The 144179-nt window shown below is 44.0% G+C and overlaps 3 protein-coding genes and 1 long non-coding RNA gene across 8 annotated transcripts in view; 3 read left to right on the top strand and 1 right to left on the bottom strand.

The window, feature by feature from the left end:
- Positions 1 to 49504, top strand: part of LOC129855195 (plexin-B2-like) — a 201902-nt gene extending 152398 nt beyond the window's left edge. For all 4 annotated transcript variants that reach the window (XM_055922609.1, XM_055922607.1, XM_055922610.1 and 1 more), the window contains 35 exons: positions 7396 to 8543; positions 8807 to 8995; positions 9479 to 9604; positions 9915 to 10015; positions 12762 to 12888; positions 13214 to 13370; positions 13662 to 13773; positions 16504 to 16615; positions 16825 to 16926; positions 17108 to 17203; positions 17799 to 17886; positions 18147 to 18310; positions 19301 to 19449; positions 19601 to 19712; positions 20241 to 20377; positions 20712 to 20894; positions 21203 to 21311; positions 24510 to 24719; positions 24905 to 25090; positions 25398 to 25534; positions 30343 to 30443; positions 30678 to 30907; positions 31216 to 31397; positions 36510 to 36576; positions 37040 to 37186; positions 38021 to 38177; positions 38383 to 38483; positions 38711 to 38795; positions 38934 to 39079; positions 39508 to 39668; positions 40712 to 40859; positions 41157 to 41221; positions 41361 to 41436; positions 44572 to 44646; positions 45100 to 49504. In XM_055922609.1, the coding sequence (XP_055778584.1) occupies positions 7398 to 8543; positions 8807 to 8995; positions 9479 to 9604; positions 9915 to 10015; positions 12762 to 12888; positions 13214 to 13370; positions 13662 to 13773; positions 16504 to 16615; positions 16825 to 16926; positions 17108 to 17203; positions 17799 to 17886; positions 18147 to 18310; positions 19301 to 19449; positions 19601 to 19712; positions 20241 to 20377; positions 20712 to 20894; positions 21203 to 21311; positions 24510 to 24719; positions 24905 to 25090; positions 25398 to 25534; positions 30343 to 30443; positions 30678 to 30907; positions 31216 to 31397; positions 36510 to 36576; positions 37040 to 37186; positions 38021 to 38177; positions 38383 to 38483; positions 38711 to 38795; positions 38934 to 39079; positions 39508 to 39668; positions 40712 to 40859; positions 41157 to 41221; positions 41361 to 41436; positions 44572 to 44646; positions 45100 to 45204 (5589 nt within the window). In that variant the 5' untranslated portion in view covers positions 7396 to 7397 and the 3' untranslated portion in view covers positions 45205 to 49504. The remainder of the gene's footprint in view (positions 1 to 7395; positions 8544 to 8806; positions 8996 to 9478; positions 9605 to 9914; positions 10016 to 12761; positions 12889 to 13213; positions 13371 to 13661; positions 13774 to 16503; positions 16616 to 16824; positions 16927 to 17107; positions 17204 to 17798; positions 17887 to 18146; positions 18311 to 19300; positions 19450 to 19600; positions 19713 to 20240; positions 20378 to 20711; positions 20895 to 21202; positions 21312 to 24509; positions 24720 to 24904; positions 25091 to 25397; positions 25535 to 30342; positions 30444 to 30677; positions 30908 to 31215; positions 31398 to 36509; positions 36577 to 37039; positions 37187 to 38020; positions 38178 to 38382; positions 38484 to 38710; positions 38796 to 38933; positions 39080 to 39507; positions 39669 to 40711; positions 40860 to 41156; positions 41222 to 41360; positions 41437 to 44571; positions 44647 to 45099) is intronic.
- Positions 49505 to 72816: 23312 nt separating this feature from the next.
- LOC129855194 (DCC-interacting protein 13-beta-like) lies at positions 72817 to 89891 on the bottom strand. The gene is made up of 20 exons (XM_055922606.1): positions 89752 to 89891; positions 85248 to 85346; positions 82901 to 82960; positions 82420 to 82491; positions 81284 to 81371; positions 81116 to 81157; positions 80957 to 81015; positions 79672 to 79818; positions 79274 to 79509; positions 78254 to 78442; positions 78081 to 78123; positions 77816 to 77872; positions 76490 to 76584; positions 76193 to 76348; positions 76034 to 76086; positions 75753 to 75927; positions 75602 to 75638; positions 75139 to 75294; positions 74968 to 75015; positions 72817 to 74811 (listed from the first exon to the last, which is right to left on the bottom strand). The coding sequence occupies exons 1-20, from the start codon at positions 89803 to 89805 to the stop codon at positions 74680 to 74682; spliced, it is 1998 nt and encodes a 665-aa protein (XP_055778581.1). The 5' UTR covers positions 89806 to 89891; the 3' UTR covers positions 72817 to 74679.
- A 2502-nt stretch (positions 89892 to 92393) lies between these two features.
- LOC129855193 (overexpressed in colon carcinoma 1 protein homolog) lies at positions 92394 to 117466 on the top strand. 2 transcript variants are annotated; one of them, XM_055922604.1, is made up of 6 exons: positions 92398 to 92766; positions 105044 to 105068; positions 106578 to 106613; positions 107893 to 107972; positions 108608 to 108647; positions 108806 to 117466. In XM_055922604.1, the coding sequence occupies exons 1-5, from the start codon at positions 92724 to 92726 to the stop codon at positions 108610 to 108612; spliced, it is 189 nt and encodes a 62-aa protein (XP_055778579.1). In that variant the 5' UTR covers positions 92398 to 92723; the 3' UTR covers positions 108613 to 108647; positions 108806 to 117466. The 2 variants fall into 2 exon arrangements, with proteins under 2 accessions (XP_055778578.1, XP_055778579.1); XM_055922603.1 differs by lacking the exon at positions 108608 to 108647 and having other exon boundaries at positions 92394 to 92766.
- Positions 117467 to 117496: 30 nt separating this feature from the next.
- On the top strand, positions 117497 to 122533 carry LOC129855192 (uncharacterized). Its single transcript, XR_008759437.1, has 2 exons — positions 117497 to 120637; positions 120846 to 122533. It is a non-coding gene; the product is annotated as an uncharacterized LOC129855192 (long non-coding RNA).
- The last annotated feature ends 21646 nt before the right edge of the window (positions 122534 to 144179 follow it).

The following is a 144179-nucleotide window of genomic DNA, read 5'->3' as shown; positions in this document are numbered from 1 at the left end:
GTGTTAAGAGACCAGGGTGACTTTCAGCCAAACATCATCCTGCTATGTTCTTGTTTCCCAAATAACAAGAGTAAAGACCTACCAAACCCTCCTGGTGGGAGTGAGCACAGGGGGCGAGTTTATAACACAGTTTACATTTTAATGGAATTGTTTAAGAGTATGAATTAAAAAGGGCAGATACATTTACCTAGAGAAATGGGGCTCCGAAAGGAATGAGGTTGTGAAATGAAAAAGCAAAATAAAATCATGGACTAGGGGAGGACGGACACTTTAATGCAAATGGGAGTAAGAGCTGAAATGAACTGGAGAGCAAACATCTAATCAGTACTCTCCCCACTTAGTGCTCTGAGCAAAGGCAGGTTAACATAATAAATCACAGATTCACAGGCAGCTAGGCACAGACTGCCTCCCTCCCTCCTTCCCTCTATCTCTCCCTCCCTCCACCTTTCCACAGGCTTTTCAATTTGACCAGTGTAGCTATGGACTTAACTGCCTAGGTGAAATGAGCAGGATCATATCTATGTGTGTGTGTGTGTGTGTGTGTGTGTGTGTGTGTGTGTGTGTGTGTGTGTGTGTGTGTGTGTGTGTGTTTAGGTGTGTGTGTGCATATGTTTGTGTGTGTGTGTAGAATGCTTGTGCCTGCTTGTGTATGTATATGTGTGTGCATATGCTTGATGTACATTGTGTGTGTGTGTGTGTGTGTGTGTGTATGTGTGTGCATGTAGGTGTGTATTTGAGCGTGTGTTTGTGTGTGAGAACTATACAGTGAAAGAGGTGGACCATTGCAGATTCAGCCACCTGCAGCTTGACATTACTGTTTTTTACAATCGCTAACATCCTTTTGTCCAATCTGTTGTCACATTTTCAAAACTCTAAATACAATGAGCACAGCATCCGTCTGTTGTGGACTATACCATTAACACAATTCATGTTGTTTTCACAGAATATGCAGTCAATTAACATGTTTCTAAAATGCTTACATTTTCTTTACATACAAGCTTACCCAATACCAAAATTGTCTTATTTACAAATGCTTGCACACAGCATGCCCGGAATGAAGACCTAATGTTCAAAACCTTAAATATAGTATAAAGCCTCTACTTCTGCAACAACAGCAGCTCAAAAGCTATATTGAAACACCTGATAAGCATTTTTGAATGAACAGACCATTGCGAAATAGCTGATTTACTATAAGTTGTGTAAAATAGAAAAACCACAGCTGATTCCAATCTCAATCGGAGACATAGCCCAGTGTTGAAGTTATTTCAATTACATGGACATACACAGTAAAAAGGGGTCTTCTGGATTGATTTTGTTCAATGTGGATACAGAACAACACAGAGGAGCAGAGCAATAATAAAGCATGTATGGACAAGGGAGAGGAGTAGTTGGACCAGGGAGAGGAGTAGTTGGACCAGGGAGAGGAGTAGTTGGACCAGGGAGAGGAGTAGTTGGACCAGGGAGAGGAGTAGTTGGACCAGGGAGAGGAGTAGCTGGACCAGGCAGAGGAGTAGTTGGACCAGGGAGAGGAGTAGTTGGACCAGGGAGAGGAGTAGTTGGACCAGGGAGAGGAGTAGTTGGACCAGGGAGAGGAGTAGCTGGACCAGGCAGAGGAGTAGCTGGACCAGGCAGAGGAGTAGCTGGACCAGGTAGAGAAGTAGCTGGACCAGGCAGAGGAGTAGCTGGACCAGGCAGAGGAGTAGTTGGACCAGGGAGAGGAGTAGTTGGACCAGGGAGAGGAGTAGTTGGACCATGGAGAGGAGTAGTTGGACCATGGAGAGGAGTAGTTGGACCATGGAGAGGAGTAGTTGGACCAGGGAGAGGAGTAGTTGGACCAGGGAGAGGAGTAGCTGGACCAGGGAGAGAAATAGTTGGACCAGGGAGAGAACTAGTTGGACCAGGGAGAGGAGTAGGACCAAGGAGAGAAATAGTTGGACCAGGCAGAGGAGTAGCTGGACCAGGCAGAGGAGTAGTTGGACCAGGGAGAGGAGTAGCTGGACCAGGCAGAGGAGTAGTTGGACCAGGCAGAGGAGTAGCTGGACCAGGCAGAGGAGTAGCTGGACCAGGCAGAGGAGTAGTTGGACCAGGCAGAGGAGTAGTTGGACCAGGCAGAGGAGTAGTTGGACCAGGCAGAGGAGTAGTTGGACCAGGCAGAGGAGTAGCTGGACCAGGGAGAGGTGTAGCTGGACCAGGCAGAGGAGTAGTTGGACCAGGCAGAGGAGTAGCTGGACCAGGCAGAGGAGTAGTTGGACCAGGCAGAGGTGTAGCTGGACGAGGGAGAGGAGTAGCTGGACCAGGCAGAGGAGTAGTTGGACCAGGGAGAGGAGTAGTTGGACCAGGGAGAGGAGTAGTTGGACCAGGGAGAGGAGTAGCTGGACCAGGCAGAGGAGTAGCTGGACCAGGCAGAGTAGTAGTTGGACCAGGACAAGGGAAAAGGAGAGGTAGGGGGAGAGGAGTAAGAATGTGTGGTGGTGTTTAAAGGAGAGTAAGAGCTGTTGTCACTGATGAAATAAGAGCCACCATCATAGGCCATGTGATAATCCATGGTCTATCACTGAGAGACTGGTGAAAGAGTCCAGCCTAATACCATGGTCTATCACTGAGAGAGGCTGGTGAAAGAGTCCAGCCTAATCTCAGACGGTCAACCGTGGCTTCCATTATCTGGAATTTTCAACAAACCAACAGGTAAGTTTTGCATTTCACAGAGGCTTCTTCTATCATTACTGTTGCCATGTCCCACAGTAACTGTATCCCACCAGTCCAAATGCAAATACATATGTTGTATATTTGTTCCTCTAAAGGACACAACTTCTTCCTCCTTCTGGGGGAAGAGGAAAGCTCCTCTGTGAAGACCAAGAACATGGATTGGTAGGATTGGTCATTGCTGACAATGCAATAAAACTGAGAGAAACTCAGACCAGAATTGTAGAGGACAACCTGGTATTTCACAATGTGGAAAGCATCAGCCTGACTACCATTGGCTCGGACTCTGACCAAACACAGAGTTGGAATGAAACAGTAGTACACAGTTACCTTTTGAAAGGAACAGTGAGCAGGTCAAGGAACTCCGGCACCAATACGTCCAGGTACGGTGTCTATCCAATATGTCTTGTTCTATAGTGAGTTTTACACTATGCTACTCTACATGTTAACATGGGTTACAGTACATACAGTAGGACATACTAAAAAGCATTTACACATACTGTGTTTGATTTCTTTCAAAGAGTCATGGAGTTGGAGTCTAATCAGACCCCACATGAAATAATTGATGTAGAGGAGGCAGGGTTTAACCTGGCAAAAACACGTCGGCAAAAACACGTCGGCGGGGAAGAAACGTCATCAGGAAAAGGGCCACCGTTGATGTGCAGAGTCAGAGAGGAGCAAATATCACAATGTGTGCTGCAATCTTGAGTGCTGGTTTGGTCCTGCAGAAATGCCAGATTGGTCCCAACAACACTGAGCACCTTCTTCTGTGTTTAGATGACCTCCACCAACAACTGGTGCCAGAAGCAGAAAGGGAACAGGTAGGAGGAAACACCAGGACATTTGTGATTGCATGGGACAATGTAGCATTCCACCATTCACATGCAATCACAAACTGGTCTGCAGCCCATCCAAGAATCGTTTGCCTTTTCCTCCCTCGTTACTCGCCTTTCCTCAACCCCATTGAGGATTTTTTTTCTGCCTGGAGGTGGAAAGTGTATGATCATCGGCCACATGACCAAATGTCCCTCCTGGACGCAATGGATGCCGGCTGCAGAGACATCTCAGCTGAAGACTGCCAGGGGTGGATAAGGCATGCCAAGCGTTTCTATCCAAGGTGCATAACGAGAGACGACATAAGATGTGGACGAGAACGTGGCCAAATGCTGAAGATCGTATAGATTAGAACCTGACTGGGCATTTTTGTGTTTTGTCCCTTCTGTGCCTTTTTTACTGTAATTGTGTTTTATTTTTACACATTTGGAACCAAAGGCCATGTATGTTAGTTTTTTTGTTGATCACTGGCAGCAATTTCATGTTGCTAATAAAGCTTTTACTGCAGCAATTCTACAATTTTTTCTACTGTACAGTCTATAAAGTACAGATGACTCATTCACTTTTATTTACATTTTAATTTTACCCCCTTTTCTCCCCAATTTTGTGGTATCGAATTGTTAGTAATTACTATCTTGTCTCATCGCTACAACTCCCGTACGGGCTCGGGAGAGACGAAGGTCGAAAGCCATGCGTCCTCTGAAACACAACCCTACCAAGCCGCACTGCTTCTTAACACAGCGCGCCTCCAACCCGGAAGCCAGCCGCACCAATGTGTAGGAGGAAACACCGTGCACCTGTTTACCTTGGTTAGCGCGCTCTGCGCCCGGCCTGCCACAGGAGTTGCTGGTGCGCGATGAGACAAGGATATCCCTACCGGCCAAACCCTCCCTAACCCGGACAACGCTAGGCCAATTGTGCGTCGCCCCACGGACCTCCCGGTCGTGGCCGGCTGCGACAGAGCCTGGACGCGAACCCAGAGTCTCTGGTGGCACAGCTAGCGCTGCGATGCAGTGCCTTAGACCACTGCGCCACCCGGGAGGCCTGACTCATTCACTTTTAGATAGTATATTGCCAAAAATGCACACATTTGACACTCAACCAAAAAATGTAGAGTGGTTTACAGTAAAAGGAAACTGAATTATAGAAAACTATGGATTTCATTTTGTCTACTAATGCAGGTAGAACTGAAACATGAAAAGTAATGCAGTTTTCGTAATGCCATCAACTGTTAGTATTTTGAAAGTCGTTGTGCTATGATTAACTATATGTTCCTCTTGGATAGAAAACGTGAGCTGGTGTTTTGACAGAATGATTAGACATTGAGTCGGGTTTGCCGTGTTTTGATAGAGTTAATGTATATAGAGAAAGTTTTTTTGCATTTTGAAATGAAGAGTTTTACTATTTTTGGCTAATTGTGTGTTGCTATGTTAAGAGTTTAGAAAAAGGATCTTAAGTATAGGTAAACGCTTGTTAGCAATTCTAAAAAAAAAACTGTAACCACAGCATGGGCAATCAGCAGCGAGGGAGGAGGATGCCTTTTGCCTCCTGCTGTTTGCAAGTGTGTGGCTGTTTTTGTGTATCAAAGGATGCTGTGTGATCTTATTCCCCCACTAAACAAAGCAACCGGCTTACTGAACATATTGTATTTCCTCTTGCTAAAAGGAGAAGAGAAAGAACATGATGAATGTTTGCCAAGATCTGTCGACAGACTGCCATTGTTCAGTTTCAAAGTACGACTTTGAGATGTAGTTAGTGGCCTTATTCTATTCAGCCGTGGGAGTTCCTCTGTAAAGTGTATCCATAAATTCAATCAAATCTAATAAAAAGCATCTTTGTTAAACTTGGTTACCTACATGAAAACAATTCTATAGTATACCATGGTAAAAATACTATAAAATCTAATGTTATTTGTCACATAGTGGCGTTGAACGTTGAGCTGTATTCAGTGAACAGGATTCTAACGTAGGTGTTCTTTTTGTCCAAGTGGAATAGGCTAGTGTGGAGTGCAATAGAGATTGCGTCATCTGTAGATCTGTTTAGGTGGTATGTGAATTGGAGTGGGTCCAAGGTGTCTGGGATGCTGGTGTTGACGTTAGCCATGACTAGCCTTTCAAAGCATTTTGTGGCTACAGATATAAGTGCTTCGGGGAGATAGTCATTTAGACAGGTTACCTTGGCGTTTTTGGGCACAGGGACTATGGTGGTCTTCTTGAAATATGTAGGTATTACAGACTGGGTCAGGGAGAGGTTAAAAATGTCAGTAAAGACACTTGCCAGCTGGTCAGAGCATGCTCTGAGTACACTTCCTGGTAATCCATCTGGCATACTTTTTAATGAAGCCGGTGACTGATGTGGTAAACTCCTCAATGCCATCGTGTGAATGTTAACCTGTTTAAAGGTCTTTCTCATATTGGCTACGGAGAGAGTGATCACAGTTTGTGCTCTCACGCATGGTTCAGTGTTGCTTGCCTCGAAGCAAGCATAGAAGGCATTTGGCATCTGGGTTAGTGTCCCACCTCTTCAAAGTGGCAGCTCTAGCTTTTAGCTCAGTGCGGATGTTGCCTGTAATCCATGGCTTCTGGTTGGGATATATACGCACGGTCACTGTGGGGACGACGAAGTCGTCAATGTACTTTTTAATGAAGCAGGTGACTGATGTGAATCTTAGCATCCGCTTCATTGGACCACATCCGAATTGAGCATGTCACTGGTACCTCCTGTTTGAGTTTTTGCTGGTAAGCATGAATCCGGAGGAAACAGTTCATGTCAGATTTCCTAAATGGAGGGTGAGGGAGAGCTTTGTATGTGTTTCTTTGTGTGTATTAAAGGAAATCTAGAGTTTATTTTTTGCACAGGTGACATACTGGTAGAAATAAGGAAAATAGTTTTATATTTTCCTGCATTAAAATCCCAGGACCATGAGAGACAACGGCTCTGGCTGAGCATTTTGTTGTAGGTTAATGTCCCTATATATGTCGTTGAGTGCGGTCTTAGTGCCAGCATTGGTTTGTGGTGGTAAATAAACAGCTTTGAAAAATATAGATGAAAACTTGGTAAATAGTATGGTCTACAGCTTATCATGAGGTATTTTAACTCAGGTGAGCAGAACCTCGAGACCACCTTAATATTAGAGATCACGCACAAGCTGTTAACAAAGATACACACGCCCAAACCCTTGAGTTTACGAGACAATTCCGTTCTATCCTGCCGATGCATAGAAAAAACAGCTAGATTTATATTAACAATGTCATTGTTCCGCCACGACTCTGTGAAGCACAATTTTTCAGGTCCCGTTGATAGAATAGCGTGAACTTAGCTTGTCTAGATTGTTCTCCAGTGATTGTACATTCGCCAGTAGAACAGAGGGTAGAGATGGTTTATGTACTCGTCGTCGTAGTTTCATCTGGCTGCCCCACGTTGGCCCGTATATCGTAGTTTCATCAGGGTGCCTCTATATCACCGTCTTTTCCTCTAGCGAGTGTCGGGATTAGAGCCTGGTCCCGGGTGAGCAGTATGTCCGAGTCATTGAAGTAGTATTCTTCATCCAAATCAAGGTTAGTGATCGCTGTACTGATGTCCAGAAGCTCTTTTTGATAACAGGAAACGATGGCGAAAACATCATGTTAAAAAAAAAAAACTTCTCAGCGATTCACTGTGTTTTTGCAGACTTTACTGTAGTATTCACTGTAGTGTTTTTGTGTCATGATGAAACACCTCTACATAGAGAAAAAGGGAATGTCCAGTCACTGTTGTGCTGCTCCCATGTGATGTCTTAGGTGATACCATCACAACATTTCAAGCAACATAGTGTGCATCACCCCTAATCCTCTCCTCTGTCTCTCCTCTGTTCTCAAGAGATGACAAGCTGGGTCCAGGTCGCTCTTCTTCTCCTCTGTCTCCTCCTGTTATGCCTGTCTGCAGCCGGGGACCAGCTGCAGGAGGAGGCGCTCCTGCACTTCTCCTCCATAACGCCCATCAACAACGTGGTTCAGGACCCCCGCAGCGGGCGCGTGTACCTGGGTGCCGTCAACACCATCTACCAGCTGGACGAGGCGCTGCGTGAAGAGGCCCGCACCGTGACTGGCCCCAAGGAGGATGCCCGCACCTGCACCCCGCCTGTCTCCACTCCGTACTGCCAGGACACCAAGCCCAGCCCTAATGTCAATAAGCTGCTGCTGGTGCACCCATCCAACGGCTCACTGATCGTATGTGGGTCCCGATACCGGGGTATCTGTTCCCTCCTCAACCTGAGCAATGTGGAGCAGCAACTGTACTACAGTGACTCTAAGGGGGAGAGGACTTATGTAGCTAGCATAGAGGACGGGGTAGCCGTGGTGGCCGTCATGTCTACATACGTTAATAAAGACGGCAACACCTTTAATGTGTTTCTGGTGGGAAAGGGCTACGGCAGCCTGGACAGCTCCAAACTCATCAGCACGCGCATCCTCCAGGACTACCGCGACTGGGTGGTATTCGAGAGCATCATCGAGGCGTCCACCGTGCAGGCAACACCCTTCGTGCCCAAGTACCTGCACGACTTCCGCCACGCCTTCAAGGAGGAGGGCTTTGTCTACTTCCTGTTCTCCAGGACCATGGGAAGCACCGATAACAAGAACCTCACCTTCGTGTCTCGACTGTGTGAGGACGACCCTCACTACTACTCTTACACAGAGCTGCAGCTCAACTGTGGCCCGGGGAACAGGTACAACAAGGTGCAGGCAGCCTATGTGGCGTCCCCAGGTAAAGAGCTGGCCCGGGGGATGACGGAGTCGGGCCAGTATGGTCAAGTACTCCCCTGGCACAAGGTGCTGTTCATGGTGGCCAGCCCGGATGACGACGGCGCCGACTCGGCCCTGTGCATGTACCCTCTAAACACCATCAATGAGAGGCTGGTGGACATCATCAGTGCCTGCTACAGCGACTCGGGCAAGATCGCAGGCATCCCAGCTGTGGACATCCCCTACTCCTACAAGACAGACGAGTTCTGCACCTCCCATATTGACGTAAGTAGCTTAGCCTTTATCATCCACTTCAAAGGACAGAGACAGAAGAAACAGAGTCAGTGATTTTAAAAGAATTTCCCTTTTAATCAATAATGCAAATATATGTGTATGACACCTTTGGTTTTCAGGTCCTTTGTTTCCATTTTTTTTTTTTTTTTGTCTGAAGGGATCCTGCTGGCTATATCTCTCCTCTCCTTCAAAAGATAGATTGATTTAAGAGATATAGTAGTTCTCTTATCTCTTAAATCTCTCTCCCTCTGCAGAAAGACACTCTGAACAACTATAAGTGTGGGGCGGACTTCCTTCCCTCTCCACTGGCCAGTAAGCCAGAGTTTGCCCTGCAGGCGAAGGCGGTCATCATCAGGAGGTGCCTGCTGACCGCTGTGGCCATCGCTGTGGAGAATGACCACACTATTGCCTTCCTGGGGAACAGCCTGGGAGAGGTGTACAAGGTAAGGAGAGGGTGGAATGGGACGTGTGGGAGAGGGTGGTTTTCGGAGGTGTGCAAGGTAATGCCTAGGGAAAGTGTACAAGGTAAGGGGCTAGGGGAAGAGTCAAAGTTAAGGGGCTAGGGGAAGTCGAAGGTAAGGGGCTTGGGGAAGTGTACAAGGTAAGGGGCTAGGGGAAGAGTAGACGGTAAGGGGAAGTATACAAGGTAAGGGGCTAGGGGCAGTGTACAAGGTAAGGGGCTAGGAGAGGATGCAATGATAGAGGGAGTTGTTGGTAGACAGATTATTTTGTTGTCCGTGTTGTGCTCCATTGCAGGAGCCTAGCGTGTGTTGAGAAGGGGCCTAGCGTGTGTTGAGAAGGAGCCTAGCGTGTGTTGAGAAGGAGCCTAGCGTGTGTTGAGAAGGAGCCTAGCGTGTGTTGAGAAGGAGCCTAGCGTGTGTTTAGTGTTCTGTGTTGAGAGTTGTTTGTCTGGTTCTGCCTGGCAGGTGCATCTGACTGCCAACCCAGAGGTGTACAGTCAAGTGCCAGGGGACACCACAGGGAAACGCATCAACAAAAAACTCTTCTTTGACGCCAGCCACAGCCACCTGTATATCACCACTGAGAAAAAGGTACAGTCCTCCATTAGCGTTCTGTACAGACCTCCAGACAGTACTTCTGTTTGTCAGTCATTGCTGTTATTGCTGTGGAGAGAGAAAGGGAAAGACCCTGTGTGTTAACCACAGCTAGAGGAAGTAATGTTGATACTGTTTGTGTTGTTGACTGCATGCTACTATCGATCATCAAGATTTTTAAGTGAATTTCAACGCTACAGACATTTCAGTGTTCCGATAAACCTCCAGTCCTGACATGTTTGTATCTCTAAGGTCCCACTATAATGTTGTTTGTGTTGTGGGCTGTGTCTGTGCATTACTACTGTAGATCACCAAGATGCCAGTGCAGACGTGCCATCTGAAAACAGACTGCCAGTCCTGTGTGTCACCATGGGACCCCTACTGTGGCTGGTGTGTTCTGGAGGGCAGGTAAGAAAATACTTTATACGTACTCCCAAACATTTTATGGAGGGAACCAGATAAGCGTATATCTCATATATCCCTAAACAGAGCTAGATAGGGCCTGCCTCCATCAGAGTGTAGATGTGTATTAAGAGCATCCTGTCGGTCTGTATCACCGCCTGGTACGGCAATTGCACCGTCCGCAAACGCAGGGCTCTCCAGAGGGTGGTGCGGTCAGCACAACGCATTACTGAGGGCACACTCAGAGGGCAGCACCCGGTGTCACAGGAAGGACATTAAGATCATCAAAGACCTCAGCCACCCGAGCCACGGCCTGTTCACCCCGCTTCCATCTAGAAGGTGGAGACAGTACAGGTGCTTCAAAGCTGGAACCGACAGACTAAAAAAAAGCTTCTATTTCCAGGCCATCAGACTGTTAAACAGTCACCACTAGTGGCCTCCATCCAGTACCCTTCCCTGAACCTTAGTCACTGTTCTAGCCGGCTACCACCCGGTACTCTACCCTGCACCTTAGAGACCGCTGCCCTATGTACATAGAGTCATATGACATGCTATTTTATCAAATCAATTCTCTGTAATTAATATTACCTGATTAAACTAATCATGTAAATGTAATTAACTAGAAGTCGGGGCACCATGGAAGAATGTTTATAGAGCTGTTGTCTTCCGAATAAACTCTTAAAGATCTGGTGGTCTTTGATTTCAATAGCAGTCAATTATTAATCGTCACCTTATTCAGTCTCATCTGAACGTCGTAAAATTCTTGGTTATCTTCACGAACCCTGGTTAACAAGTTGAATCAGCAATAAAAAAATGTTTTAAATTATTTTATTAAATACCTAAATAATCACACAGAATTACATGGATGGATCATACATTGATCACTAATTATGTCATAAAAGAAAACGTCCCTAGTGGACGAAACTGATTTGACGACTGGTTACACAAAGAAAGGTGGTTGGGTTTGAATGAAAGAGCGGGAAGACTAGGAACAAAAGGATTGGGTCTCTATCGGACCTTGAGAAGCTTGTGTGGTAGAACGAATAAGTTGTAGTACCCTGTCGTTCTGAAGAGATTGTCTGTCCTTTCCTAGGCCATGCACGTTTACAGCTGCTGCTGATAACTCAACGTCTAGGATGTATCGTATCATGCACGTTTACAGCTGCTGCTGATAACTCAATGTCTAGGATGTATCACTTCTTTAGTGAATACGAGTTCAAAGTTCATACCAAGTTGCTATACTCAGCTCATGCTATATTATGGCTGGTGTAGTCAAAATTCATCCTTCACCTCCACGTTGAAATTAGCCCTTTTAAACGTATGGACACTAGTCCTCCCGTTGTCGGGAACATAAGTTAATTTCGTTAGGTTGTAGTTGATATTAGCCCTTTTAAACGTATGGACATCAGTCCTCCCGTTGTCGGGAACATAAGTTCATTTCGTTAGGTTGTAGTTGATATTAGCCCTTTTAAACGTATGGACACTAGTCCTCCCGTTGTCGGGAACATAAGTTCATTTCGTTAAGTTGTAGTTGATATTAGCCCTTTTAAACGTATGGACATCAGTCCTCACGTCATCGGGAACACAAGGTTGACTTTCGTCAACGGGCTTTTGTAGTGTGGGAGAGACGGCGTGCTTCATAGTTCTCAACCAATGTCTGTTCACTTGGGCAGGGTCACTGAGTGAGCATAGTTCACTTATGAAAACAATTGTCTCATTTAGAAGCTAAAATTACATTTAATCTTTTCACAAATAGTTTCATATTTAAACATTTAAATTGCACAACAATTCCATGCGAATCCAATAACTAGAATGTGTAGACTTTCCAAGATACAATTTATGTCGTCCTGTCATCAGTAATAATGTACCAGACAACAACTGATCTGACGTCATATTCTTTAAGTACCAACGGATACTTTCAACTGGTTGTTTTTACTGAAATATTGTTCGGCTCCCAACCTTTTAATGTTACCAGACTCTCTCTATGTTAACAAAGGGCTTTCCAAGAGTCACATCTGTAAAGTAGAGAGAGAAAAGGGGGAAAGGTATTTATGGGGGTCATAAACCTCACCAACAGGGCAACGTCATGACAATAGAGAACACTGGTCACTTTAATAATGTTTACATACTGTTTTACTCACTTCATATGTATATACTGTATTCTAGTCAAGGTTCATCCTATATAACTATTGCTGAACACATCTTTCATACACTGTCCAGATTGTCTACACACACCCTTATATACATGTATATATACTGTATATTTATATTCCAGACTCGTTCTGATATTTCTTCATTTCTTTCTTTCAATTTTTGGGGATTTGTGTGTACTGTTTTGTATCGTTAGGTGTACTGCACTGTTGGAGCTAGAAACGTAAGCATTTTGCTGCACCTGCGATAACATCTGCTAAATATGTGTACATGACCAATAACATTTGATCTGATTTGATTGATCTGCTCTGTTTCAACAACCTGGGCCCTTCATAGTGTTTCTGCTTTACTTCTTCATTTCTGTGGCACTGAGAGAGCAGAGTATTTTTGTTAGAGCCATATAAGTAGAGCTGCACTGTGCTATTGACTGTTATTTCTACAATAGTGTTATCAGTACGTTAACCGATAAAACTCAAATGTGAGGTATTTTAATGACAGAAAATTACTGTTATTAAGAGGTCACTATGAGACAGGAATGAATGTGTAACAAGCGGACAAAATGGACAGAGAGCAATGGCTGATGGGTGTTGGTGTTCTCCAGGTGTACAAGGAGGTCTGATTGCCGGCGAGCGGAGGAGAAGAACGGCTGGTTGTGGAGCCCCAAGCAGCAGTGTCTGAAGATCGTGTCCTTCAACCCACCCAACCTCAGCTGCAAAAAGACCCAGCAGGTAGTGTACTGTACTGGTCCTGGCAACGGCAGTAATCCCCCTCCGTGATAAGAAATAATAAGAATCAGTGACCCTCTGCTCTGAGACAATATGCATTCTATTGATCCTGCTCAGAAAACTGAAAACGGACTTAATAAAATAGCGGAATGTACTAGCACTCAAAGCACCTCTGACTCTGCTCTCCTCCCCGTCTCTTTATTTCTCTCATTATCTCTCTCTTTTCTCTCCTCCCCCTGTCTTTTTCTCTCTCTCATTCTCTCTCTATTTCTCTCTCTTTTCTCTCTCTTTCGATGTCGCTCCGTCTCTCTCTCTCTCTCTCTCTCAGGTGGAGATCAACGTGCCCTCCCTCCCCTCCTTCGGGCAGGCAGACCGTCTGTGCTGTGTGTTCCCCTCCTATATGAGTGACGCCACCATGTCCTCTGGCCAGGTCACTTGTGCCCTGCCTAATCCCGTCTCCTTACCATCCACACCTGAACACCAGGGTAGGTCATCACCCTCAGTCTTCACTGGCACTGCAGTAGGGCCAGGAGCTGTTCCTGACTACATGACCTGAACAAGAGAAACTCTGAGCTCTAATTATAGGCTGTAGCTTCTTAAAGCCCAGAGTTGTTCCTGGTCAGGACAGGTGGTCAAGAAAAAACTCCTGGCCCTACTCTATTGCTTTGTTTCATTGACCTTGAAGGCTGTTTTTTGTATATGTTACATTCACTACAACCTGTATCGTCACCAATCACAATGACACTCATTCACCCTGTTCCTCTCTGTGCCTGTAGATTTCGTGGCGGTGCCCATTAAAATCTTTGTGAACGAGTCGGTGGAGCTGGCCACCAGGGAGTTCAATTTCTACAACTGTTCAGCCACTGTGAGGAAAGCAGAGAGCACACCGTGAGTTAACTAGCCCTCCTACTGTACTGTACTCTCTGTAATGTACTCTCTGTAATGTACTCTCTGGACTGTACTCTCTGGACTGTACTCTCTGGACTGTACTCTCTGGACTGTACTCTCTGGACTGTACTCTCTGGACTGTACTCTCCTACTGTACTCTCTGGACTGTACTCTCTGAACGGTACTCTCCTACTGTACTCTCTGGACTGTACTCTCCTACTGTACTTTCTGGGCTGTACTCTCTGAACTGTACTCTCCTACTGTACTCTCTGGACTGTACTCTCTGGACGGTACTCTCCTACTGTACTCTCTGGATTGTACTCTCCCACTGTACTCTCTGGACTGTACTCTCCTACTGTACTCTCTGGACTGTACTCTCCGACTGTACTCTCCTACTGTACTTTCTGGGCTGTACTCTGGACTGTACTCTCCTACTGTACTCTCTGGACTGTACTCTCCTACTGTACTCTCTGGACTGTACTCTCCTACTGTACTCTCTGGACTGTACTCTCCTACTGTACTCTCTGGAATGTACTCTCCGACTGTACTCTCCTACTGTACTTTCTGGGCTGTACTCTCTGGACTGTACTCTCTGGACTGTACTCTCCTACTGTACTCTCTGGACTGTACTCTCCTACTGTACTCTCTGGACTGTACTCTCCTACTGTACTCTCTGGACTGTACTCTCCTATTGTACTCTCTGGACTGTACTCTCCTACTGTACTCTCTGGACTGTACTCTCTGGACTGTACTCTCCTACTGTACTCTCTGGACTGTACTCTACTACTGTACTCTCTGGACTGTACTCTCTGGACTGTACTCTAATACTGTACTCTCTGGACTGTACTCTCCTACTGTACTTTCTGGGCTGTACTCTCCTACTGTACTCTCTGGACTGTACTCTCCTACTGTACTCTCTGGACTGTACTCTCTGGACTGTACTCTCTGGACTGTACTCTCTGGACTGTACTCTACTACTGTACTCTCTGGACTGTACTCTCCTACTGTACTCTCTGGACTGTACTCTCCTACTGTACTCTCTGGACTGTACTCTCCTATTGTACTCTCTGGACTGTACTCTCCTACTGTACTCTCTGGACTGTACTCTCTGGACTGTACTCTCCTACTGTACTCTCTGGACTGTACTCTCTGGACTGTACTCTAATACTGTACTCTCTGGACTGTACTCTCCTACTGTACTTTCTGGGCTGTACTCTCCTACTGTACTCTCATACTGTACTCTCCTACTGTACTCTCTGGACTGTACTCTCCTACTGTACTCTCTGGACTGTACTCTCTGGACTGTACTCTCTGGACTGTACTCTCTGGACTGTACTCTACTACTGTACTCTCTGGACTGTACTCTCTGGACTGTACTCTCTGGACTGTACTCTCTGGACCGTACTTTCCTACTGTACTCTCTGGACTGTACTCTCTGGACCGTACTTTCCTACTGTACTCTCCTACTGTACTCTCTGGACTGTACTCTCTGGACTGTACTCTCCTACTGTACTCTCTGGACTGTACTCTCTGGACCGTACTTTCCTACTGTACTCTCCCACTGTACTCTCTGGACTGTACTCTCTGGACCGTACTTTCCTACTGTACTCTCTGGACTGTACTCTCTGGACCGTACTTTCCTACTGTACTCTCCTACTGTACTCTCTGGACCGTACTTTCCTACTGTACTCTCCTACTGTACTCTCTGGACCGTACTTTCCTACTGTACTCTCTGGACTGTACTCTCTGGACTGTACTCTCTGGACCGTACTTTCCTACTGTACTCTCTGGACTGTACTCTCTGGACTGTACTCTCTGGACTGTACTCTCTGGACCGTACTTTCCTACTGTACTCTCCTACTGTACTCTCTGGACCGTACTTTCCTATTGTACTCTCCTACTGTACTCTCTGGACCGTACTTTCCTACTGTACTCTCCTACTGTACTCTCTGGACCGTACTTTCCTACTGTACTCTCCTACTGTACTCTCTGGACCGTACTTTCCTACTGTACTCTCCTACTGTACTCTCTGGACCGTACTTTCCTACTGTACTCTGTACTCTCCTACTGCACTGTACTCTCTCATTGAAACACAGTACTCTCCCACTCTCTGTACTCTCCTACTGCACTGTACTCTCTCATTGAAACCCAGTACTCTCCCACTCTCTGTACTCTCCCATTGACCAGACTCACTGGGTTTTAGTGCCTACAACCTTGATGGAAATGAATAGCTGCATGTGCACAAATGAGAGAAAGGTTTCTGTGTGTAAATTTTGTGTGATGCATGAATGATACTGGGATTGAATGCACCTCTTGCATTTTTCCCTTTTTTATTACCAGCCAGAGGAAATTGCTTCAGTTTCCTTTTCATTAATCAAAAAATGAAAGTCGATCTCATACGTATATGTGTTTTCTCTTTTGCTGCTTCGAGGGCTGTTTTTTCAGGAGGAAGTGTGTGATAAATGGGCTTTGTTTATCAGGTTACAGATATATATTTACCATCAACAATATAGGTTCTACTGTTACAGGAGTACTATCATGGATTTACATGTTTTAAAAAGAGATTGCCTCCCTGCTGTGTGTGTGTGTGTGTGTGTGTGTGTGTGTGTGTGTGTGTGTGTGTGTGTGTGTGTGTGTGTGTGTGTGTGTGTGTGTGTGTGTGTGTGTGTGTGTGTGTGTGTGTGTGTGTGTGTGTGTGTGTGTGTGTGTGTGTGTGTGTGTATATCTCAGGTGTTTGTCGTGTGTGGCCAGCCCATGGGGCTGCCAGTGGAACACCCAGGACCACACCTGCCAGGACAAGGACGACACTGTGTTGGGCCCTCAAATCATCAAACACAGACAGGTAGCTAGGTGCTCCACTAAACAGGCCTAATATACATTGCATGTATGCTAAGAGTCAATGTCATAAGTGTTTTTGTATGGAATATCAGTTTGTAAGTCAGCAGATGCATGCCAACTGATAAATGATCCGTCTGGATGACAGTTTGTCCGTCGAAAAACTAAAGGCATAAATGCAAATGCTCAAAATGTAGTATTTCCATCTGTGTTCAGGGGGCAAGATGTCCCCAGTTCGAGAACCCTGATCCTGTGCTCATTCCTGTGGGGTTCAAAACCACCATCGGCTTCGAGGGCATCAACCTGGATGTTTACCAGGTACTGGAAAAAAGATCATGTCTTATATAGCAGTTATATAGCTTTATAGCTGTTATCAAACAATTCAAAGAACCGTAGGCGCTAGTTAATTATGAATCAGACTATAGTATCGTTGATGAGGCCTTGATAACTGCTCATGTATGAAGTTTGTTAACTCTCTGCTCCTCTGCTTTTTCCCTAGGACCGGGTGTTCACCATCGGCACAGAGCTGATGAGAAACATGGAGGAGGACGTCAGGTCTGAAGATGGGCCCTTCTACAGCTTCAACGGTTTTAACGTATGTCAGTGCTTCTTATTGCACCACACCTGTCAATTGTAGCTTTCACCACTTCTAAAAGGTGTAAAGGGTTGATCATGTGTTGCTGGGTCATGATATTGTATTGTTTGTTTACGTTACCTGGTTTGTGTCAGTTTGATATTATAGCACCCCCTCATGGAAAACAATCCCAATGTTATTTTAACATCCTCAAACTGTGGATTTTGTGTGATTTTAAAACATCTTAGAAGCACTATAGAGCGGTGGGTACCAGCATCCAGCCACATTATTTTCATACATTGATTTATTCAGCTATTTTTTGAATGGCTGCCAAAGTGTGTATGGGGCGGCAGGTAGCCTAGTGGTTAAGAGTGGCCAGTAACTGAAAGGTCGCTGGTTCGAGTCCTGGAGCATACTAGGTGACTAATTTGTCGATATGCTCTTGAGCAAGGTACTTAACCCTAATTGTTCCTGTAAGTCGCTCTGGATAAGAGTGTCTGCTAAATTACTTAAATGTAAAATGAGAACTTTTATCTGGCACGTTTTGGAAATGTGAAGACATTAATCACTTCTTTCACAAACTGTATTAATAATTCATTATATTCTCCGTTTCTAGTTTTCCTTCGATAAGTCACAGGAGACCAACGTTCTGTTCTACGTGAAGGACAAACAGTCGGGCAAGAAAATAGACAGCACGCTGAATGGTAAATGGTGCATCTTTTTGCAACTCTGTTGACAACGTTCCAAAGGACCATGTGGACATAAATGACAACTGGGGAAGTCTTATTTGGCAAAGTGATAAATTAATACATTGACACATTTAACACAATACTTTTTGCAATCGTCTAAGTGAATTGGTCAAACATCATATCAGACCTTGTACTATCGATGATCCAGTGTCATGTAAATGAAATGACAGAATAGTCTTGACATTCCAAGGCGTCCCTATTATCTTCCTTCACAGTGACCCTATATAGCTGCTCGCTGGGCCGTGAGGACTGCAGCCTGTGTAAGAACGCTGACCCTAAGTACAGCTGTGTGTGGTGTGTCAAAAGGAAGTCGTGCGTCTATGAGAAGCTGTGTACTAATGACCAGGGTACAGAGTGCCCTGACCCACACATCACTGACGTGAGTAACACCCACAGTACAGTAGTTGTCTCCTAACTATATACTAAGGACCAGGGTACAGAGTGCCCTGACCCACACATCACTGACGTGAGTAACACCCACAGTACAGTAGTTGTCTCCTAACTATATACTAAGGACCAGGGTACAGAGTGCCCTGACCCACACATCACTGACGTGAGTAGCACCCACAGTACAGTAGTTGTCTCCTAACTATATACTAATGACCAGGGTACAGAGTGCCCTGACCCACACATCACTGACGTGAGTAGCACCCACAGTACAGTAGTTGTCTCCTAACTATATACTAATGACCAGGGTACAGAGTGCCCTGACCCACACATCACTGACGTGAGTAGCACCCACAGTACAGTAGTTGTCTCCTAACTATATACTAATGACCAGGGTACAGAGTGCCCTGACCCACACATCACTGACGTGAGTAGCACCCACAGTACAGTAGTTGTCTCCTAACTATATACTAATGACCAGGGTACAGAGTGCCCTGACCCACACATCACTGACGTGAGTAGCACCCACAGTACAGTAGTTGTCTCCTAACTATATACTAATGACCAGGGTACAGAGTGCCCTGACCCACACATCACTGACGTGAGTAACACCCACAGTACAGTAGTTGTCTCCTAACTATATACTAATGACTTATCTTTGAACCTGCAACAATATCGACTTTTGATTATCACTGACTGACTAGGCATGTTAATGATCACTTCATTGACTGCTACTGACAACTGGATCAGTTACCAGACTGGTTATTTGCTATTTAAAGAGGTACCTCTGATCAATGCTCATTTTCTAAAGACTGGACTAGCTGCAGTCCTGAACGCAGTCTTTTCACATTCTGCATGTGTTTGTGGCTTATTTCCTGGTGCTACTCTGTAAGCCACTCTATACACTGTCATCTAAAAGCTGTACGGTAGTGCAAATCTAAAAGCCTGTCATATTAAATCTGTTCCCCAATCCCCCTCCCAGATCATCCCTCGCTACGGGCCCGTGAGGGGGGGCATCTCTGTCACCATCAAGGGCTCCAACCTGGGCATCCACAAGGAGGACATCAAGGCCATCAGTGTGGTGGGGGTCCCCTGTATACATCAGGAGAACAAATACGCAGTCTCCACCAGGTAACATACACTGGCAACCCAGTCCCCGCTGTCCCCTTCTCACAGGCGTTGATGGAGACGGTCCACTCAACAGTAGATTTCAATCTGAAATGTAATCTAGAATGTCTAAATATAATATCTAAGTCTTCCCCCCTGTCTCTCTGTTTTACAGCGTGGTGTGTGAGATCGGGCCCTTGGATCCCCTGAATAAAAACTGGGGCCAGGTGGAGGTGGAGGTAGAGGGAGGGAAGAGAGGAACGTCATCTGCTTTCTTCACATACCGGGTAACAAACCTACTGCACTCCTTCACTTCAGGATGAGAGGGCAGACTCGTGAAGTGGAAAATGCTTTTACATGATTTGGTTCTGCTATCACCATTCAATTTCACAGCTATACAGACACTGTATTACAGAGCTTCTTATCGGCCTGCATGAAGGGCATGTCGTTTAAGTGTAATATCCAAATAAAATACATGAATGTTCTGTTGAATGAACTATTCTGGTAATGCCACACTGGCAGATAATGCCCAGTACGATAAGATTAAATTGATTTGTGTATTATAGTTTAACAAGGTGCTATACGGCGACTCAATTTCCTCTGGTGCCTTAACAGGGTACATTGGAGCAATTTCACTGCCTTTTTTATATCTTGCACGGCTAATGCTTCCCCACAGGGGACCGCCCCCCCTAACTGTTTACTCAGCAAATTGAAGGAAATGCGAAGTGTGTGGGTGTGTGTGCATTTTGAAAGCCTTGTGGGGGAAGAGATGAGACAAGAATATGATGAGTGTTTTTTACTACCTGATCCTCCAGGACCCCATCGCCCGCTCGGTGCACCCCGCCAACGGCTCCAAGGCTGGGGGGACGCTCATCACCATCTCTGGCTTCAACCTAGACACAGCCACCAGGGAGGACATTTCCGTCACCGTTGGGGGGGTGGTGTGCACTGTGTAAGTACTGTTGCATCCTGGGAAGGGAACCAGTGTCAAGAAGGGTTGCGCTTGTCTGGTCTTTAGATCTGTATGTGTTGGCTTTCAGCCAATTCTTTGGCATGACAACGTGCAAAAGAAAAAGTGTTGTAAGCTAAAGTGAATACAGAACTATCAAGCAGGTTAGGGTTGGGAGTTGCATTCAAATATGGGCATGATTTTCTTTAATAAGAAAGCCCTGTATTGACTACAGAAAGCCCTGTACTGGCATGTTAGTCTCCTGTGCACCGTGACCCCGGTTGACCCCTAGTGCTGAGCGGTCTGTGTCGCTGGCTGACTGTGTCCTTGTCTGCAGGGAGACGTTTGGTGCAGCCATCACCTGCAGGATGGGAGAGTACAGGGCGGATAAGGTTCCCTCTGACCTGCTCACGGTGACAGTAAAGTATGGGAAGAGCACCACCACAGCCGTCCCCACAGCCTTCCAGTTCTGGGAGAACCCCACTATCCTGGACCATCACCCCAAGGGAAGCTTTGTGTGGTGAGTCCCAGTCCTCGAGACAAGAGGCAATTCTCGAGGCTTCCACATTGTCTCACATCAGATAGCACGTCAACTCCGTCTGCACTGAGAAGCGCCGGGTTAGAATGATGCCACCTGTCGAAACACAATAAAGTTTACCCTAGAGTCTAGTTTAATGGCATTCAATTTCCAACACACCTGGCTTCCTCTCCAGATACCAGTTGGTAGCTTAAATGTGATATCTCTTCTGTAGATGAAATGTGAATGTGAGCCCCGCCATGGGTTAAAACCATACCTTTTGTCCCTTTGTGATGGTGATGTTGTTTCAGTGGTGGGAGGACCATCGTGGTGACTGGATCTGGGTTTGACCTAATTCAGAACGCCATCATGAGGGTCCAGGCCTCGGCTGACAAGTGGGCTGGCATAACTCCTACTGAGGTATGGACTCTCTTTCTCTGCCTCTCTCTGTCTCTCTCTCTCGATGCCTCTTTCTCTCTCTGTCTCTCTCTCTTTCTCTCTCTGCTTCTCTCTCTTTGCCTCGCTCTCGCTCTCATATTGATATTCAATGTGCTTAATTGGCATGAAGGACAAGGTCAATGTTATCAAAGCGAAGTGATACATACAGTGCTTTCAGAAAGTATTCAGACCCCTTGACTTTTTCCACTTTTTGTTATTTTACAGCCTTATTCTAAAATGTATTAAATTGTTTTTCCCCCTCATCAATCTACACACACTACCCCATAATGACAAAACAAAAATAGGTTTTTAGAAATGTTTGCACATTTATTTAAAAATAAAATACGAAATATCACATTTACATAAGTATTCAGACCCTTTACTGACCCTTGTTGAAGCACCTTTGGCAGCAATTACACCCTCAAGTCTTCTTGGGTATGACACCACAAGCTTGGCACACCTTTATTTGGTGATTTTCTCCCATTCTTCTCTGCAGATCCTCTCAAGCTCTGTCAGGTTGGATGGGGAGCATCGCTGCACAGCTATTTTCAGGTCTCTCCAGAGATGTTAGATTGGGTTCAAATCTGGGCTCGGGCGGGCCCCTCAAGGACATTCAGAGACTTGTCCCGAAGCCCCTCCTGCGTTGTCTTGGCTGTGTGCTTAGGGTCGTCCTGTTGGAAAGTAAACCTTTGCCCCAGTCTGAGTTCCTGAGCTCTCTGGAGCAGGTTTTCCTCAAGGATCTCTCTGTACTTTGCTCCGTTCATCTTTCCCTCGATCCTGACTAGTCTCACAGTTCATGTCGCTGAAAAACATCCCTACAGCATGATGCTGTCACCACCATGCTTCACCGTAGGGATGGTGCCAGGTTTTCTCCAGACGTGACGCTTAGCATTCAAGCCAAATAGTTCAATTTTATCAGACCAGAGAATCTTGTTTCTCATAGTCTGAGAGTAATTTAGGTGCCTTTTGGCAAACTCCAAACGGGCTGTCATGTGAATTTTAATGAGGAGTGGCTTCCGTCTGGCCACTCTACCGTAAAGGCATGATTGGTGGAGTGCTGCAGAGAGGGTTTCCTTCTTAAAGGTTCTCCCATCTCCACAGAGGAACTCTAGGGCTCTGTCAGAGTGACCATCGGGTTTTTGGTCACCTCCCTGACCAAGCCCCTTCTCCCCCATTTGCTCAGTTTGGCCGGGCGGCCAGCTCTAGGTAGAGTCTTGGTGGTTCCTAACTTCTTCCATTTAAGAATGATGGAGGCCACGGTGTTCTTGGGGACCTTCAATGCTGCAGACTTTTTTTGGTACTCTTTCCTTGATCTACGGACAGCTCTACGGACAATTCCTTCGAACTCATGTCTTGGTTTTTGCTCTGTTAACTGTGGGACCTAATATAGTCAGGTGCGTGCCTTTCCAAATCATGTCCAATTAATTGAATTTACAACTGGTGGACTCCAATCAAGTTGTAGAAACATCTCAAGGATGATCAATGGAAACAGGATGCACCTGATCTCAATTTCGAGTCTCATAGCAAAGGGTTTGAAGACTTCCTTATTTCCATTTTACATTTTTAATAAATGTTTTAAAAAAAATCTAAAAACCTGTTTTTCGCTTTGTCATTATGGGGTATTGTGTGTAGATTGATGCATATTTTTTTTAAATTTAATACAATTTAGAATAAGGCTGTAACATAACAAAATGTAGAAAAAGCCAAGGGGTCTGAATACTTTTCCCAGATGCACTGTATACAAAATATGAAATCAACAGTGAGAACAATAAGAATAGTAGATATAAAACTAATGAAATATAAATATATAACAAATAAATATAATGACTGGTGCACTTATATTGTCTATTACTTATAATACAGGGAGAAAATACAAAATAATATGTTTCCTTCCTTACCATTTGGTAAGCTGTGACATACTGTGCTGCCAACTCAATAACATCAGACCTTAACTCCAAAAATATACAGTTTCTCTCTCTCGGGCTCTATACACTGTCTGTCTATGTTTCTGTCTCTGTCTCTCAGCCCTAAACCTAAAAGCCTAAACCATCCCTTTATCTCAACCACATATGGACTGTTATGGACTCTTCATAACTATCCTGGAAGATTGACGCAGAAAAAGCTCAGATTCATCCAGAAATAATCAATCCAGTTTTTTTTTGTCACACAGTGTCCCCAGAGCTGCTGTAGTGGCCTTGCAGAGAGGACTTAATGTCACACAGTGCCCCCAGAGTTGCTGTAGTGGCCTTGCAGAGAGGACTTAATGTCACACAGTGTCCCCAGAGCTGCTGTAGTGGCCTTGCAGAGAGGACTTAATGTCACACAGTGTCCCCAGAGCTGCTGTAGTGGCCTTGCAGAGAGGACTTAATGTCACACAGTGCCCCCAGAGCTGCTGTAGTAGCCTTGCAGAAAGGACTTCATGTCACACAGTGTCCCCAGAGCTGCTGTAGTGGCCTTGCAGAGAGGACTTAATGTCACACAGTGTCCCCAGAGCTGCTGTAGTGGCCTTGCAGAGAGGACTTAATGTCACACAGTGCCCCCAGAGCTGCTGTAGTATCCTTGCAGAGAGGACTTAATGTCACACAGTGTCCCCAGAGCTGCTGTAGTGGCCTTGCAGAGAGGACTTAATGTCACACAGTGTCCCCAGAGCTGCTGTAGTGGCCTTGCAGAGAGGACTTCATGTCACACAGTGTCCCCAGAGCTGCTGTAGTAGCCTTGCAGAGAGGACTTAATGTCACACAGTGTCCCCAGAGCTGCTGTAGTGGCCATGCAGAGAGGACTTAATGTCACACAGTGCCACCAGAGCTGCTGTAGTGGCCTTGCAGAGAGGACTTAATGTCACACAGTGTCCCCAGAGCTGCTGTAGTGGCCTTGCAGAGGGGACTTAATGTCACACAGTGTCCCCAGAGCTGCTGTAGTGGCCTTGCAGATGCGGACTCCTGCCCCTGATGCCTTGGGCAGGATAAGCAACGATTTTATTAATTTCATTTAGAGGCTAAATTTAATATGGGAATTAAGGTTCCAGTGGATTATGTGGTTAGGCAGCTCTGTTCCTCTCTATCTCCTTAGGTGGCAGGGACTTGGGGCCATGTACTTACAGGGACATGGGGCCCCAGAAATTGGTGGATGATAAAGCTTACGTAATAAAGACCTCCTCCTCCTCCCCTCCTGCTCCCCCAGTACCTCCAGGAGTCTCTGAGTAAGAACAACACGGTAATCCAGTTCCTGACCCCGGCCGTCAACAGGTCTTCTGAGTCCCATTTGTTCAGGACCTTCATCCAGCTGGACAACTGGGGGAGGGAGCTCAAGCCCTTCGACTACCACCCTGACCCCGCCTTCGACCCCCTCACCAAGAAGATCATCACCGAGACCTCCATCATTGTCGTCACTGTGAGTATTAGAGGCTGATAGGGTCCATAAATGTACAATGTTATGTTTAGGCCCAGGAATTTTCCTGACCTAGTTACAGGCTACAACTAGGGCCTTGAGTTTTTTCCGGTTCCTCCTGACTCATAGTTACAGTATGTTGTTACCTACAGTACGTCCAATAATTCCTTACCATGTTCCACCTCCAGGGCCGAGGTTTCGAAAAAGCCATGACAGCCAAAGAGGCCCAGGCGTTTGTGGGGGATGTCCCGTGCTATGTCAACGCCCTCCAGGATGACAAGCTTTTCTTGGATCCCCCGTCTAGCCAGCCCCAGGCCCGCTCCAAACGCCACCGCAGACGCAGAGACACCAGCTCCGACCCATTGGACCTGCTGGTGAGAATACACAAACACACAGACACACACACACACACACACACACACACACACACACACACACACACACACACACACACACACACACACACACACACACACACATGCATGGATCTGTCTTTGCTATCTTTTAACTTATCTGTAGTTTCCTAAAGATGAGTAATTGAAATCTGCTTGCCAAAATAGATCCAGAGTAACTTGTCAGGGCACCTTAATGTTAACAGTTGCCAAAATTGGTTTGAAGGCATTCTTCTATCTACAGTTTTGGTAATAATAACGCTCCTGCTGCTACCTGTGTGTGTTCCAGATTAAGTTTGGGAATGGCGAGTGGGTGGTGGGCTCTGTGCACTACGAGAGCAATAATGAGGTTCCTCTCTTCATCATCATCCCTGCTGTCATCATCCCCATGCTGCTCATCATCCTCGTCTCCGTCTACTGCTACAGGTAGGCTAGATAACCAGAATACAGGACAGTTACACCATACCACCTTTAGGCTAGATAACCAGAATACAGGACAGTTACACCATACCACCTTTAGGCTAGATAACCAGAATACAGGACAGTTACACCATACCACCTTTAGGCTACATAACCAGAATACAGGACAGTTACACCATACCACCTTTAGGCTACATAACCAGAATACAGGACAGTTACACCATACCACCTTTAGGCTACATAACCAGAATACAGGACAGTTACACCATACCACCTTTAGGCTACATAACCAGAATACAGGACAGTTACACCATACCACCTTTAGGCTAGATAACCAGAATACAGGACAGTTACACCATACCACCTTTAGGCTAGATAACCAGAATACAGGACAGTTACACTATACCACCTTTAGGCTAGATAACCAGAATACAGGACAGTTACACCATACCACCTTTAGGCTAGATAACCAGAATACAGGACAGTTACACCATACCACCTTTAGGCTAGATAACCAGAATACAGGACAGTTACACCATACCACCTTTAGGCTAGATAACCAGAATACAGGACAGTTACACCATACCACCTTAAGGCTAGATAACCAGAATACAGGACAGTTACACCATACCACCTTTAGGCTAGATAACCAGAATACAGGACAGTTACACCATACCACCTTTAGGCTAGATAACCAGAATACAGGACAGTTACACCATACCACCTTTAGGCTAGATAACCAGAATACAGGACAGTTACACCATACCACCTTTAGGCTAGATAACCAGAATACAGGACAGTTACACCATACCACCTTTAGGCTAGATAACCAGAATACAGGACAGTTACACCATACCAACTTTAGGCTAGATAACCAGAATACTGGACAGTTACACCATACCACCTTTAGGCTAGATAACCAGAATACAGGACAGTTACACCATACCACCTTTAGGCTAGATAACCAGAATACAGGACAGTTACACCATACCACCTTTAGGCTAGATAACCAGAATACAGGACAGTTACACCATGCCACCTTTAGGCTAGATAACCAGAATACTGGACAGTTACACCATACCACCTTTAGGCTAGATAACCAGAATACAGGACAGTTACACCATACCACCTTAAGGCTAGATAACCAGAATACAGGACAGTTACACCATACCACCTTTAGGCTAGATAACCAGAATACAGGACAGTTACACCATACCACCTTAAGGCTAGATAACCAGAATACAGGACAGTTACACCATGCCACCTTTAGGCTAGATAACCAGAATACAGGACAGTTACACCATGCCACCTTTAGGCTAGATAACCAGAATACAGGACAAGTACACCATGCCACCTTTAGGCTAGATAACCAGAATACAGGACAGTTACGCCATACCACCTTTAGGCTACATAACCAGAATACAGGACAGTTACGCCATACCACCTTAAGGCTAGATAACCAGAATACAGGACAGTTACGCCATTCCACCTTTAGGCTAGATAACCAGGATACAGGACAGTTACGCCATGCCACCTTTAGGCTAGATAACCAGGATACAGGACAGTTACGCCATACCACCTTTAGGCTAGATAACCAGAATACAGGACAGTTACGCCATACCACCTTAAGGCTAGATAACCAGAATACAGGACAGTTACACCATACCACCTTTAGGCTAGATAACCAGAATACAGGACAGTTACACCATACCACCTTAAGGCTAGATAACCAGAATACAGGACAGTTACACCATACCACCTTTAGGCTAGATAACCAGAATACAGGACAGTTACACCATACCACCTTAAGGCTAGATAACCAGAATACAGGACAGCTACACCATACCACCTTAAGGCTAGATAACCATAATACAGGACAGTTACACCATACCACCTTTAGGCTAGATAACCAGAATACAGGACAGTTACACCATACCACCTTAAGGCTAGATAACCAGAATACAGGACAGTTACACCATACCACCTTTAGGCTAGATAACCAGAATACAGGACAGTTACACCATACCACCTTAAGGCTAGATAACCAGAATACAGGACAGCTACACCATACCACCTTAAGGCTAGATAACCATAATACAGGACAGTTACACCATACCACCTTTAGGCTAGATAACCAGAATACAGGACAGTTACACCATACCACCTTAAGGCTAGATAACCAGAATACAGGACAGTTACACCATACCACCTTTAGGCTAGATAACCAGAATACAGGACAGTTACACCATACCACCTTTAGGCTAGATAACCAGAATACAGGACAGTTACACCATACCACCTTAAGGCTAGATAACCAGAATACAGGACAGTTACACCATACCACCTTAAGGCTAGATAACCAGAATACAGGACAGTTACACCATACCACCTTTAGGCTAGATAACCAGAATACAGGACAGTTACACCATACCACCTTTAGGCTACATAACCAGAATACAGGACAGTTACACCATACCACCTTTAGGCTAGATAATCAGAATACAGGACAGTTACACCATACCACCTTAAGGCTAGATAACCAGAATACAGGACAGTTACACCATGCCACCTTTAGGCTAGATAACCAGAATACAGGACAAGTACACCATGCCACCTTTAGGCTAGATAACCAGAATACAGGACAGTTACGCCATACCACCTTTAGGCTACATAACCAGAATACAGGACAGTTACGCCATACCACCTTAAGGCTAGATAACCAGAATACAGGACAGTTACGCCATGCCACCTTTAGGCTAGATAACCAGAATACAGGACAAGTTACGCCATGCCACCTTTAGGCTAGATAACCAGAATACAGGACAGTTACGCCATACCACCTTTAGGCTACATAACCAGAATACAGGACAGTTACGCCATACCACCTTAAGGCTAGATAACCAGAATACAGGACAGTTACGCCATGCCACCTTTAGGCTAGATAACCAGAATACAGGACAGTTACGCCATACCACCTTTAGGCTAGATAACCAGAATACAGGACAGTTACGCCATACCACCTTTAGGCTAGATAACCAGAATACAGGACAGTTACGCCATACCACCTTAAGGCTAGATAACCAGAATACAGGACAGTTACGCCATACCACCTTTAGGCTACATAACCAGAATACAGGACAGTTACACCATGCCACCTTTAGGCTAGATAACCAGAATACAGGACAGGTACACCATGCCACCTTTAGGCTAGATAACCAGAATACTGGACAGTTACACCATGCCACCTTTAGGCTAGATAACCAGAATACAGGACAGTTACACCATGCCACCTTTAGGCTAGATAACCAGAATACAGGACAGGTACACCATGCCACCTTTAGGCTAGATAACCAGAATACAGGACAGTTACACCATGCCACCTTTAGGCTAGATAACCAGAATACAGGACAGTTACACCATACCACCTTTAGGCTACATAACCAGAATACAGGACAGTTGCACCATACCACCTTAAGGCTAGATAACCAGAATACAGGACAGTTACACCATGCCACCTTTAGGCTAGATAACCAGAATACAGGACAGTTACACCATGCCACCTTTAGGCTAGATAACCAGAATACAGGACAGTTACACCATACCACCTTTAGGCTAGATAACCAGAATACAGGACAGGTACACCATGCCACCTTTAGGCTAGATAACCAGAATACTGGACAGTTACACCATACCACCTTTAGGCTAGATAACCAGAATACAGGACAGTTACACCATGCCACCTTTAGGCTAGATAACCAGAATACAGGACAGTTACACCATACCACCTTAAGGCTACATAACCAGAATACAGGACAGTTACACCATACCACCTTAAGGCTAGATAACCAGAATACTGGACAGTTACACCATACCACCTTTAGGCTAGATAACCAGAATACAGGACAGGTACACCATGCCACCTTTAGGCTAGATAACCAGAATACAGGACAGTTACACCATGCCACCTTTAGGCTAGATAACCAGAATACAGGACAGTTACACCATACCACCTTAAGGCTAGATAACCAGAATACTGGACAGTTACACCATACCACCTTTAGGCTAGATAACCAGAATACAGGACAGTTACACCATACCACCTTTAGGCTAGATAACCAGAATACAGGACAGTTACACCATACCACCTTAAGGCTAGATAACCAGAATACTGGACAGTTACACCATACCACCTTTAGGCTAGATAACCAGAATACAGGACAGGTACACCATGCCACCTTTAGGCTAGATAACCAGAATACAGGACAGTTACACCATGCCACCTTTAGGCTAGATAACCAGAATACAGGACAGTTACACCATACCACCTTAAGGCTAGATAACCAGAATACAGGACAGTTACACCATACCACCTTTAGGCTAGATAACCAGAATACAGGACAGTTACACCATACCACCTTTAGGCTAGATAACCAGAATACTGGACAGTTACACCATGCCACCTCACGGCTACATAACCAGAATACAGGACAGTTACACCATACCGCCTTTCTCCATGACCAACATACAGGACAGGTACACCATATAGTACCACGTTTAGGCTAGATAACCAACATACAGGACAGTTACACCATACCACCTTTCTCCATTACCAACATACAGGACAGTACACCATACCACCTTTCTCCATGGATGTGGGGGTGACAACTTCATATGGTGTCAAGGGATCCAAGCCAGCCGAATGGTGCGCAATACACAAAAATGTACAATGTTACATGAGTTTGTGTTCGTGTTGGTGTCGGTTTTTGTCTCTGTTCATTGCTCTGCCCATGTTAATGATTGTGTTGTGTGCACAGGAGGAAGAGCCAACAGGCTGAAAGAGAGTATGAGAAGGTGAAACACCAGCTGGAGAATCTGGAGGAGAGTGTACGAGATCGCTGCAAGAAAGAGTTCACAGGTACTACATCATAACCACAGCTGTCAAGCAGAACTGTCTAAGGCCACCAAGGGTCTTCATTACACTTCATTAAACCTCATATTATATACTTCATCTACACATCCATACATCTATGTATCTTCATCAAGATGTGATTTAAAGTAATGAATATGGTAGTTTATGTTTGTGTTGCTTAAAAGTCTCAGGATGAGAACATGTGCAAGGTACTCAGACATTTCTCCTTTGCCTTCACAGACCTGATGATAGAGATGGAGGACCATACCAACGAACTGAGCGAGGGGCGAATCCCCTTCCTGGACTATAAGACCTACACGGACCGCGTCTTCTTCCTGCCTTCCAAGGACGGGGCCAACGATGTGATGATCACGGGCAAGCTGGACATCCCTGAGGCACGGAAGGCCATCGTGGGCCAGGCCCTCAACCAGTTCTCTAACCTGCTCAACTCCAAGACCTTCCTCATCAATGTAAAGCCCCTTCAGACCATTTAACTGTCTTTGTAATGGTGCATCTATGGCTGGCTCTTTTGTCTCCTTTCCTTCATCTAAAACCGAGAAAAGGTGAAAGCTGTGTTGGTTACCTGTTGGATATGTTTGAGGCTTGTACCAGTCCAATTCCTTCATATTAGGGCAGAAGAAGTAAAGGAGACATGGAGAGATGGCTATTTCAGATTATTGCAATCTCCCTTTCATTGTTTACAGTTAAAGATTTATCCCCATTTATGTTAACTGGATTACCATTAACTGCATATTCTGTTAAACTCCACTGTGTGTAGTTCATCAAGACCTTGGAAGGACGTCCAGACTTCAACGCCCGGGCCAAGGTGTACTTTGCATCCCTGCTAACGGTGGCTTTGCATGGGAAGCTGGAGTACTACACGGACATCATGAGGACCCTGCTGCTGGAACTCATGGGGAACTATGTCGACAGCAAGAACCCCAAACTCATGCTGCGCAGGTCGGGACCACCAACCGCTGTCACTTACAGTAGCTACCATTCCTCATAGTAGTTCTGTTAGTTCTACCTATCTTAGATTTAGTTCTGCTAGCTCTACCTATCTTAGATTTAGTTCTGGTAGCTCTACCTATCTTAGATTTAGTTCTGGTAGCTCTACCTATCTTAGATTTAGTTCTGCTAGCTCTACCTATCTTAGATTTAGTTCTGGTAGCTCTACCTATCTTAGATTTAGTTCTGGTAGCTCTACCTATCTTAGATTTAGTTCTGGTAGCTCTACCTATCTTAGATTTAGTTCTGGTAGCTCTACCTATCTTAGATTTAGTTCTGCTAGCTCTACCTATCTTAGATTTAGTTCTGGTAGCTCTACCTATCTTAGATTTAGTTCTGGTAGCTCTACCTATCTTAGATTTAGTTCTGGAAATTCTACCTATCTTAGATTTAGTTCTGGTAGCTCTACCTATCTTAGATCAAGATAGGTATACAACAGGTGTAGACTTTACCATGAAATGCTTACTTACAAGCCCTTAACCAACAAGGCAGTTTTAAGAAAAATAGAGTTAAGAAAATATTTACTAAATTAACGAAAGTTTTAAAAAAGCAACAAAATAAAATAACAATAACAAGGCTATATACAGGTTGTGGGGTGGTACAGGTTGTGAGGGGGTACAGGTTAATTGAGGTAATATGTACACGACCGGTCAAAAGTTTTAGAACACCTACTCATTCAAGGGTTTTTCTTTATTTTCTACATTGTAGAATAATAGTGAAGACATCAAAACTATGAAATAACACATGGAATCATGTAGTAACCAAAAAAGTGTTAAACAAACCAAAATATATTTTATATTTGAGATTCTTCAAATAGCCAACATTTGCCTTGATGACAGGTTTGCACACTCTTGGCATTCTCCCAGCTTCACCAGCTTCATGAGGAATGCTTTTCCAACAGTCTTGAAGGAGTTCCCAGATATGCTGAGCACTTGTTGGCTGCTTTTCCTTCACTCTGCGGTCCAACTCATCCCAAACCATCTCAATTGGGTTGAGGTCAGGTGATTGTGGAGGCCATGCAGCACTTCATCACTCTCCTTCTTGGTCAAATAGCCCTTACACAGCCTTGGAGGTGTGTTGGGTCATTGTTCTGTTGAAAAACAAATGATAGTCCCACTAAGCCCAAACCAGATGAGATGGCGTATCGCTGCAGAATGCTGTGGTAGCCATGCTGGTTAGTTGTGGCTTGAATTCTAAATAAATCACAGACAGTGTCACAAGCAAAGCACCCCCACACCATCACACCTCCTCCTCCATGCTTTACGGTGGGAAATACACATGCAGAGATCATCTGTTCACCCACACAGCGTCTCACAAAGACACAGCGGTTGGAACCAAAAATCTCCAATTTGGATTCCAGACCAAAGGACAAATTTCCACTGCCATTGCTTGTGTTTCTTGGCCCAAGCAAGTCTCTTCTTCTTATTGGTGTCCTTTAGTTTTTTTGCAGCAATTCGACCATGAAGGCCTGATTCATACAGTCTCCTCTGAACAGTTGATGTTGAGATCTGTCTGTTACTTGAACTCTGTGAAGCATTTATTTGGGCTGCAATTTCTGAGGCTGGGAACGCTAATGAACTTATCCTCTGCAGCAGAGGTAACTCTGGGTCTTCCTTTCCTGTGGTCGGTCCTCATTAGAGCCAGTTTCATCATAGCGCTTCATGGTTTTGCACTAGAAGAAACTTTCAAAGTTCTTGAAATATTCCGGATTGACTGACCTTCATGTCTTAAAATAATGATGGACTGTCATTTCTCTTTGCTTATTTGAGCTGTTCTTGCAATAATATGGACTTGGTCTTTTACTATCTTCTGTATACGCTCCCTACCTTGTCACAACACAACTGATTGGCTCAAACGCATTAAGAAGGAAAGAAATTCTACAAATTAACTTTTAACAAGTCACACCTGTTAAATGAAATGCATTCCAGGTGACTACCTCATGAAGCTGGTTGAGAGAATACCAAGAGTGTGCAAAGCTGTTATCAAGGCAAAGCGTGGCTACTTGAAGAATCTCAAATATAAAATATATTTAGATTTGTTTAACACATTTTTGGTTACTACATGATTCCATATGTATTATTTCATAGTTTTGATAGCTTCATTATTATTCTACAATGTAGAAAATAGTAAAAAATTATTATTAACCATTGAATGAGTAGGTTCTCTAAAACTTTTGATCGGTATTGTACATGTATGGGTAAAGTGGCTATGCATAGATAATAAACAGCGAGTAGCAGCAGTGTAAGAAAAAAAGGGGGGAGGTCAATGTAAATAGTCCGGGTAGACATTTGATTAATTGTTCAGCAGTCTTATGGCTTGGGGGTAGAAGCTGTTAAGGAGCCTTTTGGACCTAGACTTCGCGCTCCGGTACCACTTGCCATGCGGTAGCAGAGAGAACAGTATGACTTGGATAACTGGAGTCTTTCACAATTTTTTGGGCCGTACGTACTGTGCCGTACGCACTACCCTCTGTATCGCTTTACGGTCAGATGCCGAGCAGTTACCATTCCAGGCAATGATGCAATTAGTCAGGATGCTCTCGATGGTGCAGCTGTTGAACTTTTTGAGGATCTGAGGACCCATGCAAACCTTTTTAGTCTCCTGAGGGGGAATATGGTGTTAGAGTAGTGCTTGGCCACACAGTCGTGGGTGAACAGGGAGTACAGGAGGAGGCACCCCTGAGGCATGCATCCCTGAGGGGCCCCTGTGTTGAGGATCAGCGTGGCAGATGTGTTGTTGCCTACCCTTATCACCTGGGGGCGGCCCGTCAGGAAGTCCAGGATCTTTTTGTAGAGGGAAGTGTTTAGTCCCACGGTCCTTAGCTTAGTGATGAGCTGAGCTGTAGTCAATGAACAGCATTCTCACATAAGTGTTCCTTTTGTCCAGGTGGGAAAGGGTAGTGTGGAGTGCATTTGAGATTGCGTCATCTATGGATCTGTTGGGATGGTATGCAAATTGGAGTGGGTGTAGGGTTTCCGGGATGATGGTGTTGATGTGAGCCATGACCAACCTTTCAAAGCACTTCATGGCTACCGACGTGGGTGCTACGGGGCAGTAGTCATTTAGACAGCTTTCCTTGGCGTTCTTGGGCATATGGACTATGGTGGTCTGCTTGAAACATATAGGTATTACAGACTCGGTCAGGGAGAGGTTGAACATGTCAGTGAAGACGCTTGCCAGTTGGTCCGCGCTTGCTCTGAGTACACGCCCTGGTAATCCATCTGGGCCCACGGCCTTGTGAATGTTGACCTGTTTAAAGATCTTGCTCACATTGGCTACGGAGAGCGTGATCACTCAGTTGTCCAGAACAGCTGGTGCTCTCATGCATGCTTCAGAGTTGCTTGCCTCGAAGCGAGCATAAAAGGCATTTAGCCCGTCTGGTAGACTCGCGTCACTAGGCAGCTCGTGGCTGCGTTTCCCTTTGTAGACCATAATAGTTTGCAAGCCCTGCCACATCCGACGAGCATCGGAGCCGGTGTAGTAGGATTCAATCTTAGTCCTATGTTGACGCTTTGGCTGTTTGATGGTTCGTCTGAGGGCATAACGGATTTTCTTATAAGCGTCCAGATTAGTGTCCTGCTCCTTGAAAGTGGAGGCTCTAGCCTTTAGCTCGGTGCAGATTGTGGCTGTAATCCATTACTCTAACTAACCTGTGTCTTCTCAATGTCTCCCACTCTTAAAGTGACTCTGGTATTTTAGGCTATCTCCAGTCCACAGTAGAGACAGGTTCCCGAACAGAGCTCAGTTGTTTATTCCCACTGAGTGGTTGTGTAATGTGAACTGTCAACTGTGCTCAGCAGTGTTCGACTGGCTGTTCTACAGTAAAATGTGTGTAATTATTCCCTATAGAGGAGCTCATTATGTGAATTAGTCCATTATCCTAACATCCAGATACACATGACTGTTAGTTGGATGTGCTAATGCCTAACAATGGGCACTGTGAATGGAGAGGAGTTCTACAGTAGTTCATGCTAAATTTTGTATTAGTATTGTGAGATGTGTCAGTCACTCCTGTGTTTTGAACTTTAGGTCAGAGACAGTATGTTGATGTGTTAGTCACTCCTGTGTTTTGTCTTCTGTAGGTCAGAGACAGTATGTTGAGATGTGTCAGTCACTCCGGTGTTTTGTCTTCTGTAGGTCAGAGACAGTATGTTGAGATGTGTCAGTCACTCCTGTGTTTTGTCTTCTGTAGGTCAGAGACAGTATGTTGAGATGTGTCAGTCATTCCTGTTTTTTGTCTTCTGTAGGTCAGAAACAGTATATTGAGATGTGTCAGTCACTCCTGTGTTTTGTCTTCTGTAGGTCAGAGACAGTATGTTGATATGTGTCAGTCACTCCTGTGTTTTGTCTTCTGTAGGTCAGAGACAGTATGTTGATATGTGTCAGTCACTCCTGTGTTTTGTCTTCTGTAGGTCAGAGACCGTATGTTGAGATGTGTCAGTCACTCCTGTGTTTTGTCTTCTGTAGGTCAGAGATAGTATGTTGATATGTGTCAGTCACTCCTGTGTTTTGTCTTCTGTAGGTCAGAGACAGCATGTTGAGATGTGTCAGTCACTCCTGTGTTTTGTCTTCTGTAGGTCAGAGACGGTATGTTGATATGTGTCAGTCACTCCTGTGTTTTGTCTTCTGTAGTTCAGAGACCGTATGTTGAGATGTGTCAGTCACTCCTGTGTTTTGTCTTAGGTCAGAGACAGTATGTTGAGATGTGTCAGTCACTCCTGTGTTTTGAACTGTAGGTCAGAGACAGTATGTTGAGATGTGTCAGTCACTCCTGTGTTTTGTCTTCTGCAGGTCAGAGACAGTATGTTGAGATGTCAGTCACTCCTGTGTTTTGTCTTCTGTAGGTCAGAGACAGTATGTTGAGATGTGTCAGTCACTCCTGTGTTTTGTCTTCTGTAGGTCAGAGACAGTATGTTGATATGTGTCAGTCACTCCTGTGTTTTGTCTTCTGTAGGTCAGAGACAGTATATTGAGATGTGTCAGTCACTCCTGTGTTTTGTCTTCTGTAGGTCAGAGACAGTATGTTGAGATGTGTCAGTCACTCCTGTGTTTTGTCTTCTGTAGGTCAGAGACAGTGGTGGAGAGGATGCTGTGTAACTGGATGTCCATCTGTCTTTACCAGTTCCTCAAGGTGATGATATGACACTCTTTGATTCTGTATGTTTTTGATATGTCACGTACGTTGTTAAAGCGTATTTGAAAGGACGTTTGGCACATTTATGTGTGCCATTACAGAAAAATCACGATGTCACGTGAAATCATGTGAAAACGGGATTTTGGAACACTTTACATGATCACGTTTTTACCTGTAGTTTCATGTTATCACATGTTGCTTTACATGTTGTCACGTTATCATGTTAACTTCACATAAGATCACGCGATCCCATGAAAACATGTGTTTTTGGAACACTTCATGTTATCTTTCCGTAACGGTGTGTATGTGCATGCATGTGTTCAAGGAGCCTACCTGAGTTAAGAGAAGCAATATTCTGTTGACATTTCATAGCCTTTATATTTGAGCTACAGCATGGCCAAGGTCAAAGTAGATTGCCAGAGGGTTCTGATTGTACTGTGTCTCTGTGTGTGGTCGTCAGGACTCAGCAGGGGAACCCCTGTACAAGCTGTTCAGGGCCATCAAGCATCAGACAGAGAAGGGTCCAGTAGACGCCAGAGTGAAGAAGGCCAAGTACACCCTGAACGACACGGGTCTGCTTGGAGACGACGTGGAGTACTGCGTCCTGGTGAGTTACACCAACCCGTTACCACGGTTACTCCAGCACGCAAGCTCGCTGGCATCTCACCTCGCTGACAGCTGCTGCTATTGCGTTATTGAGTTCTTCTGAGTCTGTTCAGACTGACTTTACACTGACTGCCCTGATCTCAATTATATGTGTTGCTTCCATGAACCATTTTAATCTTTTTATACTATGCCTTCACTAGCAATTCAATACCTTTCTGTAATTTTATAATGTTCCTACCTACACTGACGCAATTCAAGTTCTGACTCACTGTATACGTATAGTCTACCTTAGTCAGAAGTGTTAAACTGTCTTTTTGCTAATGCCAGATAATAAAATCTCAGCTATTTTCTTTTAAGTCTCTCTAGAATGTCAGCACAATGACGACTCAAAACCCACCCACAAGGCCTTAAACTAGTCCCCCAAAAATGTTCATAGGGAGGGAGAAGTATGTAAACCCTGTGGTAATTCATTTTCCAAGGACAATATCAAATGATACACATTTACAGTTGCAATAGCTCACGTCCTGTGGTTATGTTAAAGAAGAATGACAAAACAAAATTACACAGTCTTCAATTACAAATAAATCCTTTGTATAATGTGTAGTCTCCCTATCTAGTGGTCAGTTGTTTGGATTCAGTCTGAATTGATTGATCTGTGTCACCTGGTCAGAGTGAGGGGAGTGAGTCCCCTGCCGGTGGCTGCTCGATAGTCAGCTCAGGACGAGGCGACAGCGCTTGTCAGGTGTCAAAGAGTACCACTTGCCTACAGTAGTTGCCGCTGTAACGCTGCCTCAGCGGGCTGACCTCACGGTGTTGACTCTGTTCCTCCTCTCAGACTCTGCAGGTGCTGGTGCACGGGGAGGGGCCAGACGTGACGCCCGTCAAGGTGTTGAACTGCGACACGGTGTCCCAGGTGAAGGAGAAGATCATCGAGGCGGTGTACAGGAACCTGCCCTACTCACAGAGACCCAAAGTGGACAGCGTCAGTCTGGGTGAGAGGAGAACACACTCACACACACACACATCGTCAGTATTCCAAACCATGTGTTGCAAAGATACTGCATTTGAATACATTTACGTCAGCAAGCCTTAAACAATTGGCACCATCTACTAGTAAATTAAGTGGTAGTGGATGTGAATTTGAATGTGAGTCATGTTGGCTGGTGGTCTGAGCTACTGTTCTTGCCTATGCCACAGAGTGGCGTCCTGGTTCCACAGGGCAGATCCTGTCAGACCTGGACCTGACGTCCCAGAAGGAGGGCAGGTGGAGGCGCATCAACACGCTGGCCCACTACAATGTGAGTGATGTTCCTCCACAGACTGATCTATTAGATGTCACAGAGAGAAGCCCTAATGCTGCTCTTTACTAGTTTAATGTAATTTTTGGGTCACTGTTTTTTATTGAGTATTTTAAAGATTATACACATAAACAGGTAGAGGGCTGATCCCCTACCGCATCAACCCCACCCCAACCAATCAGTTGCCAATCAGATGACCTGTGTGTGTATGTTTGTGTGGGTTTCAGGTGCGAGACAATGCTACTCTAGTCCTGTCCATGGTTCTTCACACTCAACAGAACTATTACCAGAACCAGGATAACCAAGAGGAGAGTAAGTCTTCACCATGGAAATGATAATAAGACATTATGCTTATGACAAGTCTCACAGTGCATTATAACCTATACCTGCAGGCTTTAAGAAACGTGTTACTGAAAAGTGCTTGTATAATTTGTCTCCTCTCTCCACTAGGAAACGCCCTATTGGAGGATGACAAGGTGTTCCATCTGGTTCGGCCTGATGAGCTGGATGAGATGAAGTCCAAGAGGGGCATGAAGGACAAGTCCATGACCAAAGCCATCACTGAGATCTATCTCACACGACTGCTCTCTGTCAAGGTGGGCCTGCCACGTTTTACTATAATTAGGGCTCAGACACACTAACAGCGTTTGCTGGACAAGAGTACTTAGCACATTTGAACAAAGTGCCGCCCGTAATTTGGCAACCAATTTGCCTAAATGTTGGCACTCAGACGTCTACAGCTGTTGGTCCCTGAAACACAGCACGCTGAACGATCGGCAGACAAACGCTAGATCCACATTCGCTGCGATGTGTGCGAGCCTTTACATTTCATTCAGTAAATAAATTCATCTTTGAGATTCATTCCGTAAGAAAATCTATTTGAGGATGGCTATGTGCTAATATGTGATAGATTCAGTCTTCATAGTGTGTTATTGACTGGGTCGCAGGTCTGAGGTACTTGGCGTCTCTCTACCTCTCTGCCCTGCCTCACACTGTGTTTCTGTTGGTGCGTCTGTTATTCCAGGGAACCCTGCAACAGTTTGTGGATGACTTCTTCCGCAGTGTGTTGTGTTCCGGGGCGGTGGTGCCACCCGCCATCAAGTACTTCTTTGACTTCCTGGATGAGCAGGCCCTCAAACATGACAACGTGGATGAGGAGACCGTACACATCTGGAAGACCAACAGGTACATACACACACACACACACAATCACACAACCACACACACTTCTACATATGCAAGCACACACACACACGCAAGTATGTACACACACACACACAAACCCACTTCCTGAGATGACACTCTAAGAAACACACTGACTAAGTAATCAGTATACGGAATGCAAATATAAAAGTACTTCTATCTCCTCTGTATTCTCAATCTGAGTGCTCCCTTGGCATTTAAGTACATAAATTAACTTCAAGTTGGTTAAAGCTCAAGTATTCAACACAGCGTGTTGCATATAGATGTCAGTGATTGACGTGGCGATGTGAGAATGAGAGGAAGGGGGATGAGCTATTTCATTATGCTATACCACAGTCAGTCGGCATGGGCTTGTTTTGTTTATCAAACCAACCGAGGCCTCTTGGATTAAATATGAATGTGTGTATCAACCATAACAACAAACAAACATGGTAATTACGTCCCCAGCTAATTTAATTGTACTATTATATCACATTGATGTTGGGTTTTTTTTTGCCGTTGTTTTCTCAATCTCCCGGGAGGTGTTGCAAGCCAATATGAATGAATATGTTAGTCTGTCTCAATCGGCCCAGCTTTTAAACTAATCAGAACCTATTTTAGACTTGTTTGATATTCAGGACCAACCTTTTATTGGAGGATTTGTATGGACTTATTAGTTTACTTATGTTTTGAGGCTACCGAGTATTCAAAAGTGGAAAGTTTTGCGATTAGTTTGGCATGCCCGATGCATGTGTACCACTGAATGGTGAAAATATGAAAGTCAACCGTCAGGAGTTGTCAACCTGACATGTACCAGTAATAGAAGTACTACTAGTGCTGTACATGTACCAGTAATAGAAGTACTACTAGTGCTGTACATGTACCACTAATAGAAGTACTACTAGTGCTGTACATGTACCACTAATTGTACCTTGGTGATACTAAACATGACATTCAATCATAAATGAATGAATTATTTGGTGTGACAGATGTGTTGACACTGTAGTAGATAGATAGCTGATAGTAATTATTCTCTCCTCCACCAGCTTGCCTCTGAGGTTCTGGGTGAACATCCTGAAGAACCCTCACTTCACCTTCGACGTCCACGTGACAGAGGTGGTGGACGCCTCGCTGTCCGTCATCGCTCAGACCTTCATGGACGCCTGCACCAAGACAGAGCACAAACTCAGCCGAGTGAGTCCAGGAGGAGGAGGAGGAGGAGGGGGAAAGAGGAGGAGCGGGAGGAGGAGGGAGAAGGAAGAGGGAGCAGAAGGAAGAGGAAAGGGAGGAGGAAAGGAGGAGGAGATAGGGAGGAGGAAGAGAAAGGAAGGAGGAGAAAGGGAGGAAGAGGGAGCCGTAGGAGGAGGAGAGGGAGGGGGAGGAGGCAGGTGATTAGGAGGTCAAAATCTATTGATAGTTGTTTACCTCTGTGAGGTAACAGAGAAGAGTATTATGATTATCATTTTGTTTATTCTCTCCTATCTCTACCAGGACTCTCCAAGCAACAAACTACTCTATGCAAAGGAGATCTCCACCTACAAGAAGATGGTCGATGAGTACGTATCGTCAGAAGTTCCCAATGACCTGATCAATTTATTTTGATTCTTGCCTACAATGCTGGTACATTGTCGGCAGAGGCCTGTCAATATGTAATGTATAGTGATTATGATCTTATCTCTGTCTGTCTGTGTTTAGTTACTACAAGGGCATCAGACAGATGGTATCAGTCAGCGACCAGGACATGAACACTCATCTGGCAGAGGTGTCTCGGGTAAGGAAAACCTTTCTCTCTGCCCTCTGCCCTCGATCTATGGTGGCATCCCAACTGGTACCCTATTCCCTATGTAGTGCACTACTTTTGACCAGGGCCCATAGAGCCCTGGTCAAAAGTAGTGTACCTTGTAGAGCAGTGGTTCCCAACCTTTTTCTGTTACCGTACCACCAACTGAATTTGACTCTGCCCGGAGTATCCCTGAAGTACGCCTCATGTGCATTTTACCAGTAGGTCTGTGGTCTCATGAGTCTTCCAAAGTCCAAGTACCTCTGTTTGGAACCAATGATGCAGGGAATAGAGTTCCATTTGGGACACAGATATACAGCTCTGGAAAATATTAAGAGACCAATGCAAAATTATCAGTTTCTCTGGTTTTACTATTTATAGGTATGTGTTTGGGAAAAATTTACATTTTTGTTTCATTCTATAAACTACTGACAACATTTCTTCCAAATTCCAAATAAAAATATTGTCATTTAGAGCATTTATTTGCAGAAAATGACAACTGGTGAAAATAACAAAAAAATATGCAGTGTTGTCAGGCCTCGAAAAATGCAAAAAAAAATTACCAACACAATACTAATGTTTTAACTTAGGAAGAGTTCAGAAATCAATATTTGGTGGAATAACCCTGATTTTCAATCACAGCTTTCATGCGTCTTGGCATGTTCTCCACTAATCTTTCACATTGATGTGAAAGACTAGTGGAGACTGGCGCAAAAATTCAAGCAGCTCTGCTTTGTTAAATGGCTTGTGACCATCCATCTTCCTGTTGATCACATTCCAGAGGTTTTCAATGGGGTTCAGGTCTGGAGATTGGGCTGGCCATGACAGGGTCTTGATCTGGTGGTCCTCCATCCACACCTTGATTGACCTGGCTGTGTCACATGGAGCATTGTCCTGCTATACATTAGTATAGTATTTAAAATGAATATAAACTTATTATCTTTGCATTATTCGAGGCCTGACAACACTGCATCATTTTTGTTATTTTCACCAGTTGTCCTTTTCTGCAAATAAATGTTCTAAATGACAACATTTTTATTTGGAATTTGGGAGAAATGTTGTCAGTAATTTGTAGATTTGCACAAAAATGTTAATTTTCCCCAAACACATACCTATAAATAGTAAAACCAGAGAAACTGATAATTTTGCATTGGTCTCTTAAAACCTGTTGAGGATGGGGGCGCTGTTGTCACTATTTATGCTAATCGTGTAATTTTTGAAACGGCTTCCCACAAAATTCTTGATCGTACAATATGCATATTATTATTATTATTGGATAGAAAACAGTCTATAGTTTCTATAGGAGTTGAAATTTTGTCTCTAAGTGGAACAGAAGTCATTCTACAGCAATTTCCCTGACATGGAGTCAGATTTCAGAGATTTTGGCCCCTGATCTGGAGTCAGTTAAAAGGGCACTGTTATTGCTATGAGTATACGGACACTGCTTACGTCTTCCCCTGGATGCCTTTACGTGATGACGATTTGAATGGGGTCGATTGCGCGTTCACAGGCACTACAAATTAAAAAACCCTGAGGCTAGTCACTCTTTTGGAGCTGCGTCATGCGCCTAGAGGACACCGACCCGCACCTGTTCCAAGCATTAGTGGAGGGAGTAATATTACTCTGGTCATGTTTCTACTCGTTATGGGAGTTAAAAACATCATAAGGTAGTTAATTTAAAGCGTTTTATAGCAATTTATATCCGTTTAGTGCGATTTTGGGACATTTATTTCTGAAACGCTGTGAATTGCTGGGCACGCTTCCAGTTCATCCCGAACGCAGTTGGCATTTCCACATGGCAAGAGGACAGCTTTCCACCAAAAGACGATTGGACCCAAGAAAGGATCCTTTGCCCAAGATACTGATGGAAGAACAGCTCAAAGTAGGACATTTTTATTATGATAAATCGTGTTTCTGTCGAAAAATGTTAGTGGCTTAGGACGCCATGTTTTTTGACGTAGCTTCGCTTGGCGCAAACTGTATTGAAAAGTAAGGATAATTTAAAAAATGTAATTCCGCGATTGTATTAAGAATTAAATTGTCTATCAATCCCTGTCCACCCTATATTTTTTAGTCACGTTTATGAGTATTTATGTATAAGAGTAGATCACTGTCTAAGTGGCGCACGGACATTTTCTCACCAGCTGGGCTACATTTCACATTGTCTAACCATGATTTTGGTGGCTAAATATAAAAATTTTCGATCAAACTCTATATGGATTGTGTAATATGATGTTACAGGAGTGTCATCTGAAGAATTCTGAGAAGGTTAGTGAAAAAATTAATATATTTTGGCGATGTTGACTTTTATCGCTCACTTTGGCTAGAATCAATGCTGGGCTGCTATGTGCTATGTGCTATGCTAATATAACGATTTATTGTGTTTTCGCTGTAAGACACTTAGAAAATCTGAAATATTGTCTGTATTCACAGGATCTGTGTCTTTCGATTAGTGTATGCTGTGTATTTTTACGAAATGTTTGATGATTAGTAAGTAGGTAAACACGTTGCTCAATGTAGTTTTTCTAGTCCATTTGTGACGGTGGGTGCAATTGTAACCTATGCCATCTACCTGAAATATGCACTTTTTTCTAACAAAACCTATCCCATACCATAAATATGTTATCAGACTGTCATCTGATGAGTTTTTTTCTTGGTTAGGGGCTATAAATATCTTAGTTTAGCCGAATTGGTGATAGCTACTGGTGTTGGTGGACAAATAAAAGATGGTGGATTATGCTAATGTGTTTTTAGGTAATAGATGTACATCTTTACATATTGTGTCTTCCCTGTAAAACATTTTAAAAATCGGACATGTTGGCTGGATTCACAAGATCTGTGTCTTTCATTAGCTGTATTGGACTTTAATGTGTGAAAGTTAAATATTTAAAAAAAATATTTTTTTTGAATTTCGCGGCACTGGTTTTTCAGTGGGGGTGGGGGGGGAGTGCCGCTAGCGGCACCCTCATCCTAGACAGGTTAATCTATTTTAGTGGTGCACCATTTGAAATGTTAGTGAAGGTAACATTTTATAAAGTTAGTCATAGACTTGGTTCATTCTGCTCTAAGATTGTGTGACTCAAGCCTGTCTGTAAGAATCTCTGAATCCTATGTTGTGTCCTCCAGACTCATACAGACAAACTCAACACGCAAGTGGCTCTGCATCAGCTCTACCAGTACGCCAGCAAATACTACGACGGGGTAAGAGGCCATTCACTTTACATTCCAGGCAGAAGTGCTCCCACAGCACTGCTGGGTCATATTTTCTAATCGTTAGCGCAATTACAAGGAGTTTTAATTGAAAGTAGTTCTGTGGTAGTTTACTTGAAATGGCAAATTGCTCAGGGAATTGATTTTTTTAAGCTTCCTCCCTTAGTACTTGAAGCCATGCAATGGCTGTTTTTCTTAGAGTGGTCGTTCCAACAGTGGTCCAGTATGCCCTGACTGGTGATCTAATGGCAGTGCTCTCTCGCTCTCGCTCTCGCTCTCGCTCTCTCTGTATCCCTCTCTCTCTCTCGCGCTCTGTATCCCTCTTTCTCTCTCTGTCTCCCCCTCTCTCTACCTCTGTCTCTCTGTCTCTCTGTCTCTTCTCACCCTATCTCAATATTTCTCTGTCTCTCCCTCCCCCCTCCCTCTCTCCCCATCTCTCTACAGATCATCCAGTCCCTAGATGAGGACCCGGCAGCCCAGAGTAAACAGCTCACCCTGCGGCTTCAGCGGATAGCAGCCGCCCTTGAGAACAAAGTGACAGACCTCTAACCCACTGCAGGAGCCACTGAGACGGAGAGGGAGGGATGGAGGGAGATGGTACCGTGCCACCAGTGTCCACAGGGGCTTATTTATCCTGGCGGAGGAGAAAGAAACAGAGAAAGGGGTCCCGCAAGGCCTTGATGTTGACACCTTCAACCCAGCAGGCCCAGAATGTGGGACAGATCAGAGTCTGCAGAGTGGAACAGAATAGGACCAATGAAACAAAGACAGATCAGAGTCTGCAGAGTGGAACAGAATAGGACCAATGAAGCAAAGACAGAGAGATGATGATGGGTTACACATGTCATCATACTGTAGGAACGCCTTAACTTAAGTACACTTGCCAAACTGAAATAATTGGTCGTTAACACTCACTCTGGCTGTTCCCACAATGTAACAGGGGCCAGCCCCGGGAAATAAGCCCCTGTGTTGAACACTGCTTGGCACAAAGAGATAATCAGATGTTCAATTTCATCCTGTCTAGAAAAGTTGTAAGAACTGTATGATATATTTTTTATTGTGCAGTCTTTATGCGGAAAGCTTTATAAGGAGAAATGATATTTTAAAATGGACTGCCTTGTGGTGTGTATTGTGTTTCTATAGCCAGTGTGTGGATGTGGGTGTGGATGTGTGTGCGTGTGTGTGTGTGTGTGCACGGAATGCCTACTGTCAGGCCAGAGGGTGGATGCCATATCTGTTATTTTAATCTCCACTAGTCACTGACACACAGGAGCCCGTTCTCCCACTGAGCTCCTCTACACAGACCAAACGTTCAGGCTAACTATACACAGGCTCTTCTTGGAAATGACAGGCCGACTTGTGACAGGCCGACTTGTGACAGGCCGACTTGTGACAGGCCGACTTGTGACAGGCCGACTTGTGACAGGCCGACTTGTGACAGGCCGACTTGTGACTGGTCGACTTGTGACTGGTCGACTTGTGACTGGTCGACTTGTGACTGGTCGACTTGTGACTGGTCGACTTGTGACTGGTCGACTTGTGACAGGTCGACTTGTGATTTTCCAAATTATTGGTTTTAATTGTATTTTTATTTTGATTCATAGCTCGATGGCAGGGTTTGGTTGCCAATATGCCCTCACACTCAAACATCCATAACACAGCTATTTCCCCTTGTTGGAGTACATTCTCACACATTCCACTGGCACCTCAGTTAGTTTTGACCTCCAGTTTATAATGTTTTATTTTTTTTAAGCTAAATATCTCCCAAATCATGTAATATATTTTGAATAGCATTAAATTACATTTTAAGTCAGGTGAATTACATTTTACTCTGTAGCCAGTCAAGCATACATTCTGCAATAACATAACATTTTTCATGTGTTTTACTTTATAGAATATATAAATATAGATTTGTTGTTTACCATTTCATCTACAGTAGTGAAACAGCAATACTTTAGTACTTGAGTGAAAATATACTGAGGAAATATAAATAATATGACAGCAGATATATTATAGTAGCTAACTTACTAAGTAATATGACAGCAGATATATTATAGTAGCTAACTTACTAAGTAATATGACAGCAGATATATTATAGTAGCTAACTTACTAAGTAATATGACCATGATGTTACAAGTTGTTCATAGTGTTTTGAGTTTCCTTATTCTATGCCAAATTACTATTAATATCCCATTTTGTAAGCTTCTACTAAATGGAAATCGTACACTTTTAAATTAATAATGATTTTTACAACATGCACCATCGTTGGTATAATGTGTCACAAGTCAGGTTCATTTATTTACAGTGCCAGTCAAAAGTTTGGACACACCTACTCATTCCAGGGTTTTTCTTTATTTTTACTATTTTATACATTGTAGAATAATAGTGAAGACATCAAAACTAAGAAATAACATATATGGAATCATGTAGTAACCACAAAAGTGTTAAACATTTAAATGAACAGGTGTGCCTTGTTAAAAGTTAATTTGTGGAATTTCTCTCCTTCTTTGAGTCAATCAGTTGTGTTGTGACATGGTAGGGGTGAAATACAGAAGATAGACCTATTTGGTAAAATACCAAGTCCATATTATGGCAAGAACAGCTCAAATAAGCAAAGAGAAATGACAGTCCATCATTACTTTAAGACATGAAGATCAGTCAATCCGGAACATTTCAAGAACTTTGAAAGTTTCTTCTAGTGCAATCGCAAAAACCATCAAGCGCTATGATGAAACTGGCTCTCATGAGGACTGCCAAAGGAAAGGAAGACCCAGAGTTACCTCTGCTGCAGAGGATACGTTCATTAGAGTTACCAGCCTCAGAAATTGCAGCCCAAATAAATGCTTCACAGAGTCCAAGTAATAGACACATCTCAACATCAATTGTTCAGAGGAGACTGCATGAATCAGGCCTTCGTGGTCTAATTGCTGCAAAGAAACCACTACTAAAGGACACCAATAAGAAGAAGAGACCGGTGGGAATCTGTCCTTTGGTCTGATGAGTCTAAATTTTAGATTTTTGGTTCCAACTGCGGTGTTTTTGTGAGACACAGAGTAGGTGAACGGATCTCCGCATGTGATCTCCGCATGTGTAGTTCCCACCGTGAAGCATGGAGGAGGAGGTGTGATGGTGTGGGAGTGCCTTGTTGGTGACACTGTCAGTGATTTATTTAGAATTTAAGGCACACTTAACTAGCATGGCTACCACAGCATTCTGCAGTGAGACTGTTGGAAAAGCATTCCGGGTGAAGCTGGTTGAGAAAATGCCAAGAGTGTGCAAAGCTGTCAAGGGAAAGGGTGGCTACTTTGAAGAATCTCAAATATAAAATATATTTGGATTTGTTTAACAATTTTTTGGTTAATATGTGATTCCATATGTGTTATTTCATAGTTTTGATGTCTTCACTATTATTCTACAATGTAGAAAATAGTACGAATAAAGGAAAACCCTTGCATGAGTAGATGTGTTCATACTTTTGACTGGTACTGTACATAATAATGAATTGCAATACACATTGATATGGAATTCTATAGCCCCAGGTTGAGTTGCTGCCTGGTCTGATTTTATCATTGTTTTATTGGATATTTTTTGCCAATTCAAACGTGTTACCCTGCACCTTGTTCAGGGGTGGTTTTAATTTTCCTCTTACACCATTGACGACAGATTTTTTTTATTTACAAGCTCTCTGAATTTGACCATCAGTCTGTGTGTGGTCAAGTGTCAGATTAGATGTTTGCATTCCCGATCCCAGAATGTTAATGATATTCCTGCCTTTGGTAGAGTGAGGTTTGTACGAAGCAGCTAGCGGGCAACCTGGCCAAGCTGCACTTGGCACTGCCCACTCAGCACAGAACGGTGTGGCACTTTGCATAATGGTATCAGCCGAGGATGTTTTTGATCTTAATTGCATGCAGACTGCAGACTGCATCCTCCTCTAACTCTGTTGTTGTTTACCATAGCAGATTCCACGTCTGCTAGAGTGATGAAAAAGCTTAGTGCAAGCCTTTCTTTAACTAACATGTGCCTTATATGACGGTGATATCATTTTTATTGTTCTATTGGTGAGTATAACGAAACGATTATAGTTATAGAAGACACAGCAATGTATTTGCGAGTGTGATATGTATATGCTGTCAAATGCTAGAACTCTGCGGCAGCCATTGCGTATCAACAGGCTAAACACATTTCAGAATAATTTCTATGGTTGCAGATTTAATGTGTGCATTTATTTTGGGTGTCTGTGTTGTATGCTTATAGTAGGACTATGGTGGCTATGACAACAGCCCAAATAAACAAATGTAAAGCAGTGGCCAACCTGAGACGGTTTTCCCCTAAAATGTCTGGCATTCCTAAATTAGTCTTGAGACAAAGTGACAAATGTAGAATATTAAGTATAGCGCAATTTGTTCCAATGGTGTGTTTTGCCCGTGATTCAGTGTATGAAAAAGGACTGTATCTATACTCGACAATTAGCTTTCTTACTGCCGTGCAGTTATTTTTATTTCCTGTTTCCTATAACATATACATACCTTTGTAAAATAAAACATGTTGAAATACTGTATTCTAACTGTATAACCCTATGCATTGAGTCCTGGTTTGTTGTGCTGTCGTCGAGATCTTTCCTTTACTTGTGAATGTCCCGTGACATAAGAAAAATGGGATAGTAAATTAGTGCGGGACCTTAATGAAACCCAACATTTTTCTCATTCAAGGCAGCTCAGAAGACATCGATCCAGTACCTGATCTGTTTGTAATGGGTTACTCACTTCTCAGAGGCTTGTGTGGATGAAGCAATTCCATACAGATTGCATCATGCACGCCTCCATTAATAAACTGACACTTCCATGTCTTTGGCGTCTTGGCTTTCTTTATTACCCTTCATGACCTTTATGTGTGGATGGACATGTTCCACAACCTATTGATCACATTTTATCCTCTACTTGCATCCACACCCAAACCATAGACATACTGATGCAATTGTGTCAAATTGAGGGGGAGATGTGGGGTGATGATATCCCCCTTGTTAACAAAAAATAGTCACTTTATTTGGATCTTCCATCTGTAGATTCTCTAAAGATGGCCATACCATCAACAAACTATCTGTTGGTAAGCAACTACTTGCTAAGGTCAGGGTTAGGTTTAGGATAAAGGTTAAGGTAAGGGTTAAGTTTAGGGTTAGGATAAGGGTTAAGGTTAGGGCTAGTCAGTGGAGGCTGCTGAGGGGACAACGGCTCATAATAATGGCTGGAACGGAGTGAATGGAATGGCATCAAACACATTGAAAATATGTGTTTGATGTATTTGATACCATTCCACTGATTCTGCTCAGGTCGTTACCACGAGCCCGTCCTCCCCAATTAAGGTGCCACCAACCACCTGTGGGGCTAGTAGATAGTTGAAATGTTATTGATAGTCTGTAGAGCATCTCCAAATAAAGTGTTAACCAAAAATGACCCCCTTGTAAACTAGAAATATTTTTTTAACAATTTCAACCCCTACCTGTCAACTCAACTACCATCCTCCCTGTTCAGTTTTGCATCCCCTGAATGCAATCACCCAAAGTGATCTGAGTCTACCTCCCAAGCAGCATCCTGTAGGTACTAGAGCCTCAGGCCAAGCTTAAGACTGAATCACACAGGGTGGCAGAGTACCACGTGTTTATAATGCCAACAGTCACATATTATCATAAGGCCTCCAGTGATGGCCTTACATAATAATGGCTGTAAAAACCTTAATTAAAGCACTAAAAGCTAAGAATGAATTTGGGGCGAGAAAAAGATGAAAGAAGAAACTTGGCTCATCTTAGTTGCCTGACAAACCTCTAAGCAGTGGTGGGGATAGCAAAGAGAAACTGACTCCCATGGAGTTCACACAGGCAGCCCAATTCTGATATTTGTTTCACTAATTGGTCTTTTGACCAATTAGATCAGCTCTGAAAATGCTGATATGAAACGAGCTGATGTGATTGGTCAAAGACCAATTAGTTGAAAAGATATATCAGATTTGGGCCATGTGATTGCAGAGGTCTCAGAAGAAGATATGCACTCACAGAGAACAACTTCAAGGCTGCTGCCTCAGCAAGAGCGATTATATTTCATTATGTCAACCCCTAACATCCTACACACACTAGTACCCACTATAACTGATAATAACTCCCACTTGTTAAAGACTTGTACTGAAAAATCTGATTGCTGATAGATAAAATATGTAGCCAATATTATTTCAGAAGTATCTTGTTGATAAGATGTGGAATTATTATGTACCCCCAGTGCACTTCTAGCCGCCAGAATGATACAACACACACATCATGTTTGGCTATGAAATAATTACAAAGATAAGTTTGCCTCTTTGCAGGGTGTTTTCTTCCAGAACAGAAATTGGGTTAAAATCTGCATGCCCCTGATCTCTGCTCCTGCCTCATCTCCCAAGCACAGCACAGCACAGCACAGCACAGCACAGCACAACACAACACAGCACAGCACAGCACAGCACAGCACAGCACAGCACAGCAATGAGCCGTGCCAGTCCCTCCCTCGGCTCAGCAGTCATTCATGTTTCACCTCCACATGTTCCATAGCTTGTAATGATTTGAGGCTATAATGTCCATCACCTAGGGGAGGAGTGGGTATCACAGCCCACCCCTGGCTCAATGTGGAGGAAGAGACTTTGGTGAAAATGAAAACAAACAATAATACTGTGTGAAGAAGTAGGTTTCACACAGTTGTGGTGATGAATGATGCAGGACCAGGTGTTGACCAGATGTTGTGGGATGATGATGTATAGAGAGACAGTGCCTATGAGGTAAGAATGGAATCAATGTGGAATTGAGTCAGAAAGTTTCTTTATCACGTCTTACCTGTTCAAGTGCTGTATCTGTTTTGTGAATGGTACAATATGTGAGATGCAGCTTCCTTGAAGTTAATTAGGCTGCGTTTACACAGGCAGCCCAATTCTGATCTTTTTTCCCCAAATTGGTTTCACACAGTTGTGTATATTTAGGTCATGTGCTTGGCTAAAACTCTTCCCACACAGGGAGCAGTGGTAAGGCTTCTCTCCTGTGTGTATTCACTGATGTCTCTTTTGGTTCTCTGCCCGGCTGAAACGTTGCCCACACTGAGAGCAGTGGAAGGTCTTCACCTTTCTCTGAGTCTGTTGGTGGAATTTCTTTGGTGAGCTGGACAAATACAATTCTCATGGCTCACTGTGATCACTTGACATCAATCTTCTTCAGCACCCCATCTCCATTTTTATCGCCATCTTCCTCAAATTCAAATCCAACCTCTGCTTTCCTCATTTTCTTCGACCTCTCGTTCCTATTTTGTCCCCTTAGAAATTCTCAGAAATCAAGCTTTCTGTGTCCCTGTCCCAAAATTCCTCTTCTCCTGACTTTTAATTTGTATTTGTTATACAAATTATCAGCAATCAACAACTTACATCACTACGTCAAACATGTCTAACACAAAACAAAATACAGGTAAAAACAAGAAAACAAGTGCAATTGCATTCACCCTGAAAAAATCTCAATGATTCAAGATGTTATTATATTTGTTATTATCTATAGATAATGTCTTAACAAGATGATTCAAATACATTAGAAATATTTGTAATTTTGGTATAGAATTCTGGAATTTTGATTGTATAAAGTATTTGGCATCAAGAATTTAAAAAAAAATCACAATTTCAATGGTCTTGTTATCATTGCAATAGTAACATTATATCCTTCATGTCAAAAACATGGGTAGTGTTCAAAAAGCTAAATATGTATTCTGTAAGGTTTCCCCCAAAATCTATCACAGATTTACATTCATAGAACAAGAATTTCACTTTTTTCGCAGAAAACGCAGATATCAATATCCACAAATTTGACCAATATAGAATTACATTGGTGTATCTTATGTAGATTCTTAAAGTGCACTTCCTTAAATTTGTTTGGTATGCAGTATTTGTACGGCATCAACCAAGCTTTTTACAGACAATGTCAGGAAAACTAAAAATGTTTACCTCAAGGCGTAAATTGTCTAATGTTGTTACAATACGATTTCTCAAGAAAGCCCACGCCTTCCAGGCTGAGTTCTGGATAAGTTCTGTGATCATCACCAAAGTTAAGGTGAGTTTTCATTAGTGTAGTTAGACCACTGGGAATGGCACTGAAAACTCTGAAAAGTATTCGAAACTCATTCAATGTTATAAATTGTTCATATGAAAGAATATTACCCCTGTTGTCAAACACATCAAGAACAGAGTTAACATTCCTTTCAGGCCAGCTAGGGTAGAACAATGACTTATTCCTTACAGTTATGTCTGAATTATTCCACAAAAGAAACTTATGCAGGGAAAAGTTAGGAGGAAACATATTTTCCAGGACATTAAAGCTTGTTGGTGAAACCTAGCCAATGTAGCAGCTAGTCTTTCAGGAATATAATTACATTTCAGTAAAAATGGAAGACCTCCCAACTAATTAAACACATTGTTTGGAATTAAATACCAAATTGATTCTGTATTGACCAAACATATTTTCAACCAATTGATCTGGAAAGTGTTATTTATGTCAACAAAATCCAACACTTCCAGACCTCCTTCAGATCTTTTATTTGAGAGGACTGACTTTCAGTTTGTGAGACATTTTTCCAGATGAAGTAAAGGAAGGTCTTGTTGATCAATTTACAGGTAGAGGGATTTACAAATAAAGACAATGAGGGGTACACGAAGCGAAACAGTCTTGGACAGATGCACTCTCCCAGGTATAGATAGATCCTTTTGTAGCCAATTATAAAATACATTCTTGGTTTTCTTAATTTTAAGAGACAAATTCATATGGTGTCTGACTAGGTGATTTTTAGATAGATGTATACCTAAATATTTAACACAGTCCTTTACAGGAATATTTTCCATTTCTTTATCATCAGTCATATTAACATAAGATTTCACATTTAGAAACATGAGCTTTTAATCCATATGCAATAGAGAAATCAAAAATGGATAAGCCATGCCAATTTGCAATATTCAGAATATCTAGAGATAGAAGTTCAACTACCAAAATGAAAAAAAGGCGAAATTGGGCATCCCTGTTGTACACTTCTGATGATATGGAATCGTTAAAGGTTAGGTATCACAGAACTATTTATATCTTTGTAAAACATGCAAATTCCTTTGATCAAATGTTCACCGAAAGAGATATTTATCTTCAATTGTGTCAAAGGCTTTCCTAAATTCAAAAAATACAATAACAGCGTCTGAGTCAATTGCATCTGAATGATCCATAAGGTCCAAGACTAAACAAATGTTGGAACTTGTGACGGCCCTTCATAAAGCCTGTTTGAGTCTCATTTATATTGTAATCTATTCCTTTCTTTAACATTTTGGCATAAACCAGAGCAATCAATTTGATATCAATATTTAATAAAGTAATTGGTCTCCAATTGTCAATGAGAGAAGGGTCTTTATCAGGCTTCGGAATCAATGAAATAAGGCCCTGTTTCATAGTGAAAACTATTTCACCATTTCAATGCAATCTTGAAACACATTTTTTTTAAATAGGGTCTTCTATAACTCCCAAAACTGCCTATAGAATTCAACTGAGACCATCAGGGTAGGTGATTTCCCCTTTTCATTGAATTCAAAGCCTCTCTAATTTCCTTGATTGACACAGGTGATTCGCAAACTGAGTGGAAATCATCCTCATCACGACATAATTCTGAATGTGGCTAGAGAGATTAAAGTAGATGTCACACGTCAAAATTTGATGGATGACCCTATGTGAGCCTATGTGACCGCTATGTGAACCTAAGGGGCTGCCTGTCAGGACATCCTGATGGTTAGGTGGGGGTCTTTGGGTAAGGGTCCAGTTGTCAGGTCAACCGGTAATGATTTATGACCCAAGCCTGATTTATGACCCTATGTAATGATTTATGACCCTATGTCCTGTTGTAGCAGGCATGCCCATATTTGGGCTTCCGGTCAGGACATCCTGGCCGGGGTGGGGGTCTTTGGGGTAAGTGTCAAGCTGTCAATGTCGTAAATCAAAAAAAGATCATGATTTATGACCCTATGTAGTGATTGATGCCCCAATGGTTTGTAGAAGGGGGGCATGCCCATATTTGGGCTTCCGGTCAGGACATCCTGATGGTTAGGGGGGCTTTTTGGGTAAGTAAGTGACCAGGTGTCATGTCAAACTGTTCCTTGATGTCTAGTGTTGGGGGTTGTTAATGAACATTTCAAAGAGGCTGGCTTTGCAGAAGCCTTATAAAGCCCCAAAACAATGCATGTATAAAAAGATCCCTCTATAAGCTCCCCGTCATAATCTTGTAATTTGTAGACAGAGGGTATGCGTGGCAGACATTCTGTAACGGTAAACAACTCCGAGCTAAAGCCTTGTTCGTATTTTTTGTCGAAAACACCCCTCAATTTAGATATACGCACCAAGTCACCCACGTTGAATTTAAAGTTAATTTTTTTCTTACGGCGAACGGGGAACAAACCATACAGATTTTTAAAGACTTGAAAAGAGTTTTCAGAAGACACCTCCGACGGCTTCATCCTTATACTCTTATGATAATTGTTATTGTAACCCGTTACTAAATCCTGAACTATATCGAGATATCGGTGTGTGTTGTGAGCTGTAAAATATCTCCACATCCGCTCCTTCAAAGTCCTATTAAAGCGTTCCACAACCGAAGCTTTCAAATCCGAGCCTGTAGCAAAATGTATTATTTTATACTTATTCATCAGCTTCTGAAATGTTTTATTGAAGAATTCTTTTCCGCCATCAGTCTGCACTTTATTGGGTGCTCCTCCTGCCTTCAAGATCGAGTCAAAGGCCCGGGTTACCTCGGCCCCGCTCTTATTTTTTAAAACCCTTACAAAGGCTACTTTAGAGAAAATATCTATAACCGTTAGCATGTAGCGATTTCCATCATTTTTATCGGCAAGGGCCTGCATGTCGCATAGATCCGCCTGAAATTGGGATAAGGGATGCGTAGAAAAAACTCTATTTCTTGGAAAATGTTTTCTTACAGATTTATGGAGAGTATAGGCATCCTGCTCTGATAACCACTCACTCACTTTAGCATCGCTTAACAGGCTACCTGTTTCTTCGGCTATTGCTCTCTGTAAACGCTCTTTACCACCATAAGACCCGGGGTTAGCGGGATTATAATAAATGTTTTTCAACAGCTGTTCAGCCATCCTTCTTGCCTCTCTGAGGGACAATAACGTTAATGAGCCACTTTCAAATAACGACAACATTTCAGTTTGAGAATTTTTATTTTTTTAACACCAAGTATTACGTATACAACCAATTCAGGATTTGTTGCAAGATACAAGTCCCAGTTTTCTCAACAATCACATCATGCAACACCCTGTATATATGGTTTAGATTTACAGGTTTGTGTCGCTGAATTTTTAAAACACACACGTCGGATATATAAGTATATAAACAACAAATATGATACACGTTCACATTAAATGGGGGTTCAAACAAATAATGCAAAATCTTAGCCAAAGTTACTTCTAGCTCTTCAGACTCATCAACAATTCTTGATACCATTTGTGTCCATTGCAAACTCCCACCCGTATGTCGTACATGATTCATGATTTGTTCCATTTTCAGCAAACGCTCTACATTAGCCCAGGTATTGTGTGTCGTGTAGAACGATACATTATTCACTTTATTTTCAATAATCTGATGCATAACATTTGTAAGGTCTCTCAAAAGAAAAAATGTATTTATTCGCTCCAACATCGTAGACACATAGTTACCCATAGCTTTTACGTCTAAATAACAAAATGTCACTCGGTCTCTTGGGATTTATTGAGCCAGAAAAGCACCACATCAGCCACCACAGCTTCCCGGTATTTGTTGTCGGCCACCAGGGTGTGTCGGATTTCTTTGAGTTTCTCGTGGATGAAAATTGCCTCCTTCAGTTCATGTAGGAAGGCCTCGGTTACCCCGTAAACTCTAGGGATAGACGGCACAAGACCCATAGACTCCAGGGCGCTGACCAGCGAGGGTATAAACCTGCGGGACCACAGTCTTTTCACCAGCTCCTCAAAATGATTGAAAAAGTAGTATCTCGGAGGGTCGTATAGGCAAGGATGACGACGCTGGCTGGGGTGATTGATCTCACAGCCGATGCATTTTTCTCTTATATAGTCACCAATCACCAAGTCTAAAAGTGTAGCTACAGAGGCCTTGATGGTATCCACAAAAATAGTACTGACCACCCCATCAAACACATCCTCAGGCTGGGTACATGTAGGGGGTGTCGAGGGTCTTGCCAGGGGTGAGTAGAGTGTAGGGCTGCGAGGCATTGAGTCCTTAGTTTCGGGGCCCCATGACGTAGCGGAGTCCTCGTAGAAGGTAGGGATATCCATGGTCTATGATGAAATGAAGAACCGGCTGCTTTTGCTTTTATTGTAGAACCCCGCCTTTGGGTATCTGGGCGTGGTTAAAGACTCCCCGTACTTAGTTTTCTTCTGAAGTTGTATCTTCTTGAGGCTCTTTTGAAACGTAATCTTCACGATTCGTATATATTATGCACTTCTTTAAATGCACAAGGCTCTGCCTCTGTTGGCTCTGTACAAAGAGATCATCCAACGCCTGCAACATGTTCAATTCCAGTACATCCCAACTTTTAAAAGGAATAAGCAGACGCAGTCTGGTATCCCCAGTATGGCCCCCCTCCCGAAGGTTTTGGTTTCGGATTTCCTGGGTGCCGATATAGAACTCCACGCAGCCGCAGGGACGTCCATTCTGTCTTTGTATTTTCACCCTGTGAAATATTCGTCCTGAGGAGTCAGGGGTACCTTCCCAACGGGTCTCGTGCCCCGTGAACACACTATACCCCTTGGTGATAAGGCGCAGTTCAGGACACACAACCTTGCGAAAAACCGACCAGTCTTCAACACCATAGTCCAAGCCTACAGTCTGGTCTGTATATTCTTCTCCTTCAGCGACCGTATAGAGGGTCACTCTACAGGCCACGTAATCAAACCGATACCCCCACAGCTGTCCATTAGACATCAACACTTGATCTTTCAGCGCATTTGATGGAGGTATTTGGCTTCTATACACATTTAAAAAACGTTTTTTTGGAGCATCATATATTGCGGGTTGATACTTGGCCCGTGCTCTATGGACCAACCGAGGACCCGCTTCAGTTGTTACAGTCATCACCGCTTTGCCACCGATCCCAAATTCCATGGTTATTCTTAAGATCTTGTACAGTCTTAAACAGGAATTGTTCTGGGGCTTTATAAGGCTTCTGCAAAGCCAGCCTCTTTGAAATGTTCATTAACAACCCCCAACACTAGACATCCAGGAACAGTTTGACATGACACCTGGTCACTTACTTACCCCAAAACCCCCCCCCCCCCTAAACATCAGGATGTCCTGACCGGAAGCCCAAATATGGGCATGCCCCCATTCTACAAACCATTGGGGCATCAATCACTACATAGGGTCATAAATCATGATCTTTTTTTTGATTTACGACATTGACAGCTTGACACTTACCCCAAAGACCCCCACCCCAGGCCAGGATGTCCTGACCGGAAGCCCAAATATGATCATGCCTGCTACAACAGGACATAGGGTCATAAATCATTACATAGGGTCATAAATCAGGCTTGGGTCATAAATCATTACCGGTTGACCTGACAACTGGACCCTTACCCAAAGACCCCCACCTAACCATCAGAATGTCCTGACAGGCAGCCCCTTAGGTTCACATAGCGGTCACATAGGCTCACATAGGGTCATCCATCAAATTTTGACGTGTGACATCTACTTTAATCTCTCTGTGGCTAATGTAGCTTTCGCAACCATTTTCCTAAAATTGTGATTTTAATAAAAGGAATTGACAAATGTTGATATTGTAATGGGATCTTTGCACAATAAATCATTCATTTAAATTTTGCCATTGTAGATTTTCTTTTGTAGTTATCTTTCCAAGTACAAAAAAATAACTGGTGCTTCTTCCCCCATCTTCAATCCATTTCACTCTTGGCACGTTTAATAGCTACAACTCTGACTTTATATTTGAATAATTCCCATCTACCTCCATGAGCGAAGTCTTTTCTTGCAAAAAAATATTTTGGCTAACGATTTGATGTTTTCAATGAAAATAGGATCTTTAAGAAGTGTATTTAATTTCCAATAGCCTCGAATACCCTTACATTTTTTAGCAGCTTGTAGATTCATGGAAATCAAATGACGCTCAGAAAAGGGAGCCAATTGATGATCTACATATATAACAAATTGTAACAAAGGGGAAATTAGGAATAAATCTATTCTATATTTTCATTACATAGTTTTGTTGGTCCGGGTATAACCCTTTACATCCAAATAACGGCAGGCAAAATCAACAGAGAGATCCTTGCATAATATTGTGATGATATTGCTCTTTTGAGAGCTTTGACTCATTCTATGATGAAAAATGATCAGCAGTCATTAGGTGCTTCTTTAAACCCCCCTGAAAGAATTAGAATAGCCTCTGAGTATTTGTTGCATAAATACTGTAATTTTCTGGTAAATTGGGCAAAAAGGGTCTAATTTGGAGCATGTGAGTTATGTCCATACACATTACAAATGATGAAAATAGCATTGTCAAGTTTAACAGTTACTATGAAAAATCTCCTTTAAACTTGTGGATAAGCGTCAAAACACCAGCAGAATGGTTCGATCCATGACTAAGATGGGCCATGTCTCCCCATTGTGACTTCAAGTCACTTTCATACTAATATGTTTCCTGAAGAAGGACAACATCTTGCTTGGACAAGTGTGAAAACACTCTCTCTCACAGCGACGCCATTTTGGCTACCCCAAACCTCGTTTCCTGACTTTGCTTGCGGCTCGGTGGCATCACAACGTAACTCCATCTCATAATCGTCGTGCTCACCTTGGAAACATGTCTTCTCTGGATGCCAACACTTTGAGAGCATGAGCAGTGGCCATACACTGAAAAATGACCCCCAAACTCAACTCTGTTTTACTCCTGTCGCGGCGGAAAACCTTCAGCTGTCTCTTTCTACACAGCTCAACCACCAGTCTTTACTGGCTGCAGAAATGTATGGACGCAGTGTTCTTCTTCGATGAGGTTTAACAGCGGTTGGCATCCAATAAATGTTGCATTACTGCCACATACTAGACTAGAGTATACCTCGCTTATACTTAGCTAAATACAAATAAATCAACCAACACCCTACTATCTAACCCTACACTCACTAAAAACCCACCACCCTACTCAACTATTTAAATATATCTAGTCCTACCTCAGGCCAACACCACCACTCAACACACCTTGTAACTCTTCTGACGTCAAGTCTCACACACCCAAATACCTCTCTGCAGCTTCCACCACAACTTCAATTTTCTACAACTTACATTGCATCCTGCAGTATGGTTGACAACAATTGCTATAAATCTGTTCTTAATGAAGCATATATAACCTGTTGGCCTATCCCTCTGTACTGGTACAGATTTTCTCTCCAATTTCGTGGTATCCAATTGGTAGCTACAGTCTTGTCTCATCGCTGCAACCCCCGTCTGGACTCGGGAGAGGCGAATGTCGAGAGCCGTGCATCCTCCGACACAATGCCAACTTAACCCGGAAGCCAGCCGCACCAATGTGTCGGAGGAAACACAGTACACCTGGCAACCGTGTCAGCGTGCACTGCGCCCGGCCCACCACAGGAGTCGCTAGTGCGTGATGGGACAAGGACATCCCTGCCAGCCAAAACCTCCCCTAACCCGGACGACGCTGGTCCAATTGTGCGCCGCACCATGAGTCTCCCGGTATCGGCCGGCTGCGACAGAGCCTGGACTCAAACCCAAAATCTTTAGGTCCACAGCTAGCACTGTGATGCAGTGTCTTAGACCGCTGTGCCACCTCGGAGGCTTACCCATCTTCTCTACTTTCTTCACTACCCCAGCAATTCAAAACGGTTTAATTGGCATGGGAAACATCTGTTTACATTGCTAAAGCAAGTGAAATTGAAATAAACAAAATGAACAGTAAACATTACTCTCACAAAAGTTCCAAAGGAATAGAGACATTTCAAATGCTATATTATGGCTATATACAGGGTTGTAACGATGTGCAAATAGTTAAGGAGAAGTTTATCTGAAGTTCCATGTATAACACTTGTATCTTTTATCAATGTTTATTATGAGTATTTCTGTAAATTGATGTGGCTCTCTGCAAAATCACCGGATGTTTTGGAGGCAAAACATTACTGAACATAATGCGGCAATGTAAACTAAGATTTTGGGATATAAATATGAACTTTATCGAACAAAACATACATGTATTGTGTAACATGAAGTCCTATGAGTGTCATCTGATGAAGATCATCAAAGGTTAGTGATTAATTTTATCTCTATTTCTGCTTTTTGTGACTCCTCTCTTTGGCTGGAAAAATGGCTGTGTTTTTCTGTGACTAGGTACTGACCTAACATAATCTTTTGGTGTGCATTCGTCGTAAAGCCTTTTTGAAATCGGACACTGTGGCTAGATTTACAACAAGTTTATCTTTAAAATGGTGTAAAATACTTGTATGTTTGAGGAATTCTAATTATGAGATTTCTGTTGTTTGAATTTGGCGCCCCGCACTTTCACTGGCTGTTGTCAAGTCGATCCCGTTAACGGGATCTCAGCCATAAGAATTAAAGTACAAAAGGGAAAATAAATAAACGCAAATATAGGTTGTATTTACAATGCTGTTACAGCATACGACAACTTCTGCACTACTGTAACCCTGAAAAATTCAACCTGCCTCTTACACACCGGACATTTCGGAAGTTCTCGGAGCCAGGCCCAGCCAATCAGATAAAAAAAAAAATAATACTCCTCAGCACAAGCCCGCAGGTGAAGAAGCCTGATGTGGAGGTTCTGGGCCGGATGTGGAGATCACGTGGTCTGCGGTTGTGAGGCCAGTTGGACATACTGCCAAATTCTGTAAAATGACATTGGAGGCGGCTTATGGTAGAGAAATGAACATTAAATGGCAACAGTTCTGGTGGACATTCCTGCAGTCAGCATGCCAATTGCACACTCCCTCAAAACTTGAGACATCTGTGACACTGTGTTGTGTAACAAAACTGCACATTTTAGAGTGGCCTTTTATTGTCCCCAGCACAAGGTGCAATTGAGTAAACAAATTTGTGCATGACATTTGAGAGAAATAGGATTTTAGTGGAGAAAGAGAGAAACTTCCCTAAACTTGATGCTCTAACTATTACTGAATTCCTACAAGTCTGTGTGTAGTCACTAAATGTGATTCCAACCAATTCCCTGTGCATTGCTTAGGATAGTTCATCTTTTTTCAACAAATAACAATTTTTCATACCTATTAGAATTGATGCAGTGTTACGCTGTGTAGTGTCCCACAGGCAGTCAGGCTCCTGTTTTTTCTGTGTTGTAGGTATCTGTCAGAGCTGTGCTGTGTGGATGGGGCTTTTGGTGTGGGCCAGGCTACCTTCTCTGTGGTAAGTTACATTACACCCCTCCTATTCACCACCCTTCTTTCTCTCACTCTGTCTGTCTATCTCTGTCTGTCTCTCAGACATTAGGAGTGAATTAACTCAATAGCTTAACACAGCCAATATCTTCTGTTCTTCAGGGTGTGAAGCTGCTCTCCTACCTGTACAACGAGGCCCAGAGCAACTACAGCAATGCAAACTACACTGTGCTGCTGTCCCTGCTCAAGAGCAGCTGTGAGCCCTACACATGGTCAGTCATCCCAGTCTGACACACACACAACATGTATTGATCTGTCCGACACATCCCACATGGAATTCATGCTAACCTGCATGACTGCATCACCAAAATGCTTTAAAGATGCTTGTAAACAACCTATGTAGGCATGGTTATGTGCCTGATCGATCCTGTTCCCTGTTTTTGTGCTGTCTGTAAATTTGTGTCAGACTGGGTGTAAAGCAAAGTGGTCCGGTAAGTGAACAAAGAGTTCATGATCGAGGTCAACGAGGACTACCTCAGTTTCAGAGGACAGAACATACAATTCACTGCCTAATAAGAGTAACCTGCTAGTACACTAGTGACCTTGGTACAGCAACCAGCGACCTGCATCACGCCTCTTGTAGTAACGAGAGCTATTGATACAGCCTGTTAACAAATATGGATTTCGTTACCACATTCAAGGACAGTATCACCTTTAGATTTGTCTGTGGTTTAGAAGATCATTTGCTGATCTGCTACACCTCAACTCCTGCAGGGACCAACCTGGGGTTCCTCACTCCTGTTTTAGAGGACACACTAATGTCAATGAATTTACTCCGAGAGAAAGAGGCGAAGCGAGAGGATTTACTCCGCTCAAAATCTGTCCGCATGAGATAAGCAGACCAAGTGGGGATTATTTGTATGGAGGTCTATGAGAGAGTGTCGAATTACGTGAGGCCTATTTGATCGAAAATAAGTTTCATAATGTTTGCAACTTGGTTGGGTCTGTTGTTCACACGTGTATCTGCCCTCGCATTGGCTAGAATGATCCCACCTGATCTCGCCTTCTTCCTCCCGTCTTTGAGTACATGTATTTCCATTGTTGGAGCGGTCACTTGACTATCTTGTCAATATAATGGATACTGTTTGCTTTACTCCAAGTGAGTCAGTTAGCGAAGCAGTCAGTGAAACTTGCTTGGAAAACTCTGGAAGGTTTAGGATCACATCTTCATGTAAAGAGCCATAATATGAAACCTGGTGAATTCACCCCTCCAGTGCCTGTATTAGGGTACACCGGATTAACCTGCTCAGTTTTTTATTTCTATAGTAGAGCCAGGAAAAACCTAGTTGGAAAAACTCATTGCGTAGTCATTATTGCTGTGCCTCATAGTCTCCCGTCTCCTCTTTCCCATCTCCTCTCTTCCCCTAGACAAGCACTTCTGGGTGCAGGGCTACACCCTGATCTCCCCTGACTTCGAGGACTGCGTGCCTGTCTTCTCTGACACATTGTCAACGACGTCTACGGGAAGACCATTAACCTACTCAAGATCTACTGTCCCCAGGTCAGTAGTAATAATTCATTTTCACAGCCATACTGTCATGGCTGTTGTAAGAAGGAGACCAAGGTGCAGCGTGGTAAGCGTACATTCTTCTTTATTATAAGAACGAACACTGAACAAACGAACAAAACAACAAAACGAACCGTGAAGCTAATATGAGTATTGCATACAGGCAACTAAACATAGAACAAGAACCCACGAACACCAAAGGGAAAATGGCTACCTAAATATGATCCCCAATCAGAGACAACGATAAACAGTTGCCTCTGATTGGGAACCATATCAGGCCACCATAGACATACAAATCACCTAGACCTACAAAAACCCTAGACATCCCAAAAAACCTAGACAACACAAAAACTAACGTACCCACCCTAGTCACACCCTGACCTAACCAAAATATAAAGAAAACAGAGATATCTCAGGTCAGGGCGTGACACATACAGTCTCATATAGGTTTTGGCCTTTCTAGGGAGTTTTTCCTAGCCACCATTTTCTACACCTGCATTGCTTGCTGGGTTTTAGGCTGGGTTTCTGTACAGCACTTTGAGATATCAGCTGATGTAAGAAGAGCTATATAAATACATTTGATTTGATTTGATATTATGTCCTAGGATCAGTGAATACTAGGATGAAATTACACAGAGTGGCACAGCGGTCTAAGGCACTGCATCTCAGGGCTAGAGGCGTCACTACAAACTCTGGTTCGATTCCAGGCTGTATCACTACCGGTCATGATTGGGAGTCCCATTGGGCGAGGCACAATTGGCCAAGTGTCGTCTCGGTTAGGGTTCGGCCGGGATAGGCTGTCATTGTAAATAAGAATTTGTTCTTTCTGGCTTGCCTAGTTAAATTAAATAAATAAATAATAAAGATACTGACCCATGGTTAAGGTTAGACTGTGGGAGTGCTAAATTGATCCTAGATCTGTACCTAAGAATCTTCTACCAGATCAGCTCAGCGGTCCTATGTTGGAGCTCGGAGTCTGAGCTTCCCTCGCATCGCTGTCACCTTCTCCCTAGAGGCAGAGATGTGCCGTGTACTGAAGATGCATCCTTAGAAATGCATGAAACTCAAAACTGCCATGAAAACCAGGCATTAATAAATAGTACATAGGATTTTATAGCACTTTTCTAAAGCCAAAGATGCTTTAAAGTGTAGTGCAGTAATGTTAATTAGAAAGATGTAAGGAGAAGAGAGAGCAAGAGAGGGAAAGCAACAGTAATGGCCCATTAAACTGATGTACAGATACGCAACTTGAAACCCTGCATGATCTACAGTACAAATCCATGGCCTATCTTTCAGCTAGAACAGAGGGAAGGGGAGAACAGAACAGGGGAGAGGTAAGCCAGAGGGAAGGGGAGAACAGAACAGGGGAGAGGTAAGCCAGAGGGAAGGGGAGAACAGAACAGGGGAGAGGTAAGCCAGAGGGAAGGGGAGAACAGAACAGGGGAGAGGTAAGCCAGAGGGAAGGGGAGAACAGAACAGGGGAGAGGTAAGCCAGAGGGAAGGGGAGAACAGAACAGGGGAGAGGTAAGCCAGAGGGAAGGGGAGAACAGAACAGGGGAGAGGTAAGCCAGAGGGAAGGGGAGAACAGAACAGGGGAGAGGTAAGCCAGAGGGAAGGGAAGAACAGAACAGGGGAGAGGTAAGCCAGATAGCAGGGGAGAACAGAACAGGGGAGAGGTAAGCCAGAGGGAAGGGGAGAACAGAACAGGGGAGAGGTAAGCCAGAGGGAAGGGGAGAACAGAACAGGGGAGAGGTAAGCCAGATAGCAGAGGAGAACAGAACAGGGGAGAGGTAAGCCAGATAGCAGAGGAGAACAGAACAGGGGAGAGGTAAGCCAGATAGCAGAGGAGAACAGAACAGGGGAGAGGTAAGCCAGATAGCAGAGGAGAACAGAACAGGGGAGAGGTAAGCCAGATAGCAGAGGAGAACAGAACAGGGGAGAGGTAAGCCAGATAGCAGGGGAGAACAGAACAGGGGAGAGGTAAGACCGATAGCAGAGGAGAACAGAACAGGGGAGAGGTAAGCCAGATAGCAGGGGAGAACAGAACAGGGGAGAGGTAAGCCAGATGGAAGAGGAGAACAGAACAGGGGAGAGGTAAGCCAGATAGCAGGGGAGAACAGAACAGGGGAGAGGTAAGCCAGATGGAAGGGGAGAACAGAACAGGGGAGAGGTAAGCCAGAGGGAAAGGGAGAACAGAACAGGGGAGAGGTAAGCCAGATAGCAGAGGAGAACAGAACAGGGGAGAGGTAAGCCAGATAGCAGAGGAGAACAGAACAGGGGAGAGGTAAGCCAGATAGCAGAGGAGAACAGAACAGGGGAGAGGTAAGCCAGATAGCAGAGGAGAACAGAACAGGGGAGAGGTAAGCCAGATAGCAGAGGAGAACAGAACAGGGGAGAGGTAAGCCAGATAGCAGGGGAGAACAGAACAGGGGAGAGGTAAGACCGATAGCAGAGGAGAACAGAACAGGGGAGAGGTAAGCCAGATAGCAGGGGAGAACAGAACAGGGGAGAGGTAAGCCAGATGGAAGAGGAGAACAGAACAGGGGAGAGGTAAGCCAGATAGCAGGGGAGAACAGAACAGGGGAGAGGTAAGCCAGATGGAAGGGGAGAACAGAACAGGGGAGAGGTAAGCCAGAGGGAAAGGGAGAACAGAACAGGGGAGAGGTAAGCCAGAGGGAAGGGGAGGACAGAACAGGGGAGAGGTAAGCCAGATAGCAGCAAATAGATCTCTGCTAATGATGGTCTGCCTTTGTTCTCTGTCTTTGTTGCAGAGTCGGCCCACCAAGACCCTGGAAAGCGTCTGTGGTGAGATGGACCATACACACGGTATCATACACACCGGTACACACACACTTAGACACATGCACACACGCACACACACACCTTGCTACAACACTGATTATACCTTTACAACATTGCTCACAAAACTGATTACACCCCAAAATAGTTATTGGCACATCCCTCTAAGAGCTCTCTATAACCCTAAGGATTCCTCACAGAGACGAAAGAGAGAAGGCGGGCTGATATGAATGAGAAAAGGCTTTGAACAGCTTCCAGCACTGCAGGGTGGGAAATCCAATCATCGCTCACATAGTTTAGGAAACTGCTCATATAATTTATTACTTCAAATATGTGCAGTGAGAAGTGAATGAAGCTAGGGCCAAGTACTGCTGTGTGTGTATGTGTGTGTTAAGGGGGTAACCGGCCTGCTGCTCTCTCTTGCCCCCTGCAGGGTGCCAGGTGTCACAGCGTCTGGCTGAAGTGGGAGCGCTATGAGACTGCACCTGGAGCAGGAACAAGAGGTGGGACAGAGAGAGAGCGTTGCACTTTACTTTCAACTTTCCCTTTGAACTTTATATTTTAACTAGCTTGAGAGAATGTGACATCGACAGAGAAAGAATGACAACTCAACTGTTTCCTTTTTGACGTTCATATCTTAGAGAGAGAGAGAGAGAGAGAGAGAGAGAGAGAGAGGGAGAGAGACACACACACACAAACACACTTACTCTTTAACTCCTTTTTGATCTTTGATCATATAAACACCTGCTAGGAACAAGACACTGTTCTTTAATCTTCAGTGTTACTGTTGTCTTGCCTCAGCTGTAGTGTGGGTGTAACCTGTGTTTGTGTGTGTGTGTTGTTGCACAGTGCAGCCAGGATAAATGAGCAGAAGGATGACTACAGCTTTGGCAGAAAGAAGAAACTACAGGACCTGGAACAGCAGCTAGAGATCAGAGCCAGGTCTGTTCACTAGGGGGCGCCACCAAACACACGTGACACATAGAGCCATGCCTTGTCACTAGGGTGCGCCACCACACCAAACTCACGTTGTACACACGAAGCCATGCCTTGTTACTAGGGGTGCGCCACCACACCAAATTCACGTTGTACACACGAAGCCATGCCTTGTCACTAGGGGTGCGCCACCACACCAAATTCACGTTGTACACACAGAGCCATGCCTGGCCACCAGGGGGAGCAACCACACCATACACATGTGACACACAGAGCCATGCCTGGCCACTAGGGGGCGCCACCATACCCTACACACGTGCTGTACACACAGAACCAGGCCTGGCCACAAAGGGGCGCCACCACTCTAGTGATGTGTGGGGTTGTCTCCTAACCTGCAGTTATATCCGCAGGGCGTGCGTGCGGGTTTAGGGTAATTTAATATTGTGTGGATGAAGAGCGGGTGAGGGGTGGGCATGTTGAATAAAGAGAAAACAATATCTTAAAAAATCCATGAATGTACCATTTTTGTGCAATTTATATCTTTGAGGTTTTTCTTAAATTATTTTAGGCTATCTGTCATTAGTGTGTAAGCCTAAGCTTTATGTCCTAACTGTACTCATGCCAAAAAGCCAAAACACCAATTGCCAAATGCTTTTGGGAACGAGCAGAAAAAGTTAACGTCGATCCATGGAAGCAAAAAGGACAATATGGAAGTTTAATTCAATAAGAGAAAAGCTGTGAAAGGAGAGTTGAAAATAAAGAGAAGGGAGGGCCAGAAAAGTAATGTTTGGGAAAGATTTGGTAAAGTGGTAAAAGAGGATGATAGCAGTGTTATGTTATGTGTGGTGATTGTGAGGCGCTATACAAATTTGACAGTCACAAGACTGGGACATCAAATAGGCCTATGGCACATCAAGGGAACTGTAGCCTGTTTAGTTGGGTTACATGGAAACTGAAATCTGGACACTGAATGTAGGTCTATAACCTCTCACAACTCCTTCAGAATTAAGCATTTCTTGCAGTAAAATGATACACCAAATGTAGGCAACATTTTTACTTGGGAACAGGAGTGGAGAAATGTGATTTCCGTTCCGCAGCCTCTGACTGTAGCCTACAGCGCATTTTCTAAATTAGCGCGTTGGGGTAGGGTGGGGACTTCAAATTTTCACTTTACCACATATAGTGATATAGCAATTGCTGGTGGCTGTGCTGTGGGTGAACAAACAGCTGATCTGCCCACCACCACACCATGCACACGTTACACACACAGAGCCAGGTCTGGCTACTAGGGGGCGCCACCACACACACACACACACACACACACACACACACACACACACACACACACACACACACATATTACACAGCCACTCACACTCATTCCTTTAGAGCAAATACTTTTTGAAAGCATAAATTGGACCTATATTTATTTACAAAGTGTCCAAATATAATAAAGCATGAATAATGGTTATAGGTTATTATGATAAAGGTTAGAGTTGCACTAATCTCATAATCAAATCATATCATCTCATATCTTGATCTTTAAGACAAGCCTGATTAGGGTGAACATATAAATAACCTGAGAAACAATGCATCCTGGTCCTCAGGAAGGAGCTGATTGCCCAGTACTGCTACCTATCAAAGGAGGTAGAGGGTTCAGTGAATGAGACTGGATGGTTCCCAGGCACAGTTCCTACAGCAAGACCAGCAGCTGACTAAGGTATGTACTCTCTCTCATACACACTGGGGAAAGGGGCTATAAGAATCCTGTTAAAGATGGTGATGATGATACATTACTATTAGATACAGTACTTATCTAAACCCCCAGGCTATTCTTGAGAAGTATCCTCTAGGAGGGCAGAGACCCCTATGGAAATAATACAGCCAACACCAGCTCAGACCACTCAACCATCAGCACAGGTATGTGTGTAGAATGGCATCGCATAGAAGTTAACCCATGTGCAGACTGCTTAAAACTCACAGAAGTGTAAGCTTGACTGAGTGTGTGATCTCTGCTCTCTGCCCTTACCTCACTGTTCCCATCCCTGTCTTGGACATAGCCCTGTGAGCATCAGTCAGTGGAACCAACCCAGGCCCTTCTCCACCAATCCTCTCCCCTAAACTCCCCGTCTACGACCCTCGCCCCCCCCCCCCCCCCCCCCCGCCCCCTCATCTCAGAGGATATCGACTTTAATTACTTCCTGCCCAAGCCGCCCAAAAGCCAGCAGGTGGACCAGCCCTGCAGGAGATTGGGTCTTACCTCCCTGAAGCTCCCGCTCCTCTCAAACCTATAGGCTATGACCCCCTTAGAGTCCCTTTGAGGAAGTGACGACACCAGTCCTGGACCTGGCTAGACCTCGCTGGGGACCTGCAGTACAGCCTGATGTGGCTCACCTCCACCTCCACCCCTATATCCCCCTAGGTCCCCCTGAGTCTACTCTAGGATGTGTTGTGTCAGGGAGTCATTCTTCAGACTCCACCTTGGGAGGAGGGTGTGTAGTCTCTGGGGCTGAACCGCTTCATGCTCCTCCACCCAGGGTTGAATCTGAGGAGTGTCCAAAGTCACTTCCAAGTAGAGGAGTCAGGTGTGTGGTGTCAGGAATGGTAAACCTTCCTTCTCCGATAACAGGAAGTGACTATGGACACTCTTCAGATCCAGCCATGGGCAGAGGGTGCATGCTATCCGGGATTGAACCCCTTCGAGCTCCTCTTCCTGGCACCAACTTCGGACAATCCTCCGACTCCACCCTGGGCATGAGCTTTGTGGTGTCATGTGTAAATCCTCTACCCTCCCCCGTCCTTGGCAGTACCTATGGACACAGCTCAGACTCTGCCTTGAGAGTGGGCTGTGTGGTGACGGAGACTGGTAATGAATACGACCGCAGCGGGCTTGGCTCTGTCCCCTGGAGAGAGTTCAGAGAGGGAGTACCTCCACTCCCTGGCTGCTCAGTACCCGGTGAAGCATTACGAAGACTGCTATAGTCTCATGAGTAAGTCAAGTACACCACTGGAGGCTGCTGAGGGGAGGACGGCTCACAATAATGTCTGTGATGGAGTCAATGGAATGGTATCAAACACAGTGAAACCATATGTTTGATACCACTCCATCTATTCCGTTCCAGACATTACCGTCCTCCCCAATTAAGGAGCCACCAGCCGCCTGTGAAATCCATATATGCCTACGTGTACAAATAATGTATAGGTTATGCAGTCAACTCCTGATTAGTGCACTTCACACACTGTTGTAGTCTAGTGCAGTGCTTCTCAAACCTCTCCTCCGGGACTCCCAGGTGTTTCCCTATTTTCTTGTAGCTCTGAACTAGTTCCCGTGATTCACTACATAAGGGCTTGATGCTTAGCTGACAAGTTGAATCAGGTGTGCTATCTCTGGAATATATCAAACATGTTGAATGTGTTTCCTGGGGAGAGATTTGAGAAAGGCTGGTATAGTGCACACATTCATGACAGTCCCAAGTCACTGGGAGATTCTCGTTTGGGCAAAAGACAGTCCTCCGTCCTCTCTCCTCCGTGACCTGGAAACCAATAAGTGGTCAAGAAGTGTGTCAATTTGTTAATAGGCAAATGAAAGTTTCCTCCCCTCCTCGATAGCCACCTTTCATCAAGGATCCTCATGTGTATCCTACTGCAGCAGAGTTTTGAAATCTGCCACACCCCCTTTGAATCAGCTTTTGTTTTGTCAGAGAAAAACATGCACAGTTTAAAAACAATATGCTACTTATTGTTTTATCTATACAACTTTCTGCACAACTGACTTCATTTGTTTTGAGCACTTCACACATTTATTTTGGAATCCAGCCCTGGAAACGTAATTAGCCTAATGACACATGAGTGGAGAAGGAGACTCATTTTGAGCAATCTCATTTCATCCACGTTCACGCTCCTCGCCGACTATCCTCGATTAACTTTGACCTTTTCCAAAAGGAGGTGAGAGATGACGGAGGAGAGAGTATGCAGGAGGTGAGCAAGATCGAATTGATAAAAGGCCATTGCATCATACGGTATCAGGAACGGACTACTCCAGTCTAAAGTTGGCCAGGAAATAAACAGTGGTCATCTATATTTGTTTTTAAGCTATTTTATTGAAGTAACCAGAAATGTATTGTACACATATATTTTGAAGTAGAATCTCACCATGTCTGTTTTTGTGAGCCGTTTCCTCGACAACATCTCTCTATTTGTGTGCTTAGCACTGACTATTTCGTACTCCTGTTAACCCCCCTCCTCTCTCTCCCTCAGTGTATCCTTGGTCAACAAGGTGGTGGGGGACTACTTCTTTGTAGAGCTGGGGGTGGATAGGCACTTTAAGGCCCTCAGGCACTTCCTGCTGATGGGTAGTTTGCCCAGTCTCTCAGCAACCTGATCTTTGAGGATAAAAAAAATGCAGCTTTCATACCTTGGTGTGTTTATATCATGTGCCTGTGTGCGTTTTGTCTGGGTGTGTATTTGCTGTGATTTGTGTGTGTCTCTGTTTTGTAAGTGGTGTTTTCATATCTAACCCATGTGTGTGTTCTCCTCTCGTCAGATGGGCAGTCGTCAGACTCCTGGTCCTGAGTAAGGCTCTCCAGTAGTCTCCATGGCTCCTAACTTGCCCTGTGCTTCCTCCCTGAGACCTTCCACCCTCATACCCCCGACACTCAACTGCCTGGAGCTACGCTACAAAGGTCAGAGACTGGAGTGTATGAGGGAGCCAATGTGTGTGTGTGCAGTAGATTGCTGTCATCAAGGCAAAGGGTGGCTACTTTGAAGAATCTCAAATATAAAATATATTTTGATTTGTTTTAACAATATTTTGGTTACTACATGATTCCATGTGTTATTTCATAGTTTTGATGTTATAACTATTATTCTACAATGTAAAAAATAGTGAAAATAAAGAAAAACCCTGCAATGAGGTGTGTCCAAACTTTTGACTGGTTCTGTATGTGTTTAGAAACTAATGATACCTTGAATATGTTCATTATGTACATGTGTACAAATCTCTATCCCTACACCCATTGCAATATGTGGTAGTAATGTATGTTTGTGGCTTGAAACTTGACAGGAAATATCCCCTATTAAGGATCGACATGAGTCTATCCACATTTAAAAAGTAAGTACAATGTACCTCAACAACCTGTTCGACAGCTTCAATGTGCCTCATCGTGCACTATGATGTCCCCTATCGTGCAGTATGATGTCCCCTATCGTGCAGTATGATGTCCCCTATCATGCAGTATGATGTCCCCTGTCCACAATGCTGTACACTATCAAAGGTAATGATTACAACCTTACAACCCCCCTACACGCTGATGCCAAATGTAACGACACTACCCAAAGCTCCAGTGCCACTCCCCTACTTTCCACCCCATTTCTCAAATAATAAAAAATACTCAAGGCAGTAAGAAAATGTCACTTATATTTTTATTAAAGATTGAATGTTAACGTTTCCTAAAGTGTAAAGCCTTATGGGAAGTCATATACAACCAAAGGTCATTTACAAAAGAGAAATTCCAGCAAAGGAGAACAATGCACTTGCCACTTTTAGTACATTTTCCAGATGGCTTGTATATATTTTCCCTGACAGTACATTTGACTTAGGAAGCAGAGGGAACACAAGGGAGTTGCAGCAACATGAAGGGCAGACACTAAGGAGGATTACAGAAGATGGATCCTCTCTAGGGGGAGAATCCTAACATCCGTTTAAGTTAAATTTTCACTTAGTCTCCCATCGACATCAATGCATGACAAAGTAAAAATTTGATTTACATACAATTTAGGATTTGACCCTAAAATGACTCCTTCGTGGTTTAATGAGTAAACAATGCAGGAATGCAAAACCCACTCTGTCTATAGACAGCCATTTAAACAGAATGTCATAAAAGCCCTTATGACATTCTGAGTTACATTCTGACCATACGGCTCATGTCGTACCTTAAAGTTGGTTGCCCACCACCATATAAAGTCCAAAGAAGATGAAGAAGCCTGAAGGAAGAGAGATTACTAGAAACAGACTCGGTTTACCTGCGTGTCCTGATCGAGTCTGGTGTGGGTGGTCAAAATCAACATGCGCGCAAGTGGTCTGGTCGGCATGTTAGGCCTTACAATACGACCGACTAAGAAAAACACCTACACTCAGACAAAACTCTGTAAAAGCTGTTTTAAAGTTGCCAATCATCTCGGCATGCAAGCAAACACCTTGGTCAACACTGAATGACCTCGCGGTCCACACAAAGGCGAGCTTTGACCTATTGTCGTTATTATTCCACACTACAAAAACATCTTACATTCAGAAACAGCACATACATGACGTTTCGTATTGCAGGTTAATCAGGGCTAAGAGAACATACACGCAGGAATGCAATGCCCGATCAAAAGAAAATGCAATGCATCAGTGATTTCCCCTTTGCCATTAGTGTTTTGTTTCGATTTTCAGATTCTATGAAGCCAATAGAATTAAGGGCTAGATTCTAACAGATCTGCGCTAGCCGTCATCCGAATAGCAGTTGTTTTGACGGTGTCGGAGGTGGAACTTCGTTACAGCTGTAAAATCCACAAGCGGCTCCTTGCGTTACCTTATCGCAGACACTGCCATGGAATGCAACGAAGTCACACCCAACATTATATCTGACAAATCCCATGCAGCCGCGTTACAAGTTATCTAACATGCTATGTGGATGTCGGACAACGTGGGTTAACACGCTATCCGATTGGCCTAAAACCCTTTCCTTTTCATTTTCCTTACTTTAGAATGCTGCATAACAACATCTGAAGTTAGTGCATTTTACTACAGACATCAAGCCTTTGGTTAAATAGAAACCTTGGAAGTGCAATATTGTCCTATAGGAATGATAGTTGTATATTAAGTGCTGCTGAAAAGTAAGATGTCATGGCCATCCATCTCTACACAATACTTCTACTGCAGCACAGACACAATGGTACCACTAAACTCAAAGTTATGAAATGTAAGTGTATTAGTGTTGGAGGTCCCAGTTTAAACTGACAGGGTGGCTGAGGATATTCATTCCACCAGTGAAAAATAGTGAAATAACGTAAATAGTAAACCTAAACATTGTCCCTTTGAATAAGTACCTGTACGTCACTCTTGTGGTCATAAGGGATACACCATATAGACCCAGGAGTTTTTCCTGGTCAAGTGGTCAACAGGTAGTACCAGATTAAAGTCAGGGGTAGCGCTCCAGAGAACACCGAAACCCCACGTGAGGAGGTGTTTGTTGGGGGAACCTCAGACCCTCCCCTGGGCCTGGCTAGGCCTCAGACTCCTCCTCATCCGGTGCTCCTCCGTTAGCCGTGTTGCCTGTCTCGCTGTCCAGCAGGAGGAACTTGCCCTCGTTGGTCAGAGGCATGTTCTTCAACAGCTGGACTAGAGCCTCTGGGTCCTTCACACACACACACACACACACACACACACACACACACACACACACACACACACACACACACACACACACACACACACACACACACACACACACACACACACATTAGTGGGTTAGATTGAGAATTAATAAATTGAGATTGATTTAAAAACATACCTTCTTTGCCTCCATAATATCCTTCCCCAAGCTTATCGTGTAACATATCTGTGAATGAAGATGACACAAATTACATTGTGAAACAGATGAACCCATGACAAGTAAATTCACTGACTGAAGGCTCTGTGCCATAGTGAGCCCAACACATGAATGTGTGTTAAGATGCCTTACCTTCTCCCCCTCTGTGTTGCTTTCAAAGACAAAAGCACTAAAGGAGGGCTCTCCCTCCTCGTCATCCTCGCTCCAGTCTCGCCCCTCCACCACAAAGCCCATCAGCCTGCCGTTCTCCTGGTGGGCCACAAACTGGGTCACCTCCTGTAGCTGGAACTGTGAGGGAGGAAGAGGAGAGAGCGCAGGACCAATAATGATTAATTCATACTGAAACCTTAGTGCTATCACCAAGAGTGAAGCCCTAGTGAACAGACAACATTACACTGATAAATACAGTATACTGCTGCGTTTACACAGATAGCCCAATTCTGATATTTTTCCACTAATTGTTCTTTTGACCAATCACATCAGATCTTTTTCAGAGCCGGTCTGATTGATCAAAAGACCAGTTAGTGGAAAAAAGATCAGAATTGGGCTGCCTGTGTAAACGCAGCCTACTAAGGTTACATTTTCAGGCCCTTACACCGATTCTTGTGACTTGTGTCTGGGGGTCAATCAACCTGTGGTAAAGATAACAAAGAACACAATGAATCAACATAGTTGTCAGAAGCACAGTGGCAAGGTTAAACTCTGTAAGCACTTTCATGGGTCTGCTGTTTGACCGGTTACTGTACCTGAGACAGCTGCTCGTGACCATGAGATGGGACTCTGTGGTTCTGAAGATGTTGTGGATGGCTCGAGCCGCCAGCACCTGTCTCATGGCCTCATAGATCACTTCCTGGGTTTGTCCCGAACGCACCGCCATGGAGCCCAGGAACCGCACCGCAAACACCTGCTGCAGCAGGGAGTCTACACACACACACATGCAGACACATCAGGAGACAGAGAGGATCAGGGGATATGTAGTCCATAAACAGTACAGTACTAATGAAAACTGGAATGGAGACACTCCTACCGTCGCTTTCAGGGGAGCAGTCATCGTCTGTTTCTCCGAAAGGGTTTGTACGCCTGTCAGCGAAGAAACGCACACAATTAAACCCAGTTGAGCTATTATTGTACAAATCAGCGTACAAGAACTGGTTCTAACACGCCAGCCCTGTGGTGACGATCTTACCTCCCTCCGGCCCTGTTCTGGTCCTGGAACTCCGAGGCAGGCAACATGATGTCAAACTGGATGGGTGTCCCGGGAACTATCAGGTCCTCTGGCTCAGGAGCACTGGAAGTCTTCTGGGACGCACCGCTAGAGGACTGCATCCCACCTGGCTTAGCCCTGCAGAGAGAGGGAGGGAAATGAAGAGAGAGGAAGAAAAATAAGTGTGTGAGTGTACTATCAGAATTCCTGAAATAACACATGCATATATGTGTTATTTAAAAAAAAGCAAGGTGTTTCCTCTGCATGATTGAGGCTAACCTGTCTGGGTTGGGTGAGCCCTCTCCTCTCTTCTCAAAGCTGGTGATGGGAGTGACCGCCTGAATGGCTGTCTGGTTCAGTCTGATGGCCACTGCCTAAAGAGGGGAACAGGGTGCAGTTTCTGTCATTACACTGTAATAATGATAAAAGTCCTAACATTATGCTCTGTGACTAACACATGGTGCCACAAGAGGGCGTAGTTTGGTTGATTATACTGGGGAAATTATTTAGTTTGAGGCAGGTATAGAAGTAGTCTGGGATCAAACCAACCTTCTTCACTGTCATCAATAGAGTATTAAAAGACTTACATAATACATAACAGGCTATGTACACCAATTAGGCCTATGAAAAGTATCAATTGGAAGCAGTACTTGACCTTACACTAACCCATCAGTTGTTTGCATCTTGCCAGAGTTGCTTCCTGGTTTGTTTGGAATAAACAAATTACCCACGGGCACTAGGGAGCCATGAGGTCAGAGACGAAGTAACAGAACATACGATGCATTTGTTTATGTGTACAAATTAAGGCAAAGCATACTTCTGAACATGCAGAACCCGCTGGTGCACGCACACATATGCACCCACAAGCATGCATACACACACAGTATAGATAGAGCCTCTTAGTCTGTCTTGTTATGTGCATAGAGAATGGGTTTAAGTTCAACTGGGTGGAATCAGCAGCCTCTGATGGTGCCATCCAGATGTAGGATCTTCATTTGACCCAGTTTGCTACAACAGGAAAATAATCCTGACGCAACAGGACATGTGAATTATTATGTGGATTATAATTCATGTACATTTTTGTAGTGGTTGATACATTTTTCTTTAGGGCAAATCAAGTCTGACATTTCAAAGTGAAAATTGCAAACCTTTTAAAAACTGAAATACATTACAAGTTGGCATGTCCTGCTATGCAGTAAAATACAAAGTAACAAAAGAATGATCAAATTAAGATCTTTCATCTGTAAAACACCATATCCCAGTTTAGAGATATCCCATGGGAGCACAATCATCTCTAAAACAATCAGGAAATCTGCTAAAAACTAGACCAGACCAGAGCATAATCAGCCCCCTGCAAAGTCTCTAGGGCTATACTGGACTCTGGAAACATCCTGTCCTGTATCAGTCAATCGCAGCCCTGCTGCTACTCATATAGAATGGGCTTGGTGTAAACATATATATTTTTTAAAACATGTCTGTCTTCACCTTATCACACACACAACAAAATATTGATTTATTCATTGTGACTTCTTTCAAGTGCTATTACATACTACTGATTTACTACTTATCTCACTGTATTGATTAGAGAGAGTATATATAATGTACCTCAGGGTTGTCAGTCAGGTAGATCTGTCGGGAGATATTGTTCAAAGTGCAAATCCACTGGAGATAAGAAACGGAAGAAAGTATTAGACTCACAGCCATTGCTCAACAAACATCAGACATTTCAAATAGCTCCTCTAATGCAGCTTGTGACAGGCAGGCAAGAAGAACTTTCATGAATGAAAACGTAACAATGGCTTTGAACACATGGATGAAAGAAACCTATGAAACAAACAGGTACAAAAGATTTGACTGGTATGATACATACTTCCTCATATTCCCTTTTGCTCTCTGCTTGTAGAATCATTGACCTGCAAAATCCCAATAACAAAATTAAAACACAATACTGTTTGTAGGCTCATAAGAAGTCTTCCTCACAAATCTGTGCGTGACCAGTGAGGGTCTTGGTGAGGATGAAGTGTGAATACTTAGCGTACATACGTTTTACCATTGGGGGAGGTGATCTGAAAACAGTAGCGTCTGTCCTCACACTCTACGGCCATGACAGAGCTGTTATCCAGGTCTAGCACCATGCCCCCTGCCACTGCCCCTCGCGGCTGGCACATGAGGTTCCCTCCCTGGGTGAAGAAGTAAAGCCGGTCCCAGGCTGTGGTGACTAGGCCCGTCTTACTGTGGGGGAGCAGAAAAGGGTTGTATTCATTACTGCACACCATAGAAACAAATAGGTTAAACTTCTCCAACGTAAAACAAAAACAATAATTCAGGTAGTCCTTTCCGCCATTTGCTTCCATTTCGTTCCTAGTGAACACCACCCAGTTCACAGTGTTGGAGCAGCTGTCGTCTCCATGACTCAGCTACTAGAACTAAACATCTCAATCTGAAATCTAAAAGCAATCAGAAAGTGCTGACAGCTCAAATCGCAAAACTTTTTGTATGACTCAAATCTGTCCATAAAAAAAACGGAGAACTAATTATCTTTTGGCATAGCTGCGCTTGACAAGCATTTGAGACAGATGTGTCATTAAATAAAATGGCATTCTGCAGAACATTTTATTTTGTGCTGCAGACATTTGTCAAAGACTGGCGATGTCTATGAGAAAAAGACTGTATTTGACAGCTCTGACACCTTACTAAATCACAACGTTAGTTCTGCAATTCTACCTCAAGCCAAGTTTTTCTTCTTATATTTAGCTATAATCGTAGCTGACAGCCCACCTTGCCAGAGCTGACAAACAAATTGTATTCACTGAAGTACAAAGAGTGTAACTTTGAGACATCTTGTAATTGTAGTTTGACACATTCATTAATGTTTCCTTTGATACGGAATAAAAACAAGACCTGCAGACAATAGTGTCACAATCGTTCACAATTTAACACATCCAGCTATAGCCTGAAAACATCAAACAAGGACAAGACATTGAACACTGACACACCAAATTGAAAAAAAAGAGCATTGAATGAAGGACTGAGTGAATTGAACTTAATCAAACAGAGCCTTACTTCCTGATGTTGAGGTAGCCTGCCTTCTGTATGAGCGTGCGGTTGACAGGGGCGGGGTCGCGGTCAGGCATGTAGACCGTGTCCTCCATGGAGAGCAGCTCTCTCTGGGTCATACGCATGGCCTCAGCCTCTGAGTCCAACTGAGCCTCGATATTTTGTGTCATGCTGGACACTGACCCCAGGAAGCTGTCCATTTTCTTTGAAACTAGATCTATGCCTTTCTTATAGAAGGTGATCTGAGAGGGACACAAAGAGAGAAGACATTCATTGCTTCTCCAGTTCTGACTTGCTATAGGACCACAGCAGTGTGTGGTGTCCTGGTTTATTGCGGTAGGGGTAAAGAGTGTGTTGATATTGGGTTAACGACTTGCAATGTGGATTTGGGTGTGTGTTGGTACCTGGGCCTGTGTGTAACCAAGCATGGGCTCCAGCATGGCCACTCTCTTGCGGTACTGCAGGGCGTTGAGGGCACAATAATACTGCATGGAGGCCTGGTGCTGCTTCCTCCTGGAGTAGGCCACCTCCCCTACCAATTCGGCTTTCACCTGCACCATAACACAGTAGTTAATCACACACACACGCTCTTATCCGGTGCGACTTACAGGAGCGATTAGGGTTAAGTGCCTTGCTTAAGGGCACAGACAGATTGTGACCTTTCGGTTACTGGCCCAACACTCTTAACCTCTAGGCTACCTGTCCGCAAACATATACCCAGCTAATCAGAGGGAGAGCTAAGTAGAGCAACATGATCTCTAAACTAACGTATGTCATAACCTCTCAACTATTATGAGGCAATGTTATCTATTGCACCAGTTTAACAGGTACTACCAGTGCATTGTTAACAGGTACTACCAGTGCATTGTTAACAGGTACTACCAGTGCATTGTTAACAGGTACTACCAGTGCATTGTTAACAGGTACTACCAGTGCATAGTTAACAGGTACTACCAGTGCATTGTTAACAGGTACTACCAGTGCATTGTTACCAGGTACTACCAGTGCATTGTTAACAGGTACTACCAGTGCATAGTTAACAGGTACTACCAGTGCATTGTTAACAGGTACTACCAGTGCATAGTTAACAGGTACTACCAGTGCATTGTTAACAGGTACTACCAGTGCATTGTTAACAGGTACTACCAGTGCATAGTTAACAGGTACTACCAGTGCATTGTTAACAGGTACTACCAGTGCATAGTTAACAGGTACTACCAGTGCATTGTTAACAGGTACTACCAGTGCATAGTTAACAGGTACTACCAGTGCATTGTTAACAGGTACTACCAGTGCATTGTTAACAGGTACTACCAGTGCATTGTTAACAGGTACTACCAGTGCGTTGTTAACAGGTACTACCGGTGCGTTGTTAACAGGTACTACCAGTGCGTTGTTAACAGGTACTACCAGTGCGTTGTTAAAAGGTACTACCAGTGCATTGTTAACAGGTACTACCAGTGCATTGTTAACAGGTACTACCAGTGCATTGTTAACAGGTACTACCAGTGCATTGTTAACAGGTACTACCAGTGCATTGTTAACAGGTACTACCAGTGCATTGTTAACAGGTACTACCAGTGCATTGTTAACAGGTACTACCAGTGCGTTGTTAACAGGTACTACCAGTGCGTTGTTGTACTGTTAGAGATTTGGCTAGTATAGGTCTCATACAGTCCCCATCACTACCTTCTCATTCTCCTTCTTCTTGGGCAGTCTGCTGTACTTGACCATGGCAGCCTCATGCTCTGTGATGGGGAAGGAGTGGACATGAGCTGAGACGGTCAGCTACTGTATAATACCAACTCCAAAACAAAATCATATCAAATTTGAGAAACCCATACATACCATCAGAGGCGATGCCAAATATTTCTCTCAATGTGCTTATCTCTGAGAAGTCAAATACAGATTCAGTGTCAAAAACCATGACAAATCACAAAACCAGAATCAATCACATACAGATTATATTCAAAATGGGTGAAAGCAACAGGCTGATGAGCAAGTGTTTGTGTCTACCTGTAAGGTCCTTCTCTCTGAACTGGATCATGGGAAAGATCATCCTGTCAGCCATCTGAGTGGCCAGCTCTGAGTGTAGTGTATTCAGCTGGGGAGAAGAGAGAACTAAATTACCCAGAGGCACCCTGAAAACAGCAGGGGTTGATTGATTGTGGTTCAAAAGGAAGTTGAAAAGCAGTTCATTCAAATTACCGATCATCACACAGACAAATCCCTACTGTGTAATTGAGAACCAGTCAAAACACATTTTCTTGGTCTGAAGATGAATCTCATCCTGTAATTTCTTACCAATATAAAGCATATACCCTATGCAGCTATCCTCGACTTGGACTAGTTCATTTCACTATCAAGTCATATTCAAAGAAGCCAAATTCAGGTAAGTGCTAAACCATCTACCAAGTAAACACACAGTGGTGTACAACACCTGCAGTAGTGTGAACCTAAGGTCAGAGCAGGATTAGGTGTAATCTGCAGGAAGATAGATGCATTCTTTAGGCCTGTGTAGTTAGGCCAGAAGGGCAAACAATGACTGCTCTAATGCCTCTCCAGCACAGGCTAGCCAGCCAGGCCCACAGACCCCCTATGGCTCAATCCATCTGTCTAAAGTAACAGTTTTTACATTTCAGTAGACACTCTTATCCAGAGTGATTTACAGGAGCAATTACGGTTAAGTGCCTTGCGCAAGGGCACATTGACATTTTTTCCCACTTAGTCGGCTGGGGGATTCGACCTTTCAGTTACTGGCCCAATGCTCTTAACCACTAGACTACACCTCCACCTCCAGGAAAGCCAGAGTGCTTCTCTACCTGGCTGTACCGCAACTGGTCTCTCTACCTCATCCTGGAGGCCATAGCCTCTACAGAGAGCTGGTGAATGTTCTAATGTTGAAACGGGTCAGTTGTAATGACAAGGGAAAGCCTATAATTCAACTTCCAATGCATACAATTGTGACAGGGTATTTGTGGAATATTTTATCCACCTCCATTTATTCCATGACTGTTGCACACATCCACACACTGTCGTTGACACTCACTCTTCTCAGACCAGAAACTCCTATATGCACACAAACCCTCCCTGTGTAAACAGCATGCTCACAAACCCAGTAACACAAACATGCACAGATGCACTAGCCTCACCTCCCCCACAGTTTTTGCAAATTGCTGCAGTGTGCTGATCACCTCCTCGTCACCTTTACCAAGGGCAAAATTCTGAAGAAAACAATACGTGACTCAAAAATGTCATAAAACACTGAATTTAGCACATTCCAAATAAACATTGAGGCTATGATGTTAGAAATACTAAATTGCCATCAAATTGCTGGCATGCTGCTCTCTCCTGTAAAGGGACAATATGCTAACAAATCCAATGGTAGAAGTCTTATTTAGTTATTAGATCCCCATGAGCTGTTGCTATTGCAGCAGCTACTCTACCTGGGGTCCACACAAAACGTAAAAAAAATGACATAATACAGAATATTAATGAACAAGAAGAGCTCAAGGACAGAACTACATACATTTAAAGTCTTATGCTTTCTGAAATAATGCTAGGTAACAGGTATATAGCAATACACTGCAGTTAAGTACATGAGCGTTGTCCAATATTCTCAATAAGACATACTTGCTTCTCATACTCCAGTAGCTGTCTGGACAGCTGTTCTGTAGCCAATCCCATCTCACTCTGAAGAACACAGGAAGTGATGTCATTAGCAGTTTATCCTGTGGATGACCCGTCTTACAGGAAATTAACTCTCAGAAACTGCACACATCATGCAAACTAAGCTATTGTATCCTCACAAAGAATCAATGACTTCAAATTGGATTGGACTGGGCTTGGGCGGTATACCATATAAACCGTATACTGGGGAACTTGGAAATAGCCACGGGATGGTTTTTCCCAATACTGTCAATACCGTAGAAACCATTTATTTGAAGTTTTTCAATAAATTGTCATATTTGTAGGTATTTTTTAAGTAAATACCTGCAGTCAACTTGTGCAATGTGTTAGGAGATACAGCAGATCACAATGTCACTGGTGACACTATGAAGCTAACTTTTTCCCTCAGCACAGTTGAGCCAGTCACACCTTTGTTTGTAAATAGCACAATAGGGGAAAGAGGGAGCGGGTGAGTTGAGCTGTGTATTGACAGGGGTCGCGTTTTATTGGATGTCAGTGTTTTTTTTCTTCAATAGAGTGATCAGGGATGTGCAAATATAGTTTTCCTTCAAAGAAAATACATTAGTGCAACACATTTGACAGAAAAATATTTTTCATCAGATGACAACGCTATTTGGCCGGCAGCCACACAAGTGACGATGCAAACGATGCATGGCCGTCATATTTCTAATGTTTAGGCCCATCATAGAAATAATGTAGTAACCTACATTTCCTAATGTTTTGCCTAAAGTTAATCTTGCATTTTAACTGAGAAAAATAGGCTGGTTACACCAAGAAAAGTACTGGAGAAAAGAACCTACACATCAGTGGGAGCGCTGTCTGTTGATACACTACACATCAGTGGGAGCGCTGTCTGTTGATATACTACACATCAGTTGGAGCGCTGTCTGTTGATATACTACACATCAGTGGGAGCGCTGTCTGTTGATATACTACACATCAGTTGGAGCGCTGTCTGTTGATATACTACACATCAGTGGGAGCGCTGTCTGTTGATATACTACACATCAGTGGGAGCGTTGTCTGTTGATATACTACACATCAGTGGGAGCGCTGTCTGTTGATATACTACACATCAGTGGGAGCGCTGTCTGTTGATATACTACACATCAGTGGGAGCGCTGTCTGTTGATATACTACACATCAGTGGGAGCGCTGTCTGTTGATATACTACACATCAGTGGGAGCGCTGTCTGTTGATATACTACACATCAGTGGGAGCGCTGTCTGTTGATATACTACACATCAGTGGGAGCGCTGTCTGTTGATAAACTACACATCAGTGGGAGCGCTGTCTGTTGATATACTACACATCAGTGGGAGCGCTGTCTGTTGATACACTACACATCAGTGGGAGCGCTGTCTGTTGATATACTACACATCAGTTGGAACGCTGTCTGTTGATATACTACACATCAGTTGGAGCGCTGTCTGTTGATATAATGCCTGTTCGTGAATTCTCATTCCATTTAAGAAGTGCAACTGAAGCACAAAATGAGTCTGATGCCGAGCAGAAATTACAATAAGAAGCCTTTTAGATATGAGTTTACAAAATGCAGGAAGATATTTATTATGCGTTGTATTATTTTTTTCTGCGTGAAAAACTCAGAATGATGCGTTAACATGACCCCTACTTTAACTTGCTATCTAGTAAGTGGCTGAAATAATAAGGTGACGGGCATCATATCGTGTTAGCTTTCTTCCGTGTTTGAGAAGTCAAAGCCCTTTGGATGAGTTCTGTACAGCTGCCACTGCTATCTTGAATTCCTTGTTTTTTTCTGCTCTCTTTTCTCACCTGTCTTCTCCTCCCCCATCTTCTCTGAGCAGAGCAGGCAGGCCCGTTGCCCTAGCGACTCCAGACTCCACACAGACACAGTGTGAACACACGCTGCTCCAGAGCCAGTACTGAATGAGTCAAAACTTTGTTCATTTGCACAATGTCTCTCGTTCACATTCGCTTGAAAATGTACAAACTCACCAAACATGACATTCGGTAGCTCCTACAAATATATGTATAACTTTATGAGCTGGATTGCCCATCTTTGCAATTTGTTTATTTTCATTTGGGATCGTTAGCATATATTAGTGAGCAGCCTCCATGGAAATGATCTATTGTGCTAATTTTGTTATCATTCTGGTAATAGACGCCCAACTCACTATTTTGGCTCCCCCTTGTGTACTAAGCCTGTAATACCGTAAATTCCAGGGTGAGAGAAGGATGGTATGACAATATGAAAATCTGGATACCGCCCAACCCTAGATTGCATGTGTGTGCCTATGTGCGTGTTACCTGGGCTCCATACACCCTCTGCATGGACTGAAGCAGCTGGTTGGTGTAGTCTGTGAGCGTCCCTGCATCCTCCTCAAACACACTGAGCAAGGAGCGAGTCTGTAGAGAAGAGAAGGACACACAGAAACCTATGACAAGTGGCAGATAGACAGGCAGGCAATGTGGCAATGGAATAAACAGACAGGCAGGCAGAAGGGAGGCAGCCAGACACTAGACAGATTGAAAAATGCTGACATAGACCAAATGAGCGATAAGCTTTTAAGACATTCAGCCTGTAATTGTCTGGAGACCGGCACAGTGTGGTAAGCTGGTATGGGTGCGGCAAAGAGGCACACACCTTTATTTAATGATTTATACTGCTGAAGTCGGAAGTTTACATACACTTATGTTGGAGTCATTAAAACTTGTTTACAACCACTCCACAAATATCTTGTTAACAAACTATAGTTTTGGCAAGTCGGTTAGGACATCTACTTTATGAATGACACAAATAATTTTTCCAACAATTGTTTACAGCCAGATTATTTCACTTAGAATTCACTGTATTACAATTCCAGTGGGTAAGAAGTTTAAGTACACTAAGTTGACTGTGCCTTTAAACTGCTTGGAAAATTCCAGAAAATTATGTCATGGCTTTAGAAGCTTCTGATAGGCTAATTGACATCATTTGAGTCAATTGGAGGTGTACCTGTGGATGTATTTCAAGGCCTACCTTCAAACTCAGTGCCTCTTTGCTTGACATCATGGGAAATCAAAAGAAATCAGCCAAGACCTCAGAAAACAATTGGAGACCTCCACAAGGCTGGTTCATCCCTGGGGGCAATTTCCAAACGCCTGAAGGTACCACGTTCATCTATACAAACAATAGTACGCAAGTATAAACACCATGGGACTACGCAGCCGTCACACCGCTCAGGAAGGAGACGTGTTCTGTCTCCTAGAGATGAATGTACTTCGGTGCGAAAAGTGCAAGTCAATCCCAGAACAACAGCAAAGGACATTGTGAAGATGCTGGAAGAAACAGGTACAAAAGTATCTATATCCACAGTAAAATGAGTCCTGTATCGACATAACCTGAAAGGCCGTTCAGCAAGGAAGAAGCCACTGCTCCAAAACCGCCATAAAAAAGCCAGACTAAGGTTTGCAACTGCACATGGGGACAAAGATCACACTTTTTGGAGAATTGTCTTCTGGTCTGATGAAACAAAAATAGAACTGATTGGCCATAATGACCATCATTATGTTTGGAGGAAAAAGGGGAGGCCTGCAAGCCGGAGAACACCATACCAACCGTGAAGCACATGGGTGGCAGCATCATGTTGTGGGGGTGCCTTGCTGCAGGAGGGACTGGTGCAATTCACAAAATAGATGGCATCATGAGGCAGGAAAATGATGTGAAAGTATTGAAGCAACATTTCAAGACATTAGTCAGGAAGTTAAAGCTTGGTCGCAAATGGGTCTTCCAAATGGACAATGACCCCAAGCATACTTCCAAAGTTGTGGCAAAATGGCTTAAGGATAACAAAGTCAAGGTATTGGAGTGGCCATCACAAAGCCCTGACCTCAATCGTACAGAAAATTTGTGGGCAGAACTGAAAAGGCGTGTGCGAGCAAAGAGGCCTACAAACCTGACTCAGTTTCACCAGCTCTGTCAGGAGGAATGGGCCAAAATGCACCCAACTTATTGTGGAAGGCTACCCGAAACATTTGACCCAAGTCAAACAATTTAAAGGCAATGCTACCAAATACTAATTTAGTGTATGTAAACTTCTGACCCACTGGGAATGTGATGGAATAAATCAAATCTGAAATAAATAATTCTCTCTAATATTATTCTGACATTTCACATTCTTAAAATAAAGTGGTGATCCTAACTGACCTAAATCAGGGAATTTTTACTAGGATTAAATGTCAGGAATTGTGAAAAACTGAGTTTAAATGTATTTGGCTCAGGTGTATGTAAACTTCCGACTTCAACTGTATTTACACACCATTTGTAGGCCTAGCCCCTTTATTCATAAATATGCTGATTTGAAATGTGACTTTCTAGTCCCTCACTCACTCAAATTGATTCCATGATTTGAATAGGAAGAACTATTCTGAAATATGCAGAGCAAGACACAAGCCACAGGCATGCAGTACCAGTCAAAAGTTTGGACACCTACTTTTTCTTTATTTGTATTATTTTCTACATTGTAGAATAATAGTGAAGACATCAAAACTATGAAATAACACATATTGAATCATTTAGTAACCAAAAAAGTGTTAACCAAATCTAAATATATTTTATATTTCAGATTCTTCAAAGTAGCCACCCTTTGCCTTGATGACAGCTTTGCACTCTCTTGGCATTCTCTCAACCAGCTTTATGAGGTAGTCACCTGGAATGCATTTCAATTAACAGGTGTGCCTTGTTAATGTTAATTTGTGGAATTTCTTTCCTTAATGCGTTTGAGCCAATCAGTTGTGGGGTGACAAGGTTTTTATTTAACCTTTATTTAAGGTAGGGGTGGTATACAGAAGTTAGCCCTATTTGGTAAAAGACCAAGTCCATATTATGGCAAGAACAGCTCAAATAAGCAAAGAAAACCAACAGTCCATCATTACTTTGAGACATGAAGGTCAGTCAATCCGGAAAATGTCAAGAACTTTGAAAGTATCTTCAAGTACAGTCTCAAAAACCATCAAGCGCTATGATAAAACTGTCTCATGTGGACCGCCACAGGAAAGACCCAGACTTACCTCTGCTTCAGAGGATAAGTTCATTAGAGTTAACTGCACCTCAGATTGCAGGCCAAATAAATACTTCACAGAGTTCAAGTAACAGACCCATCTCAACATCAACTGTTCAGAGGAGGTTGCGTGAATCAGTCCTTCAAAATCACATTTCTGCAAAGAAACCACTACTAAAGGACACCAATAATAAGAAGAGACTTGCTTGGGCCAAAAAACATGAGCAATGGACATTGCAATGGACAATTCAAGGCACGCTTAACCAGCATGGCTTCCACAGCATTCTGCAGCGATACGCAATCCCATCTGGTTTGTTCTTAGTGGGACTATCATTTTTTTTTCAACAGGACAATGACCCAACACATCTCCATCAGGAAGGAGAGTGATGAAGTGCTGCATCAGATGACTTGGCCTCCACAATCACCAGACCTCAACCCAATTGTTTGGGATGAGATAGTTTGGGATGAGTTGGACCGCAACGTGAAGGAAAAGTTGCCAACAAGTGTTAAACATATGTGGGAACTCCTTCAAGACTGTTGGAAAAACATTCCAGGTGAAGATGGTTGAGAGAATGCCAAGAGTGTCATCAAAGCAACAGTGGCTATCTTGAAAAATCTCAAATATAAAATATATTTTGACTTGCTTTACTATTTTTGGGTTACTACACGATTCCATGTGTCATGTCATAGTTTCGATGTCTTCACTATTATTCTACAATGCAGAAAATAGTACAAATAAAGAAAAACCTTTGAATGAGTAGGCATGTCCAAACTTTTGACTGGTACTGTATGTTGAACTTAAACTCAAAGGACCCAGTCGTAAACTACATACATATTTAAGATACAACATCATTTAAGTGCATGTAATATGCTTGATTTTTTGACACAGCCTATTATAGCGTAAGTGCCAGTGAAGCCTGGCCTAAAGAAATGCAGATACAACTACATTTAGGCTACAAGTGGAAAATATCAATTAGACTCTTTGCCTAACTGTTATTAAGTAGTATTAGAATACGTGTAATTAAGACAGTGTTATAAAGTTTGATTAAGAGTTTGACTAATAACAGTCAGCTACAAATATTAACTGAATTAAATTCCCACACCAACCAAACCGATTAGGTTTGGACAATTAGGTTAAGTCAATGCCTAAAATCCGGACTGAAATATATTTCAGATTGCAGTCCCATAGCTGGGAAGTTTAGGCTATTGACCAATTCCAATGGATTCCCATACTCAGAAACCCCTACAACAGCCCGTAAAATAGGCCGAGGCCCCAACTCGGGGGGCTTTTAAAAAACAACATATATGAACACTTCCGTCAAACAAATCATCCATGTAATTCGCAAAACATAATGGTCTACACTACAGAAGACTGTGACTGTCACAATAAACAACCAGTCGTTGTTCTGATGCACACTGTTTTATCAACAGCCAACTACAGGCCGGGCGATGCGCAACTCATCACGTCACTGCTCACACTAGAAAGGGAAAGGCAGTCTCGAATCTCGAGCAATATGCAAATTTTAGGCGACATTTGTTTCTGATGGGAATTAGGTACGACTTGTGACACATTGTATCGGATACATAGCCAATGGGCGAGTGTGCAACTGCGGAATAGTGTACATTTCCAAAACAATGAGCCAATTCAAAGCTGTCATCGTCGAGTTGAGTAAATAGCCTACAACAGTGGAGCTGGTTTAGCCAATTTCACATCACCTACAAGACCTTTCCTCTCAATAACGGCACATAACATAAACATAGTATTGACCCACCTGAGGACTGTCCTGCAAAGCCTCTTCTAAAAGCAACGTATGGACGGCTGGCATCTTGTTCACAGCGAAGAGAACGGACTTGAATTATTTAGCGCGTGGACTCTCTTTCCCAGAGAGCTTTGTCTGCGGATGTGGGTGACACGTGTCATTTGCAGGCGGTCCTTGGCCAGCCAGTCTCAGAGCAGCCAGTGAGCAGTCGTGCAAGCAATCTGCCCTGACCACTAACACAATTTAGAATCAGACACGCTTACTTAAGGCCACCCGCAAATCAAGTTACAAGAATATTCTTGTCCTGAAAACGAGCTGTCTTTGAATGTTGAACTCCTGTTGTATTAGCTGTTCTAGGCTTTCTCTGTAGCCTGTAGGCTCATTGCCAATGTGATGAGAAACAAGACAACAGTGTCCCCCCCTGGATGCATGGGCAATTACATTTACTGTAATCTATTAGTGCCAATCAAATCATAAAAAGTGCCTGAATATGATCTCATTTGGAGGGACTATTCAGTTTGAAGGGAACGTTAGGGGATTCAGTTGTATGCAATTATATCCCAACACTTCCGTTGAACTCTGTTCAGTGGCTTATGAAATGAGCCCCAAAAACTACAAAAAAGAACATTGAGCGATGAGTCATTCGAAAACACGTGAAAGGAGGTCATGGCTCCTGAAATTGCAAACCTGTAAAGTAATCTAGCTCTGTAATCATCATTGTAGTCTATTTATAATATTTCACAAAGGTGAGGATTGAGACGAGCTGTTCAAATCAAGTCAAATCAAATTGTATTTGTGACATTTGCCGAATACAACAGGTGTAGACCTTACATTGAAATGCTTACTTACAAGCCCTTAACCAACAATGCAGTTTTAAGAAAAACAAGTGTTAAGAAAGTATTTACTAAAATAAACTGAAGTAAAAAATGAATAAATAAAAAATGTAAATAAAAAATAAGAAAATAGAAAAATAACAAATAATTAAAGAGCAACAATATAAAACAGTAGCGAGGCTACAGAGTCAATGTGCAGGGGCACAGGTTAGTCAAGGTAATTGAGGTTAATATGTACATGTAGGTAAAGGCAAAGTAACTATGCACAGATAATAAACAGAGCAGCGTAAAAATGGGGTGGGGTGGTCAATGCAAATAGTCCGGGTAGCCATTTGATTAGCTGTTCAGGAGTCTTGTGGCTTGGAGTAGAAGCTGTTAAGAAGCCTTTTGTACCTAGACTTGGCGCTCCGGCACCACTTGCCGGAGAACAGTCTATGACTAGGGTGGCTGGAGTCTTTGGTAATTTTAGGGCCATCCTCTGACACCAACTGTTATAGAGGTCCTGGATGGCAGGAAGTTTGGCCCCAGTGATGTACTGGGCCATATGCACTATCCTCTGTAGCTTCTTGCGGTCGGAGGCCGAGCAGTTGCCATACCAGGAGGTGATGCAACCAGTTAGGATGCGCTTGATGGTGCAGCTGTAGAACTTTTTGAGGATCTGAGGACCCATGCCAAATGTTTTCAGTCTCCTGAGGGGGGAAAAGGCGCTGTCGTGCCTCTTCACGACTGTCATGGTGTGTTTGAACCATGATCGTTCGTTCATTGGTGATGTGAACATAAGGGGTTCATCTTCACTCACAGTCAATGCATATTCAGCTTAATTCTCATGATCTCGTGACTGCAGCTCCTGTGTGTGTGTGTGTGTGTGTGTGTGCGTGTGCGTGTGCGCGTGTGTGTGTGTGTGCACCCAGAGTTAATGAAAGTTCTACCCTCAGGGTTTGGAGAGGACAGAGGACATCTGTATTTATTAAGGAATTGGACTACATAGCTCCAGCTCATTTTAAGCAAGGAATCCAGACATTACAAAACACTGTATCATCAACACCTGAAACATTATGTGACCAGAAAAATAGAACATTGTTGCTACGGGAAACCATAAGAACCATTATCTTAAGGGGAATGAGTTGCTTACACAGGTTCTTTTGGTTTACTATGCCTACAAACTACTGCACACACGTGTTATTGTGAAAACTGGATGCATTTACCTGTGAGAAAAGCCTATCTGATAGTGGTAGCTAGTTTTTTGTATAGTGTTTATTTGACCATAGCGTAAATACTGCAATTCGGGTTCCATGGAATTTGAGCCCTGAGAGTAAGTCAAGTAGGCTAGTAGTACACAGCAAGTTATCCAAGCTCAGGTCTTGTTACCAAAATGGCTTGTGAAACATAATAAAACATTCAGAGAAGGAAAGGCTAGGGGAGCTGTTGTGCTTTATAAGAGGATCACATAATGCTGAACTTAGTTTGACCCCAGTTGAAGGTTTTGAAGAAAATATTATTTGTGAGATATGTCAGGCATCTCAAAGGCTTTCGGGCTTTGAGTGTCAATGGAGTATGCTTTTCAGCTGTGTATTTTAACATGCATGTTACCACATCAGGAATTTGGAAAGTCACACATACAAGCTGGAACATTGATAATGTCCCCTTTTTAAATAGATCATTTGTTCCTTACCAAACTGGGAGCTCCATTGGCCTGCTTGCTCCACACCCTCCTCCCCATTCCCCCGTTTCCTGGGCAACCCTGTCAGGGTGGAGAAAAAGAGAAAATCATATGAGGGCAGAGCATCTCTCTCTCTCTCTCTCTCTCTCTCTCTCTCTCTCTCTCTCTCTCTCTCTCTCTCTCTCTCTCTCTCTCTCTCTCTCTCTCTATGTCTCTCTCTATGTCTTTCTCTCTCTCCCCCTCCCTCTGTGTATATAACAGCATCTCCATGCTTTCACACACCACTCAGTTCAGTTCTGCAGAGGGGATGGACACAGAGCGCAGGAGCCTACCACCAAATAAGAAATCAGTGTGACTGAGAGACATAAAACAACTCCTTCTTTCATCCCTCTTTCATCTGTTTCCATCTCCACATAGCTGTTGCTCTTTTCTCCTTTCCCTCCTCTTTGAGCTCCTCTCCTTTTTTTGGACGATAGCTGCATCCATGCAGCATGGGTTGTGGCAATTCCTCAGCCGCCAGCACGTCAGGAGGGGGTGAGTGTTCTTGTTCCAGAACATACAGTGTGTGTGTGTGTGTGTGTGTGTGTGTGTGTGTGTGTGTGTGTGTGTGTGTGTGTGTGTGTGTGTGTGTGTGTATGTGTGTGACGGGGGGGTTCATGCCCACGGGAGGGGATGTTGTGTGGATCGTGTGTTAGGGTCATTCTAGCTCTTTCTGCATTTGTGTGTATGTGTGTGTGTGTGCATGTGCATGTGTGTCTGTGTGTGTGTGCATGTGTGTTTGTGTGTGCATGCTTATACAGTTGTTTGCTGAATTTTGTATGGGGGTCTCATGGGTGAACAGCGGTCTTTAGTCTTTAGCTCAGACTTTGACCCCTGGTGGCCAGGAGACAGCAAAGGGTCTTTAGGAATTTAAAGCTGAAACGCTTACAAAGATGGGTATAGTGTGTGTGTGCGTGTGCGTGTGCGTGTGCGTGTGCGTGTGCGTGTGTGTGTGTGTGTGTGTGTGTGTGTGTGTGTGTGTGATTTACAGTTTCACTTGTATTTATGCCGTCTCTTTCTCCATGGGATGTGGATGAAAGAAAGACAGGATTTTGGCATCTCAGCAGCTAGTCCTCCTCTGTTTCTTCAGGTGATTGATGCTGGTTGTCTTCTGTTCCTTTTGAAATTATCACTCTTTATCCTGGTTTCATTCATCAAAAGCCAAAAAAGGACACCTTTTACTGGGCAACTACCTTAAGGTCTTACTCGTGAATGTTCCTGGTTAATACACTCATTGTCATAAGCAAAGAGCAATGACTGAATGACAATAAAATGCCTGTTGTATTTCTGAGATTGGAGATTTGTATAGCACTCAATGGCTGCTGCTGCGGTCATAGAATAATGGGAATAGAATCCGAGTGCCTGTGGAATTATCTCAATGACCAGCAAAGCAACTCTGTGTCTGTGTGTCTGTGTGTCTGTGTGTCTCTGTGTGTGTGTGTGTGTGTGTGTGTGTGTGTGTGTGTGTGTGTGTGTGTGTGTGTGTGTGTGTGTGTGTGTGGGGGGGGGGGGGTGCGTGAGTGCAAGTGTGTGTGTGGCTAATCAGCAAAGACCAGACAGGCTCCTTGTCTAACAGAACCCCAGGAAGCTAATGTGACAAACAGCTTCATGTTTTCGCTTCTCTGACTCTACCCTAGTTCATGGTAAGGAGTCCCCAGAGGAAAACAATGTGAACTTGACGTGAGAATTATGATTATGTATGTTATACAATGGAAATATGTGTGAGATTCTCTGTGAAGGATCTTTAAGCCCACAGTTAGAGGTCAATCTCCAGCTCAGGGACAAGGATGTGACGACATGTGACAATGTCATTATGATGAGTGTGTGGTAGAGGGTGCCCTTTTCTGTCACAGATATCTGTCATTATTCAATACAAAGGTCTAGGGGATTTTTCATAGCCTATTGGCAACCTAAATTTGGCCAATGCTAAAATGACCCTACACCCATCCATAACAGTATCGGAATCGTTAGTACTGTAGACTAAATGTGATCATATCAGCAGTGTTGCACAACACAGCTGTGAGGTCAAATTACCAGTTGTATTTTATATGTGAGTCTGGTTAAATTCTCCTAACAACCTGTTGTCTAATGGTTTATCTTTATAATGATCAGGTAAGGGAAGTTTCCATTCCCACTCCGTTTTTATTCCACACCCATGTGTTTGTGCAGCTAAATAGGACCGTGACCTCCTAAATGTACTGGATATTGTGCTTCTCATCCCTCTTGTGAAACCAGATCTGAATCCCCTTAATAATGAATATGATTTTCTAAGGGTTGTGAAATGGCCACTGTCTTCTCCACTTGCGTTGTTACTGTATAACGGCGTTGGTCTCGTCTTCATAAAATGGTGGTGTTTGTTTTGAATTGGAAGATGCACATTTCATATTTAAATACGAATAACATAAGTATTAGTAGATGGACAACATTTTAGAATAGCATTGGGACACGACGAGGCCATACTTGCAAACATGAGAAAAAGTTTAAGCATCAGCCAATTAAAATTGTCGACGTAGTTGAGGCTACATTTTAGCTGTTCCTATTACATAACATGGCACATTTTGCCCTATGCTTATCTCACCAGGTGGCCATGATTATATACGGTTCAAATTCCGAACAGTTAACATGTAGCCTTTGATCACAAGCAACTACGTGGACAATTTTAATTGGCTGACACTTAAACGTAAACTAAAACTACAACTTTTTTGTAAAGTTAACAAGTATGGCCTCCGTACGTGTACACTCTTTGTCAATGTCATGTTGTGTCGTAACAGAGGAGATGGAGGACGGGGGTTACCTGGTTTACCTGGTTTTTAAAAGTTAAATAATGTTCCATTTTGATACAAGGACAAATTCTTGAGACACAGCAGTGAATACAGAACATTCAATTACTTGCATAATAAAGTAGAAACCATTGTGTTTCTAAGAATTTAGACGCAGATGAGGAAGGTGAATAAAGACAATTTAAATGGATAATTTCTAGGAATTTAGTAGCAGATGAAGGTGATTGAAGACAATTTGAATGGACTGGAATGGAACTCAGTTTGTGATGTAATATAAATTCATACAGTGTAGCATACAGTATGCTAGATGATGTATGATCATAGCTACATGATGCAAACGACCTGACATAAACTATGTCCACTGTAATCTCCGTCCACTGTAATCTCCGTCCACTGTAATCTCCGTCCACCGTGAACTACGTCCACCGTGAACTACGTCCACCGTGAACTACGTCCACTGTATTCTCCGTCCACTATAAACTGCATCCACTGTAATCTCTGTCCACTGTAAACTATGTCCACTGTAAACTCCTTCCAGTTACATCCACTGTAAGCTGTTGGTCTATTTGACCCTTGTTTATCAAAGTTAGCTGCCTTTGATAAAGAGTATACCTGATATCCATCAAGGTCCACCCCTCTCACAGGTTCAACCCTTTCTAAGTTCCAACTCTCTCTATCCGTCCGTCTCCCAGAGCCAGTGCAGGTTGTTATGACCTCTACATTTCTCTGACAACCTCCATAATACAGATCCAACCTTCCCTATCACTCTGTCACAGCTTGTCCAACCCTCCCTATCCCTCTATCACAGCTTGTCCAACCCTCCCTATCCCTCTGTCACAGCTTTTCCAACCCTCCCTATCACTCTATCACAGCTTGTCCAACCTTCCCTATCCCTCTGTCACAGCTTGTCCAACCCTCCCTATCCCTCTGTCACAGCTTGTCCAACCTTCCCTATCCCTCTGTCACAGCTTGTCCAACCCTCCCTATCCCTCTGTCACAGCTTGTCCAACCCTCCCTATCCCTCTGTCACAGCTTGTCCAACCCTCCCTATCCCTCTGTCAGAGCTTGTCCAACCCTCCCTATCCCTCTATCACAGCTTGTCCAACCCTCCCTATCCCTCTATCACAGCTTGTCCAACCCTCCCTATCCCTCTGTCACAGCTTGTCCAACCCTCCCTATCCCTCTGTCAGAGCTTGTCCAACCCTCCCTATCCCTCTATCAGAGCTTGTCCAACCCTCCCTTTCCCACCTCTCTGTCAGAGCCTATCCAACCCTCCCTTTCCCACCTCTGTCAGAGCCTATCCAACCCTCCCTTTCCCACCTCTCTGTCAGAGCCAGTCCAACCCTCCCTATCCCTCTTTCAGAGCCAGTCCAACCCTCCCTATCCCTCCTCTCTTTCTGTCAGAACCAGTCTAACCCTCCCTATCCCTCCTCTCTCTCTGTCAGAACCAGTCTAACCCTCCCTATCCCTCCTCTCTCTCTGTCAGAACCAGTCTAACCCTCCCGATCCCTCCTCTCTCTCTGTCAGAGCCTATCCAACCCACCCCTTCCCACCTCTCTTTCCGAGCCAGTCCAACCCTCCCTATCCCTCCTCTCTTTCTGTCAGAACCAGTCTAACCCTCCCTATCCCTCCTCTCTCTCTGTCAGAACCAGTCCAACCCTCCCTATCCCTCCTCTCTTTCTGTCAGAACCAGTCTAACCCTCCCTATCCCTCCTCTCTCTCTGTCAGAACCAGTCTAACCCTCCCTATCCCTCCTCTCTCTCTGTCAGAACCAGTCCAACCCTCCCTATCCCTCTATCAGAGCCAGTCCAACCCTCCCTATCCCTGTCAGGGCCAGTCCAACCCTCCCTATCCCTCCTCTCTCTCTGTCAGAACCAGTCCAACCCTTCCTATCCCTCCTCTCTCTCTGTCAGAACCAGTCTAACCCTCCCTATCCCTCCTCTCTCGGTCAGAACCAGTCCAACCCTCCCTATCTCTCCTCTCTCTCTGTCAGAACCAGTCTAACCCTCCCTATCCCTCCTCTCTCTCTGTCAGAACCAGTCTAACCCTCCCTATCCCTCCTCTCCTTCTGTCAGAACCAGTCTAACCCTCCCTATCCCTCCTCTCTCTCTGTCAGAACCAGTCTAACCCTCCCTATCCCTCCTCTCTCTCTGTCAGGACAAGTCCAACCCTCCCTATCCCTCCTCTCTCTCTCTCTGTCAGAACCAGTCCAAGCCTCCCTATCCCTGTCAGTGCCAGTCCAACCCTCCCTATCCCTCCTCTCTCTCTGTCAGAAGCAGTCTAACCCTCCCTATCCCTCCATCAGAGCCAGTCCAACCCTCCCTATCCCTCTGTCAGAGCTTGTCCAACCCTCCCTATCCCTCTATCAGAGCTTGTCCAACCCTCCCTATCCCTCTATCACAGCTTGTCCAACCCTCCCTATCCCTCTATCAGAGCTTGTCCAACCCTCCCTATCCCTCTGTCAGAGCTTGTCCAACCCTCCCTATCCCTCGATCACAGCTTGTCCAACCCTCCCTATCCCTCTATCAGAGCTTGTCCAACCCTCCCTATCCCTCTGTCAGAGCTTGTCCAACCCTCCCTATCCCTCTATCACAGCTTGTCCAACCCTCCCTATCCCTCTATCAGAGCTTGTCCAACCCTCCCTATCCCTCTGTCAGAGCTTGTCCAACCCTCCCTATCCCTCTATCAGAGCTTGTCCAACCCTCCCTCTCTGTCAGAGCCTATCCAACCCTCCCTTTCCCACCTCTGTCAGAGCCTATCCAACCCTCCCTTTCCCACCTCTCTGTCAGAGCCAGTCCAACCCTCCCTATCCCTCTTTCAGAGCCAGTCCAACCTTCCCTATCCCTCCTCTCTTTCTGTCAGAACCAGTCTAACCCTCCCTATCCCTCCTCTCTCTCTGTCAGTACCAGTCTAACCCTCCCTATCCCTCCTCTCTCTCTGTCAGAACCAGTCCAACCCTCCCGATCCCTCCTCTCTCTCTGTCAGAGCCTATCCAACCCTCCCTTTCCCACCTCTCTTTCAGAGCCAGTCCAACCCTCCCTATCCCTCCTCTCTTTCTGTCAGAACCAGTCTAACCCTCCCTATCCCTCCTCTCTCTCTGTCAGAACCAGTCCAACCCTCCCTATCCCTCCTCTCTTTCTGTCAGAACCAGTCTAACCCTCCCTATCCCTCCTCTCTCTCTGTCAGAACCAGTCTAACCCTCCCTATCCCTCCTCTCTCTCTGTCAGAACCAGTCCAACCCTCCCTATCCCTCTATCAGAGCCAGTCCAACCCTCCCTATCCCTGTCAGAACCAGTCCAACCCTTCCTATCTCTCCTCTCTCTCTGTCAGAACCAGTCTAACCCTCCCTATCCCTCCTCTCTTGGTCAGAACCAGTCCAACCCTCCCTATCTCTCCTCTCTCTCTGTCAGAACCAGTCTAACCCTCCCTATCCCTCCTCTCCTTCTGTCAGAACCAGTCCAACCCTCCCTATCCCTCCTCTCTCTCTGTCAGAACCAGTCTAACCCTCCCTATCCCTCCTCTCTCTCTCTCTGTCAGAACCAGTCCAACCCTCCCTATCTCTGTCAGTGCCAGTCCAACCCTCCCTATCCCTCCTCTCTCTCTGTCAGAACCAGTCTAACCCTCCCTATCCCTCCATCAGAGCCAGTCCAACCCTCCCTATCCCTGTCAGGGCCAGTCCAACCCTCCCTATCCCTCTGTCAGAGCCTGTCCAACCCTTCCTATCTCTCCTCTGTCAGAGCCTATCCTCTCTCTCAGAGCCAGTCCAATCCTTCCTGTCTCTCCTCTGTCAGAGCCTATCTTCTCTCTCAGAGCCTGTCCAACCCACTCTACCCCTTCTCTTCCTCTGAACCAGTCCAACCCTCCCTACCCCTCCTCTCCCTCAGAGCCTGTCCAACCATCCCTACCCCTCCTCTCTGTCAGAGCCAGTTCAACCCTCTCGCTCCCTCCTCTCTCTCAGAGCCAGTTCAACCCTACCCCTCTCTCAGCCCATCCAACCCTCTCTCTCTCTCTCCCTCAGAGCCAGTCCAACCCTCCCTATCCCTCTGTCAGAGCTTGTCCAACCCTCCCTATCCCTCTATCAGAGCTTGTCCAACCCTCCCTACCCCTCTATCAGAGCTTGTCCAACCCTCCCTATCCCTCTATCAGAGCTTGTCCAACCCTCCCTATCCCTCTGTCAGAGCTTGTCCAACCCTCCCTATCCCTCGATCACAGCTTGTCCAACCCTCCCCATCCCTCTATCAGAGCTTGTCCAACCCTCCCTATCCCTCTGTCAGAGCTTGTCCAACCCTCCCTATCCCTCTATCAGAGCTTGTCCAACCCTCCCTCTCTGTCAGAGCCTATCCAACCCTCCCTTTCCCACCTCTGTCAGAGCCTATCCAACCCTCCCTTTCCCACCTCTCTGTCAGAGCCAGTCCAACCCTCCCTATCCCTCTTTCAGAGCCAGTCCAACCTTCCCTATCCCTCCTCTCTTTCTGTCAGAACCAGTCTAACCCTCCCTATCCCTCCTCTCTCTCTGTCAGAACCAGTCCAACCCTCCCTATCCCTCCTCTCTTTCTGTCAGAACCAGTCTAACCCTCCCTATCCCTCCTCTCTCTCTGTCAGAACCAGTCTAACCCTCCCTATCCCTCCTCTCTCTCTGTCAGAACCAGTCCAACCCTCCCTATCCCTCTATCAGAGCCAGTCCAACCCTCCCTCTCCCTCTGTCAGAGCTTGTCCAACCCTCCCTATCCCTCTGTCAGGGCCAGTCCAACCCTCCCTATCCCTCCTCTCTCTCTGTCAGAACCAGTCCAACCCTTCCTATCCCTCCTCTCTCTCTGTCAGAACCAGTCTAACCCTCCCTATCCCTCCTCTCTCGGTCAGAACCAGTCCAACCCTCCCTATCTCTCCTCTCTCTCTGTCAGAACCAGTCTAACCCTCCCTATCCCTCCTCTCTCTCTGTCAGAACCAGTCTAACCCTCCCTATCCCTCCTCTCCTTCTGTCAGAACCAGTCTAACCCTCCCTATCCCTCCTCTCTCTCTGTCAGAACCAGTCTAACCCTCCCTATCCCTCCTCTCCTTCTGTCAGAACCAGTCTAACCCTCAATATCCCTCCTCTCTCTCTGTCAGAACCAGTCTAACCCTCCCTATCCCTCCTCTCTCTCTGTCAGGACAAGTCCAACCCTCCCTATCCCTCCTCTCTCTCTCTCTGTCAGAACCAGTCCAACCCTCCCTATCTCTGTCAGTGCCAGTCCAACCCTCCCTATCCCTCCTCTCTCTCTGTCAGAACCAGTCTAACCCTCCCTATCCCTCCATCAGAGCCAGTCCAACCCTCCCTATCCCTGTCAGGGCCAGTCCAACCCTCCCTATCCCTCCTCTCTCTCTGTCAGAACCAGTCCAACCCTCCCTATCCCTCTGTCAGAGCCTGTCCAACCCTTCCTATCTCTCCTCTGTCAGAGCCTATCCTCTCTCTCAGAGCCAGTCCAATCCTTCCTATCTCTCCTCTGTCAGAGCCTATCCTCTCTCTCAGAGCCTGTCCAACCCACTCTACCCCTTCTCTTCCTCTGAACCAGTCCAACCCTCCCTACCCCTCCTCTCCCTCAGAGCCTGTCCAACCATCCCTACCCCTCCTCTCTGTCAGAGCCAGTTCAACCCTCTCGCTCCCTCCTCTCTCTCAGAGCCAGTTCAACCCTACCCCTCTCTCAGCCCATCCAACCCTCTCTCTCTCTCTCCCTCAGAGCCTGCCCAACCCTCCCTACCACTCCTCTCTGTCAGAGCCCATCCAACCCTCTCTATCTCTCTCCCTCAGAGCCTGTCCAACCCTCCCTACCACTCCTCTCTGTCAGAGCCCATCCAACCCTCTCTATCTCTCTCCCTCAGAGCCTGCCCAACCCTCCCTACCACTCCTCTCTGTCAGAGCCCATCCAACCCTCTCTATCTCTCTCCCTCAGAGCCTGTCCAACCCTCCCTACCACTCCTCTCTGTCAGAGCCCATCCAACCCTCTCTATCTCTCTCCCTCAGAGCCTGCCCAACCCTCCCTACCACTCCTCTCTGTCAGAGCCCATCCAGCCCTCTCTATCTCTCTCCCTCAGAACCTGTCCAACCCTCCCTACCACTCCTCTCTGTCAGAGCCAGTCCAACCCTCCCTATCCCTGTCAGAACCAGTCCAACCCTTCCTATCTCTCCTCTCTCTCTGTCAGAACCAGTCTAACCCTCCCTATCCCTCCTCTCTCGGTCAGAACCAGTCCAACCCTCCCTATCTCTCCTCTCTCTCTGTCAGAACCAGTCTAACCCTCCCTATCCCTCCTCTCCTTCTGTCAGAACCAGTCCAACCCTCCCTATCCCTCCTCTCTCTCTGTCAGAACCAGTCTAACCCTCCCTATCCCTCCTCTCTCTCTCTCTGTCAGAACCAGTCCAACCCTCCCTATCTCTGTCAGTGCCAGTCCAACCCTCCCTATCCCTCCTCTCTCTCTGTCAGAACCAGTCTAACCCTCCCTATCCCTCCATCAGAGCCAGTCCAACCCTCCCTATCCCTGTCAGGGCCAGTCCAACCCTCCCTATCCCTCTGTCAGAGCCTGTCCAACCCTTCCTATCTCTCCTCTGTCAGAGCCTATCCTCTCTCTCAGAGCCAGTCCAATCCTTCCTGTCTCTCCTCTGTCAGAGCCTATCTTCTCTCTCAGAGCCTGTCCAACCCACTCTACCCCTTCTCTTCCTCTGAACCAGTCCAACCCTCCCTACCCCTCCTCTCCCTCAGAGCCTGTCCAACCATCCCTACCCCTCCTCTCTGTCAGAGCCAGTTCAACCCTCTCGCTCCCTCCTCTCTCTCAGAGCCAGTTCAACCCTACCCCTCTCTCAGCCCATCCAACCCTCTCTCTCTCTCTCCCTCAGAGCCAGTCCAACCCTCCCTATCCCTCTGTCAGAGCTTGTCCAACCCTCCCTATCCCTCTATCAGAGCTTGTCCAACCCTCCCTACCCCTCTATCAGAGCTTGTCCAACCCTCCCTATCCCTCTATCAGAGCTTGTCCAACCCTCCCTATCCCTCTGTCAGAGCTTGTCCAACCCTCCCTATCCCTCGATCACAGCTTGTCCAACCCTCCCCATCCCTCTATCAGAGCTTGTCCAACCCTCCCTATCCCTCTGTCAGAGCTTGTCCAACCCTCCCTATCCCTCTATCACAGCTTGTCCAACCCTCCCTATCCCTCTATCAGAGCTTGTCCAACCCTCCCTCTCTGTCAGAGCCTATCCAACCCTCCCTTTCCCACCTCTGTCAGAGCCTATCCAACCCTCCCTTTCCCACCTCTCTGTCAGAGCCAGTCCAACCCTCCCTATCCCTCTTTCAGAGCCAGTCCAACCTTCCCTATCCCTCCTCTCTTTCTGTCAGAACCAGTCTAACCCTCCCTATCCCTCCTCTCTCTCTGTCAGAACCAGTCCAACCCTCCCTATCCCTCCTCTCTTTCTGTCAGAACCAGTCTAACCCTCCCTATCCCTCCTCTCTCTCTGTCAGAACCAGTCTAACCCTCCCTATCCCTCCTCTCTCTCTGTCAGAACCAGTCCAACCCTCCCTATCCCTCTATCAGAGCCAGTCCAACCCTCCCTCTCCCTCTGTCAGAGCTTGTCCAACCCTCCCTATCCCTCTGTCAGGGCCAGTCCAACCCTCCCTATCCCTCCTCTCTCTCTGTCAGAACCAGTCCAACCCTTCCTATCCCTCCTCTCTCTCTGTCAGAACCAGTCTAACCCTCCCTATCCCTCCTCTCTCGGTCAGAACCAGTCCAACCCTCCCTATCTCTCCTCTCTCTCTGTCAGAACCAGTCTAACCCTCCCTATCCCTCCTCTCTCTCTGTCAGAACCAGTCTAACCCTCCCTATCCCTCCTCTCCTTCTGTCAGAACCAGTCTAACCCTCCCTATCCCTCCTCTCTCTCTGTCAGAACCAGTCTAACCCTCCCTATCCCTCCTCTCCTTCTGTCAGAACCAGTCTAACCCTCCCTATCCCTCCTCTCTCTCTGTCAGAACCAGTCTAACCCTCCCTATCCCTCCTCTCTCTCTGTCAGGACAAGTCCAACCCTCCCTATCCCTCCTCTCTCTCTCTCTGTCAGAACCAGTCCAACCCTCCCTATCTCTGTCAGTGCCAGTCCAACCCTCCCTATCCCTCCTCTCTCTCTGTCAGAACCAGTCTAACCCTCCCTATCCCTCCATCAGAGCCAGTCCAACCCTCCCTATCCCTGTCAGGGCCAGTCCAACCCTCCCTATCCCTCCTCTCTCTCTGTCAGAACCAGTCCAACCCTCCCTATCCCTCTGTCAGAGCCTGTCCAACCCTTCCTATCTCTCCTCTGTCAGAGCCTATCCTCTCTCTCAGAGCCAGTCCAATCCTTCCTATCTCTCCTCTGTCAGAGCCTATCCTCTCTCTCAGAGCCTGTCCAACCCACTCTACCCCTTCTCTTCCTCTGAACCAGTCCAACCCTCCCTACCCCTCCTCTCCCTCAGAGCCTGTCCAACCATCCCTACCCCTCCTCTCTGTCAGAGCCAGTTCAACCCTCTCGCTCCCTCCTCTCTCTCAGAGCCAGTTCAACCCTACCCCTCTCCCAGCCCATCCAACCCTCTCTCTCTCTCTCCCTCAGAGCCTGCCCAACCCTCCCTACCACTCCTCTCTGTCAGAGCCCATCCAACCCTCTCTATCTCTCTCCCTCAGAGCCTGTCCAACCCTCCCTACCACTCCTCTCTGTCAGAGCCCATCCAACCCTCTCTATCTCTCTCCCTCAGAGCCTGCCCAACCCTCCCTACCACTCCTCTCTGTCAGAGCCCATCCAACCCTCTCTATCTCTCTCCCTCAGAGCCTGTCCAACCCTCCCTACCACTCCTCTCTGTCAGAGCCCATCCAACCCTCTCTATCTCTCTCCCTCAGAGCCTGCCCAACCCTCCCTACCACTCCTCTCTGTCAGAGCCCATCCAGCCCTCTCTATCTCTCTCCCTCAGAACCTGTCCAACCCTCCCTACCACTCCTCTCTGTCAGAGCCAGTCCAACCCTCCCTACCCCTCCTCTCTCTCAGAGCCACTCCAACCTTCTCCCTCCTCTCTCCCAGAGCAAGTCCTATCTGCGCTGTGGCCTCTACCTGTCTCTCACTCTGGCCCTACATGTCTTACACATCCGTATCAAGGTCCTTCTCTGTGTGGCGTGGAGTTGGTACATACAGTCCCCCCAGGAGAGCTCTGGAGTGTCACTCGAAAGCCACCAACAACTGTCAAATCACAGACAACCCTACGAGCTCAGCCATCCAACATCACCCACAGTGCTCTTTCACTCCCTTAAAGTGGGCCTTAAGTGGCGGTCATTAAGCTGTGGCACATTGATTTCTGTAACATCTTCTAAGAGTGGGAAGGGAGCTGTTAAGTGTAGATAGTTGTGTTAATAGTGATGTATGGAGCCTATGGCATTTCCGATAGCATCAGAAAGGTACTGTAGAGATGGGTACAGTGATTAGCTGTCAATGATTCTGTCTGCTCTGTGGTTACTGATATTGTGGATGGTAAGGATTCTTCAAAGACAGAGTTTGTCGTGTTTGCTGCCCCTGTATGTAATGCACTACATCCCTATAAATTAGGGCTGTTCAACTCTGGTCCTGGAGAGCCGAAACACTTCTGTTTTTGGTTTCTACCTGGTGGTTAATTGCACTCACCTGGTATCCCAGGTCTGAATCAGTCCCTTATTAGAAGAAGAGGATGGAAACCAGAAGTGATTTGGCCCTCCAGGACCGACATTTAACAGCCCTGCTATAGATAAAGCAGGCACACAGTACAAAGAGGAGGGATAGACCGTGTGAATGGATGAGTAAATGTGGGCTTGATGTGATGTGTGTTGAGTGGACTCGCTGTGAGACAAGACCACCTCAAATCAGCAGCCTCACTTAGGCTACTAAATAAAATGTACTTTTCTATTTTATTCCACACGTCATGTAGCATCCAGAACAAAATAATGATAGTTGAGTATTCATATTATTTTTACTTTTCTTGAGTTCACAGGACCTGCAGAAACTTCCAAAGATTTGTAAGTACAGCAACCGTCTCATCCGATTACTCCTTCATAGACTCAACAAGGTGTTGCCTTCATAGTGTACAGCACAGAGAGAGGAGAGTGTGAGAAAAAGATATAGAGTGAGAGCAGGGAGAAAGAGAGAGAGGGGGGGAGAAAGAGAGAGAGGGGGAAGAGAGAGAGGGGAGAAAGATGAGAGAGAGGGGGGAGAGAAAGATAAGAGAGAGAGGGGAGAAAGAGAGAGGGGGAGAAAGATAATAGAGAGAGAGGGGGAGAAAGAGAGAGAGAGAGGTGGGGAGGAAGAGAGAGAGAGGGGAGAAAGATAGATAGAGAGAGGGGGAGAAAAAGAGAGAGAGAGGTGGGGAGGAAGAGAGAGAGGTGGGAAGAGAGAGAGAGGGGAGAAAGATAGATAGAGAGAGAGGGAGGGAGGGAAGATAGAGTGAGAGAGAGAGAAAGAAAGAGAGAAATGTAATGTAATCTGTCTGAAATAAAAGGTATATTACATGTATGTATTTTATACTGATATTCCCTTGCAATACCTCAAAATGCCTACTTTCAGATATGATATTTGTACGATGCAAACATTTAATGTGAATCCTCTGGTAAATTGTTCAGTCTTTCATATCAAGGCATTCAAATCTTTTACGTATAGAATATTAGTGTGTAGAGAAATTAAAATATGTTAACTGTACTGGTTTTACAATGAATCAGCCTTGTTCAGTAAAGAACTGACTCACTGTACATCAATAATATGTGCAACACATCCTGCTGCCCTGTCCTCCACCAGACGCAGTGTGCCACTGTCAGCATCACACCGTGGGCAGAGGGAGGAGGCAGCCATTTCCCCAATTTAAAAAAAAATCTATCAGTGTGTGTGCTTTATGATAAACACCTGAGCAGATAAAGTGCTCAATCCAGAACCCTGACAGCAGCACACTGCCAACCACAGCCAGTCACACACCTCCAGGCCTGCAATGCCACGTTGTCACACACACACGACATGTACACTTATTTTTTCATGCCTCTTTTGTGGGCAGAGAAGAAACGTGACAATGTCCATGGCATAGTCCAGAAACCATTTCACCTCCATTCATTGTAGGTAGAAAACCATCATCCACATTGTTGATTCCCTATGATCAGTGGCCTCACAGAAACCCTATATCAAGTTTTTATTTATTTTTCCTTTATTTAACTTAGCAAGTCAGTTAAGAACAAATTCTTATTTTCAATGACGGCCTAGGAACAGTGGGTTAACTGCCTTGTTCAGGGGTAGAACTACAGATTTTTACCTTGTCAGCTCAGGAATTTGATCTTGCAACCTTTCAGTTACTAGTCCAACGCTCTAACCACTAGGCTACCTGCCACCCCAAGTCTTGCCCATCTCATAATCAAGTCACATTCACTATCCAGGTCAACTATATTAATAAATTCTCTGTAACGTGTTGGCTGTTATGTACAATATGTTTGTGCTTTGAGCATTCTATCCGGTCATGTGAGCTGATCTGTGGTTATTGTCTTAATCAGGACAGAAGAACCCTCACCAGACGATGAGAAAAGAAGGTAAGTGATTGTCCTATCGTCCTACTCCTCTGCAAAAGGTTTAGCCCAAACATAATCCTAACCATGTGTTCTTACAGTCATTAGATCGCACTAAGCATATACCGTCCGGCCTTGATTTCAACGTCCACAGTTGTCTGGTCCGGACGGGTCTATATTTGGCCTAAACATATACGTCTATAATTGGTTCAGATTTAGTCCGGACTGCACCAGATCTGAACCAATTATAGACGTCTATGTTTGGACAACACAGGACAGTACAGTACAGTAGAGCAAGGCAGAGTACATTACAGTACACAGTAAAGAAAAGTACAGTACAGTACTGAAGCGTACAGTACAATACAGAGTACAGTAAAGTATAGTGTACTGTATTGTACTCTACTTTACTGAACTATACTGTACTCTGAATTAAACTATACCCGTACTCTACTGTACTGTGCTCTTCTGTGCTGTACTCTAATCTACTGAATTAAACTATACTATCTATACTCTACTCTATTGTACTGTGCTCTTCTGTGCTGTACTCTACTGAATTAAACTCTATTGTATTGTACTCTAATCTACTGTACTGTACTGTGCTCTACTGTGCCGTACAGTACTGTGCTGTTCAAACTTGTGAAACATAGCCTAGACGTCTATGATTTGTTCAGATTTGGATCTGGTCTACACGACCAAATTTGTACTTGTTTGGAATAATACCCAGCATGCTTTGCAAGTGTTTGTTTTTACATTTTGGTCATTCAGCAGACGCTCTTATCCAGAGTGACTAATAGTCAGTGCATTCAAATAAGGTAGATAAATAAAAACATCACAGTCATAGCAAGAAAAAATGTCTGTAACCATTACTGAGAATGTTATTGTAGATTAAGTGTTCTGTTGGTTATTCTTATTGACAATGTATATCAGTTAACATTTTGCTGTAGAATCAATGACAGAAAATATGTGTTTTTAACATAAGTAAATTACTTATTTTCAATGTTTGGAATATGTGTTTATTTTTTACATCTGTAGAAGATGTCTTCACTTTTCATTCAGCACCTAAATTGCACCTGATTTCAACATCTGGAAAAATAAATGTTTTCAACTTCCAAAATAATCGTATTTTTGACGTCCTTCTTTTCATCTCTGGGACTGCTGCTTCCTTAATGTGTTTTGGTTACATACTGTACACACACACTGCAGTGCTAACACACATCATACCCTGTTGTTGGTGAGAGACTGCCACTGTATAGTGTCTGGATGTCATGTGACCTTGGATCTTTTTTCATACTACCTCTCTCAGGAACTATGGCGGGGTGTATGTAGGTCTGCCATCTGACATGACCACTGTGGCAGCCAGCCAGTCCAAGTCCACAGGCAAAGGTACAACATGACAGCTGCAAGATATCTGTGTATTGTTGTAAGGTTTAAATTATGCATTGCAATACGATTGGTTGTTACATCATTTCCACAAATTTTGACTGTACAGGGAATATCAGATGATCTACCACTCATGGACATACCACTCCTCTTTAGCTGGTAGTTGATGCCCAGAATAGATTGATTGGTTCCTCCTTCGTGGGAATTCTCCAGAACATATGGCTATCGATGGTTTAGGAGTAGTGAACCACTGGGCACCCACTGGTTGAATCAACATAGTTTAATTGAAATGCAGTGGAAACAATGTTGAACCAATGTGGAATAGACATTTAATTGTCATCTGTGTCCAGTAGGGAGACATTAGATGCCAGTAGTGTGGCATCTATGTCCTTATTGGAAAGAGACATATTGGGTGTGAAGATGTGAATTCTTGGTAATGTGGATTTCAAAAAAATGTGTGGAGGGGCTGTGGGAGGGAGTGTGTCTGGGAGTGTGTGTGTGAGTGTATGTGCACGCATGCCTGCGTTGGTGGGTGCATGTGCGTTTATGTGTGCAACACAAGGGACTTTGACTCAAAGACTAACTTCATAATGTTGAAAATGTTCATAATTATGATGTCTGTCTGTCCCTCCCCGTAGACTAAAATATATAGAAAGGAATCATTGACATACAACACAGGTACACAACTATTTTCCTCCCTTCATCCTCTTGACATGATAATACAACACAATTAATGACAACCTGCACTGATTATAAATGTTGTACTCAAACACAATAACATCTTATATAACGTGGTGGCTGGCTATGACCTCTGTATGTGTTATTCTTCTTTCCAGGACTGTAGATACATTATTCAAAACATACAGGGACATTCAATTCACACGTTGAGAGGAGGAGTGTGCTCGGATTACTGGTTCCCCATCACAATACAGCCTTCGTAAGAGTGAGAGACCGTTCCCTGGCCCGGGCCATCAGGCAGATATGAGGTCAGCCTACTTGGGCCCTGAGGAAACTGTGTCAGAGTGGCACCAAGTGGAGGCTCAATGGACACCTTTTTCTGAGGATTCTTTGCCCTTCTTGACACTCACATAGATCTGGACAGCAAAACCAGAGCAGTCGGTGGCCGTGGGGAGAACGTGAGCATTTGGACCAACATCCTGGACTATAGGTCAATGTTCTGGAGCAGCTTCTTGGGCTCAGGAAGAGACGTGAGACAAACACAGCCACTCTGAGACTCCTCCTCGACAGGCTGTGCCAGCGGCGGACAGGGACAAGAATTCAAATTTTATCCACACCAGCCCACATCACTGCAAGCACTGCCAACTCACCCCCAGTTACAGTTGGTGGCACCAGCCCATGATTTGGTAGGACCTAGATCATGAGTAATCATCTCAAAAAGTAATTCATAGTGATTTATTAAGAAGTGTAATAAGTTGTTTCATCTAACGCATCCAAGCAGGAATGCATGACTCAAGATATTTTGTGCATAATCCAGTGATTGTCAGGAATTGTGTTAGACTATAGTTGCTATACTCCACTGTCAAAATAGGACTCCAGTGCCTCCCGAGTGGCGCAGCAGGCTAAGGCACTGGATCACAGTGCTAAAGGGGTCACTACAGACCCAGGTTCAATCCCAGGCTGTGTCGCAGCCAGCTGAGACCGGGAGACTGACGAGGTGGCACACAATTGGCCCAGGGTTAGGGGAGGGTTAAGCCGGCTGGGATGTCCTTGTCCCATTGCACTCTAGCGACTCCTTATGACAGGCCAGGCACATGCATGCTGACTTCAGTCAGTTGTACGGTGTTTCCTCCGGCAGTGGGGCTTGGCAGGGTTGTGTTTCGATGCATGACTCCGGAGTCCGTACGGGAGTTGCAGCAATGGGACAAGACTAACTACCGATTAGGGGTAAAAAAAATAAATAAAATAGCACTCCAGAATGTATATTCTTTCAATAGAAATTAATTACATATATCTTTATGTGAACTAAACTACAGACATAGGCTAATTAATTTGGGGTTCAACACCTGAGGAAGTGGAAACTCAAAACACATTAAAAACCTCTACGGGATCGGTGTCCCTATAGTGGGACAGTTGAGGCTAACATGCGCTAATGTGACTAGAATGATGTTGTAAGTAACAGCCAACTTTCCAGGACATAGACATGTCTTATATGGGCTGAAAGCTTAGATTCTTCTTAATCTAACTGCACTGTCCAATTTACAGTAGCTATTACAGTGAAAAAATGCCATGCTATTGTTTGAGGAGAGTGCAGAACAACAAAAAACTTTTATCACAGCAACTGGTTTGATACATTCACCTCTGAAGGGAAATAATGTACTTACATTCAGTAATCTTGCTCTTATTTGTCATCCTGAGGGTCCTGGATTTTTTTTTAGCATAGTTTTGTTTGATAAAATCAATTTTTTATTCAAATGTAGGAACTGGGTTCTGTAGTTTGAACCCCTGCTGTCTCTGGCTCCACACCCACCCCGCCCGGCCATCTAGATGTGTGAAAGTTAGTGTATAAGATAAATGATCCATCATGTATGACATTCCTGGGTATGTAAACTTACATTTTGTATTACCATATCATTTTTGTATGTTCTCTATATTTATGTAGTTGAAAATGTATCAATTGACCAATTCGGCACATTTGGGCAGACTTGAGGCAAAATACTGTGCAGTGTAGCAATGCTTCATTGGCTCAATCTGAACTTTACACACAAGCTGCATCTAATGGCCAAAATCTAAATCACGCCTTAACTGCAATATTATGGCCTTTTTCTTGCATTTCAAAGATGATGAAAAAAAAGAAAATGTATGTTTTTTGGTTTGTATTATCTTTTACCAGATCTAATGTGTTATATTCTCCTACATTAATTTCATATTTCCACAAACTTCAAAGTGTTTCCTTTCAAATGGTATCAAGAATATGCATATCCTTGCTTCAGTTCCTGAGCTACAGGCAGTTACGTTTGGGTATGTCATTTTAGACGAAATTAAAAAAAAAAAAAGGGTCTGATCCTTGAAAGGTTTTAACTAGATTGCTAACTCTAAATATAATACCCACTGCTAGTAGCCATGTATTGATCCAACAGTAAATGTTATGTCCTAAAATAACTTTGCAGTTGTAGGCTACTACCCATGAGACCTTGCAATGGCCAGTGTGCATTTCAGGCACGTGCTGCTCCATGGGCTCTATTTTAACAAACCTAACACAATGGTGACTCTAAGTGCATGCAGTAGTGCTATAGGTTCAGGGGTGTATCAAACATATTTATACAATTTTCACTATCGCAATTATTGGCACACTTGCTGGCGTTGGCGCAAAAGGGTTGAGTTTTGATGAACAAGCAAGTTGTGGGCGTGTTGAGGCTTGGCCCCGCACTGGCCAATCAGAATGTTCTCTATGTTGAAATATGTGGTTGCTTCAGGTTGTGTATTTACAAACGTTTATGTATTGCCTTGGAATCAACTTCAATTCCAATGTTAGTCAGTTATAGTTTGTTAATTGGCTAACAGGAACAAAATAACAAAATGTAGACCTATCCCATCTTTGCTAAATAGGCTAACTTGAACCCATTTGCGGTCAACATTGTTCTAAGTAATTGCATGGCATTCACACAGATATAGGGGCCAGGCCTACTGTAAATTGCATTATTGTTGTCAATAAGCAAGATTAATTTCATTATTGATAAGGCCTAAAAGAAAAACAAATAATTATAATCAAATTCTAAACAAAACAACTTGTGTTAAATAGGCTATGTCAGACTTAAAGACACAATCATTTCTCCCTGTTGGCATATAATATTAAAATAATGTGGGCCTGCCTACAATGCATAGATTAAAAGGGAATGTCAGCTCACTGTTTTATTCCTCTCAAACTTGATATTTTAATATAGCTTTGGTGATTAAGATTTTTATCCAAGCAGTCTCAGGAGCCAAACCCTTTATCAAAAGTCTTGACTACTTCGCGATTGCATTGGGCAGACTAAAAAAGCCTTTATTGAGATGAGGGGAAGCTATGCTTGGTTTTTAATAAAATAAAACAAAATGGGGAAAGATTTTTTTTTAGAAATGTTTCAAACCATTAAAAGCACATTAGTCTAATGTTGTTCCATGCACAAATGGGCAATGTGCATCACGGCTGGATAGGCTGCGTTTCTACTGTCAAAATGCATGCCATAACCAACTGTGTTACCGCTAAAACCAGCTTTTGATTGGTCTTAAATATCCCTAGCAGTGCTGCCTGAAAATAGAGCCCCATATCCAATATCTTGGTTGTAAAATAGTTGCTATTGAGCTGAATATTGAGAGTTGAGAAATATAAAAGATGCCTACAGAAAGCTGAGACCCTCCTCTCCTCAACAGGGACAAGGGGCAAAGATCCAAAGCTGTGTTTCTCGCAATTACAATGTTTTTATGTTATACAATCAGATCGAATTTTGAGACAGGGAGACAGGGGCAGGTGCAGGGCACACTTTCATTACAGGAATCATGAGGATAATGCATTTTAATGTTTGACCAAATCCTGGTTTTAGACACCCCTGAAATTAGGACATTTTGAGTGAGGTGACAACGTAGAATGTGCTCTTTCTACGTTTATAAGCACCCTTTCCCTTTTTTACGATCCATGATCTTGTCTGCCTAACTGATTTCAGAATCGGAGCAGGTCTCTTTGCTGATCAATGTGAGTTACTGAGTTTGTGATCTCATCTCAGTCGATCAGAAAACCGGGCCGGCCATTGCCCACAGATCAGCCAATGGCTCATTATAGATTAGTATAAGAGAGAAATTGGGCAAACATTTTGAAAAAATATCTTAACAGGCCGATGGGCCATGTGCCATGTCACCTTTTTCTTTTTTTATATACATTTATATATTAGCACCAGTCAATGTTTGGACACACTTAGTTATTCATGGGTTTTTCTTAATTTTTTACTATTTTCTACATTGTAGAATAATAGTGAAGACATCCAAACTATGAAATAACACATATGGAATCATGTAGTAAGCAAAAAAGTATCAAATAATTATATTTTATATTCTTCAAAGTAGCCACCCTTTGCCTTGACGACAGTTTTGAACACTCTCAGTATTCTCTCAACCAGCTTCACCTGGAATGCTTTTCCAACAGTTTTGAAGGAGTTCCCACATATGCTGAGCACTTGTTGGCTGCTTTTCCTTCACTCTGCGGTCCAACTCATCCCAAACCATCTCAATTGGGTTGAGGTCCAGTGATTGTGGAGGCCAGGTCATCTGATGCAGCACTCCATCACTCTCATTTGGTTACACAGCCTGGAGGTGTGTATTGGGTCATTATTCTGTTGAAAAACAAATGATAGTCCCACTAAGCGCAAACCAGATGGGATGTCGTATCACTGCAGAATGCTGTGGTAGGCATGCTTCACAGTGGGAACCACACATGTGGAGATAAACCATTCACCTACTCTGAGTTTCACAAGGACACCACGGTTGAAACCAAAAATCGCAAATTTGGACTCAGTCTAAAGGACAGATTTCCACCGGTCTAATGTCCATTGCTCGTGTTTCTTGGCCTAAGCAAGTCTCTTCTTATTATTGGTGTCCTTTAGTAGTGATTCCTTTGCAGACATTCGACCATGAAGGGCTGATTCACACAGTCTCCTCGGAACAGTTGATGTTGAGATGTGTCTGTTACTTGAACTCTGCATTTATTTGGGCTGCAATCTGAGGTGCAGTTAACTCTAATGAACTTAACCTCTGCAGCAGAGGTAACTCTGGGTCTTCCTTTCCTATGGGGGTCCTCATGAGAGACAGTTTGATTGGTTAAAAGCATCAAGAAGCATTAACAAGGCACGCCTGTTATGTGAAATGCATTCAAGGTGACTACCTCATTAAGCTGGTTGAGAGAACATCAAGACAAAGGGTTGGCTGTTTTTAAGAATCTCAAATATATTTTTATTTGTTTAACACTTTTTTGGTTACTACATGATTCCATATGTGTTATTTCATAGTTTTGATGTCATTACTATTATTCCACAAAAAATAGTGAAAAATAGGTGTCCAAACTTTTGGCTGGTACTCAAATCAATGCGCTGAATATAACACCATACCATGAAATGCTTACTTACAAGCCCTTAACTCCATTTCTTGAACAGCATTGTTGGTTAAGAAAATATTTAAGAAATAAACTAATGTAAAAAAAATAAAAATCAAACCAAAAAGTAACACAAGAAAATTACATGCAAAAACGAGGCTATATACAGGACTCCTGAGTGGTGCAGCGGTCTAAGGCACTGCATCACTACAATCCCTGGTTCGAATCCAGGCTGCATCACAACTGGTCGTGATTGGGAGTCCCATAGGGTGGCACACAATTGGGCCAGCGTCGCAGGGGTAGGCCGTCATTGTAAGTAAGTATTTGTTCTTAACTGACTTGCCTAGTTAAATAATAAATACAGGGGGGGTACAGGTTAGCTTAGGAAAGTGACTATGCATAGATAATAAACAGCCTGTCAGGAAGTCCAGGAGCTGTTTAGTCCAGGGACCTTAGCTTAGTGATGAGCTTTGTGGGCACTATGGTCTTAAACACTAAGCTGTAGTCAATGAACAGCATTCTCACACAGGTGGTTTGTTTTTGTCCAGGTGGGAAAGGGTAGTGTGTAGTGCGATTGAGATTGCATCATCTGTGGATCTGTTGGGGCGGTATGCAAATTGGAGTGGGTCTTGGGTTTCCTGCATGATGGTGTTGATGTGAGCTATGACCAGCCTTTCAAAGCACTTCATGAGTTCCAACGTGAGTGCTACGTGGCGGTAATCATTTATGCCGGTTACCTTTGCTTTCTTGGGCACAGGGGCTATGGTGGTCTGTTTGAAACATGTAGGTATTACACACTCGGTCAGAGAGAGGTTGAAAATGTCAATAAGAACACTTGCCAGTTGGTCAGTGCATGCTTTGAGTACACGTCCTGGTAATCCATCTGGCCCCGCAGCCTTGTGAATGTTGACCTGTTTAAAGGTCTTGCTCACATCGGTTACGGAGTGCGTGATCACACAGTCGTCCGGAATAGCTGGGGCTCTCATGTATGCTTCAGTTTTGCTTGCCTCGAAGCGAACATAAAAGGCCTTTAGCTCATCTGGTAGGCTTGCGTCACTGGGCAGCTCGCGGCTAGATTAGTACGTAATAGTTTTCAAGCCCTGCCACATCCGACGATCGTCAAAGCTGGTGTAGTAGGATTCAATCTTAGTCCTGTATTGAAGCATTGCCTGTTTAATGGTTCGTCTGAGGGCATAGTGGGATTTCTTATAATTTGTGTCCCGCTCCTTGAAAGCAGCAGCTTTAGCCTTTAGGTCGATGCGGATGTTGCCTGTAATCCATGGCTTTTCGTTGGGAAATGTACGTACGGTCACTGTGGGGACGTCGTCGTCAATGAACTTATTGATGAAGCCGTTGACTGAGGTGGTATACTCCTCAATGCCATTGGATGAATCCCGGAACATATTCCAGTCTGTGTTATCAAAACAGTCCTGTAGCGTAGCATCCGCGTCATCTGACCACTTCTGTATTGAGCGAGACACTGGTACTTCCTTCTTGCTTGTAAGCAGGAGTCAGGAGCATAGAATTATGGTCAGATTTGCCAAATGGAGGGTGAGGGAGAACTTTGTATGCTTCTCTGTGTGTGGAGTAAAGGTGGTCTAGAGTTTTTTCTCCCTCTGGTTGCACATGTGACATGCTGGTAGAAATGAAGTAAAAAGTATTTCAGTTTGCCTGCATTAAAGTCCCCAGCCACTAGGAGCACCGCTTCTGGTTGAGCATTTTCCTGTTTGCTTATGGATTTACACAGCTAGTTGAGTGCAGTCTTACTGCCAGCATCGGTTTGTGGTGGTAAATAGACGGATACGAATAATATAGATGAGAACTCTCTTGGTAGATAATGTTGTCTACAGCTTATCATGAGGTATTCTACCTCAGGCAAGCAATACCTCGAGACTTCTTTAATATTAGAAATCGTGCACCATCAATTATTTACAAATAGATACACACCCCCACCCCCTGTTTTACCAGACGTGGCTGCTCTGTCCTGCCGATGCACGGTGAAGTCAGGCAGCTCTACATTATCTGTGGCGTCATTCAGCCATGTCTCGGTGAAACATAAGACAGTTTTTAATATCCCGTTGGTCAGATAGTCTTATTCGTAGGTCGTCCAGTTTGTTTTCCAATGATTGCACGTTGGCCAATAACACGGATGGTAGAGCTGGTTTATCTACACGTTGGCAAATTCTTACAAGGCACCCCGCCCTCCCACCCCTTTTCTCACACTTACCTCCACGCTGATCAATATGAGTCAGAAATGTATTCTAGTGTCAAAATTGACTACAATGTGTAACTAGGACAAATTTGGTCTTAAAGTTAGTCTTGTCCAAAACTAAGATTTGCAAAATGATAGAAAAGTGGATGTCACTGAATAAAGGGCACCATAACAATTTTCCATGGTTTGGGTTTCTTTTAATCCTGCCCACATGCCCACACCTGGCAGCCCCCAAGTAATCATCAATTCAGACCGCAGCTGCACGTGAGTTGATTGTAATGCCCATGGTCAATTTGGTTTGACATTCGATATCCCTATGGGGCTAGTTAGGGACTTAAATTACACAATGTACATGGGACAATATTTTAAAAGGTCAATAGCTCCAAATTTCTATGACTTGGAAACCTCGAACCAACTATAAATTGTAGAAATTCATAGACAAACATTGGAATGCTTTTCATGAGAAAAATAAAAGATGTGCAACATGAAAATATTGTCCCATTTACATTGTATAATTTATTGACAGACCCTTACTAGCCCCGGAGAAATCCTATCCAAAGTCAAACAGATTTTGCCAGGGTTGCACACCAGCCAGCTGGAGCTAATTGGCAAAATGATTTGCCTATCTCTTCCCACCTGCGAACAAACACAAGACACAAGACACCAACATCAAGCCACACCCCGAAACTAACTCGTTTGATTTCAGTCATGGCCGATAGCATTTTTATATTACAGTTTGACAATTGCTTACACATGATTTCTGAAACTATGGCTCCTTTTCTCTAGACTCTACACACAAAACCCCAAAACGCACACATGACATTCAAAACCAAACACTTAATTCAAAACTATTTGAACTCTTCTCAAAATTGTGATTTTGCATCAAAACTCAACACACAAACCATCAAATGACTATCTCTTATACATGCCAACTACACACAGGTATGACAAATGTAAAACACTACTATCTTGTGTCTTTTGCATGTTCTGTGTGCAGTGGAGTTCGTTGCAGTTTGTCATAGCACTCACATGTAAACTCAGCAAAAAAAGAAACGTCCTCTCACTGTCAACTGCGTTTATTTTCAGCAAACGTAACATGTGTAAATATTTGTATGAACATAACAAGATTCAACAACTGAGACATAAACTGAACAAGTTCCACAGACATGTGACTAACAGAAATTGAATAATGTGTCCCTGAACAAAGGGGGGGAGGGGGGGGGGCTGGGGGTCAAAATCAAAAGTAACAGTATCTGGTGTGGCCAGCAGCTGCATTAAGTACTGCATCTCCAGTATGGCTGGTGGTATTGTCATGCTGAAGGGTCATGTCAGGATGAGCCTGCAGGAAGGGTACCACATGAGGGAGGAGGATGTCTTTCCTATAACGCACAGTGTTGAGATTGCCTGCAATGACAACAAGCTCAGTCCGATGATGCTGTGACACACCACCCCAGACCATGACAGACCCTCCACCTCCAAATCGATCCCGCTCCAGAGTACAGGCCTCGGTGTAACGCTCATTCCTTCGACGATAAACGTGAATACGACCATCACCCCTGGTGAGACAAAACCGTGACTCATCAGTGAAGAGCACTGTTTGCCAGTCCTGTCTGGTCCAGCGACAGTGGGTTTGTGCCCATAGGTGATGTTATTGCCGGTGATGTCTGGTGAGGACCTGCCTTACAACAGGCCTACAAGCCCTCAGTCCAGCCTCTCTCAGCCTATTGCAGACAGTCTGAGCACTGATGGAGGGATTGTACGTTCCTGGTGTAACTCGGGCAGTTGTTGCCATCCTGTACTTGTCCCGCAAGTGTGATGTTCGGATGTACTGATCCTGTGCAGGTGTTGTTACACGTGGTCTGCCACCGCGAGTACGATCAGCTGTCCGTCCTGTCTCCCTGTAGCGTTGTCTTAGGGGTCTCACAGTACGGACATTGCAATTTATTGCCCTGGCCACATCTGCAGTCCTCATGCCTCCTTGCAGCATGCCTAAGGCACGTTCACGCAGGTGAGCAGGGACCCTGGGCGTATTTCTTTTGGTGTTTCAGAGTCAGTAGAAAGGCATCTTTAGTGTCCTAAGTTTTCATAATTGTGACCTTAATTGCCTACCGTCTGTAAGCTGTTTGTGTCTTAACAACCGTTACACAGGTGCATGTTTATTAATCATTTATTGTTCGTTGAACACAAGCATGGGATACAGTGTTTAAACCCTTTACAATGAAGATCTGTGAAGTTATTTGGATTTTTACGAATTATCTTTGAAAGACAAGGTTCTAAAAAACGATGTTTCTTTTTTTTGTTGAGTTTACTTGTATGTGCACAAATATATACAGTATGTATTCATATTCAGTATATATTGACACTATAAAACAGAAATGCAAGGGGGAACATTGTATTTTCTCAAAACATTGTATTTTTATCCAGATTTCGGTATGAACAGTAACATACAAAACAAATACAGTAGAAGATAAACAAAAAGGCTTGTTACTATAAAGAAAAAAACAATTATGGTGCATCCGGTCTCCTATTTGGGTCTGGCCACAGCACCGAATCAACATCACAAGTTGATGTTCTCTCTGGCTAAACAGTGGGGGAAGTATTGTCTGAAGTAGTGTATCCAGCCCTGGCATGCCCCCTCGTTCATGTCACCACAGGCCTCCTCCATCGCCTGGAGAAAGGGTATGCGTTGGTGGGGTTGGCAATCGTATACCTCCCAACGTCACTCCAAAAATAACTTCTATTGGGTTTAGAAATTGAGAATATGGTGGCAGGTTGAGCATAAAAAACTTGATGGTCAATGAACCAACTGTGGACCAGAGCAGCCCGGTGGTATCTTACGTTGTCCCAGATGACAAAAAACCTGGACTGCTCTGGCACATTCCTCTGGTCATTGGAAATTAGGATATTATGCAGGGTGCCAAGGAAGGTGATAATGTGGGCAGTATTGTAAGGACCAAGAGTAGCATGATGATGGACACCGTTCTGACTAATGGCTGCACACATTGTGATGTTGCCACGACGCTGTACAGGGACATTAACGATGACGTGGTGTCCTATGAGGTTTCTTCCCCTGTGTCTTGTTTTGGCTAGGTTAAAGCCGACCTCGTCAACGTAGACAAAATCACGATGCTCTGCAGCAGCATCTAGTTCCATAACTCTGAAACAGACAAAACATTATTGTATGACAGTATGAATAGACAGAGTAGTCAATATGTAGCACAATACACTGGAATACAGTACCAATGACAGGATAGTATAGCTTACTTGTACGTATTTATAGCGCAGTTGTTTCATACGAGCTGCTTCATACGAATCTGATGGCGTTTCAGGAGACGGTCAATTGCGGATAAACTTACCCCGTTTATGTTACTGGATGTTGTGTTCAGTGATTTGGTGTTGCAGTTGTCGTAAACGTATGCTGTTGTTTGAAATGACCATATTCACTATGTGTTGTTCCTGCTCTGCTGTGAACAGACGGTTTCTTCCTCCATTGAAGGGTCGTCTAGCAATTCTGCCAAAACTTGATGTGAATGGTTAGGGTGCAAGACTTCTTTCAGTATGAAATGTTACTGTAGTGCTGTAAGTGCTGCAGTGCTGTAAGTACAGTAGCATGGTATAGAGGATAGGTTCTCATTTTGGACCCTCTGCCCAGCCTCCCTAAAACTCAAACCATGGTTGACCACATGGTCAACCAAAGGGAACCGGATCTCATCTGTGATGCTTCTCCTTCCTCCTCTTCCTTGTCCCACTCCTCGTCCTCACCCTCTTCCCCCCCCCGTCCTCATATCCTCCTCTTCCTTGTCCCTCGCTTACTCTCACTCCTCATCCTCTAACTCTCTCTCCAAAATTGGTCTCCATTGTTTTCCAAACCAAGAAAGCCAACCTGAAGCCTATTTATAGTGCTCAAGCTCTGATTTCTAAGTGAAGAAATTAGCTATAAGTGTTTTCACACGTGAGCACTGGGTGTTGGTAATCGGTAAATGAGTGTGTCATTTTGAATGGCAGTGCTTTCCAAACGAAACACTAGACCTGTTAGTTTTGAATAACGTGTCTAATGTAGAGAACTGTGTTTAGTGTTTTGCAAAAAGTGTTTTACAATTGGAAACTGAGTGTAAAGCAGATAATGTGTTTGCAGTTTTGCAGACTTGGTCTGAAGATTAGGTACATGAGTTAATCGTTTCACTGAGTGTGCCTCAAATACCACGTTTAGTGTGTAAGCGATTGTAAAAAACTGTAACCAAATCTAAAATGAGGACAAATCAGTGTGCCAAATAATGTAACAGGATTGACCTTAACAGAGTTGACAATTTCATTTGAAATCAGCCATTAATCCCCTCGTGACAGGGGGAATGGAAGCTTGTTGTGTGCAACAGGGAGGTGAATGCTTCACAAACAAAAAAGAAATTGCTAAACCATTTCTACTGTCTTTTTATGGGTAACAGCGTTGACATGTTATGCTTGACCTGCTTGGTTTCCCACCACAAAACACTAGAAATGGCCAAAAAGAGTAGAACCAACTCACCTTCTTTTACACTATGATTTGACTATTAGATGTTTAATGTTTAAAAAAAAAGGATTTTAAAAGGATTTCTTTCACCATATTAAAACAAGAGTTCAGTTCACTTAACAGGGTTGGCACAGACGTAAATTAATCACTAATCACATGAAATAAATAGTCATCTTCAGAAATGACTGTCAAAGCAACAAAATAACTTGGGCTTTACAATAATGGTGAAACTTGGAGACATTTTTGGATTTAGTGGGTTGAAATCTTCCTAGAAGTGACACAGGGTTGAAGGAGGGAGATGTAAAAACTCAGAATTTTGGCACTTTAGCAATATTAAATACTCATATTAAAAATAGGGTTTATTGAATTATCCATGTGGTCTATATTAAAGGGCATTTAATTTCATATAGCAGGCTTTTAAAATTCAATATTGGTTCACAATATCTACTTCAAATATCAAAGGGATGCAAAAGGCACTGTTTTTGTGGAATGACCCTCTTACGGCCATTTTAGCATCTACATCACCATCCAGAACTTGTTTCTACAAATACATTTCATTTTTACAGTGCGTTAAACTCTCCATCTGCAATTTGTAAAATGTTGTCTTTTCTGTTTCTAACCGGAATATTGTTTCAAATGTAGAACCCTTGCGCATCAGGACAGTTGATTGGAAAGATGTCCTGATCTATATGTACAGATACTGAAAATGATAATTCAAAAACTAACATCTGAACTACATTGCTTTGCAAAGGGTTGCCTTCTGTAAACACATTTTATTTGACTCTATATTACTCATTATGAACGACTTTTTGATGTGTCAGGCTGCAGGTGAGGCTTATGAATGTGATGGGTACCAATTGAAGAGCACCCCACAGTTTCTGTTCTGCTACTTTTTGTTGATGTCTACATTTCCTTTCTGTTGAGGCTCCTCCAGGTTCACTGCGTCAGAGTCCCCTGGACTTTGGCTTTCACAGTGCAACACTCTGCCTCTTCCTCTTTTCCTCTGCTCTGGCCAACTCCTCTGCCCTTTACAGACAGCCGTACTGTAACACAAGGCTGAATGTCACTGAGTTAATCCTGCTTTATTCAATTAGGAAGATTGGGAGGGAAGCGGATTGAAAAAAGGATATGAAATAGCCACACTGGGAAAGGAAACATTGCTACAGAATATCACCACAGGAGTTGATAACCAAGTATAACTATCAGTCAGTGTACAGTATGGATGTAGCTCTGGGAGAAGATGCGTTAACAAAGCAGCTTCCACGGAGGCCTGGCATATAGTGTATTCTGGTCCCTTGTCAACCTTACTGTATCTCATAGAATTCTCAGTGATATACTGTTCATGGTGCTGCACATGATTATGCACAGGACATGGGAATTGATTACTTTGGAGTCATTTGAGTCTAAAGCAGCTGTGCTTGGGGCTTCTTATTCTGTGTCTATCTCCTTGTGTACAGATCAATGTCGATAAAAACACATTTGGGAAGCGAGGAAACACATAAGAAAACTACCGTATGAGTTTGATAATCCATGATGACTTTTTATGCTATTTACTACTGTATGAGATACTGTTCTTAATCATTATATCTTAATCATTGATGCTCCCAACTTGTTGTGGATCACTTTGTGTACACACAGTACACACTCAAACACACAGTAAGAAGCATGCATACAGTAATTAATGGTTATAACCCGACATAGTGTATGTATTACTTGTCCTCTGTCACATCACAGATCTATTTATGATTAAAGTATTTTATATTGTCTGTGCACAGCTGTGGTTATTGATCCCACCCATCCTTAGTGGCATTACAGACTGCGAATCAAAATGAATCATTGCTCTGAGGAACGTTGGTCATTATTGAACGGGGTCCCTCAAGCAGTTGTAAAATGATAAATCATTCTTCCAGCTCGGTAATTTACTGTATAGGGAGTAGATGGAGGGGGAGAGAAGGAGAGGAGGAGGAGGAGATGGAGGGGGAGAGAAGGAGCGGAGGAGGAGGAGGAGATGGAGGGGAAGAGAAGGAGAGGAGGAGGAGGTGGAGGGGGAGAGAAGGAGAGGAGGAGGAGGAGTAGATGGAGAAGGAGAGGAGGAGGAGGAGGAGATGGAGGGGGAGAGAAGGAGAGGAGGAGGAGGAGTAGATGGAGAAGGAGAGGAGGAGGAGGAGGAGGAGGAGAAGGAGGAGGGAGAGAGAGATGGAGTTTATTTCCTTGAGGGTTTCTGCATTTCTCTTTCTACGCTTCCTGGAGTTGCCCTCCAGTGAGGTATGTTTTTAAAACTCAAGTCACATTATTAGTTGAGAACCACAAAAGCTTCTATTAGAATTAAATCAATATTGTGTTGCCATCTTAATTAATGAGACAATTGTGGGACAGAGAGCAAGATTATTGACCTGCAGTTTGCTGCCAGAAGATGTGCATGCATACACACACTCTCACAAGCATGCACATGCACACATGTACATATATACACAAAAAGATGGATAGAATGCTCAAGATTACAGTGGTGCCCTATAGCCCATTAGCCAGGCTTCTAGTTGGGAATGAGACTAGTACTGCCTTGACTGTCTATATAAAGAAATAAAGAAGGTGCAGTGAAACTGTTTCATTAAATGTAGGCCTGCTGGCATAAATCTCAACCCCAGTTAGTTCAGTTGCTGCCTGCTTCATCATGAATGTCATGTGACCTGCCGTTTCAGTTTTATCTTCAGCAGCACCAGAGAGTAGACTGTACCCTTCCCATTAACAGTGTTTGGCAGCATCCTAAGTAGCACCATATTCCCTATAGGCTGTAGTGCACCACTTTTGTCAAAATAAGTGCGCTATATAGGCAATAGGGTTCCATTTGGGACACAGTCGTTATCAATGACAGACCAGCGAGCACATCCTGCAGGCAAAACCTTGAAACTAGATCTCATAGACTTCCTATGCAATCTATTTTGCTTTCATGAAGTGAGAAACTTCAAATCACATTCACACTGTGTGACAAAAGAAAAAGGAGTCTGAACAAAACTATCTAGGGGGTCAGTCTAACCATTGATTCTCATGTTTTGACATTTATTTATTCAGTTTATTGTTCATGAAGCAAGTAATGGGATAAATAGGGTAAGTCTATCGTAACTACCAGCTGGGATTTTTTTGGGGGGGGTTGAATCAACATTGTTAATAAGTAATAACAAAAGATGTGATGAATCAATGTGGAAAAATTATTGGATTTGCAAATGGTAACCAACATTGGGAGATTGGGATGAAGTAACCAAGGTATTTATTGAAACACAGGGGGAAGATGGAGTGCAGGCCAGAGGAAGCTCGGGTGGGTTGCAGGGAACCAGGTGCAGTAGCTGAGGCTTGAGCGAGAGGGGTTGAGACAGGGTAAGCAGGTCCGGAGGGGAATCCAAGGGAGTAGTAGAGTGGGGAATCCAGGACAGAGTAGCAGGATGACGAGACGTGGAACTGGAGATAGGGACCAGAGTCAGAGCGAGTGGAACTGCAGCGGGGAGAGGAAAACAGTGTCAGGCAAGGAAAACAGGCACAACAGGATAACAGGCTCTAATAGTAACAACGCTACACGCGTAGACTGACTGAGCAGAGATTACAATCTGGCAGAGCGGAAGTGGCAGGGCTGAGTATTTGTAGAGGTCTTGATTATGGAACAGGTTGCAGCTGGTGGGGATCTGACTCCAGCACACCTGTCTCTGCTCACACAATCACACACACACACACACACACACACACACACACACACACACACACACACACACACACACACACACACACACACACACACACACACAAACACACACACACACACAGAGAGAGAGGGAGAGAGTACTGGGGGAGTGGCGGCAGGTCAAGGAGACACAGGATGAGTAGTATAGGGCATTGCAGGAGCAGATGTGACATTATTACGTCTGTGCCCAGTGGGTGGTGAGTCACCACTGGGGTGGCTGGTGTTGATAAGAATATGTGTGTGTGTGTGTGTGTGAGCGAGAGTGTGTTTGTTTGTGTATGAGGGGTAGCTACGTGATGCAGCACACATCCCTAATTACATCATCTGGTCATGACCAGATCACACCTGCTTTGCCTCCTATGAGCAGTGGCATAGCAATGATTCTGCCCTGTTCTCTGTTGTATATTTAATCACATCTCAGACTGGCTGCAGTACAGTAGGTGTTACTCTGTGTTGTCACTAGGGTTGAAAGTAGGAGAGTTATTGGCTCCCAAACCTGTAGTTCACAGTTGAATAGCTAATCAAGCAAATATTACTCTCTACCCATTCATTATTTGACCATTTTCAATAACTCAAAGGAAACCAGACACAGAATGTCAAAGAAAAAGACACAAGAAAAATGTTGATCTTTATTCTAATAGATAATCAGTTGCAATTCTGCTTCATACCAACAGGTGTCAATGTAGCATAACCAAAAAGCCTGTCTGCAAGCCGACAATGGATTTCGTTGGCTGGATACACATAACACTGCATATTTCCCCAGATCTCCTAATTTCATGTATACTGAACAAAAATATTAACAACAATTTCAAAGATTTTACTGAGTTACAGTACACATAAGGAAATCAGTCAATTGAAATAAGAATCTCTCTGTACTTTGCTCCGTTCATCTTTCCATCATTCCTGACTAGTATTCCAGCTGAAAAACATCCCCACAGAATGATGCTGCCACCACCATGCTTCACCGTAGGGATGGTGCCAGGTTTCCTCCAGACCTGACACTTGGCATTCAGGCCAAAGAGTTCAATCTTGGTTTCATTAGAGCAGAGAATCTTGTTTCTCATGGTCTGAGAGTCTTTAGGTGCTTCTTGGCAAACTCCAAGCGGGCTGTCATGCGCATTTTACTGAGGAGTTGCTTCCGTCTGGACACTCTACCATAAAGGCATGATTTGTGGAGTTCTGCAGAGATGGTTGTCCTTCTAGAAGGGTCACCCATCTCCACAGAGGAACTCTGGAGTTCTCTCAGAGTGACCATTGGGTTCTTGGTCATTGTCAACTGTGGGACCTTATAAAGACAGGTGTGTGTCTTTCCAAATCATGTCCAATCAATTGAATTTACCACAGGTGTACTCCAATCAAGTTGTAGAAACACCTCAAGGACGATCAATGGAAACAGGATGCACCTGACCTCAATTTCGAGTCTTATGCAAAGGGCATGAATAGTTATGTAAGTAAGGTATTTCTGTTTTTATTTTAAATATATTGGCTAAGATGTCTAAAAACTTGTTTTCACTTAGTCATTATGGGGTATTGTGTGTAGATTCATCAGGATTTTTAAAAATGTAATCATTTTAGAATAAGACTGTACAGTAACAAAATGTGGAAAAAGGGAAGGGGTCTGAGTACTCTACATACACTACATGACCAACAGTATGTGGACACCTGCTCGTCAAACATCTCATTCTAAAATCATGGGCATTAACATGGAGTCGGTCCCCCCTTTGCTGTTATAACAGTCTCCACTCTTCTGGGAAGGCTTTCCACTCGATGTTGGAACATTGCTGCGGGGACTGCTGTTGGGCGATTAGGCTTAGCTTGCAGTCGGTGTTCCAATTCATCCCAAAGGTGTTCGATGGGGTTGACGTCAGGACTCTGTGCAGGCCAGTGAAGTTCTTCCACACTGATTTCAAAGTTGGAAGCACAGAATTGTCTAGAATGTCATTGTATGCTGTAGGGTTAAGATTTCCCTTCACCGGAACTAAGGTGTCTAGCCCGAACCATGAAAGACAGACATTATTCCTCCTCCACCAAACTTTACAGTTGGCACTATGCATTCGGCCAGGTAGCGTTCTCCTGGCATCTGCCAAACCCAGATTTGTCAGTTGGACTAACAGATGATGTGTGGTTCATCACTCCAGAGAATGCAATTCCACTGCTCCAGAGTCCAATGGTGGCGAGCTTTACACCACTCCAGCCAACGCTTGGCATTGCTCATGGTGATCTTAGGCTTGTGTGCGGCTGCTCGGCCATGGCAACCCATATCATGAAGCTCCTGATGAACAGTTCTTGTGCTGACGTTGCTTCCAGAGGCAGCTTGAAACTAGGTAGTGAGTGTTGCAACTGAGGACAGATAATATTTTACACATTACGCGCTTCAGCACTTGGTGGGCTCGTTCGGTGAGCTTGTGAGGCCTACCACTTCACAGCTGAGCCGTTGTTGCTCCTAGATGTTTCCACTTTACTATAACATCACTTACTGCTGACCGGGGCAGCTCTAGCAGGGCAGCAATTTGACAAACTGACTTGTTGTAACGGTTCCATCCTATATCGGTGCCACTTTGAAAGTCACTGAGCTCTTTAGTAAGGCCATTCATTTGCCAATGTTTGTCTATGGAGATTGCATGGCGGTGTGCTCGATTTTATACACCTGTCAGTAATGGGTGTGGTTAAAATAGCCAAATCCACTACTTTAAAGGGGTGTCCACGAACTTTTGTATATATAGTGTACAAAAGACTCACAGTTAGGAAGGGCACGCCCAACAATTTAACAACCACTGCCCTAATGGAGATCAGTCTCCCCTGTTGTGGCCTTCCCTTCCTCCATCCCTATCTCCCATTCTCTCCCTCCCTCCTTACTGCCACCCTCTTGCCTTCCACCCCCCTATCCCCTCCACTTGACCCAACCCAGGGTTTCGCACCCCAGCCCCAGGGGAGCCACTGTCGGGCCCAGCTCTACTCTGCTCCCCTCCCCTCCTCACCCCTCCTCTCTTCTCCTTGCCGCTGCTTTGAATGTGCTTCCAATTACAGACAAAAGAGAGGCGGCCCTGTGTGTGCAGCATGTGGTTCCATTTAGAGCAGGTGAAACAATGTAGGAAAATAGATCCGTCATCCGTCGCATTCCGGAGGCCAGTGAGAACGGCGCTAAATCATAGCAAAGCTAATCCTCGGGGGAGGGGTTCGTCCAGGGCCCCGCCGGGCCGGCTTCTCTTACAGGGGCCCGCCGTGGTTCTCAGAGTGGAGCACCACAGGGGGGCCTTATAGCACTCTCTCTTGCTCTCTCTCTCTCTTGCTCTCTCTCTCTCTCTCTCTTGCTCTCTCATGTAATCTCTGTCTTGGTCTCTCTGTTGTTCTCTTCCTGTGTCTCTCTCCATATAATTTGGTTCAAGCCTGGGATTCGACAGCCTAGTCCCTCTCTGACCCACTGTCTTCCAGGTCCCCAGGTGTTCCTGCTAAAAACATCGGAGGAAATATCTAATAAAAATGTTGCAAAGGGGTGGAGGGGTAAGAGAGCAGAGAGCAAAGAGCAGAGAGTTGAGAGCCGAGAGCTGTCTTGATCTGATTCTATCATAGCTCCCTCATGTCTCCAGCTTTTCACGTGAACACTTGGAAAAGGTGAAGGAGTTTGCATGTGGTTGTAGTCAGTTCAAGCAACTCGGACATATTCGACTAGCTAACTCCTGTTGGAAAGAATGTAGGTTAATGCAGCATGAGGGGGTTGGACATCTCACTTTCATTTGGGCTTTACAGTCGGAGGAGGGGAGGCATAGGGTGGGTCAGAGGCATTAACTCACTAGATGTTCTGCGCCCCGCTACTTTATAGGAGTAGCTAGCCCCTGCGCCCCGCCAGGCCCGCTCACAAGCACCCAGTAAAGCTCTGACATGCAGAATGAAAAGAGCAGGATGAAAGAGAAGCTGTATTTTTAGCAACCGAAAGAACGGCTTGAACGCCCATTGATTACACAGAGAGCCGAAGCATGTCAACTGGACTCTCCATTAGAGAGAGAGAGCTTGTGTGTGTTGGTAGTTACCACGGGACTCTCACTGTTGGAGTGGCTAACCTTTTCCCCATGCTTTCACAACAGAGAGAGAAACACAGAGGTAGGCCAGAGTCATTTTAGGAGACCCCTGCCAAAACCAACCCAATCTCCTGTTAAAAATGTGAAGGCTTAGTTTCCATGGGTCTCACAAGGCCTTTGCAGTGTGCTTTGTGCACCCCCCCACCCCCACCCGACATTCCAAGGGCTGATCCAGGTTTTTATATTTATGTAAAACCAGAAATTAAAGTTAACATTAATTGTTCTGGAGTCCATTTGCGTTTTAAGCTAATGAGCATGAGGAATGTTCCAGTTTCCCCTAAAAAAAGCTTTTTTACTGGCTCCACTAAACAAGCGTCTTTTTTTAGACATTTTCATTTCACTTTAAAAGGGGCAGAGCTCCGAAAATGGAGACTGCATTAGATGTACTGTCCCAAAATGTGTTTTAACAAGCTCAAGAATGGCAGTGCACTTTGATTGCTGATTGTAGTTAATATCAGGAAACAGAAGATTACAGTCCATTATGTCCCAGGACTGATTATACCAAGTCTCTATTACTCTCCCTCATATACAGTCCTCTTTCTCTTTCCCCCTCCCTCTCTCTCTCTCTCTCCTCCCCTCTTTATCTCTCCTTCCCTCCCTCCCCTTACCTCAATTCTTTCTCTGCTGATTTTCTCTGCTTCTCTTTCTTCCTCTCTGAGTGAGCTGTAAAGCCTTTGACAGCAATGTGCAATGGACTAGATTCATGATAATGTCACAACACACCATTCCAGTTGTTGGATCATCACCCTCCCCGCTGTTCTACAGCCCAGGGCTTCCTATCCCTTACCACCCAATCATGGTCTGTTCCCAAAGGGACAACCAATAGAACAACCAGCTCCTGGCCTCTCAACTCTCTTACAGTCCAGCGGAGAGAGACACCATGCAGCTGGCCTGTGTTTCCAAATGCCCATGGACACACACAGGAAGTCCCTCCCACCCCCCCTCAGTGGGGCCTAATCAGACCTGTGGCTTGGCAGTGCTCCCCTCATCATGCCCTAATTCCTCTTGATCCCCCCTGGATCCCCCCTGCACCTCCACTGTCCTGGGGGAGAAACCCCCCATTATGGAGCTAATGAACTGTATCCTAGAATCTGATAGCAGCTAAACCATAATCCGAGCTCTGCTGCTCCACTGTTCCTTTTCAGTGAACAATTAACCCTGCGATAAATCACCCTTTCTTACCCTGTCCTGGCTGAAGCTGCACTGTCACATGGGTCAGGATGGGCGTCGATGAAACAGGGGATAAGTCGGAGAGCTTGGCGTTACAGATGCAGTAACCCCGTATGCGTTTGAAGTTTGAGAATTTATGATTATGTAAAGGGGGAATGGGTGGATAGGGCCCCCTTGAGAGTGGGTTTTCCGGGTTTAGATGAGAGAAGTGTAGTGAGCAGTGTTAAGGATTAGAGTAGTAATCGCTGTTAATTAATGATGGTAAGGCCCAGCTTCAGTACTGTAGTGTTGTGTAAACTGTCAGGGCAGTAATGCATGCTCTATTGTGATACATGTATCTCCTTGTCTTTCATCAATAGGCTAGAGCTGTGTTCCAAATGGCATCCTATTCCCTATATAGTGCACACCTTTTGACCAGGGCTTAGGTCAAAAGTAGTGCACTACAGTATATAGGGAATAGAGTGCTGTTTCCGATGTACCGCTGCTACCCGCCCCCACCACCACTACAGCTAATCAAGACAAATCAAGACAGCTAATCAAGGCAAAGCTCCTGTACTGCTGAGAGTCAGTCGGTTACTTGGTTTATTCACTCCGCTGGGTGTTCTGAAGGAAAAGGAGTGGTGATGTATTGAGAAATGGCATGATTATTCTATTGACCATAAGGTCCTAATCAATTTGCCCATTAAATGTGCAAGATGTTCAGTTCCCATTTCCTGATGGTGCCTTGATGCGTTGATTAAACCCTGCTATCACTTCCCCATCCTGTTGAGACTGGGATGATTACTTCACTCAATCACTTTGATGTTTACTTAATTGTTTAATTTCAACCAGCGCCTCACTGATTATTCTTTGAGAACTGGTGATGTTTACTCTTTGCATGTAACTCTACACCACGGTCCACTAATGTAGGGCAGCGCTGTTGATCGTTGGCTACTTTTGGAAAGTTGAATGTTTTTGATACAGTGCTTCCGCCACCAGATTGATCCAGATCAGCCTTTTGATCTCTTACAAGTCAAACTGAATCAATATGTGCCAGAAGTCCAGAACCCAGTGGGTAAGGGCATATATAGGCTGCTAAATTTTATAATATTTATTGTTTGTGAGACTGAGTTTCTGTTTTCACAGATCCAATAGTACTTCCAGCGCTTGCTCTCAGATATGTGTGCAGTGCGCTCAGCCACTAACAAATCATGTGATTGATGTAAAAATAATGTTCATTAAACTGGCAATTTGTTAAAAGTATTATTTCATCAAAAGCTCTATGCTCTATTATTATGAAAGGAGCTGAACTGTCTCATTAGGGCCACATGAAAAAAAGTATACAGTATACTATGGTATAAATACTATAATATGCTTAGGTAAATACTATAATATACTAAAACAATAAGGAAGGAGGAGGTGCGGTATATGGCCAAAATACCATGGCTAAGGGCTGTTCTTCCGCACGATGCAACGCAGAGTGCCTGAATACAACCCTTAGCCGTGGTGTATTGTCCATATATCACAAACCCCCGAGGTGCCTTGTAGCTGTTATAAACTGGTTACAAATGTAATAAGAACAGTCATAATAAATGTTTTGTCATACCCGTGCTATACAGTCTTACTGTATATACCACGGCTTTCAGCCAATCGCCAGTTTTTCTAGGTCCTTCTTTGCAGCACCTGACCACATGACTGGGCTATAATCAAGATAAGATAAAACTAGAGCCTGCAGGACTTGCTTTGTGGAGCATGGTTTCAAAAAGTAGAGCATCTCTTTATCACAGACATACCTCTCCCCATCTTTACAACCATTGAATCAATATGTTTTGACCATGACAGTTTACAATCCAGGGTAACGCCATGTACTTGTCTCTGATTGAGAACCATACTTAGGCTGCCCTTTTTCCCACCTGTGTTTGTGGGAAGTTGACTTTGTTTAGGGCACATAGCCGTTAGCTTCACGGTTTGTTTTTTGTAGTGTTTATTGTTTTGTTCGGCGTCATTTTTATTAAATAAAATAAAATGTAGGCTGACCACGCTGCACCTTGGTCCTCTTCCTTTAACAGCCGTGACAGTACTTAAGTCACCTCAATTTGCTCAACAGCAACATTTTTAATTATCAGATTCAGCTGAGGTCTAGAACTTATGGAATGATTTGTACCAAATACAATGTTCTTAGAAAAAGAAGAGGGCCAAGAGCGCTGCCTTGCGGTATACCACTCTTTACATGTTTAACATTAGAGAAGCTTCCATTGAAGAACATCCTCTGTGTTCTATTAGATAGATAGCTCTGAATCCACGATATGGCAGAGGTTGAAAAGCCATGACACTCATTTTTTTTCAACAACAGGTTATGGTCAATAATATTTAAGGCTGCACTGAAATGTAACAGTACAGCTCCCACCATCTTCTTATTATCAATTTCTTTCAACCAATCATCAGACATTTGTGTCAGTAGAGTACAAGTTGAGTGCCCTTTTCTATAAGCATGCTGAAATGATTTTGTTAATTTGTTTACAGAGAAATAGCATTGTATCTGGTCAACCACACATTTTTGATAAAAGTTTTGTAAGAGTCGGCAGCAAGCTGATTGGCCGGATGTTAGAACCAGTAAAGGGTGCTTTATCATTCTTGGGTAGCGGAATGACTTTGGATTCCCTCCAGGTCTGAGGACAAACATTTTTCTCCAGACTCAGATTAAATATATGACAAATAGGAGTGGCAATATAGTCAGCTACTATCCTCAGTAGCTTTGTCAATACCAGGTGGTGTCTCATTATTGATGGACAAAATAATTATTCCACCGCACCCACACTAACGTTACAGAATTCAAAATGACAATGCTTTTCTTTCATTATTAGATATTTTATACATGCATATGATGGCTCACAGTTTGTTGTTGGGATTTCATTTCTAACTTTGCCAATGAAATAGTCATTAAAGTAATTGGCAACATCAGAAGGTTTTGTGATAAAAGAGCCATCTGATTCAATGAAAGATGAATTGGTTTTTCTGCCCATAATTTCATATAAAGTATTCCAAAACTTTTTTCCATCATACTTTGTCATTTATCTTGGTTTCATAATACAATTTCTTCTTATTTTTGATCAGTTTAGTCACATAATTTATCAATACAGTAAGTTTGCCAATCAGATGTGCAGCCAGACTTATTCACCAATCCTTTTGCCTCATCCCTCTCAACCATACAGTTTTTCAATTCCTCATCAATCCAAGGGGCCTCAACAGTTCTAACAGTTAGTTTCTTAATAGTACATGCTTATCAATAACTGGAAGAATCAATTTAATATTTGGAAGAAACAAGAGCAACGTCTGGATGGTCTTAATTACACACATCAGACCAACACATATTTTTTGTCTTCAACATAGGAATCAGTACAAAACATTTTGTATGATCTCTTATACACTATTTTAGGCCCAACCTTTGGAACTTTGGCTTTTATAGATATGGCCACTATATTATGGTCGGTACATCCAATGGGTATGGATACAGCTTTAGAGCAGAGTTCTGCAGCATTGGTAAAAATGTGATCAATACACGTGGACAATAAAGTTCCTGTACTGTTTGTAAACACCCTTGTAGATTGATGAATAACCTGAACCCGATTACAGACACTGGTTACAATGAGCAGCTTCCTCTTGAGAGGACAGCTTGATGAAAACCAGTCTATATTCAGGTTTTCCCAGAAAATAGACCTCCCTGTTAAGATCACACACATTATCAGGCATTGCATACATATTATACAGATAATGTTAGCACTTGGTGGCCTATAGCAGCACCCGAAAAGACAAGGCTTTAGATGAGGCATGGGAACATGCAACCACAACACTTCAAAAACATTAGACATGAGATCCCGTATACTGTATGTCTCTGAACATTGAGTATACAGCAACACCTCCACCATAGGCCTTCCTGTCTCTTCTGTAGATGTTATATCCCTGTATTACTACTGCTGTGTCATCAAAGGAATTATCTAAGTGAGTCTCAGAGATGGCCAATATATGAATGTTATGATTTCATAAGCCTTATTTCAATGGCTACATTGCTTCTACGGTTTACTTCATCTCGTTTAAACGTGTGTGTATATGTGTGTGTGTGTGTGTGTGTGTGTGCGTGCGTGCGTGCGTGCGTGCGTGCGTGCGCGTGTGTGTCTGTTTCTGATTAACTGTAAATGTTGGCACATTTTTAAAATAAGCTATTTATCCTCTGTTGCTAAATTATGGGCGTAGTAGGTGTAGTGGTGTAGTAGGCTATTCTGAATTATTTCATTTATTTCTGAACAGACAGCAGTAATTCTAGGAAGAGGAGAGTTAACAGAGGCAACTCAAATGAACTTTGATCGCTTTTATCTGCAAAAAGTGACAATTAATTTTCATGCCAAGAGAGGTACCGGATCCGGCCAAATAGGTTCCAGAACAGAACAGTTAAATATCGGAAGCACTGGCTGTAAGTCTCTTAGGAAACCAGCCTCGCCTTGGTAGAACTGCAAACTGTTCTTAAGGCCCTGGGCCTCTCTGGTCAGATTGTCCATTAGTTTGTTAGTTGAGTCCATCAGTATTTGGACAAAGCTCTTAAAGCTATTTTCCTCTTGTTTTAACAATTGCTTGTAGAACAAGCCACCGGCTTTGGTTTTGGATGTCATGGCAGCAACGTAAGCTAACGCTGGTACTCCACGCAGTTCGAGACAGGGCAGGTTGTAGGGCATATGGAAACAGAAACAAACAGCAGGAATTTAGACAGCCACAAGCCAGGGTCAATCTGCGGTCCCAGCCATAAGTGCTAACAGTGTAGCGGACTGTGTTCAAGCTTTCAGGAAAACTTGATAGCTTGATAGCTACAGTAGTTAGCAGCTAGGCTAGCTGCTATGCCAAGCAGCTCTTCAGACTTTTGGTTGGCAGGCTCCCTGGACAGATAGTAACGGTCCCAGCAACTGATACAAATTCAAAAGGTAGCTAGTAACCAAACTTTTCCTAAAATAAAACTTTCAAAACATTAAACCGAGCTTTCCCTCGTTCCACATTCCTTCAGGAAAGGTTAACTATATTATAAATACTGTAGTAAAAGAAAACGGTAGTATAGTAATTAATGTAGTGTTTTGCGGATTTGTAGAATTTTCTGTATTGTTTTGGCAGATGGTACTATACTGTAGTATTTACTGTAGTGTTTTGCAGACTGTAGTACAGCGGTTACCAACCAGGTACTAGAACCCCTGGAGGTACTTGGCCATTCCACAGGGGGTACTTGAGAAGACTCATGGGGCCACAGACCTACTGATAAAATGCACACGAGGGGGTACTTCAGGGTTACTCCGGACAAAACAAAATTCAGTTGGTGGTACGGTAACCAAAATGGTTGGGAACCACTGCTGCAGTATACTGTAGTTTTTAATAGTGGTGGGAAACAAATCTTCCTGAAGCATTGAGGTTTCCATCAAAAATAGGTTAATTACTCGATGCTTTGATCAACACAATGTACACTAGTGACACCTGCTAGTCAAAATAATTTAGAGCAGCCAAATTATTATAGATGACGATCCACACTCCGTAGCACGTGCGCAGCGGAGCCTTTTAATCTTCTACCAATCCAATACCAAACCAATCAGCTGCTTGTTCAACGAACTGAACCTTTAGAAGTCCTTGATCTCGTGCTTCTGATAAAATGATACAGGTATCGGCACACTGCCTGGCTATTTCGACACATGCCTTGGAGCTCCAGTATGAAATGTAAAAATACTATTATTTACTATGGTGATTTTGTTTAATTATCTTTGACATAGAAGTGAAGGCTTTGTCCTTTGGGAAAACTGCTGGGGAGATACTAAGAGGGCAAACTGTCCGTGATCTTTAGATAGGCATGCAACCTGAACAAAGTCCAGCACTTCTGCTCTTCTCTGTAATCTGTATGGCATACAATATGGTCTATACTTGGCATGTAGGTTTCTCACTTATGGGTGGCACAAATTGCAATATGGGGAGGGAAATGGGCAGGGTATATGCAAATGAAATAATGTAGTATTTACTATAGTTAACTATAGTTACTATATTTACTATAGAGATATTACAGTATACTACAGTTTACTATAGTATTCTATAGTTAACTGTAGTATTTCTTTATGTGGGGGTAAACACTTACTGTAGGTTGACACAGGTTTAATTTAAGAGCGACCACCCATGAAATCACCCACAGAATGTCCCCCAAAAAGTGCCACCAATAAACAAACAAAATCAGTAAACAACATTATCCAGTAAGTGGCCATACCTGGGAGGGTCAAACAGCACACTATTTTAGTGAGGAGCGGAGGACAAGGAAAACAACACTCCTCGTCCACACAGAGGCGGTTAGAGCCTGTCTCTCTAATTATGCTATTCTAAGGACCATAATAATCACTCTCTCTCTCTCGTCTCTCACTCTCGCTCTATAAAAACAAATCCACTGCAGGGCTCTATAGCATCTCCTCCCCATTTGGTTGGTTGGTGGCTGGTGTTCATTTCCCACTCTGGCCATCCTACGCTAAACCACGGTCTACCCAAAATACATGCGCCAAACCAGCGAGCCGCTATTATCCTCCCCACATCCTCTCACCTCTCCCCCACTCAGTCCCTCCTCACACCTCCCCATATCCTCCCCCTGGCCTGCATCGTATCACAGTCCTTACAAACACCTGCTATAGCAACCGTCTTCTCCATCTCCATCCTTTGGCTGCTGGTCATTAAGCCTGCTTGTGGCCATGCTTGGTGGTGGGAGCAGAAAGGAAGGGAAGGAGAGAAATTCAAAACAAATGAGTGTGGCTCGCTGACAGATGTGCTGGCCCTGTTGCCTTGCCTTTGTTTGGGGACAAAAGCTTTCCAGCTTTCCCCCTGAGCCGTGCTGCGCTGGTTAGGTGTCTGGGTGGCAGCCGGGCTGGGTGGAGGAGATTAGGAGGTTGTGTAAAATGAGAGAATTCAACCTGGCCTGGCTGGCGTTGCCCCTCTGAGGGGTGCTGAGTGAGCTCAGGGACTGTACTGTAGAGAGGGAGTCACAGGGTACATGGTGTGCCAGATCATTTGTTATACAGACCAGGCCTTGCCACAACCACTGTATGGTACTGTATGGTACCATGTAGGGCAGACCCCGAATTTCCTTGGTGTTAGGAATTCAGCATTCTCTGTGTTCATCTTGCTAACCCCATTGTCACACCTCTGAGAAGCAGAGGTTCTGTTGTGATTGCATCATATAGGGCTGATATCAGTTTGGAGGTTCATTTTACAGTAATGCTATTGGTCAACAACTCAGATTTTAAATCCAAAACAACTTAGATGTTATAAAAGGTCTTAGATTAATTGTTTCTCTCTCTTTTTTGTTCCTGACCAGTGCTGGTGAGATACCTACACTCTCTTTTTTTCTCTCTCTCCCATGAGCTATATGCCATGGTTTCTTTGTTTCTCTCTCTCTCTATGATCATGTCTAGAGTAGTGCCTTGTAATACTTGTTAATGCTTTGTAACTTAAGCTTAATGCCTTGTATGTGAATCCGTTCATTGTACAATGTTAATTAAATATCTGCATTTGATATAGACAATTCTCAGACCGATTCTTTGTAGTCAATGTCAACTCATTGTTTAATGCTTGCTTGTATATTTTAATTATCTTTATGGAGTCAGAATTGTTTATTTATTGGCTAATTGCTTAGTCTTATTATGAGTCGCATGTGATGTATACATAATATACATATATTAAATATCACTGCCCACTACAACCATATATCTATCACCTGCTCAGTCTCATGCATTGTGTGGATGACCCATCTAATGTTTAGTGGGCCCACCCACTCTTACCACAACTTGTGTAGCAGAGCCATCATACCCCGAAGAGCTGATGTGAGCTGATGCAGTCCTGTATGCTGGGGGGACTGCATCACATGAACCACCCTCCCTGACCTCTGACCCCTCTACACAAAGACCAGGCTGATCTTCAGAGTCCTTAAGCTCAGTTGCAAACAAGACCCTGCACATAGGGGCCATACGGAGGAATAACGACTCAACCATATTGAACAGTTGACCATACATGAGATTGAGTCAGCATACATGAGATTGAGTCAGCATACCTTATGTAAGAGTCAGTCGACTATGGAGGGAACCATACTGGGTCATGAGCGAGTTAACCATACACTGACAGTCGACTTTCACCCAGCGTTGAATAAGCTCTGACAAGACTGACTCTGAGGCCCTGTAATCAGGATCCACCCAAGATGTACAAGATATATTTGAGACGTGTTTGAGATGTGTCTGAGACAGGGTTTGAGACAGTCGCCCCAGAGGAAACCAAGCTAGTGGGGGTTACAGCCTGGATGTGACTGCGGTCGATCTGTTCTGGTCCGGGCACATGGTTCAAAATAGCCTGTGGAGAGGCTGGTATTTCATAATGACATCCTGTACACATCAGTGAACAGATTGTCTGGCTGCATCCTCCACTACTCATCTGACATAACTATGCTGGAGAAGAAAAAAAATTACTAGCTCATACACGACATTAGCCTTAAGTAGATGGTGTATAGGGTGTAGTGGCTAAGACCGTTTTCAATGCATTCTTTCTCTGACACTGTCAGTATGGGTGGCTAAGTGCCAGGGTTGCTACAGTACAACACCCCATTGATAAAAGCACTCCAGTTGTATCTCCTCACAGGCCTTGGGTCCATGACAGAGGAGAGGTTTGGCCCCAGCAGATTAGCAGTGGCACAAGCTAACAGCACACAGGTGGCTAACGTCCACTCCATCTGTCAGTAAGACAGAGGTTGGCGTCAGGATGTCTTTGTACAAATAACCCCTCAAAAATACCTCTGCCTCAATCTTCTCCTATGTGGAATCCAAACAAACACCTAATAGGCCAGCACATTCATGTTTAACTCTGATATATCTACATAATGAGCCATGACATACGGAGCCCTTTAACAGGCTTTACCTTTATACCACAAAGAGAACAGTTTGTATGATTTATTGGAAAATGGTGGCCATCACCCAGATGTTTTGGCTTGACCTTGGACCTTATAGGCCTGAGGTTAACCGGTCTGCAGACACATTGGGAGATACTTATGTAAGTGCACAGCTGCTGTTGGAGTTTATCTGTGATGTGACCCTTGCAGTGGTGGGTAACTGAGATCCAGAGGACGAGAGGGGAGCGAAGCAGAGGTGCGAGAATGTGTGACTGTGTGTGTGTAGAGAGTTACGTAAGAAGTATTTTTAAATGTTGAACGAGCAAACAGGTTGTTGACCTTGTCTCTTTGGTGTGTGTATTTGTGTGTGTGCGTGCATATACAGTGCCTTCGGAAAGTATTCAGACCCCTTGAATTCTTTCACGGTTTGTTAGGTTACAGCATTATTCTAAAATGTATTCAATCGTTTCCCCCCCCATCAATCTACACATACAATATCCCATAATGACAAAGCAAAAATAGGTTTAGAAATGTTTGCTAATTTATTTTTAAAAAAAAACTAATTTACATACGTTTTCAGACCCTTTACTCAGCACTTGTTGAATCACCTTTGGCAGCGATTACAGCCTTGAGTCTTCTTGGGTAGGACGCTACAAGCGTGGCACACCTGTATTTGCAAAGTTTCACCCATTCTTCTCTGCAAATCCTCTCAAGCTCCGTCAGGTTGGATGGGGAGCGTTGTGGCACAGCTTGAATTTTCTGGTCTCTCCAGAGATGTTCGATCGGGTTCAGGTTTGGGCTGTGGCTGGGCCATTAAAGGGCATTCAGACACTCATCCCAAAGCCACTCCAGCGTTGTCTTGGTTGTGAGCTTAGGGTCATTGTCCTGTTGGAAGGTGAACCTTCGCCCCAGTCTGGGGTCCTGAGTGCTCTGGAGCAGGTTTTCATCAAGGATCTCTGCTCCATTCCTCTTTGCCTCGATCTGACTAGTCTCCCAGTCCCTGCCACTGAATGCCAAGTGTCACAGATGTGATACTTGGCATTCAGGAACAAAGAGTTCAATCTTGGTTTCATCAGACCAGATAATCTTGTTTCTCATGGTCTGAGAGTCTTGAGGTGCCTTTTGACAAACTCCAAGCAGGCTGTCATGTGCCCTTTACTGAGGAGTGTCTTCCGTCTGGCCAATACCATGAAGGCCTAATTGGTGCAGTGCTGCAGAGATGATTGTCCTTCTGGAAGGTTCTCCCCTCTCCACAGAGGAACTCTGGAGTTCTCTCAGAGTGACCATTGGGTTCTTGGTCATTGTCAACTGTGAAACAGGATGCACCTGAGCTCAATTTCGAGTCTCATCTGACCAATTGGTCAACATCTTGGTGGTTCCAAACTTCTTCCATTTAAGAATGATGGAGGCCACTATGTTCTTGGGGACCTTCAATGCTGCAGCCATTTTTTGGTACCCTTCCCCAGACCTGTGCCTCAACACTATCCTGTCTCAGAGCTCTACAGACAATTCCTTCAACCTCATGGCTTGGTTTGCGCTCTGATATGCACTGTCAGCTGTGGAACCTTATATAGACAGGTGTGTGATATTCAAAATCATGTCCAATCAATTGAATTTACCACAGGTGGACTCCAATAAATGTGCAGAAACGTCTCAAGGATGATCAATGGAAACAGGATGCACCTGAGCTCAATTTTGAGTCTCATAGCAAAGTTCTGATTACTTATGTAAATAGGTATTTCTATTTAATACATTTGCAAAAATTCCTGTTTTCGCTTTGTCTTTATGAGATATTGTGTGTAGATTGTTGAGGAATTGTATTTATTTAATCAATTTTAGAATAAGGCTGTAACGTAAGAAAATGAGGAACAAGTCAAGGGGTCTGAATACTTAGGCTAATAACCATCATCACTCCTAAATCCACAGCCCTGAGTGAGACTGCGTGTGGATGAGGGATGGGGGATCTCATGTTAACATGTGTCTAATGTCAGAGGGGTATAGAGTTTCATAAGCAAACTTTTTACATTACATAGGTGACCCACATGAGGCTGTAAAAAGGTGTGTTTAGTTTAAAATAGAACCACTTGCAGCAGGACAATGGATATTCAGTCCTAAGCTGTTGTGCAATGTGATGATAAGAGAGCGATTGAGACTGAAACATCAACAGCAGCTAGTTCAAGGGGAGTTATGCTGTTTGTAGAGTGCCATTGTACTCAGTCTTTGTTGAGAGACATTATGTTTCCCATGCCAATAAAGCCCTTTGAATTGAATTTAATTGAGAGAGACAGACAGAGAGAAAGAGAGAGATACTTTGACTTGTATGGACTACAAGTTCATACAAGTCCATATTAGATTTCATGTAGATTCTCCCAACAGTTTAGAGTCTACTTGAAATCTAATATGTAAAGGTTTTCAGGGTATGGTAATTAGCCATCCATTCTGCGCCATGACTAATACCTTAATTGAAATGTACACTCTTGTTGCCCAAGATATGTTTTGTTCTGTCTGTCAAAACTTCAAGATACAGCTCTTTATTGAATAGTGCACCTATTGTTCATGGTCTTTTCTTTGGCTTAGAGCTAATTTCAGCTAATATAATTCAGTTCATAAGTCAAAAGACAATGGCTTCCTGTCTTATTTTAAAGTGGCAGTGCAGTCAAAAACACGATTGTTCTGTGTTTGATATATATTTCCACAATATGAGGTTGGAATAATACTTAGAATTTGTGAAAATTATGATAATGCACTTTTAGTGTAAGAGCTGTTTGAAATTTCAACTTGTTTGGCTGGATGGGGTTTTTGGACCACCTGGTGACATCACCAGGCGATATAAGGTAATAGACCAATAACAAAGAGAGTTTTCCCTCCTTTCTGCCAATAACAGCTAGTTTTCAGGTTACACATCCCTCCCATTAGGCCCCTCCAATTAGACTCAACTCTCAGACCACTCCCCGACAGTCCTAGCAAAATTCTTGCTTAAATTGCATTTTGCTAAAAAGTTGTTACTTTTTGACCATTTTAATTGGAAACAATCACAGTAAGTTACTTAATTGTTACACAGAAATGATTTGATATTGAGATAAAAACGGCTGCATTGGCCCTTTAACAACTCTGCTGAATAATGGGAAGTGCACCACAGCTGTTTCTGACACAGTGCTGAGAGAGGTCAAGGTTCAAGGCTTGAAGGGACCTGCCGTTTGAAACTCAAATACAACACTTCTGTGTAACAACACCATGGCTGGTTCCAGAGGCAAGCCTTTCTTCCTCCAGGCCTAAAGCAAACGTCAATGAACTCTCAACTCACACTATTTCTATGTCCAACCACTCTGCACTATAATAGGCTCTCACAAACACATTTTTCTGTCAAACCACTCTTGCTACCTCTGTATGGTCTGTAAAGAGTTAACACACAGAAAAGGATTAGGTCTCTGTGTGCTGCAGCTGCCAGACTTGTGAGTTGAACAGGGTGCAGATAAAACATAAATTCTCCCCTGCTTGCCCGGTGCAGGGGGGCTGGCTTCCATCCCATTCCCAGAACTGAGGGGGAAAGAATCTCTTGATTCTGCAGCTTCACAAAAACACACTACAGTACCTCCGTAGTCCACCTCCAAACACACTCACCTCCCCTCTTCCCCCTCCACCAGAAAGGGGGTCTGGGGGTGAATGTTGTTCCCCGTGCTGGTCCCCTGGTGATTTATTTTCCCCCTCTACCGAGACAGAAAACTTGGAGCCCAGAGCCCAGGGGGTGAAAGGCTACTACGTGAACATACAGAGAGTTATGCAGCCCTGCTACCCCCACAACACGGCCCCCGTATATATCATATATGCGCCACCTCAAAAGTCTGTCAATAAAAGGTTAGTGAGTTCAGGGGGGAGTCAGACTGCGAGACTGGGAAACTGTGAGACCTCTGGCATAGGAGGACGTGTCTACAGAACCAGCAGACTGTGCCATTCCCCGTTTTGGCTGTCCAGGCCACCTCGTGTGATGGGAAGGAGAGGAGCAGAGTTCAAAGCACCCCCTTCTGGGAGGGTGGAATTTACCGGTCGCTCACACGTCTGGAGGTCCACAGGATCAGATGCCTTGGAAGAGAGGAATTAAAACAAAACGGAGTGAATGAGAGGAGAAAATTGAATTGACATGGGGAAGGAGGGGTTGAGCGAGAGTGCGGTGCAGCATACACAGGAGCGCAGACACAAACATGCATGCACACGCACACACACATTCCTCTTTAATGAAGTCAAGCAGGAGCGATCAACTCAAACCAAGGCGGCACCTTGAAGGAGTAAAACACAAGCCTGCTTCTATTAAAATAACCCAGAAAAACCCATCGCCAATTCCTGCCATCGTGTGTCAGCTCCCCCATGTATGTCTTTCTACCCACTAAGCTGAGAGAGGGATGGTGAGTGAAGAACAGCAAAGAGAGAGAATGAAAGAGAACACAGCTGTTTTGCATCACTGTCAGAACAACTTTGAAAGAGATTCTTATAGGGAGGTGGGAGTCAAACCATGGATCTCCTTCTGTTCTACCTGATAATTAATTGCACACACCTGGTATACCAAGTCTAAATCAGTCCCTAATTAGAGGGGAACAATGAAAAAATGCAGTTGAACTGGCTTCGAGGTCCAGAGTTGAGTCTTCTAAATCTTTTCCAGACATTGGTCATTCATTGACACTTATTTGGTTTCACACACATACTGTATATCTTAACACATTGAGCCATCCCTCCCACGTGATGCAGTGACAAAACATGTTTTTGCAGTTCAGCCAATCGACCATCAGTACCTGACTGGCACTCATTAATGTAATGTAAAGGATAGGACTGAGGAGACCAACTCCCACAGTGCTCTGTTCATAAACACACATACTGTACATTACATTACACCATCCTCCAGCCATCTGGCCTTCATTGGACTGAGAAATATCCAGTGTCATCTCTAGCCCTGTTTATACCTGGTTCTAACATGCGTCCTTTGTCCTGATCTTGTACACATTTTGTTTGTGCCCACATTTATCGACAGGTATAGATAATAAAAAGATGCAGTGTGATCTGATTGTGATTAGATCTTCCTGACCATCTCTGGAGGTAGTCGAAGACACATCTTGTAGGTCAGGGCTGCCCAACCGTCTTCCTGGAGATCTACCTTCCTGTGGGTTTTCAGTCCAACCCTAATTTAAAACACACCTGATTCTACTTATTAGCTGCTCAACAAGACCTTAACTAGCTGAATGAGATACGCTAAATTAGGGTTGGACTGAAAACCTACAGGACAGTAGATCACCAGGAAGAGGGTTGGGCAGCCCTGTTGTAGGGTTATCCTTGACGTGTAAATTAATCTGGACAACGAAAGCATATACATTTGACATTGTCTCGTGCTCTCAAAAAAATTACACCGGCCAGTTGAATTAAGATCATGGTCTTTATTAGAAACCAAGTGCCTACTGGCACTGTGGTCAGATGCCAAAGTCCAATACAGTGTCTAGCTCTGAATAAAATGGGCATATAGATATAAAGATATTTATAACGAG

The sequence above is a fragment of the Salvelinus fontinalis genome, chromosome 5 (assembly GCF_029448725.1).
Source record: "Salvelinus fontinalis isolate EN_2023a chromosome 5, ASM2944872v1, whole genome shotgun sequence".
Classification (NCBI taxonomy): domain Eukaryota; kingdom Metazoa; phylum Chordata; class Actinopteri; order Salmoniformes; family Salmonidae; genus Salvelinus; species Salvelinus fontinalis.
The sequence above is the reverse complement of the archived record's forward strand: the minus strand, read 5'-3'. Positions and strand labels throughout refer to the sequence as shown.

Excerpts from the sequence above, each read along its gene's own strand:
- LOC129855194 (XM_055922606.1), bottom strand. The coding sequence starts at position 89,805 with ATGCCAGCCGTCCATACGTTGCTTTTAGAAGAGGCTTTGCAGGACAGT. Across the intron at positions 77,873-78,080 it reads GCAAAAGGGAATATGAGGAA|TGGATTTGCACTTTGAACAA; the intron begins GTATGTATCATA and ends TCTTATCTCCAG. Across the intron at positions 74,812-74,967 it reads ATATTATGGAGGCAAAGAAG|GACCCAGAGGCTCTAGTCCA; the intron begins GTATGTTTTTAA and ends GTGTGTGTGAAG.
- LOC129855193 (XM_055922603.1), top strand. The coding sequence starts at position 92,724 with ATGGGTTGTGGCAATTCCTCAGCCGCCAGCACGTCAGGAGGGG. Across the intron at positions 105,069-106,577 it reads GCAGAAACTTCCAAAGATTT|GACAGAAGAACCCTCACCAG; the intron begins GTAAGTACAGCA and ends TGTCTTAATCAG. Across the intron at positions 106,614-107,892 it reads CCAGACGATGAGAAAAGAAG|GAACTATGGCGGGGTGTATG; the intron begins GTAAGTGATTGT and ends TACCTCTCTCAG.